The 125378-nt window shown below is 47.8% G+C and overlaps 1 protein-coding gene across 1 annotated transcript; it reads left to right on the forward strand.

The window, feature by feature from the left end:
- The first annotated feature begins 35314 nt into the window (after positions 1-35314).
- On the forward strand, positions 35315-114682 carry LOC149361706 (uncharacterized). Its single transcript, XM_089568130.1, has 12 exons — positions 35315-35341; positions 36112-36430; positions 40929-41090; positions 46562-46623; positions 50185-50393; positions 60858-60978; positions 88506-88572; positions 94675-94755; positions 98075-98298; positions 103852-103933; positions 110556-110685; positions 114370-114682. The coding sequence occupies exons 1-12, from the start codon at positions 35315-35317 to the stop codon at positions 114680-114682; spliced, it is 1797 nt and encodes a 598-aa protein (XP_089424256.1).
- The last annotated feature ends 10696 nt before the right edge of the window (positions 114683-125378 follow it).

Below are 125378 nucleotides of genomic sequence, written 5' to 3' on the forward strand. Positions count from 1 at the left end.
CATCGTATCTCCTACGGGGTCCTTTTTTTCCGGCATCTAAAGAAAGCCCGCGAAATATGAAAAAATACCACGTGACTACACTCGTGCGCTACCAAATTGCAACGCTCTCAACGGCGTTTTCGAGCAAACTGAGTGTGCCCGCTGACCGTGGCGAAGTGAACGGCCGCCGCTCTTAGCAGCGGCTTGACAGTGCGTCAGCACTTTCCGCAGCGGCGCGGCGGCCGTAATAAAATCAATAACTCTTTTTTTTTTTGCAGTTGCGAGTGAACCAATATTTTTCTCGCCGCTGCATGTATGTTCTCGGGTGCGAAAGATGTAAACCATGCCTCAAAGTGCAATCCTCAAAAGCGCATACTATCGCCCCCGTCAGAGCGTTTGTACTGCCTTCATAATTAGTTAAGTTGGGATCGCCATGTGGAATGTTGCCTTAACATTCGCGTCAATGCCTCAGTGAAACGTGGATAAAATGCCGAAAACGCATGTTACTGCTTCACACGTGCACGTGTTGTGGTCACAGGAACCACGCCAACACATTTTGTCCCATAAAACGCACGAGCTACAGCTATATTTTATGTTTTTTTTACAGTTCCCTTCCCCAATTAGTCCGGCATGCATAACTGAGGTGAAGCCAGCTTTACATTTTTTAAAGGAACACCTTTGCCTGCACTGGCGGGTATTTTTACCATATGCACCCGCCCCTAAAATGCTAGGTTGCAGACGGGTGCAGGACGGGTGCACGAGTAACAGGAACTCCTCATTTGTCGGGTGCGAGGGTGTGTTAGTCAGTATGTTCCCTTTAAAGGTGTGAAATTTTTTACAGTGTTGTCAACCTATGAAGCGCCATGCGAGCGCGTGGTCGTTTATGCTTTCTTCTCAGTGGAAAGGCGAATGTTCTTTGTAACATTCTGAAAAATGTGTGCGAAGTAGCACATGCATGCACGATCACCTATCTTTGGCTGATTAAAAACGTTTCTCAGCGCGGGTCTTAATCAACGGAGTACGGGAGGCGCCAGCACTCAACGCATTGTTTTAGCGCCTTTAATGCGAGTGCTCCTTTTCTACGGCGAGCCTGGAGTGTACAGATTAGATATGCATCCAAAGTGGTACAAGCGGTAGACGCGCTGATTATGCAGATTTTGCGTGCTTTCTCTGCCGGCAGCTAAAGCCGGCAGGGAAGCGCGTGGCAGACTACAGTTGGGCGGAGCCTACCCTGATTTGTTTCTGCTTACAAGCCATATGAAGCAATTCACGAACGTATAAGTCACAACGACCACAATCAGAGTGAATCATTAAGGTAATCTGCGATCATACTTGCTGCGTAGTTAGTCAAGAAAAACGCGATAATAGCACAGTGCGCCGTTTGGTGAGTATTGCGGGTTAAATGAGATGTGATGTTGTATGAAACGCTTTAGGGCACGACCGCTGCTCGCATGTTTTTGCTCAGACTTCATCTTTGAGAACCAGGCATTGGTGCAGCAAGTAGAGCATATATCCATCTAATTCTCCGTCCACAAAGCTTCCTTCATGACAGTCGAGAACTGTTAGTGGAGTGTTTCTTCAAGAAGGAATATGTGTGGAAAATAGCAAGTTGTCTGTAATTGTGCATACATGTTTTGCTCGAATTCTTTGCCTCAATCTATCGAAAAGCTGAAACAGCTGATGCACTGCGCTAAAATTCCGCATTATGAAGTAACGTTAATTGTCGGAAATTTTTTTAAGTTTCCTGTACAGTCACGCTGGAATGAAACCGGAACGCGTGTATGCTGTACTTTTGTACTTCAAAGCTACAACCGATTAATGAACGCGAAATTAGGTAGACCCTTCCTCGGAAACCTGAATTGGTCTAGTTGTATACTGCAACTGAAAGTTGTGAAAGTATTTCACAAGCGCCGTTCACGTTTCATTAGGACCGGGCTGTGCCTGTGGCTTCGTACAGCTGGTTGCTATTCACTAAAAATGCATCACTGAGCGCAATCGACCCATCGATATAGGCCTTAGTTCGGGTCAGGTTTCGTTAAAATGACGCTGCGGTGGCAACTGCCCGCGCAGTTTACAGGCATGTTTTTTTTTTATTTACGAATAGTAAAGACGCTCTTCGGGCATTACGGTTTTCAGTTTACGGTTACACAGAAAGCGATAGTTGAAATTTAAACTGAAAAATTCAAAGAGAAAAGCGCAAACAGGATTATGCACACACTGAAACTGAGGTTAAAGGCAAAAGTTCAACTACAAAAATAAATGCCCGCATGAAAGGAAGTGTGTCTGCTTAGAACCGGCATGATAAGAGCAGTTAGGCGTTTAAAAAAAACTATCACGGTGTAATAAGTTGATCGGCTTCAATGTCCTAAAGCGACTCAGGCAATGAGGGACGCCGTATTGAAGGGCTGCGGAAATTTCAACACTTGGGGTTCTTAACGTGCCATGACATCGCACAGTACACGGGCCTCGAGGTTTTCGCCTCCATTGAAATTCACCCGCTACGGCCGGGATCGAACTGTCGTCTTCCAGGTCAGCAGCCAAGCGCCTTAACCATTCGGGCACCGTGGCGACTCTATCATGGTTTAATATGGACAGAATATCTTCTGGTAGCTTATTCCAGTGATGGATGTGCGAATTAGTACAAAAGAACTAAAGAGGTTGGTAAGTGCGAACATAGATAGGGTTTTGAAGGAAAGACCTAACGGCGAAAAGCACGGTAGACGGGTCTGACATAACATGTTGCGAATGAGGAAGCACCTGAAGGGTTGATAATAGTACCAGTAAACTTCCCTTTTCCAATGATGCTACGTTTAGCGATTATTTGAGAGCAGTTAAGCTCGTTTACATTAATAGTTTTTGGTCATAAATCTGACTGATGCATTATGAACTGACTCTATATTAGGATGGAACTCAGGAACCGCACATCTAATTCTTTTAGGCCCTCCAGCGAATGGCATCGACGGGCGACAGGTTTAATCATCATGACCGGGTTAATCTGCTCAATCCGCGGTTAATCCACTGTCGCCTGCCGCCCCCTGCGATGTCGCGTTCACAGGTGGAAGCTTTCCTATGGGAAATTGAAGCTTACTGCTAGTGTTACCTCATACTTTCACAGAATTTTTCACAGCAATTCCTTATTCGCTACATTTACTAGCTTCGCACACCGCATCATGGCTAAACCATGGATTAACTCTAGTAACCATGACGTCTTGACCACTCGTCGACGCTATTGGCTGGAGGGCCACTTTGAGGGCATTCGAATGACATTTGACCATAGTTTTTTAATTAGATACGTTTAATGCTAGTTCCAAAAGAAAGATGGGAATCCCATGTTTGAATGGAGGAGGGTGATGTATGTTAAATATGTATTGAGAAGTATGGAGCAGGTAAACATCGAGCCTTGAAGTAAAGGCTCGAGAGGAAAGCGGTGCAACGAAGACGGAACGAGAAAGAATACAACGCATGCGCCCTCTACCAACTGATGATTTGACAGAAAAGAAGAATATTTATTATGATAAGGATGCAGCACTCGGTACGCAAGCGATTAGAAGAGTTATTCGTGGGTGTGCAAGCCTTCGTGTTGCTGGCTGAGTTCGAAGCGATCATGCGATGTGCCACGCGCTTGAGATTGCTGTGATAAATGTGCCTCTTTTCTGTCAAATAAACAGCTAGTGGCGTGCACATGTGTCCTATACTTTCTTATGCGGCCAGTTGCGCCGCTTTCCTCTTGCATCATGCAGCAACTCGCCCAACCATTCATTATTGCACCACAGTGCTTACTAGAACTATAGAACGGACCGACTTTCTCTTCGTCCAGCCCAGCTGTAGCAGCGGTATATGTGGTTACAAGTCCCAAACATCCACAACAGCAACGCGAGACCCCGTGATAATGTGGCCCGCGTAACTTTTAATCACAAGGGGCACTTAAAACACATAGCGAGCGAAGTTCAGTGCCGTTCCTTTTTATTTTTCTTAAATTTCGTGTCGATCTAAATGAGGCCAAGATTTCATACCGTGATTTTCAGCTCATGATTCAAATGGCGCCGACCACTTGACCGCCGCACAGGGTTCTGTCGAGCCAGTTGCCGCTACCTCAACTTCTGTTGCACTTCAACATTTCATTGGGCGTTCCGTGCTGGTGTCGAAAACGAAAGACCTCTAAGGCTTTTCACTCCCTTCTCTCGGTATAAAGAGGACAAGTACGGTTTTGTAAACATGAGTGAAGTGATCTTCAGTTATACTGTGCATAAATTATCTAGCGGCACAGAGTTCGTTTCGTTGATATAAATGAATTGTTTGATGTGCGTGCGGTGTGCATATTGGGTTGCTTATGTCTGCATATTCGTGTACGTGTTGAAAGAACGACGTGCTGTCTTAGCCTGACCCGCTGTCCTGCGCAAAGAAAGCAGTCGTTTCGTACCATGGACTACAGCTCTTTGTCTCTTCTTGACCACTTTTGGTATAAACAAAGCCATGCTTTCTAATATCGCTTCAATTACAATACTAATACTGTTATTCATACTACTGAGCAGCCAGTAACTAAAGGGTTGATGTGCTGGTTAGCGTACGTTTGCGAAAGTGACAGAAACCAACGTCCGCTAAAAGCAAAGAAAGCATTGTGGGACGCAGCGTTTTTGAGGGGAATGGTTAACTGGTTGAGGAACTACGTAGTGCTATGAAATTCCATGAAGGTATCTTCTAACTTATTGTACAAATATTTCGGGTCTTCTTGCTATCAAACGCCACCCTCGAAAGAGGTTGCATCCCTTATGCTTTCTTTGGTTTTAGTGCCTGTGTGCTTCTTTCGCATATATACCGCTGCTACTAGAACTACAAATATGGCAGTTTTGTCGGATCTGCCTTCGCAGAACAAGCGACAGCGCAGTCTGGAAGGCACACATGTTTGCACGGCAATAAGCAGCTTGGTTTCCGCATGTGCCCCTGGTTGGCGAATATTGACCGGCTGACATTAGCATGGACCAATTGGTGAACGTGGCCACTTCATTTTAGATACATTTCGCTGACGCGGACGATTACCGCACCACATGCTTCGTGTTGGCGAAGCGCTCCTACGCAGCCTTGTTCTCGGCCTGCAGCGGAACGCAGCCATTCCTATTATGCCATGTAGCAACGTAGCACACTGCCGGAAGTCTCAGGGATTTATCGTTGTCAAATGCACTCATATATGGCTGTCGCTGAAAATTGCTACATTCACACCCCTCTAACGTTCTGTGGCCAAGCAGGTGTCATTAGTTTAAGAACGGCAGGTAATGTTGTTTGCGGCCGTTCGGAGGCGTCAGTATATACTACCAACAGCAATATGAGGGAAAACACGCGAAAAAAATGATAGAAATGGCCATGCGGCCCGGTCGCATTTTCTTAGCTGCTTTTGATATTAGAGGTGGGGGCACCGCTGGCCGCACCTATCGACTAGCAGTATCCAATCCTCCAATCGTTGCTTGCATCTCAGCAAGAGCATCCGATAAAAAATTGAGACATTTTCATTTTCCTCAATACTCGCCATTTATGGTACCAAGGTTAGCGTGAGCGTGGAGCAGGTTATTGCTGATGCTACCGCGCCCAGCCATTGTCGAACTGACTGAATGGCACTTCGTAGCAGAGCGCTGAATGTACCCTGATTTCTTGTTACTTTTGGTGTGACGAACTTAACTGATGGGTGAGAAGAAGCTGGTCGGAGTGCTGCGCATCGAATACTGAACTGGGCATTTGCTGCTTTCACACATGCCGAAGTTTGTGTGCTTTTCTGCACAGTTCTCGATTTATCATGATAGTACGATGAAACTTGCGAGCGCCCAGCATTTCACTTCACTTTACTTTATGACGCGATACACGCGATATTCAATGATGCACAATATATCCGCGTGGGAAAATGCGCCATGATTCAACGCCCTGGATTTTCATCAAAAACGTCCCATCTTGAAATTAAACGGTGGCTCATGGCTTCAATGCAGTTTATTTTCTGGTAGAACCGTGACGTAACCCTTACTGCTGATCTTGGTACATTATGCTGAGAAAGAGGAACAAACTGAAGGGGACGCTTAAGCTTCACGTGAAGGTGGTGATGATGAATTTTCATGGCGCAAGGTAATCTGCGGCCGAAGGGCGTCATGGCGCAAGGTATTTTAGCTTGCTCTAGGTGGGGTCAAAGACCCATTTCTCAAGCATTTCATCCTGAATAAGCCGAGCATCAGGCCAGGGGAAGCTTGTACCCAATTTATCACTGGTGGCTACCCGACGGCGCCGGGGATCGAACCACGAACCTCCCGCATGCGAGGCGGATGCTCAGCCACTAGGCCGCCGCTTCGGAATCCCGCCTAAGGGTCCGACGTGATAGCGTTATGGGTTAAAGCACATATATGCGGTGTCACTCATTCTAGACGTTACATTCATAGATCGCTGAGAGTACTCATACCGCTCCTGGCGCAGTGGTTCAGCAGTTAAGTGATGCGCAACTGTCGTGCGATGGTAAGTGCTGCCATCGGTGGAGCGTAAGCCACCCAGGTTGCTTTTCGCGAGCAACCTACCGAAGCAATAATTAATTTCAGTACCACCTGCCGCGGTGATCAGATTGCTCAAAATTCGGCGGGCAGCTTCTCACGACTCCACAAGGTCACGGGATCGAGGTGGCCCACCTACGTTTTCGGAGTGGTCGGCTGCTCCTGCAGCGCGGCTTAAAACGGTCGACACCGCCGACAACGGACATTTTTTTTTCTTACATGGGGGTGCTAACGATTTCGCGTTAAGATTATGACCAAAAGCGCTCCTCTACCCACCCCGCCCCATCTAAGTGCAGGGTAACGATGCAAAAAAAGTTATATTTTTTTTAATAGAAAGGTGGACATTATCTTAATGCACCTGAAAGCAGTCAGAGCTTGAGAAACCATGCAATTAAAGCATGGCAGTATGAAAGTAAAAACTAACTATATATTACCGCGGCTTCTATACGGCATGCGAGTGGCTAAGACCTAGAAGCAAGGCGACGATCGGGCTAGTTGGGTGATCCGCAAAAGTGGCAGCGCGTTAAATGCCTATCTGCTCCCATCTGCAGCATTGCGCATACATATATCTTCCTATCTTATTTAGACATCCTCTCCAAAGTGCGAAAACTTTGCAGCGAATGTTTGCAAAAAGTTTTCGCTCATATCAGTTTTTGGAAGTAGGCTTGCAGCTCAGCATGCACGTAGGGAAACTGTATAGTCTTGCGAAATCGCCGCAATATCGGCTCTCTAGAGAACTGCTTGCTCGCAAAAGACATTAAAGCACCACTTGGTTCTGCCTTAGTTGAGAACCGACAGTGGAACGATGTACACGGATCAAGCAGAATGTAATATATTCGTCCGAGGAAAGTGAGTGTAGCGAAGCCTGGGAACAAGAACCACAAAATTAGTTTTCCACTGTGGGAAGTAGCCGCTTTAACAAGTTAAACGATAAAAATAGCAGGTGAAATTACCAACAATGAGTTTGGTTTTTCGCGTAATATATTTATTATATTTGTAGACACATTGCATTGCTTGCATTAGGGAACAATCAGAAATTCAGAAAATGGAACAGTAGTTGGCAGTAATGCGCCGATATCGTAGAGCGAGGCGGCAGCGCCGGCGCTTGTTGCCGATTATCCTGCGTAACGTCCGGCTAAATTGAAAGCCCAGTCAAAGCCGTAGAGGGGCTTGTTCTCTTTAGTGCACTGCGCAGGCTTCATCCACCAGTCCCGAGCATTTCGGTGCATTTGCTCACGAAGAGGCCTTTCCCAGAGAGCGCGGCAAAGCGCACAGTAGCTGTTCTTATTCGTGATCAGAGAACAGCTTTGCTTCCAGAGGAAGTAGGTGTTGTATTTATCTTGGCTCTTTAAGACGGCGTTCACTTGCGCAGCCAGTTGGCCGGGCGCTTGCAAGTACGCCGAGCTTATCACCGAATTATTTGGTACGTCCAAAGTTGTGTTGGGAGGAGAGAGAACGATGGGGACGAGGTTGTACTTGAATGCTTCGTAGATGACTTCGTAAGCGCTATGGAAGCAGTCAGGCGTCAAGGAGACCACGATGAATTTGAAGCGTTCGGCGATGTAGCTGACGCACTTGATCCGGTTCTCGCAATGACTACCTCCGCAGCGGCGAAGCAGATGAACTCTCACGAAGCCAATATCGAGGCCTCCGAGAACGCTAGTGACGTTGCTCGGCCGCAAGCCAAGCATGTGCACGTAGCTGCGGTGCTCGCACTCACCCACGACCCAGCCGATGTCCTGCCTTTCTCGGTGTTCTTGCTTTTGAGATTGCGCGGCGAACGGCTTATCTCCGGGAAAGCCGCAGTGCCAGCGCATGTAGGGGATCACGATGTCCGCGTCCTCGCGGCTCCCCATGGTCCAATTAAACAGCCGTCCCATCTCATGGGAAAAGGCGCCGGTTCTGAGGTTGCCTGGGGTGGCTTGCAACTTCAGTGGCGCGAGGTGAGTCTGAGCCCACATGACCCACAGTTGAGACCGAGAGCGATTGCTTGGCAAATCCAGAGCAGTCACCCGATCTGACTGGAAGACAATGGCGTCAGTCCACATGAGCAGGTCGCGGTTATCTGTGACTTCGCACTTGACAGGGCGACCGCTGCCGATCGGGCAAAGAGCGATATGCGACGACCACTGCTTCGAATGGCTGAAGGGCAGAAGGGTCAAGAAGGGCCGACTGAAGCTGTTCCATAGCAGGATGCGAGGGTAGGGTTTGTCCTCGGTGCGGTTTCGCCAGAAGAGCCATGGTGGAGCCGACCACGGCACAGACTGCAACTGGCGCTGCCAGGCGTCGTAGCCGCCGTAGACGAATAACGCTACGGCGGCGAAGATCAACACTGCAACGATTGTTCTACGGGCGTGCTTTCTCGCCCTACGCTGATACCGGAGCACTTGGCCGGAGAAAATTAGGTAACAAATATCGAATAAATCATAAAATCGATTTGGCCCTTCGCTTACAGCGCCTGATCTAAAACATGGACGAAGCTGTTGCTCGTCTGCATCATCGTTCGCGCGTGCCTGCTCTTGAATGGCCCTCATGGCGAGCTCCTCGTGGCTACCCGAGTCATTTGTGCCTCCTGCACGTTGAAGAAGCCTTGCCGCCTCGGCCTCATCGCTGTTATCCGGCTCCTGGACTGGACGCTCCCGCGAAGGCATCTGCTGCCGCTGAGCCGCAGTCTTGGATCGCGTCAGCATCCTTGAGGGGGTGCCTGGTGGCGGGCCGCCTTCTGCCATGTTGCGTCCCGCTGTGGTGCCCTGCGCAGAGACGAGGCGGACAGGGTTCAGCCGGTGAGGAACGCAGAAGACAGCAATTGTGTGCAGTCGGTGCCTGGAAAGATTGCGTTCCCCGCTTAACTCAAAATATACAGATGCTCCTCCAAACTGCGAGAGCTGAGGGTGTGCAATGAACCGACCTGCCGCAACGAAAACTGAGACAAAAGAAGCAGAGCGCGCAGCGGAAGCCTGAGGAGAAATTTGATTAATGCTGCGCTACGCCGAGGACCAAAAAGGGTAACCACACTGGTGCTTAAAACCACACCGGTGCTTCTACACGCCAGCAAAACGATCGAATTGATAGGCTTAGTGTTTTGGCCTAAAAATTCAATAGAACATGGAAGTAGTGTTAATTATTAAAGCGCGGTAGAAAATTTCAGATTATATTACCGCGCTTGGTGGCGTCATAGGAACTACACAGACCTGCACTGCGTTCAGTCTCGTGGATAGGACTGAGCCCCAACTTACGGTGTGTCTGTAGCGGCAAGGCGGCAGCTGTGTGTTGGCCAGCGAGGTCTAGGCACGAAAGGCTGATTCCAGACAGCAGCCTCTGCTTCTAACTGGGCACTTATCGTCGCAGACGAGCATAACTACCAAAGTGTGCAATGCTCGCAGAAGCTATATGACACGCGCGTCAGTGAAAAGGGCTCGAGGCGGCGGAGATAAGACTGAATTTTCCTCGAATTCAAAAATTTCACTCCGTTATCGCTGGCCGGCATCACAACTAAGCACATGAAAGTTGCTTCTAAATCTGCTTGCACAGCCGAATTTGATGGAGCCACTTTATCGAGAGTAGCCGCGGGAGTATTGTGGGGCAAGTGATAGTAGACAAATGCGACCTTATCAGGTCGGTCTGAGCCAAACTGCGCGAGCGGCATTGCACAGTCGGTGCCCTTACTAATACGCTTTTGCGGTCATGTTACGTGTACGAACGTAGGAGAGGCCAAGGTGCTTTCCGTTTTAGGCACAAATGGGGAACTTTCCGCATGACACAGTGCCATAGACCAACGGAACTTGGTTGATCAGGAGAGAGCAGATGGGCTGTTCAGATAGCGCAGTAGCAGGCTCGTAGCATGGCTGTTGCTGGGGGCCATCAAGGTCTCTTTCGGAGCTCGACCATCGGTGAACGAATCCGACACTAGAGTTCCAGGAAGCGTGCAAGTTCAAGGCATGTGGTGCGAGTGAGCTGTTAGTTAGTGCAGTGGTTAGTGCAGGCATGGTCGACTGGGCGACGGCTGCCACGGAAGACATGTTTTTTGCGTTCCCTCCTGCCCTCCCGTACCGCGCGGCGGTCCGAGGGAGCCTCGCGGCGTAATGCGTCCCATCTGCACCGTCCTCATCGCGTTGAGAAAAGCGTCCCTACGATAAGGGAAGGGAAAAGTGTGCTGGCTGCCGGCCCGTCTGCGTTGCAGGGAGCTGAGGACATTCGTGAGGAGACAGGCAGCATAAGAGGTTGGGTGGTGTGTCTGTGGGCTTGGAGGGCCAAATTACCGCGCCGGGGCACGCGTTCCATCACGCAAGGCCCGCCGCCTTCGAGCCATCGCCGCATCGACAGCCACCCGAACCGGAGACATCGCCTCGGCCCCCGTATGTGAATTGTCCGCCGGACTTTTTCCTTTTCCTACGTCTGTAACGTTTATTTATTTACAGGATACTGCCAGCCTCAGTTTGAGGCCTTAGGCAGGAGTGGGCATATCAATAATACATCAGAAATCTAACATAACAAAAAAAACATCGCAAGAATTTAAGTGAGAATAAGAGACGAAATCCAGCAGTAATAATAGTAAGGAAAAGTAAAGCGCGACAAAAACAACAAGGCGTGTACACAGCAGCATGACACAACCACGCATGCTCAGTCACTTGAGCAAGAAACGAAATGTACAAACATATATTCCTACCTTTAATGCACTTATTGTTGTTCGCTATAGTTGGATGAGCTTAATTTTCTATTGTCCGTTCCTGCTTGTCGCCTTTCATGTTCTGTATAGTTTCTGCTACTCCTCTGTTCGTTTTTACATTTTTTTTGTTTCTCCCTGCCTGTAAGTAAACACCTTTTTTAAACCCTCAACCCCTTGAGTTCTCTCTCGATGACCGACGCACCGACACACGTGCACCACGCTCGGCGCTGACCGACCTTAACAAATAAATGTTGCACAACGCTCGCTTTTAGGCCACAGGGAAGCGTAAAGCTGTCCCCATACCTGAACACTTTGCGCCAGGCAGCCGGTCGACAGGCGACAGTTGTGAAACGCAGTGAGAGTGTAAAACGCGACGCAGGCGGCAACGATCTGATAACTCTTTTTCGCTATATCAAACTACCGCCAGCGCTGCCTTTGCCAAAGATACCCAGATTGCCGTTACTGTTTCTCGTGCTATCCTAAGGAGACTAGCAATAACGCAGTGGACGTGACGTAGGTTTTCCTGCGTCACGTGAACCAGAGCCTCGCTGCACCGCTGCAAGCCCGCTTTTGTCGCTTTGATGGCATTCTGGTTGGTTTTAGCAAAGATGGTAGGTTCCATTCGAATTGCTTTTTATTCAGGCGCGACCACGTTTCTTTCAGTGACGTTCCGTGCCGTAAGCGAAAATTCCACTGTTATATACAAAAAATCGCGACTTTGCGCATTTTTCACTAGTGTAGCGGTTTCCTACCTTTCCTCCTCCGTTATTTAATATTCTGCCTTTCGTTGTCGTTGCTGTTCTTCGAGATTACTGAACTCCATAATTCAGGAAGTTGCCAGATTATACTCGCTTCCCGTATTTGTTTTTTTTTTTCGCGGTGCATCAGGTATTTATAAAAAGCGCGACCCTTAGGGAAGTCCACCGCTATCAGCGCTTTAGTCTATAAGTTGAAACTTTAGGACTAATACAGCGTCCAGCTTCAATAGATCAGAATGCAGTTGAGTTCTTTAAAAAAGCAGAGTAAATAAGCGCATAAATGAGCGGCATGAGGCTGTGTCCTGTACCTAACTTTTACAACTGTGCCTTGTGTCATCTCAGTATGATTGCAGTTAACACCGAATTGTATGCTCCGTCGCACGGTCACGTAGCACTTTGGAAACTGGAAAAATATATAGTTTAGCTTGAAATGTTGTAAAATGTAAGCCAACGTAATCTATGAGTCGAAAAACGTGAGATTAGGGGAGCCTCACAGCGAACACGCGTGAGGATAAAGTGGGAGAAAGCTCTAGTTAGATTAAGAGTGGAATTCGATAGCAATAATTTTCACATTTGTTGGAACTTCCGTTGCAACTTCTGTGTGTGTTTGCGTCAATTTCTTTGCAACTATCGTTCCATAAACTGCCATATTTAGGCTGCTAGCTGTAATAGCAGGTATTGCCGCCGCGGTGGCTCAGTGGCTATGGTGCTCGGCTGCTGACCCAAAAGACGCGGGTTCGATCCCGGCCGCGGCGGCTGGAATTTCTTTGGAGGAGAAATTCTAGAGGCCCGTGTACTGTGCGATGTCAGTGCACGTTAAAGAACCCCAGGGGGTCGAAATTTCCGGAGCCCTTCACTACGGCGTCTCTCATAGCCTTTGTCGCTTTGGGACGTTAAACCCCACAAAACCAAACCAAACCTAATAGCAGGTATTCTCTTTGCTGTCACACTCCCTACATTTGCTTATATCACATTTTCTTCTGTTTCTTTAAGAATGTATTGAATAAAAGTTTGAATTTGCATCGTCTGTGTAGCAGCCAGCGATTGGTTCCTTCAAGGTCACACGACGTTGTCCCTCAATACCCTTTTTGGGGTCATATGGCTTTGTGACCTCTCGACCAAGCAGCGCATCTCGTGACACCGCATAGCCTCTGTTTGCTCGTGACCTGAACTCGAACCATATCTAGGTTGCTATGTAAAACCTTTAGAGGACACTTGAGCTCCTTAAGGGTTTCACGCGATAGCGTTAACGGGTTCCTTCAGCAGCCTGGGCTCCTCATTGCGTGACGTCTCGTTGATTCGTTCGTCCTTTGCTTTACACTTATAAATCGTCGGTAGATCTCACACCATTCCTGGCGCAGTGTTTCAGCGGTGAACGATGCTCCACTGCCACGGCAGGTGGCTGTTCCAAGCGCTGCCGCCGGTGGGACTTGAGACCCAGGTTGCTCTCCCCGAGAGCCTCTCGCGACCAGTCATCGATTTCACTGCCACCTGCCACGATGGGATGACGATGATGATGATAACTTTATTTTCCGCCAGATAAGGAAGCCCCCTACTCCCCGTCCCCGGCACGCAGGCCTTGGTGACGGGGGCCGGGACCTCCGAGATTAGAAGCAGGCGAAGAGGTCTCTTGATTCCTCGCGGCTTCTTCCGCCAGGTGGATGGCTTGTTGCTGTGAAGCAGGGGCATCGCACCGCAGCAGGGCTTCCCAGGTTTCTCTACAATTTATGTTTTCGTTAGCCACTGGGGATCTAGCGCATTCCCAGATTATGTGGTCGAGGGTCCCTCTCGCCCCACAGTGCTTGCACTTATCGTTTTCTTTATCTCTATGAACATGATAGGCCCAGACCGGGTTTACGAAGTTCCCAGCTTAGAGGCGTCGCCATGCGATTGCCTCTCTATTGTTTAGACTTTTATCCGGTGGTGGCACCAGTCTCCTCTGTAACCTATGATTTTCAACAATTTCCGTATAATTTTGCAGACGCTCCTCCATGTTCTGGCAGTTGGGCGGCTCCACAGCTACCCGGAAGTAGAGAGCTCGGGCTAACTCGTGGGCCGCGTCGTTGCCAGGAATGGGCGCGTGTGCGGGAGTCCAAATTAGGCTAACGTTTCTGTTTAGCTGTCTACTGGCCAGAATCCTTGCCGCTTCCGGCGAGGTCCTACCCTTTCCAAAATTATAGATGGCCGTTTTGCTATCGCTAATTATAAAATTGGCTTCCGTTCCAACGCAAATGAGCGCTATCGCAACTTCTTCAGGTGTTTCCGTGTTGCGGCTTCTAATGGTGGCTGCCGATACGGGGGCACCTCGGCCGTTGACCACCGAGGCGACCGCCGCACTCGACTTGCCACTTGCTGCGGCCACGTACAGGCGCCCAAATCTTTAACTGGCGTGCGCGAGCGGCGACTTTTCTGTGCGTCAGCGCCATATGACGGAGCGAAGTTGGAAGCAGGATGAGGCTAAGCGCATGCTCACAAAGCACGCTCAGCTGGGCGCGTCGTCTGCCAGGCTGTTCCTTCTTAAGGACTTCACCCCTCCTTATCGCGTTTCGACGAGCAGGCAGCGTGAGTAGGCGAATGGTTTTGCTCGTATTTTACGTTCCGAAGAACAGCATCGCAGCAGCCAAGAGAGGAAAGAAAATTTAAAGATAGGGCGAACACGCCCAATCATGCGATAAGCCCGAGAACATGGATCGGTCATTGGTTACTTGCTGACGCGAACGCTTTTTTTTCATCTGTATGAAGGGCGCTTGTCAACTCTGCAGGCTTAATGCTTCAGCGTGGCGACGAAACTAAACGACCGCTGTGAAACTGAAGTGAAGCGGCTCTACAGCCGTGCTCGCGGTATTTCGCAAGTTATCAGAATGCCACCACGAGCAGGAGCGCAGGGCTATCGGAGCGTAGGTTGCGGCGGTACAAAATGCCGCTCTGGAGCACAGAAAGGTTCAGAGACGGAGATCGGTTTGCAGAACGGATGCCATCAAAGATAGGTCGTAAGATGAGTCGTGGCGCTGTTCGTTGGCAATATCGGCAAGATCAGAGATAGCTAAGAGGCAGGGCAGGGTCTCAGCGTCCTCTAGGTCAGGTGGTTCCACAGGGTATCGAGATAAACATTCAGCGTCCTGGTGATGGCGCCCTGACTTGTACACGACGGAGTATGAGTATTCTTGGAGGCGCAAAGCCCAGCGACCAAGGCGACCGGTGGGATCTTTTAGTGAAGACAGCCAAAAGAGAGCGTGGTGATCAGTGACAACAGCGAATGAACGGCCGAACAGGTAGGGTCTGAATTTAGCTACTGCCCAGACAAGGGCAAGACACGCGCGCTCAGTAATGGTGTAATTTCGCTCTGCGGCTGAAAGTAGGTGGCTGGCATAAGCGATGACTCGATCGTGACCCTGTTGACGTTGGGCTAGCACGGCGCCGATTCCATATCCGGAGGCGTCGGTGCGAACCTCTGTGGGAGACGACGGGTCAAAATGTGCTAAGATGGGCGGAGTGGTCAGCAAATGGACGAGGGATGAAAATGAGTTCTTTTGAGCAGGACCCCAGATAAAGGGGGTGTCGTTCATAAGAAGATCGGTGAGGGGACGAGCGATGCCGGCGAAATCTTTGATAAAACGGCGAAATTACGAGCACAAGCCGACAAAGCTGCGCACATCTTTTGACGACCTTGGAAGAGGAAAGTCCTTCACAGCTTGAATTTTGACGGGATCTGGGCGTACTCCAGAAGCGTCAACGAGGTGTCCGAGAATAGTGAGTTGGCGGCGACCGAACTTGCATTTAGATGAGTCCAGCTGAAGTCCGGCGTTACGAAACACTGTCAGAATATTGGAGAGGCGCTCGAGGTGCGTGGCAAAAGTAGGCGAGAAAACCACAACATCGTCCTGGTAACAGAGGCAAGTGGACAATTTAAAGCCGCGAAGAAGGGAGTCCATCATTCGTTCGAAGGTAGCCGGGGCGTTACAGAAGCCGAACGGCATGACTTTAAACTGGTATAAGCCATCAGGCGTCACGAAGGCGGTCTTCTCGCGGTCCTTTTCATCAACGGCAATTTGCCAGTACCCCGATCGAAGATCAATTGAAGAGAAATATTTGGCGCCGTGGAGGCAATCTAATGCATCATCGATCCTTGGGAGTGGATATACGTCTTTTTTTGTGATGCGGTTGAGGTGCCGATAATCAACGCAGAAGCGCCAGCTGCCGTCCTTCTTTTTCACCAGGACGACTGGTGAAGCCCAAGGACTTGACGAGGGCTCGATGATGTCTTTTGCGAGCATCTTGTCTACCTCTTGATTTATGACGGTGCGTTCGGCGCTGGACACTCGGTACGGACATCTGCGGAGAGGAGCAGAATCACCGGTGTTTGTGATGCGTCACCACAGAGGCCCGAGCCAAAACACGGCTATCAAAGTCGAAGAAGTCGCGGAAAGATAAGAGGCACCTAAGATCGCCAGCTTGCATCGGCGGTAGGTCAGAAGCGATCATGTCGGCGTAGTCGTCCGTTGGGTTCTCTGTTGATCGGGCCGCAGGCAACCGGCATTGCTGAGTAAGCAGCTGTCCACCACTGATATCACACGTTCGGCAGCAGGGCACAGCGTAGCGAAGCGAGTGAGATGCGTTGCGGGAGCGGTTGGATGGATGAACCAAAGTTCAGGACCGGAAGGTACGCTCGGTTGGCCGACATTGTAAATACAGTGTGTGGAAGCGCAATGCTGCGCGTCAGGGCGACGTCAAGTTCCGGAGTGACTACGTAGTGACCATCAGGTACAGGGGAACAGATGAGAAAGAAATGTAAGTTGCGGCTTGAGGCGGTAGACGGACAAAGTCGACAGCACAAAGACGGGGTATAACTGGGGACAGCGACTCCGCAGAAAGAGGAAGGTCAAGCTGAACAACACTAGTGGCGCAGTTAATGAGGGCTGAATGCTCAGACAGGAAGTCGAGGCCAAGAATGACTTCATGAGGGCACTGGTCCAGAACAGAGAACATAGCGGATATATGGCGGCCGGATATGGTCACACGGGCTGTGCATAGTCCAACAACAGGAGGCGTTCCGCCGTCGGCAACGCGGAGAACGGGTTTGGGTGCAGGGGTCAGTACTTTGCGGAGGCGGCGTCGTAGGGTTGAACTCATGACGGATACGTGCACGCCTGTATCGATCAGGGCTCTCACAGGCACTCCATCGACATGAATGGCGAGCAAATTATGTTGTGCGCGAAGGGCTAATCGAGGATTTCGGGACTGGGGCTGTACTGCAGCATCACCTCCAGACACTGCAGCGTCTAGTTTTCCGCTTGCGAGCGTCCGTAGGGGCCAGGAGAGGAGCGACGGCGTTGGGGCGAACGAGACTCGACGCAGGGGAGACGGGGAGCGGCTGGAGCGGGGAATCTGGCCGTCGACTTTAGCACTGTGCTGGGCTGGAGGGGGCGTGTAGTGGCTGGGCTGTTCGTCGTCGTGGTGGGAGCTGAGAGGGCGGTATGGGCTCCGACGGGACCAATAATTTCGACAGTGGCGGGAGAGTGGCCAATGCGGTGGCAGTGGAAACAAATGGGCCTGTCGTCGGTTGTCCGCCATTAGTTAGGGTTTCGCCGATGTGGAGTGAAGTACGAAGGTCGTCCAGGAGCAATCGCAGTGATTTCGGGTGGTAGTGGAGGACGTACGGGGCTGACGGGTTGGAAACCAAGGTTTACAAGCTCTTGGCGGACGACAGCTTGTACCAGATAGATGGTAGGCAAGCGGTTGTCGCCATCATGTAGATGCAGGGGGGGCAGGGGACATAGCTTCGAGCTCGCGTCGGATGATACGGGTCACATTTTCTGGGGGCGCTTGAGTTTCCCGGTGCCGCAGGTCTTCACATGAGGAAGTCGCAGCCGTGTTGCGGAGGCGTGTGTACGGCTGGCTAATACGCCTGCTTTTGGCTTCCTCGAAGCGTCGACATTCCTTAATAATTCCGTCGACTGTAGTGCAGTTCTTGTATACGAGCAAGTTGAAGGCATCGTCGGCGATTCCTTTCAACACGTGGCCGACTTTGTCAGACTCGGGCATGTTGGCGTCAACTTTATGACAGAGGGCCAGCACATCTTGTATGTACGACACATAGGAATCCGTAGATGTTTGAGCTCGGGAGGCGAGGTCCTTCTTAGCGGCAAGCGTTCGGCCGAGCGGCCGTCCAAACAACTCGCGGAGCTTCTCTTTGCACACGTCCCAGCTGGTCAGATGGTCTTCGTGGGTCTGATACCAGACCCGGGCGGTGTCTTTTAGATAGAAGATTACATTTGCCAGCATAAGGGTCGGATCCCAGCGGTTGTAGGTACTCACGCGTTCGTACATGTTGGTCCAGTCGTCGACGTCAGTGTTGTCGGTACCAGAAAAGGTCCCAGTGTCACGAGGGGGAGCAAGAACGAGTGATGTCATGGCCGGGGCTGAGGTTTGCTGGGCGGCGTCTTGGGTCATGATGAGTGAAGGCAACTGGCGGCCGCTGCGGATCTCCGTCGTCGGTAGACGTAGGCGAAATCCGCACCTCCACCAAATATGTTGCGGGAAAGAATATATTTACAAATATTTACAAACAGAAAAGAACAGCTGCAAACGGCACCGAGAACACAGTCCGAACTTCGTTGTCGTCTTCTACTCTTCCCATTCGTGCCATCGCTCTTTGTCGTCGTCGTCTACCCGCTTCAATATTAAGCATTGATCGAAGCATTGATCATCAGACTAGGCCTATATCATGGATTTACGGAGGTGTTCCTCCTTTTGAATCACCTCGGTGAGCGCTTGCATCCCCCGCCCTTGATGTGCGAAGTGTTGACTCGCGAGCCAGTCATTCGGAGGCGCTCGAGAAACTCTCCCCTGCAGGGATGATTTCCGTCCATCGTTGCACTCGGGGTGTTGACGGAATGGAGATACCAACTGAAACGGCTATTGCCACTTTTGCTGGAACGACATGTCCATCGGAGTTGAAGATGTGGCCCCTGCTCGTTGGGTAGATCAGTTTGCTTGAAGGCCGCTCCAATGTTATTGTCGGAGGTTTGAACAAGCCCCACACGCCTGCCAATCGAGTTCCAGCTGCTGTGCGTGAGGTGCAAGCCATGACCTTGAAGAGAGCTGTGCAAAAGATGAGTCATGTTGTTTGCGCAATGGTGGGCATTCCGCGACCAATTATAGCTGTTCTGCGAGGGCTGGGGAGGTACAGGTGTTGCGCGAGGACATTGCGATTGTGAAGGAAAGGGCATAATGTTGCTCGAGTGTGACAGCGAGCAGACTGCAGCGGCGGATTCCAGTCTGTCTCATGTTATAGCAGCAGCGGTAGAAAAGGCTATGGCGGAGGTTTGGTGGAATCTGTCACTTTATGCATCTCTAAGGTTATGCTGTCACAGATGTCCTCTTTAATGCTTATCTCCATTGACTTTGAGATATCATATTTGATCCTGCTGCAGCTCCTACTCAGAGTGTGGATAGGTCCTGTATTCTTTAAATGAAGAAGCAAAAAGAACGCTCTTCTCCACCTTGTGCCCCAGAGGGCTCGACAGGGTTGACATGGTGGAGCTCGATGCTCGTGTCAAAAAACGTAGCCGGTCTCCTTTGGCCGCTTCTGGATCGTCCAGCCCTCACTCTAAGACAAAAAAAAAAAATAAATCAAGCACAATTATTAAGCACAGCATTTTGAAAAGGGCCGTTGCTGCTGCAGATCTGTTGGCAGAATGGGGTCTCTGAGAGTGTGGCTGTGGAACTGCTATTTGATTCAACCAGGTTACACTAATTTAATCTGTCTTTCAAATCGGATTTTACACGATTGTTCTAGCGATGTAAGAAACGTGGTTATCGAAAGAAATGAACTTTTGTAAGGAAAATTAACGAACTTACACGTTTATTCGACCATTCAGGGGGGTTGGGCACTGTTTGTAGTATCATTCAGATTTTGTCACAGGGTAAGCTAAGAGTGGCAGTCTATGAATGTCCGTTCTGAAATTCAGGCATGGGCCCTTCCATGGCCTAATTTCACCCCATTTAATTGCTAGTGTTTATTTCCCATCTGGAGTACACCACACGCGTCCTCTGGATTTTTTACTCTGACAGCAGATCGCATGTGTTATTGGTTGCGGACTTGAGTTCACACCATTCCGCTTGGGGATTTCGAGCGGATCAGCGCGGCTCTCGTTTATAGTACTGGAGCTTTGTGAACAACCTAATCTGTGCGAACTTGGGTTTTCTGACTTTTCTCCCATGCTAGTCCCGCTCAGTATTACATTTAACGTTATCCAGCCCAGAGGTAACAGTTTTCCCGAGGACTCCTGTTGAATCTGCAAGAATTGTCTGTCCGACGACCTTGATTGGCGAACTCAGCTGCTGCGTTGTTAATTATAGGAATTTCAAAAACTTCATCTCTTATGCAACTGAAAGCCGTGCAAATTTTTCTTGTAAATACAGGGCGGGGGGAATGGCCTCCGGTATATATCAAGTGTTGAAGAAATCGGAATTTTTAGTTTGGGCTGGTGAAGGCATTTCTCCCGAGTCCTTCGTGGAACGTGGAATAAGAACTATAGACGGCGAAAGTCAGCCTGGAAGAAGCTAACTGATTACCTGTGCCTGCAATTGGATCAATTAGAAATTTATCGCAGCAGCTTTTAAATGCGCACGCTTTTGTGCAATGGATGGATGTGATGAACAGCATTATGAGTGTCTATCAAGATCGTAAAACCGCCAACCCTTGTTTCGCTTTCTGATATCTGGGAACAAGCTGGCACCTGTTCACATCATTCCCTCATCTGTGTTGATACTGCAGAACTTGCAAAGTCATTAGGGGAAATTGGTACAGGCCTGGAACATTGCTTTTCGGCTGTTTTTTTTTTGTGCCGAGAGCTACATTGGCCACAGTTTCACCATCTTGCGTACATCCAACAGGTGCAGTTCTGCGCATGCGCAAGGAGCCAAGTGACGTCACAGTGCGCAGCCGGCGCGCACCTCGCCGCTCGCCTCGCTGCTGCTCTGACGGCTTCGCTTTGCCAGCTGCGCGCATGCGCGAGGAGCAGAGTGACGTCACTACGCGTGCCGCCGCCTCGGAAGCTGTGCGCATACACGACGCGCGCTACTGGTCATGTGCAAGGAGGCTGCGTCGCCGTATAGGAGGCTGCGTAGGAGGCTCCGTCGCCGCTTTACAGCGCCATATTATGGGGGCTGCCATCTTTGATCACGTGATCACGCCGCCATTAGACGCCTCCTGACCGCTCGCCGTGCTCCTCCTCGCGAACGCTGCTGCGTCTGGAGGTTCGGTTCCGACTGGCAGTGTTTCAGCTGATACGGTTGTAAAAGAGTGGGAAGACGAGACTAAGGTTGGTACAAAGCTTCGAAGGAACTAGCTGGAAACACCGATCCAACGCGAACAGTTTCCAAGGAGAGCGATTGCATCATATCGGCGTTTACTGAAGATTTATCGTAGCGTATAAGGAGTAAAGCGGCACTTGTGAACAAAAGAAGCTAATACTGAAAACGAGGAGAGCACATATTGCTTTTTTATGCCATGCAGAGCAGCAGCACTGGTCGCGCACACCTATGTAAACAACCTCAGCGCAGGGTTGCAGTCGCCGTAATCGCCGCATTCCTCAGGGAATTTGACGCACGCGCTGTAAAAGCTGAATGAGGCACTGTTACCTTCGAGCACTAATTTAGCGAACACACGAGTTATATACCTAATATGTAGCAGAGTGCGGTGCCTATAGTCTCGGAAGCCGGAGCAGTCGCGCGAGCGAAATGGCGGTGGCTATTGGTCGGTGGGGGTCGTGAAACATTCGAGTCGCATCGGGTTTTGACAGCGGCTTGGTTTTGCAAAATGGTTCTATCAGACGATAAGACCGTAAGTTCGGCTAACGCACATACACCTTACATCAGCACCATGAGAGATGGCTTACTCTCGCTCACAATGGGGTCCAGTCGCGCTCACATCCACTTACTCACATTCATGTCCCAGCCACTCACTCACACTCATTTCACTTACACTCACAAACATACAGTCACATTCACACCCACTTGCAATGACAACCACTCGCTCACACCCAATCCACCAAGAAACGCTCACTCACACTCATGTCCACTCACTGAAATTTTCGTTAACTGACTGTTAATTTTGCATTGCATGTTTGTATGTGGACGGCATCCTTGTGATGTTTTCTTTTTCCTTTGTTTGTTGCCAAGACAGCTGAGGGAATAAGGAATTCACAGTCGCTGCTGACGACGCTCTTGGCTTCCCTAGCGTATCCCGTCTCAAACAGATGTAGTGATGATCCACCCGGGGCTTTAATTGGCAGTGTTTCGGGGCTCGAAGAAGTGGTTGCTTATCAAGCGTCTTGCTTAGCCCAAACTAATGTTACACGTGTGATGCCGAGCTTGCTGCTGAGACGATGGGTGCCTGTTCAGTGCTAGGTAAGATGCTGGGAACCACTTTCAAACGGTGTCTAAGTAACAATTATGAGCTTGCTTTGACAATGGTTTTCGATACTAAGTACCAACGATGAGTTTGCCATGACAATGACGTGTCCGCGACTCTGCTGAGCAAATTGGACGCATGTGGCGCCTATTAATATTTTTCAAGGGTTGGGAAATCGAATGTCTTTGAAAACATGGAGTGCGTTGTCCCACGGAAAGGAAAACTTTGAAATGGGCCACAAGTATACATTTTCCCCGCGGAAAAAGGATCCAAGGGGGGCATTGGCCATTACTAGAAGTCCCACAAAGAAAACTACAAAAAGGAAATTTAACGCCAGGATCAGTTCCTTAAACATGCAAGGGGGTAGAAAGAGAGCGAAATGGCTAGAAATAGAACAGCAGTTAAAGGACGAAGAAGTAGGTGTGTACGCTCTATGCGAGACACATCTGAGGGATCTAGAAGATCCACCTTTCATCGATGGCTATGTCTGGGAAGGGTGCAACACAAAAAAAATGGAAAAAAAAGGGAGGAGGAGTGTGTATACTGATAAATCAAGGAACAAATTGGGAAAGAATAAAATGAACTTGCAAAGAACATATCTGGGTGTCAGGTACAATTGCTGGTAAAAGGACATGGCAAGGGGTAGTTTATTTAGAGACCAGGGACAAATGCAGGCAAGAAAACAAGTATCTAGTTAAGTGCCTCAATGGCGATATAGAGCAGTTTGGAGACGGTGTCGATATTATTCTGTTTGGAGGCATGAATGTCCACATCGAGGATCTGGATGGATACACAGATTATAAGGGAAGCTAGGGCTAGACTTCTGTGAGCGGCACAACCTAGTTATTGTCAATAATGAAACTAAATGTGAGGGCCAAATCACGTGGGAATCCCGTAACAGGCAGACAACCATTGACTACTGTCTAATGTCGCAGGGCATCTATAGCAAACTCGCAATAATGGAAATAGACGAAGAGAAGTACAACCTAGGAAGTGATCATAAACGTTTTAGTCTACAATTGGGAGCCTTAGTCAAAAGAGAAATGCAGCAAAGTGAAAAAGTCGAAAACGCAACGAAAAATTAAACGATGAACAAATAGCGCTAATAGCAGCCGATATAGAAGAAGCAATCAAGAAACGCCCCATGGAAAAGTGTAATTATAATCAGTTAGCACTACTCATCTCTACAAAAATGAAACAAGTGAAAGGAGTAATCCGCTGGAGAGGAAAGAGGAAGCCACGAAGCTGGTGGAATATGGAAATTAAGGAGGCCAACGAACAACGACTGGCGGGTTCAACGGAACACAAAGAAGCAAAGAGGGCGCAGTTATCTGAAGAGGATATAGGCGAAAAATGGGAGACTTATCGACAAAAGAAACAGCAAGTTCAGGTCCTAGTCCAGGATGAAATAAAGCAGTCCTCTGATAAATGGCTGGCTGCAGTTCGCGAGGCAAATAAAGGGGGTCAAGAAAATTCTGGAATCATACGCTGGTTGGGAAAAACAAATCAAAGAAAGCAGGAACAGATTATAGATGCTGAGGGTAAATGTTTAGAGGGAGACGAAGCTGTGAGCTAGATTGCGTCATTTATAGCTGCGTTTTTTAGCAAAGACAATGGGGTAATTCTCCCCAAGTGAGGCGGCAACACAGGGCAGCAAAATAGAGAACAGCTTAGAACTGTCTAGTCTTAACTGGATAAAGGCGGAAGCAAATATTCCTAAAACCACATCCGCAGTGATAGACGAAATTCCTACTAAGCTGATTAATGAACTTGGCCCAAGAAGCAAGGAAGCGCTGATACAAGCATTGGAGACAGTCATAACAAATAAACAAATTCCGCACAGCTGGAGACAGAGTAAAATGAATTTTATTTACAAAAGGAAAGGAGATAAGATGAACATAAAATCCTTCTGTCCGATTACGATAACATCTGTTATGTACAGGCTGGCAAGACAGGCGGTGAAATTAAAAAATCTCTGCCTCTCCCGTAAACGAGAGTAGAGTAAGCATGAAATGTTTACGGGCCTAATGTCATCTCGGTGGACACCCGAACCGCACCGTACAGGAAGGGAGGAACGCCACCACCCGTTCAGTGCGATGCCTTGCCATTTGAACGCAAGATTTTTTGAGGAAAGGAAATGGCGCAATAATTCTCTGCCATCTCGGTGGACACCCGAACCGCACCGTAAAGGAAGGGAGGAACGCCACCACCCGTTCGGCGCGATGCCTTGCCCTTTGAACGCAGCGCTTCTCCCCCGGATCACGTCTGACAACGAAGTGTAACGTGGCATTTATGTGCTTTTTGCACGCGTTATTAGAAATCGGAAATTATAATTCCGTGCATTATCAAACCCACAGCTCCACTGATATCTTGATAAACATTGAGAAGGCACTGGCAGCAGTTATTTTTTGTCTCGTTTGGAGACCAACCGCCGCTTGCATGCCGGTCGCGTAGGAGGGCTTAGAGAGTCTCGTTAAATCTCGTTAAGTCTCGTACGGTGCCCGGATGTTCTCGTTTCAGAGCCCGGATGACTGGAATTCAGTGCCCGGATGACTGGAATTCAGTGCCCGGATGAGTGGATTTCAGTGCCCGGATGACTGGAATTCAGTGCCCGGATGAGTGGATTTCAGTGCCCGGATGACTGGAATTCAGTGCCCGGATGAGTGGATTTCAGTGCCCGGATGACTGGAATTCAGTGCCCGGATGAGTGGATTTCAGTGCCCGGATGATGGCTCTCGGTCTCGGCGTGACGTCACCACACTGCCGACAACGGGAGCTAAAAGCATTTCATGCTTAAAATGCAGTCAAGGTTAGAAGGCAATCGGATACTCGGGGAACTTCAGAATGGGTTCAGAAGGGGTACGCGCTTAGATGATAGCCTGTTCGGGCTTACCCGATGCACAGAAATAGCTAAGGCGGAAAACAGACCTCTGTATTTAGCCTTTCTGGACATAAGCGGTGCATACGATAACGTGAACAGGGAACTCCTGTGGAGCATATTAAAATATTTTGGTATCGGTCTTGTGGTAATTGATTTTCTACAGGAAATCTACCGAGATAATAAAGTTGGAATTACATGGGAAGTGAAAAAAAGTACCACAACTGTGGCGGTGCACAAAGGATTAAGGCAAGGTTGTCCTCTATCACCGCTGCTGTTCATGCTTTATGTGATAAATATGGGAAGAAGGCTAGAAGAAAGTAATCTAGGTTATAATCTGTCGTAGAGATTAGGCGTAAATGTAGTTGAGCAGCGACTCCCGGGTTTAATGTATGTGGACGATATTGTACTGTTAGCAGATAACCAGGAAGAATTACAAAGTTTGGTTAATTGATCTCGAGACGAAGCAGACGCTCTAGGATTCAGTTTTAGCGCAACTAAGTCAGGTGTGATGATTTTTAGCGATACAACTGATCAGGTGCTTACAATCCAATTTCACGAAATACCCAAAGTGGCCGAATACAAATACCTTGGGATATGGCTAAACTAAGGGCAGATATACAGGGAAAAGCATGAACAGTCTCTTAGGGCAAAAGGACGAAGAGATGCCGGGATAATGAAACATAGGGCATTACGGGGGTTCAACAAATAGGAAGTACTAAGAGGTATTTGGAAAGGAATAATGGTGCCGGGGCTTACTTTCGGCAATGCGGTTCTGTGCTTAAGGGCAGAAGTTCAGTCGAGATTAGGCGTAAATCAGAGAGCTGTTGGAAGATTAGCACCAAGTGCCTACGACAAAAACCACAAACGAGGCATTACAAGAAGATATGGGCTGGGCATCGTTCGAAGCACGGGAAGCCAAGAGTAAAATACTATATGAAGAACGCCTGAGGAAATTGGACGATAACAGGTGGGCAGCTAAGGTATCTATATATTGATACAGAAAGAGCGGTTACTCACAGTGGCGGAAGAGAACTAGAAAACTAATCAGTAAGTATGCCGGTCATGGGGACGGAGAAAGAGAGAGCAGTAAATGACAGGTAACGCGGAAGTTAAAAATTGGATTAATTCCATGGAAAATAAACATAGTGTACAACTATATCGATACTGGAAAAGGTAGATAAGGAAAGAATTTTTCTATGATAACTCAAGAGGCTGTGCCCTACTTTTTGAAGCTAGGTCAGGGTGTCTTAGAACGCGCAGCTACAAAAAGAAATTTAACGAAGAAGATGACACATGTGAGTGTGTGGTCGATCTGTGGAAACAATTGAACACCTCATACTCAAATGTGATGGTATCCATCCGGATGTCGATGCAGGCACAGTCACTCTTCCGGAGGCCCTAGGGTTTAAAGATAACAATGGTCATGTGAGTAAGTCTGCAGTGGAAGTCAGCAAAAAGCGATTGCAGGACTGGTGGCTGAAAACTGAGATGCGACATAAGGTTAGAAGTGTAGGAAACCGTAGGTAAGAAGGTGGCGAATTTTAATGAGAACTGAGAACACAGTTGAACAAAAATAAAGAAAAGCTGTGCATGGTGGCAATTGTCACCACCCCTTTCAAAGGGGGCGCTCCTATCCATTCATCCATCAAAACAAGTTCGCTGCAGAGGGGCAGAGTGGCTAAGAGGGGCGAGGGGGCGTCAATACTTTCGTATTCCGCGAATGCGAGTTACCGCAGTGACCTCCAACCTTTTTACAGGTTGGTGCCAGTTTTTTCATTTAGGTGCCTCGCTCTCTACTTCTAAGTTGTTGTTATGCTAAATAGAGGCGGTTATAGATATATCATGCCATAGTCGCGTCGCTGTGTGCGCCGATCAGAGCTTCACTAGGATGGCGCCCCTCAGACACTCAGCTGCTGGAAGTGAGTTTTTTTTCCAATTTGGGTGCACGTTGTAGTGTCAAAGAAGAAACGTGCAGCGCAAAAAAGTAAAGCGAAAATGCATGGAAATGGAGATATTGTACATTTAAAGGTGATAACTCAGTGTTGAATGTTTAAGGATGAAACGAAAAAATCTTCAGCAGTACACTTGACATCGTTGGACAGGAAAATGGATGCACTTCTTAAATTGCACTGCAAAGTGAAAGGCTGGCGTACTTCCGTGTACTGATGTCAGATAAGTTTGCTGAATTCCAGACACGGCTACTTACTCATGAAAAACTGGCTAAAGATTTCATGGAAAGGATGGACGAACTGGAACAAGAGAGGGCTGGTAAGGGTTTGACCTAGATCAAGCAGAACACAGATAATCTCGAACACTGCAAGCGGTGCCTAAACCTCGAAATACATGGCATCCCTGCTAGCGAATATGAACATCTTATGGCGAAAACGGGCGAAATAACAACGAAGCTCAGTGTGCCACTGGTAACTCCAAACGACATTATAAATGTTCTCTCAGGCTACGTGTCAAGCCAGGCAAGACGCCCTGTGTAATGTTGCAGTTTTATGCACAAGAAGTGCGTCATAAATTGCTCTCTACCAGGCAAGCGTTGAAAGACGGAACTGAAGAAGAGTGCGTTTGCGGAAACATGACTAGAAACTCTCGCAACATTCTCACGGTGACAAATTAATGGGCAGCAGTATCTGACTAGGAGTTTGTTTGGCATGTCAATCGAAAAGTGCTAGTGAGGTGCGTAGACGGTGAAAGTGCGACTGTTGTCCGCGGGAATGAAGATCTTGCATATTTGACATCATCCAATTTCATGATTCAATGAAAAGGGCCTTAGCTATTGTTGTTTGAAATGTTGTATTCAGTTTAAGATTTTTCTCTTGTTGTTCCGCAGTTAAATATCCATTCTAAACTACCACTGTTTCACAGAAGTGCGAGAAGCTTACGTAATAAGTTCGATGAGCTGCAGTTACTTTTGTCTAACATAGATGAGCCCTTTCACTTAATTTGTTTCACCGAGACATGGTTTTCAGGAAGACAACCTTCATCTCGCTCGCTACGACTCGGTCTCAGCATCCAACGAAAAGAACAAAACGGTGGTGTGTGTATCTATATCTGCTCTAACTTGTCGCATAGAATACCTGGTTAACACCTTGGTTGCTACCTGGACTTCAGATAATGAATTCGAGTAATGAATTTATGGGGACAGAGACCTCATATATATTGTTTTCTTCAGTTTCAAAAATTCTGCTTCGGTCAAATAATTTTTGACTTTGACCGAAATATTGCTATAAAAAGCTTTTCAGCTAAACTTTGAAACTGCTATGATAAGGGATCTTAATATCAATGCAACTTCAGGTAACCCAGCGTATAAAGAATTCGGAGAGATATTGCACGAGTCAACATTATCGTTATCAGCCTTAATACGCCTAGTGCAGAGCAAAGGTTTTGCCCATGTCTCACCATTTAGCACTGTCCTTGCCAGCTGCAGCCACCGTAGCCCAGCAAACTTTTTAATACCATCCGCACACCTAACTTTCTGCGCGTCCTGCTACGCTTTCCTTCTCTGGGAATACAGTCCGTTACCCTGAAGGACCAGCGGTTATTTTTCGTTCGCATTGCATGCCCTGCCCAAGCCCATATCTTGCTCTTGATTCTGACGAGCATGTCATTAACCCGCGTTTGTTCCCCCTCGCACTCTGCCTGCTTCCGGTTTCTTAACGGTACACCCTATCATTTGTCTTTCCACAGACCGCTGCGTTGTCCTTAACCGAAGCATAATCCTTTTCGTTAGCCTCCACATTTCTGCCCCATAAGTGAGTGCCGGTAAGATACGGCTGTTGTGCACTTTTTTCTCGAGGGATATTGGCAGACTGCCATTCATGATCTGAGCGAACCTGCTATAAGGGCTCCACTCCACTCTTATTCTTGTAGTTATTTCCATCTCATGATCGGAATAACCATCCACTACCTGCCCTAAGTAGACGTATTCCCTTTTCACTTCCAGCTCCTCGCTAGTAATTGCGAACTATGTGCTGTTGCGAGATGCTAATCAGAATAATGTATGTTATTAACCTTTCACAAGAGCAACTGGGGCCACTGCAGCGACACTTGACCACTGTTTCACGACTTTTTATTTTGATGATATTAAAGCGGGTGCTGTAAAGTCAGAGTTAAGTGACCGTTTCTGAATAGTTTGCTTTCGGCCAGAGAATCCTACTACTCGGTCAAGTGAAGAACACTTGCAAACAATTTACCCGAACGTAACGATGAAAAATTTGCTGATCTGATGTGAAATTTTGCCTAGAATGTTGTAATCAAGGAGAGTGACTCCATTAGGCCCTACAATACTTTCTTATCGTCCTTTATGTCCCTATAGCACCTGGGTTTTCCACTAAAGCACCGAAAAAACGCAGAAAACTGCGCAACTCTTAAGCACACGAGATTAAAGTAATCCTTGTGAATATAAAAGCATGCGCAATAAACCTAACAAGGACGTCAATACAGCCAAATCAGAATACTACATACATTTCTTCGTAATGCCGGCAATTTCAGTCATGTGGAGACACTGAATCAAACAAAAACCAATGACCAGAGAGATTTATTTAAAGAGATCTGAAACTTGTTCAAGAAACACTTTCTTACAGCAAGTTCCTCTTCAGATATCGCTCTTGGCATATCCAGAGAAACTTGCGTCGCTGAAAACTGTCTCTTAACTATATCTTACATCCAGAAGACCAACGTCAAGTGCTGGGCGTGATTGTATCTATGAAAGATAAATCCGCCTGTGGCCCTGACGTAGTCAAGCCAAAACCGCTAAAAGGGGGTAGTTGCAGCCCCACTGGCGCACATCTATTGCAGGCGAGTTTCCAATCAAAATGAAGCCCTCAAGAGTTTCTGCCGTTCTTTAAGGAGGATAATTGCCAATCTAAATGACTATTTCTATATTCTCTGCATTCTCGAAGACAACAGACCGTACAGGTGAGGAAATAATAACAGTTTTCTAAATGTCCACATCATAATCACCAAGGACCCATACAGATTTTGCAAAATTGAACCGGTCGAAAAGCCAGTTTAGAACTAAGGAAGAAATTATCGAAAATACCGAAAAAGTGCTCCAAGTAGGTACCTTTTAGATTTTAGAAAGGCGTTGGGCTGCGCGCAACAAGACCTACTCTTGCATACTCTTCTGTTTTAGGCTATCCTAGGTACACCACATTGTCATATAAAAAGCTATTTAACTTCCTATCACATTTCACAGTAATTAATAAAGTCGAACCAGAGATGCGGACTAATAAATTTAGAGTATTTATGTGGTCTCTCCTTGGAACTGTTTTACTATACATAAATGATATTGTTAATTTGAAGGATGCAAAAAGATGGTGCTATAAGCAAATGATACAAATGTATTTTTCTCAGGAGATAACACGCGTGAAATATGCATAGAAGCAAATAAATAGGTAGAAAATTTGAATACATAGTTGGATGGAATAAAATTCAATGCAACAAAATGTGTCTGTTGTTGTAGTCGAAAAGACTAGCTAATGTACCAGGCTTACTTTTAGAATTTCAGGGCTGTCTATACAAAACACTTCTACGGTCCGATTTTTAGGTGTTGTGGTCGAAAAAACTTTTCATCGTCACCCCATGCTGACGCGTTAAGAACCGACGGATCGATAGCCTTGGCGTGATATATAAACTAAGATCACTCCTACCGTCTGATGCTAAACGTGAAATCTATTATGAACTTGCTCATTCATGTCTCATGCACTGTTTTTCCTTTCTGATCAGGTCAACGACTCTCAAGACAAATGTTAATAATAATTATCATAACTTTATTTGCCATCAAAATGTACACGATGAAAGTGCTGCGTCAATACCGAGCAAACAGAACAGAGTTTCAGGAAAACTACCTAGTCGGGCTGTCCCTATATAAACTATCCTCGAGTATCGCAGCGGTGGCCTAGTGGTTGAGCATCCACCTCGCATGCGGGAGGGGCGGGGTTCGATCCCAGTGCCGTCGGGTACCGACCGGTGATACAGTGGGCACAGCCTTCCCCTGGCTGGTGCTCGGCTAATCATGGTGAAATGCTTGGGCAATGGGTCTTTGACCCCAGCTTGAGCAAGAACGAAAAGACCTTGTGTCATTGCGCTCTTTGGCTGCAGATGCCCTTGCGCCGTGAAAATTCACGATCATCATGAACTACTGTAGTGGAGGACTCCAGATAATTTGGACCACCTGGGGTTCTTTGACGTGCACTGACATCGCACAGTACACGGGCCTCTAGCATTTCTCCTCAATCGAAATATGACGGCAGCAGTCGGGATCGAACGCGCGTCTTTAGGGTCTCCAGCCGAGTACCAGAAATACTGAGCCACCGAGGCGGCTCCGACAGGCAGTAGGTTTTATGAAGGTGTTTACGAAGGAAGCCAAAATGCTATTTCTATTAGAGGAAACGGTGTCATTCTCTCTAACGCCAGCCACTTCAAAATTGCCTTAGAACGACTTTTCTGTTAACTCATGTCTCGCCCGACCCTCATCTTAGGTCCGTCCCCATGTGGTGTTTGAGGTATTCGAAATGAGCGTTAACCCCTCAAACAACTCTAGATGCGTCTTACGTATTGTGTTGCTTTGCATTATGTGGGTGCATTTTCCATCATATTGCTTGGTCCAGGATAACGTTCCGTACTGTCAACTGTATTGGAGTGCGGAATTTTATTGGAGAACACAACCATTACAGTTGGTACAAAATTGATGTCGTACAACTGTAGCTCAAAGTAGTTACCCCGTTTCCCTTTCTCAGAAAATTCAGCTCATTTCTGAAAGAAAAAAAAACAACGCCGCGCGGACGGCTCTCGCCGGGGCGCATCGTAAAACAGGTGAGAAGGAAACCCCGCTTAGCGATTAGTTTTGTGTGTACGGCTGCCCCCCTCCACCACAAGCTCGCCGACACAACGCGCCGAGGAATTACTTCAGCCGTGGCATCCATTTTTCTTAAATATCGGAGATGTTTCTGCTCGAAACCGACAGAGAGGGCGTATAGCCTTGTGTGTGCTAGGAGAGGCCTTCCCTCTCTTCACTGGCAGGAACGCCGCTGTCGCATCCAGGATCAGCACAGCAGTCCTTGAGGTGGTGGGCGAGCCGCCGCCATCGATGTCCGCCGTGCCGGCTGGGGGCTGGGGGGGGGGGGTTGCAGAAAAAATGGGCCGCCGCTGCTGCAGCTGACGACGACGGCCCGGTGAAGGTGTCCCGGTGGGCGTAGGCTACACGGCCGCCGAAGCGGCCAACGGGTAGAGAGGCGTACTTGAAGTAGAAACGCGGCCGCCTAAGCGTCGGACAGCCGGTGGAGAAGCCCTAGTAAGCGCGGAAGTGCACCCAACGGCGCTGGACGAGCGCGGGACTCCTCGAGCACGTCCAAAGGGCAGGCAGGAGGTGCGGCCGGGCTTGAGCGTGGCGGTAACGTCAAGAGGCGGCGATGCTCCCCGAAGGCACTCCCGGCATTTTGACCAAAGCGGATGCGCGCCTGGCGCCAGCGGGAGACGGGCACTGCACGGCCGATACTGTGTGTATGTGCGTGCCTACTTTGGCGTGTAGAACAAACAGACGTGGGCCAATCCTATATAAGAAGGTCGTTGACCGCTGTCGACTTGCGCGAGCCGCCGTTTAAGCTTCGATGAAGCGCGCCTGCTCGACACCCGGGACAACAGCACTCTCCCAGCCGAGGTTTAACGAGGCAGCGCGCGCTGCGGGAGGGCACCGTCGTGAACCTCTGGACATCGGACTGTCGCAGTGCCTGGGGAATAAATTTTGTTTTGTTTGTTTGTCTCTCTCTTGTGTTAGTGCTCTTTAGGTGCAATAATTCTTTTGTATTGTAATCTCTCTCGAGTGTAACTTTGCACGAGTTGAATGGTTTTGTTTATCACTTGTATGTGTTTGTACTAGTGATTGTTAAATCCTCTGTAGCACCTGATTGCTGTATCAAGTTTGTTTTGTTTGTGAACCTTTGGCTCCGACCCATTGTTTGGCTTGCGACCGGTGAAAGCTGGGCACCAAACGACCAAAAACCTCTTGTCACTTGGTAGCTGGTCTCCGCTGAGCTTGCCACGCTGAGTCGAGGGCATCTCCTTTGAGTCCGAGACCGCTACCCCCACACGCTCTAAGGGTGTCTGGGAACACATGCTTAAAGTGCCCCCAGTTGGGTGTCATCCTTCGACGGAAAGATTAGACTTGTATTTTCAACGATGTATTGCATTTGGGTCGGCATATGATGGGTAGCCATTTCAAAAAGACAGAAACGCCGACCAGAAAATGAAATTTGATGTTGTTGTTTCGGCGCCCAGAACGGGCCTTGTTCACAATGGAGTCACACTAAAAAGGTTCGCGTGAATAACATTTGCCATCTGTAATTAGGAATTGTTGCCTGCTCCGTCAGGCTGGCATAGACTAGTCAGGCACTTTTCGTGCCTTTTGCTATGCCTCCACAGCCTTTTTGTAAGCATTCTCTCAGACAAAATTCGAGAAGGAAAGAAATATATGCATATTCGTGTTTAGAGGACACGCGCGCAAGAGCACGTACACACACATAGGCATAGCTATTCAAGCATACACGCAGCGGGAAAGACGACGAATTTGTCTGTTTTGTCTGATCTTTTGGTGCCTTGTCCTGCTTATTTCAGTTTAATTATCGAGACTTCAAACAGCGCGTAAGAACTTGCTGGTTAGCGGCGGAACGCCACCACCACGCCCGTCACGGCGATCATCGGCGAGGGCAGACACGGAACGTGCAGGCTGTTTTTTTGCTTGCAGGAGAACTTGGTTTATAACGAGCGACAGCACCTGTAAATTACAAATAACATTTTTATGTAAATAATAAAGCAGGGACGCATAGATTTCAGTTTCCTCGACAACCAGAAGGCAGGCGCCACGAGCAAGCCTGCTTTCAAAACGATATCAAGCGGCCTTACTAATTAGAAGGCTTCCGAAAAGAAAACATGGAGTGCATTTTTTCGCTGAGCTAAAAAGAGAAATTAGAGCGACCTCCGTCGACGGGGAGCATGCAAGCTGCTCAACGCAGCGAACAGCGCGCAGGAGACGGCACGGGGACGGTGTGCCCAAAGCTGCTGAGCCCAAGCCCTTAACACAGAATTACTATGACAGCCTTAGAACTGCAGTTGTTAAATACCTAAGCGCTTCATAATTTATTCAAGCAGTTTTTACATCTCGCATCAGTTATGATCCCCGTAGCTGTTGCTATTATGCTAATCTATCCTGTTAGCTGTAGATGCCTGTTTTCAAGCGTTAACAAAAATATTCCCTTCCCACCTACCATTTTAGGCGGGGCATGGCAGGATTCGCATCCAGAGCGGGGAAAGTTCGCAACGCGAAGGCCTCGAACTATGTCGGCGCCTCTAGACGACGAATGAGCGTTGCACGTGTGAAACTCTGCCTTCCTTCTCTCCTTCCAATGTCAAAGCTGCGTTTCAGTCACGCTTGTCTTGACGGTTGACACAAGCATACTCGAGAAATCCGTATTTTATATTTTTATCCCTCCTTGTAGTGGTTCTTTGCTCTCCTTTGACTTTATTTTTTTGTTTGCTTTTGTGCACGGTGATCCTCAATCTTCTTTTTCCTTATTTCTTTATCGCGGTGTTTCGCTTCCGTGCAAAGAGTTTCCTTTTTCGAAAACCAGTAGTCGTTGATCTGATGCATTGATATAGTATATTTCGAAATTGCGTTTGCTCGAAAGCTCTTCATCACTCCGGTTTTTGTTTCTGTACGTGGTAAACTTACACCCGCTCTCGCACTTAATATCAACTACCATTGCCTGTCACTTCAGGGGGTTTAGCGTAACATTACACTATCTACAATGTTACGCATTTTGCAGTTATGAGTTTAAAACTTTTCTGGTGTGTCAGAATCCTCGCAGGTAAGATTGTGAGCAGAAAGCCAAGTTATCTAAGGAGCAGATCAACAACAGAAACAACCTTGGCCAATCCCACCATGTGGATATGTCACATTATAAAGTTGATGAAGAAGAAGAAGATCGAGCCCAGACGAAGCCTTTCATCGCAGTCGATTGGCGTGGGTGCCGTGAGCAGTGATTACTTGTACTTTTGCCAATACGCACCGGTCTTCTTCGGCGGCACAGGATGCACCGAGGGCCGCACTCGGATTCCGTAAGAACTGAGCTTTGCTTGCTTCATTTGCGATTTACATATAGCCTGTTCTTAGTGTGTTCCGCGTTAGGACTAGAAGGGAGAACGAGTTGCCCAGTAAGATGCTCCCATTTTGGGAATCGGTTTGGTCGCGTGGCTCAGCGGGAGGGGCCGCGAAGGTGTTCCTAGTTTTCATGAGTATCTGTTTCCAATGCTCCTTTTGAGCGCGTTAGCACTGAAACGCCGAACCTCAGATTTCTCCGGCATTTTTCTGTAGGAATCGTCTGGTAGAGAGTGAACCTGCCAAAAGTGTTGTGGCCAACCTGCCATTTTATCGCCAACTATGCAAAATACTTTATACAAATAATAATATGGTCACCAGTGGGTTTCAAAACCTTGGCGGCGGAAACATACCACCCTCGTTGGCCACTACATTAGACCACTAAATCACCGCTGCGGCCAATATTCCGCGTGTTTAACAGCCAGTTTGTCGCGCTGTGCTTTGGATGTCGTCGTAGTCATCCAATTCCATCCGTGTGCAGTGGACCAAGAGCGCACTGTTATCGCATTGCCCTCTTAAACGCAACCTCGAACCGAAACCGAAGCGAAGACCGGTTTGCGAGTGCTCTTGATTCGCATTAGCCCTAACCGCGCTAAATCGTACATCAGTTTTATATTTATCTACTAGTGCGGGTATAAGTAAAAGAAGCATGCCTTCCAGCTCATAGTGCAAACACGTCTATTTCGCAGAAATGGCAAAAAAAGGTGCGCCCGTTTTTGCTTTACTCAAGGAGCAAAATGATGTGACCATAGTGACGGCTCCCTTTGGTGTCCCGCAGCCCGGCACCGTTCGCAGCGCCAAGAGAGATGCACACGCTCCCTTCCCTAGCGGCGCTCTCGAACAGCCGGGTGCTCTCTCGGAGTACAGCCGCGGCTGCCATCCTGTCAATCAGCGTGGGCCTGCCGTTCTGGGCTTTCCCGCCTTACTACTAGAACCCCCTCGGCGTGCAACGGCGGGCTGTAGGGCATCTAGTCCGCGATCGCATTTTCTCTGCTTCGTCCTCCTCCTCTTGCTTTTCAACATGAAGCCGACGTCTTGCGCCGAAGAGGGTAAGATAACAGAGCCAAAGGTTCATCACCCGTTGTGGTCTCAACTGTAGCTTCTTTTGCAGTGATAACGGCAGTAAACATACAGTAATTCAGATGGAACCTGCAGACAGCATGGCAGAAAAACACCTTTGTAGTGTCTCCGAAATACCTCTGAGAGTACTTGGAACTTACCTGATGCTTCGAAGGAAAGAAAAATTCTGTGTTTCAGGAGAACATATGTGAATATGTCGTGAAACAAGTACAGCACTCCGAAGGAATGGCGCAATGGAATGGTTCTCTTCTTTGCACCTTTAGTGCTCATGAAGATAGAAGAGCTGGCCGAGCGCGGCGAGCAGTACGGTAGCGGTCACCGATCAGTTAAGCATCGACCATCATTGTCTCTAACTCATACCGTTTCTTTGTCTATTAAGCATTAAATGCTTTTAGCTACAGTGAAAATCACCGAGGACACGCGGTGGAACAGAGAACATAATGCTGAACTGGGGATAGAACTTTCCGTAGAACTTGAAACGAACTCCGCAAATTTGAACCCTAATGGTATGTGGCATGGTGATCGCTGAGGGAAGTTGCACGCCGCGGCCAGAATATGTTATAATGAAAGGTATAGTACCGTGTACAGGCTATTCAATACAGGCCATTGAGGAGGTACAATGGCAGCCATTACGCGTTACTGGTAGCGAGTTCATTCTCTCCCGTCGAGAGAGACTGAAAGCCGGAAACGAGTGCCACCAGTTGCTTTCGCACACTATGGGAGGAATGGCGCGCCAGGGAAACATGCGGACGGAAGAAAACACAGGAGCAAGCACCGTGTGCGTGTGTTTCCTTTCCTACGACGTCTTTCCCTGCAAGTATGTTTCTCCCAGAGCATGTCGGACCAAGTTGCCCAAACCTTTACCCTGCGCTATGACACCGGCTTTGTGGATCGCGCGGTCAAGGAGAAAAGAAAAAGGTGGTTTAGCTAGAGTTGGCCTAGCGTGGAGGACATGAAGGAAAGCAAAGACGGAGAACCGCGCCTTGAGGGTAGGCAGGACGGTCAGAGTAAAAAAAGACCGTGGTGCCGTGGCTTTCTGAGGCTTACTTGTGGTGCAGGACAGAGATGGAGGGGCTAGCGCAGTAGTTGACGAGGTAAAAAGGAGAATTGCTAGACATGACGGTGGAGCGTCTCTTGTAACAGCAGCCCCAGCAGCCGCATGGCATGAGGTTTGCGAACGTCTCAAGGAATGCAGAAAGTTGGGTGAGTTGGTATTACATGTTGAACTTAGCAAAGCGCAATTAACGTCTCAAGGAGTCAGCTGTGGAGTTCAGTGCCGTGTTGAGGAGATGTGAAGAGGAGACCACGATCGATGTTAGAGAAAAGTGTACGCCGTGGGGTGCTCATAGATTTGCTACGCCGTCGGAGGAGGATATCCTCCACTCTGACGGGAAAGCTGCAAGTCTGTTCATATCCGAGCTTAACATGCAACATCCCACCGCCATTGGTAGTGCCGGCTCATAAAGCGGCACAACCCCGTGTGCAAACGAGTTCGAAACAAAAGGTCTAAGCCAATTACTTAAACGTGCTCGAAAGAAAGTCCAAAGCCAAATAGGGAAACCTTCTCGAAAAGAGAGACGCGAAACAGAAAAGCTAAGCCAAATAACCTTTTGTGGATCATGTTGGCTCCTCGCTTGCATAATATCTGCAAATATGCTTATGCGAGCTATTAATTGCAGAGTAGCTGCTGAAAGAGCAAAGTGCGAAAGAGGTGCAGTTGTGGAGTGGCACGGAGTATCTTCAACCACCTGAGGATTCTTAACGAACACTGACATAGCCTTGCACACGAGCTCAATTTCACTTTCTCCTCCACTGGCCGCTGCTACCACATTCGAACCCGGGTGCTCCGGCTTAGTAGCCGAGGGCCTTAAATATTGAACCATCGCGGCTTTTGTGGCGTCCTTATACTGTGCGATGGCAGTGAACTTCACTGAACCCCAGGTGGCCAAATTATTCCGGAGCCCTCCACTAGGGAACCTTTTCTCTCTTCCGTCTTTCATTACCTTCTCCTACGATTCCTCCACTGCGTTGTTCAGGTGTCCACCGAGATGTCAAACAGTTACTGTGTCCATCTTTTTCTAAAAAGCAAATACTTTATGTTGCCGACTGTACCTACACGTGGGGCGGGAATCTTCAGCTTATAAGCAAGCCACGCTCTAAATGCATCCCACATACGAAACGACCAGACCTGAGTGCCCAGAAAATCCAGCTCTTTCGTTGCAAAGGCGACACGATAGGTCGCTGTGAATGCACACCACCTTTCTTGGGGGTAAGAAGGCCGCGATACGTGTGACTGCCGTGATTGCTTGACTAGCTTCTGGCGCAGCCGGAAAAGGGATGAAGCTACGGCGCATGACTGTCGCGGAACCTTGCTCTAAAGCAACACTGCTAAAGCAACGCTGCTTCGAACGGAACACGCGATCGGAAGATGCCGCCGTGCACCTCGCAAGCCTTTCGAGTTATATGCTCGTGTCTGTGCAGGCGTTCTAAATAGATATAAGGCGCGATGGCAGTACGGCTTGCATTCGGTAATCACTTGAACTGTACTTTTGAAGGAAGCCGATAAATGAATTGTAAAAAGTCCCGGAGACATTATTAAAACAGACAGTGTTCGCGGTAGCTCTCGCTGATATTCTTGATGTATGCAGCAGGGCGAGCGAACTCAATATTCTTTTTTTGCGTTCATTTTTGGCTAAAAACTCCACATTTGCATTTCTGCGTCAGTCGGCTTGGGCGGAGTGGACCTGCGTAAATATTTTTGTGTAGCGAGAGCTACATTACCCACAGTCTCGACGTTTCGCTGTGGGCCTTCGGAGCCACTTCTGCACATGCGCGAAGAGCCGAGTAACGTCACAGGCGGGCGGCTGGTGCGCCGCACGCCGCGCCGTTCGCCTGCGACTGAGAGGAGCCACCGAGTGACGTCACAGTTGCCGACGGCGCTCGCCTCCGACCAAGAGAGAGACTGCGCATGCGCGACACACGGCTGGCATGCCATGCTTTACTGCGCATGTACGGCAAGGGGAGGGTTGCGGTGTATAAATGATGGTGTGCGGGCGTGAAACGAACACACTGTCGTGGCGGTCAAGGAGAGAGAGGCCGACGCTTTGAGCCGTAGAAGACGGGAGAAACTCAAGTCGTCGGACCATTACAATAAGCAAAACAACTACACAACCAGGGATATATCGCGCCTGTCGCTACGTATATCCTGGCATAGCTGAGCTACGTAACTGCAAATTTTTTGTAAAAGCTTTTACCCACCATATAGTGTTCGGCCACAGCCCAGGTGACAGTTTCTTTAGGCCCTGAATCAGCAGAGTAGGCAAGCTGAGGTAAACGAACGGTATTAGCTTTAACAGAGCAAAGCGCGAAGAGGACATTAAGCATGTACATATGAATCAGCAGCCCATTTCTAGCGGCTAGCCCGATGGCGGGCAAACAAAGAGAAATCGCAGCAAGATGGTTGCAATGAAACACACAAACTGATGAGGACATTAAGCGCACAGCGTAGCGCGAGGCTGTTCAACATTGTTGAATGTCAGACGTTCTCAGCAGAACGTATTCGCGCTAGGAGTATACAAGCGTATGAAATAGTCTGTAGTGCTGGTACGTGCCTGTAAGCTATCGTTCTCGCTTTCGGAAGAGCAGATAAAAGGTCTTTCGTTTTTCTGTTCACCAATTGGATTGTGCACGACTGCGCACACTTGTGCGCGTTTGCAAGACGAAAGGTGGAGCAAGATTAGTGCTTTGCAGTGCCAGGCATTCCTCGGCTGACCGTTGGCCTTGCGTGCTCTGGCCGGTTCGCTCAGCAAAGCTAATAAAATCGGTCGTTAACACTTGTAAGACTCTACCGACCCCAAGAGTACGGAGCAGGTATTGCACTCAACAGAAAGGTGTGAAAGTAGACAGCTCTGTACAGGGCCGCTCAGTACGAAAGGGAACACACGAGCGCGCGGCCACCGCGCTTCGCGAAGTGCTGCCGCCAATAGGCGGCAAGAATCGGCTGCACGGGGTCATCCACAGAGAGCACGGCCGGCTGCTTCCGGGCGTGCCCCTAGCTCTGGCCGCTCTCGCCGGCTCCCGGCGGCAGCGCTTCGCAAAGCGCGGTGGCCACGCGCTCGTGTGTTCCCTTTCGTACTGAGCGGCCCTGTACATCATAAGTAGTGGCATCGGTAATTTTACAAGATGGTGCAGTGTCATGAAATATGTGCTGATTTATTCTAACTTAAAGAAGTATGCCCTTCGCTAATTACATAGAAATCGGACTTTCAGTGACGTGTCCACTTACGTGCGAAACCGCGGGTTGCGCCATCATGGGGCAGCGAATGAAAAACAGCGAACCTTCTGGAGGCAAATGCAGAAGCTATAGATTTGGTTGCTATTCTCTACGGCCGATGACACAACAAAATCTGGCGGCCTTCGAGGCGCTGATGTTTCTTTGCTATGCATGTTCTTCACTGCGTCGTTCAGCCTGCCGCAGACCGGTGGATTCTATCAAGTACGAGCCAGGCGTCTCCAATGGCTACACCTTCCAACCACCCATCAAGAAAAGTGACGGAGTCCTCGGATTTCTGTACGTGGCCATAGAAGCTGTCGGCAGGTTCCTCATCCCGGTTCCCAAAATAGCAAGCGGTCAGTAAGCCCTGCTGATTAATTGATTGGCTGCAATTGAAAAGCGCTGACATAGTTACCAGAGAACTCGGCATCCGTACCAATGCGTTAATTGTTTGTTTTTTAATGTATGAATGTGTATAGAATTCATTCTCGTATCTCCTCGACTACTGCCTTTTTTCCCCTCACCAACCCGTTTCTTTCCAGCAACCTTCGTAGATGTGGCCTATTTGAATGCGTTAGTTTCTGCTTGCGTTTACTCCGCTTGCCCTTGCTCGCAACAAAGTGTTACAGTCGCGTGCATTTTAAGATGTTAGTGCACGTTAAAGAAGCCCGGGTGTTCAAAATTATCCCCCGCCCTCCTCTGAGGCATCCCTAACAATAGCCTGAGTTTCTTTGGAACTTTGAAGCCCATCATAATGAATTAAGTTAACCTTCTTCACAAATAGACAGCAACACAACGACCGCTACTGGCAGGGGGCTAGCTGTTGTCGGTCGCAGTGGCGCATTGTTTAAGGCGAGCCTATTTGTAAATTTGTTCACTCAACATCGAAATAGATTTCTCGTGAAAAGATAATCAGTTCTAGTTTTGTGCCGTCAGTAACCAGTCCTCCTACAACGCTGAGACACGCAATGAACGGGTTAAATGACGCCGCCTAGCACAAAAAAAAATTCCTTTTCAACTACAAGAACGGCTAGGCCAACTGATAATGCAAGCACTACTTTGTTGGGTTAGGAGCGGACGCTGCACGCCGGTGCGGGGACGGCACTTGACTGGGCACTGAATACTCGGTTGAGAAAATGTAGGGTTTCAATGCACAGACTTCGTGATTCAATGATCAACATATTGTCAAGCACAGCCATGGCTCCGGTTTTGTCCGCTAGCCCCGATCTTCCCTGGTGCATCCAAACAAAACCAGTTTTTACGCCACTATTCTACTCCGTCATAATTATAATTCCATCGCGTGGCTGAAACAAACATTTTACCGGACATAAGCGTCAAACCGGGATGAACAGACAGGAAGCAATGAGAGACAGGAAGAGGGCAGAGTGAGTTAGGGATCGAACACGGGTTAATGACCTCCTAGTCCAAATCAAGAGGATGAATGGGGCTTTAGCAGGGCATGTAATGCGAAGGCAAGATAACCGATGGCCCTTAAGTATAACAGAGTGGATTCCACGTGAAGGCAAGCGTAGCAGGGGGCGGCAGAAGGTTAGGTGTGCGGAATCGGTTAAGAAGCGTGCGGGCATAGGCCACAGATGGCCACAGGGTGGCCGCAGGTGACAGAGGACAGGGTTAGTTGGAGAGACATGGGAGAGGCATTTGTCCTGCAGTGGGCGCAGTCTGGCTGACGATGATGAGCTGTTGTTTAAGATTCACCAGCCACCTTCGAATAGCGAGCAGGTAATAAAAAATAGCTAATGGGAGGCGATGAGAGACTGCTGAACTCCCATTAAGATGAAGTGTTAACATCCTGGCACTCTCCTTACCGGCGTATTTCTGAACCGCAGCGCCGCACGTTGCCATCCTGTCGCAGTGATGCTAATCGTTTTTCCTCTCCACTCTACGTCATCATGGAAGCAGAAAATTATTTATTTATTTATTTATTTATTTATTTATTTATTTATTTATTTATTTATTTATTACCAATAACTCAAATGCCTCAGGAATGGGGTATTACATGAGGGATGGGCTGAATGTGTCACTAATGAGAGATTGGCTGGCAGCCTTGAAGTGCAGTGGATCGGAGTGGTACACGGAGTCGATTGGCAGGCTGTTCCAGTCTCGAGCAGTTTGCACGAAGAATGAGCGAAGATGAGCTGTAGTCTGCGCTGGGGGAGGGTAGACTGCTTTTGGATGGTTGGTACGGCTTGATAAGCGATGAGCTGGCAAGATAGCTGAAACATCAAGTTGGCTGTGATAAAATTTATGAAAGAGGCAAAGCCTAAAGATGCAGCGTCTGGACTCGAGATTAGTAAGATTAGTCTCAGATTTAAGTGCAGTCACGTTGGTGTGATACGAGTAGTCCAAAAAAATAAATCTAGCTGCGCGGTTCTGAACTGATTCGAGGGTGTTCGAAAGGTTAGATTGATGAGGGTCCCAGACTGAGCATGCGTACTCCAACTTCGGCCGGACAAATGTGAGGTATGTTAATGTTTTAATTGAAGCAGAAGTGAGTCGCAAGTTCCTACGGAGGAAGCCAAGAGTGTGATTGGCTTCGTTTGTTATGTTTGTTATGTGCGCTGACAAATTAAGTGTGTTAGAAAATGTGATGCCGATATATTTATACGATTGAACAGATGCTATTTCAGATGCACTTATTTCATACTTGAAGGGTTGATAGTTTTGGCGCCGATGGAAAGAAAGCAATGACGTTTTATTAGTGTTTAAGGACATTAACCAAGTGTTGCATCAGGCTTCAACACTTTTAAGGTCGTCTTGAAGTAAGCGAGAGTCAGAGGTGTTATGGATGGGGTGGTAGATTACACAGTCGTCTGCAAACAGGCGGATATGAGAAGTGATATTATTAGGCAGGTCGTTAATATAGATTAGAAAAAGCAAAGGCCCAAGCACAGTGGCTTGGGGGACACCGGAAAGGACCGGGGAGCAAGATGACGAAAGTTTATTAGCATACACAAATTGTTTCCGGTTAGTGAGAAAATTGCGTATCCAATCTAATAATACAAGGGGGTTAACGTGTAAGCTTGAAAGTTTCAGTAGAAGTCTTTGATGGGGAACCTTGTCGAATGCCTTTTCAAAATCCAAAAAGAGAGCGTCCACCGGAATGTTTAAATCGAGATTAGAGCTTATGTCGTTAATGAATAAAGCTAGTTGAGTGTCGCATGATAGCCCTTTGCGAAACCCATGCTGATTAGGATGAAAAAAAGTGACAGATATCAGGAATTTTACTGTGAGAGTAAAGCACGTGCTCCATTAGTTTTGAACAAACGCTAGTTAGTGAAATGGGACAATAACTAGAACATAAAGATGGAGGACATTTTTTCGGGACTGGAACAACCTTGCCTACTTTCCAGTCTTCCGGAACCACTCCGGATGACAATGATTGCTGGAAAATGTGGCATAAAATCACACTGACAGTGTTTTTCGTTTGTTTTAGTACCTTGGTGTTAATGCCATCGACGCCTGCCGAAGATGAAAGCCTTAATGAGTCAATGATTTTCACAATACCGGGAGGATTAAAAGTGACCTCAGGCATAACAGTGTGATCGTACTGGGGAAAATCTGGTAAATTGTTAGCAGGTTCTTGCGTGAAAACAGAACTGAATGCACGGTTTAGTTCTTCGGCTGTTTGACTTGCAGGAATCGGGCGGGTGATTGCAGTGATCGTGTAATTGTAATGGTTGCGAGCGTTTAGGGTTTATAGTACTCCAAAATTTTTTAGGGTCATTTTTTAACATGGTTGACAAACTGATGAATAAAAAATACGCTTTGTTTAGATAGCAAGTGACTCAAACTACTTTTCCGTAGCGTAATACTTTTTCCATGAGCATTCCTTGTTAATTCGTTTAGCAGAGAGGAAGAGTCTTTTCTTTTTGTTGTTGAGACGTTTCAGCGTGCGGTTGAACGATGGCGATGATTGTGTATCGGTTACAGTGATAGTGGGTATGTACGTCTTTATCAGCTCATGCATTTTATCCTTGAAAAGTAACCAGTTAGTCTCAGTGGAACGTTTAGAAAAGTCCTCAAGAAGCCAGACGGAAAATTCCTGAAGTGCAGTATTGATTGCGGATTAGTTTCCTTTGTCATATAATGTTATTGTTTTCATTATTGTTGGTGTACTAGGTAGATGGCAATGAAACGAACCGTGCACGATGCAATGGTCACTAAGACCTGGTAAATATGTGAGCGAGGAGAGCTTATCGGAGTCAGAGGTAAGGATCAGATCGAGTGTATTAGACGAATTGCTGCTATGACGTGTTGGTTGGGCGACTACTTGCGTTAGACCAAAGGTTAGACAGGTGTTTACGAAGTCACTTTCAATGTTAATCTTTGATAGCGTTTTGGCGAGATTAGACCACGTAATAGCAGGAAAGTTAGTCTCCGAACAGCAGAATAGGTGACTGACGGTGCGTTGCAGTTACACATTGAAGAACTGCGTGGAATTCGGCGACAAAAGAAGCGTTGGCGTCGGGGGGGGGGGGGGGGGGGGGGGGGGGGGGGGGGGGCTATAACAGGCGCCGATTATTATAGGCGGGCAAGAGGCATTGGAAATAACAAATATAATTTCTAGGAACGATGATATTTTGCTATCAGTACGCCATCCCCACGCTTGTCGATTCGATCCCGCCAGAAAATATTTAAATCGGAAGAAAGCGAGAGAATTTCAGAGTAGGTGATTGATGATGTGAGCCATGTCTCGGTAAGAACAACAAGGTTTGACTCTGTTGTGTGAATTACATTACTGAGAGGATCAAGTTTAGGCAAAAGGCTTCTGATATTAGTATATATAACGGATAAGTAAGGACGGCTAGGTTTCAGAGAAGTGTTTCCTACGTGTGTAAAGGGTGGGGGACAACCATCTGATTACTGCGGTCAAAAGTATAAGTTCTCTTTCCGATGGTTAGTTTGTCGTGCCTGAGTTTGAAATTAGTTCCTTCCTGTGCCTTTGCGAATTCCACAATGTGCATTCTAGCGGCAAGAGTACTTGGGCAGTAGTCCTCAGAAATACTGTAACTTGTGCCTTTCAGTTTTTGGCACATGAAAGAACCTTTTCTTTTACCTTAAAATGCGCAAATTTAACAATTATTGGTCGGTTTCGGTGCGCCCAAAACTTTGCCTGCCTGGGAAAGGCACTAATCATCTGGGCACTAATCACGCTCTCGCTTTCATTCAGTGCCGACAAGCGTATCGAGTCAATGAGCGAAATTTGAGTATTTCGGCGACTAAAAACCTTCTAATAGTTTTTATCTTTGCCTGGCAGCCAGTGCAAGCCATGGTAGCCTGCTTTAGTAGTTCTCTGCACTCTGGCGGAGTGCCACCATTTTAACACGGTGGCCTTAAGGGTGCCGTTCAGCAGAGAACACTGAGTAGTTCGCGTGTCGATAAAATCGGTATTGGTCCGGAAGGTTGCGACGTCGCGAGTGGAGCTGGGCAATTCTAAAGTTATTAAAGCGTTAGCTAACCTTGATCTATAACGTTGCAACAAGATTCAGTAGATAACATGTAATAGTTGTAATACATGTAATGTAATGTAACTAAACAACTGCGCTGTGAAGGATATTTGGGTAATTAGATGCGAATTCAACCTGTGACCCTTCGATCCTCTAGGTCATCGGGGAGGTTCGTTCGACTTTCCAAAGGAAGGCAATTGATGTCTTGCCGGACAGTGTCCGTGTCTGTGAACTGACATAATACACAGAGGACACTTGAGCCCTTAAGGCGCGGCTTAAGTGCCCGCCGAATTTTTGTCTACCTTCACAGCATGAAGAGAGCTAAGCCGATTTTATGCTTTTCTTTCTTCTCTGAGCAGCTGCCCTGAGCGAGCAGGCCATACGCAAGCCAATGAGATACCTGAAGCAGAACGTACCGGGTGTGAGTATATCTTTTTTGCCCCACCGATTCGTCAGTGCTACCGGCCCGCCTCTCTCAGATCAAAATGTCGCCGCTGCTGATCTGAAAGACGCGGGTTCGAGCCCGGCCGCTGCGCTCACAATTCAATGGAGACGAAATGGAAGAGACCCATGTGCTGTGTGATGTCAGTGCACGTTAAAGAACCCCAGGTGGTCGAAATTAGCCGGAGCCCTCCAGTACGGCGTCCCTCATAGCCTGAGTGGATTTGAGGCGTTTAAACCTATAAACCACCACATTCATTAGCAATGCGCAAAATAAAAGCTCTTGATTGATTGGTTGGATGATCGAGAGGATTAGTGAACTATCTGACTGTTTCTATTATGCTTTGCCTTGTAAAGACCGCAGCCGAGATGATTAACCCATTAGCGCTCAGTGTACTTTTAAAAGTACAGTTAAATTCTTCATGATTTCAACATAAAATTTTGAATTTTTCCTTTGAAGTAGGTCATGCTTTTGTCACCAGGGGACCAGCCGACGCCACTTAACAAAGAAGGCGTGTTTCCTCGTCTCAGTATGTCATTTTTCCAGGGTGAAACATCAGGATGTTTGTTTCCTAAGAACTGCACCGATAGTCGCTGGGTTTTTTCTCGCGGCCCCGTTGAGCTACATATTATGCTAGTTTCAAGTATAGAGCAGCAGAAAAGACGAAAGTAAGCAATGGATGCTTTGAATGTCCTGAACCTTTCGCTTTTTTTGCGCTATGGCGAATCATATGCTGCTGTACTTTATATAGTACGCTGGGTCTTCCCGTGTGCATATTGGCGCCCGTCTATTCCACGCCATAGATCTTGCGGTTCCCTGCAATTTTTCGGAAAAAAACACTGTCTTCTCAGCGAGGTCTCAGATGCTTCTTCACTTGTCGCTAGCTATTCTGAATATGATTATGGTGTGATTTTAATCGGTTATAATAAAGTTTTGGCTATCAGGACTGCGTGTTCCGCAGATCAGACATTGAAAAGCAACTTTTGGAAGCAAGTGTTGTGCGGTCGTTGCCTGCGGTGATTTCAACGCTTAGTGACCATTTCGTCTTTTTAACAATTTTTTTTACCAGTCAAGACATTCTTATAATGCTCTGCCGGGGGGAATTTCGGGCTATAGAAGCATTTCGTCAAGACGGGTTTAGGAACTGTCCACTCGGCCCAGAGAAAGCAACGAAACATAAGCACCCAGGAAAAATTGGTTGTAGATACAATAGTGTAGGTTAAGCGCTTTTATTGAAGTCTAAGGAGAACAGTGCAGTCACTATGCCCTGCAACTATAACAACATTGAGCCTACATGTTTTGTAAAGCTGTGGTTGCCTATAGAGTGCACGAAAAACAGGACTTTTGTAGGCTAGAACTCTTTTCCTTTTACAACAGTTGTGCGGCAGGTGTCGACCTTTTGGATGAAGCCGTCAATTGCTACCACATCGGCATGAGGGAAAAAGGGAGGGGGGGGGGGGGGGGTGGCTGTTGACTCGAAAGCTTTATTTTGCAATTTTGAACGCCTGAAAGGTTTGCCAAAATGCTATAGATGAGCCTGCTGTCTATTTTTGCTTTGGTAAGAACGTTACTCGTCATTACCTACGCCTTGACATGCAGCAACCAGCGGTTCGCAGACACTCTGGCTCAGTCGTGTCTGATGGTTCTTTGAGAAGGAGAAAGCTTTCCGCGCAAATTAGAATAACTGCGCTGCCAGTATAGCCCGAAAATATTCATGACGACCTGCAAGAAGTGTTATATCACCTTGAGTAAAAATCACGGACACATTAACAAAATTCACGCCACCAAGTAGGAGCGGAGCGAAGTAGCCACATGTGCTATCGGGAGGACCCAGCGTACTATAAAAAGTACACCTGTGTAACTTCGGAACGAATGAAGCAAGCATAACAAAATTTCGTTAACCTGCTTTTCTCTATAAACACGCATTATGTGCTAAAAATGAATAAAATCCCACAGCTAGATTTTTCTTGGTCCCTAATGGGTTAACGCGCGGCAGGGATTATGTCTGACAGCCTCCATGATACTGCCGGATATGTTGAAGTGCAGATTGACGGGGGCACCACACAACGCTATCTTGGGACACAACACACAGCTTTATAGCGCAGTGCGCGGTCCCGGTTTTAATTTCTCGTTAACCTGCGTTATAACATCATCGTCAGTACGTGCAACTAAACAGGCCCAAGATTATGCTCAGGTGAGCCTTTTTCAATTTCCTGTCGCTGCTGAAACAATGGTCAGTGGAGGAATATTTCAAAGCATTGCAAAAAGATAAAATTTTTAATTAGTTCCCAAATTTTGTACTGCTTAAGGATATCACAACGACAGTTATATTGCAGCACCCTGAAGTGGCTCGCTACGACTGTGGCTTTCAGATACTGAGCTCCGTGTCGAGTGATGGGATCGCCACAGCGATGGTTGCATTTAAATGACTGCATGCGTGGGCGCCCGTGGGAAGGCAGATGATTTTAAGGAGCCTAATGCACCGAGAATTAATTCTCTGATCCTCCACTTCCGCACCCCTCGTTGTTCGTGCGGAGCTTGGAGATTTCAAACTGCACATGACATACCACACGTACATAATGCCCAAGAGAGTGTCCGCGAGGTTACGGCCTTAAAGTTACCTCGATCGTTCTTGCTCCCATACAAAAACATGCTATAGCCGGCTATAGGGTACCGGGCCAAATTGTTGTAGCTTCAGTCGTATATGCTATTCTGTGGACACCTGAAAAAGTTGTACGTTTCCGAAACTATGGCTTTTGTGGCACTTCCTTTTAACAGCTGGCAATAAGCACTACTTTTGGCTTGTATAGGCGATCATAAAAACCCATAGACGGACATCGTTTGTCATGTTCTTCTACAGACACCATTAGACCATTTTTGTTAGGGTTGTTCCCACCGTGCTTTTATCGTGCAGGGTACTTGAATTTCTTAAACTTAGGTGTCCGCTGCATGAAATACATGGCCCTTACGGCCATGTCCTTGAGTGTACGGCAAGCATAATTACTGATCAGTGGATGCAGCAGTAAGTTTTTGGCTACTAGAGAAGACGTGGGCAGCCATTAGCTTGGCGAAAGTTGTAATTGGTACAATAAGTTAAGATTCTTCTATGCGCAGATTTTTGGGTGAGCATTTAGCTTAAATCGAAAGTGCATTGCCTGGATTAAGCTTTGTTCCACTGAGCAAAGTGTCGCCTTTAGCCTGCAAGCCACAAGCTGTTTTTTTTTTGTTTTAGCCGCGTAGAGTACTTTCTTTGCGGAAACGATGTTCGCTTCTCCAACGTAGCAGTGACCTTGGTCGCCATCCTTCGCGTTCGCCTCCAGTGGGATGAAGTTGTCAGCCACATGGGAGTGAGCGTTCATGAGAATGTCCCGTGTGACATTCTCTAGCATAGAATTTGCGAACACGTATGTGGATGTGTGCACGGCGATAAATGTGGGAGCGATTAAATACGCGGCATTTCCAGCGATGTGTCCCATGAATCTTTCCGAGGGTGTGGCTGTGCAACGCCATACTGACGCCGCGATGTGCCACTATTGGCAGGCGATGCGCGAGTACCCTGGGCTGGTTGCCGCCCTGTCGCTGGGTCTCGCCATTGCCATCGTGTTCCCTGTGGTTGGCTGCTGCCTGCTGACGTGTCGTTGTTGTTGCGGTGCCTGCGGCGGAGCCAGCAACGTGGAAGAGGGCGACAATGATCGCTGCTGGCGCTGCGTCTGCTTCCTCACCCTCGGGGCGTGCTGCGTCTTCATGATGTGAGTACGCTGCAAGAACGCTGCTCACTGCCACCCTGTTTCGCGCTTACGCGTGCACTCCAGACAACCTTAGAGCGTTTGGGGTTAGCGGTCTCGGTCTCAGAGGAGGTGTCCACGATTCAGCGTGGGAAGCTCAGCCAAAGACCAGCTACCAAGTGACAAGGGGGTTGGTAGTTTGGTGCCCAGCTTACCTAGAGAATGGGTCGGCGCTAAAGGTTCGCAAACAAAACAATCTTTGTAATAAGGGAGTAATTACTCGTTGACATCCACCCGAACGCAGCCACACGGCTACAAAAGAAACCTGGAAAACTTCCTCAGAAACTCAGCAGTTAAACAAAAATTCGCCCTGGTCCGTGTTTCGAACCCGGGACCACCGCTACACCGGAGCAGTCACCCTACCAATTGAGTTAACCGGGACGGCAAGCTGGCGGTAGGGTGATAGCGAATTGATCAATAATTCGAAGTAGGAACAGTGGTGGTCAAATGGTTAGGGGAATCCCCCAAGGTGGAGTAGATTTTGTAATAAGAGAGCAATTACTCATTGACAAAAACAATCTTAATGAAGCGAAAAGTCTGCACGGAGGATTTCACAATAACTCGTAAGAGCACGTACAAAGTGGCTTACAACACAATGCAACTCGCGCAAAGTAATAGTCGACCGAGATTATAACACAACAAAAGCCTTGCACCTAAAGTGCATTAATACAAGCGAGACGCAAATAACCGGAACACACTTTGTTCAGCGAGCACTGCAACAGTCCGAGTATCTCCACATCCTCTACGATTAAGATTATTGCTACGATAGCTGCCACCCTCGCATTAATACTAAAACCTCCACTATATTGCCAGCTATATCGTAATGGATGAGGAATAACACACCTAGTCCTCGTCTTTTCGCTAGTCCGCGGTAGCACAGTATGTGCCCGTCCACTGTATCCGCCTCATCTGTCCTCCTAACCTCACTAAGCCCTATGACAACCCATTTCATAACCACTAGTTCCTACAAGACTGGATAATGTTCTAGAATTAAATGTTGCCGGTTCCAGTTTCCATGGATGCCTGTCCGGAGCCAGGGATTCTTAGCACTCCACTGCGTCACAGGTCTGACCGCCACATTGGTCAGTTCCTCCGCAGCAGATCGGGACTTAGGGCCGAGGATTAATTGGTTTCTTCATAGAAGGTACTACATCAGAATGACCAAATCTTGTTCTGGCGAGGGATTGCGGTATCGGTTCTGGTCACCGAGAACATTCCGCAATGCAGGACTGGTTATGCAGTTCCATGGAAACAGGGACATTTTTTTTTTTAAACCCGGCGGAATTTCGCGGCACCGGGATTCAATCCTGGCCCTCTTGCACGCGAGGCGGATTTTCTATCTCTACGCCATCCCTGCAGAATTCACCAGTACAATTTAAAGACAGGTGAAGCAATGCGCACAGCAACACGGCGAACATGTCTACGGTCTGTCCTAAGCTGAGCTTGGCAGATATTCCTGAGAGCTTCTTTTCGCTTGTCCTTGTGCGGCTTTTCCTTTCTTCTCTCAGCGCTCCTACTTCGCTGTGGCCACTCTGTGGCGTTTCCTGCGGATTCGCGGGGCTTTTTAATTGAACGCCGCACCTTTCTTGCAAACAGGTTTTATTCCGTGGAGCGTTCATCCGTCGTATTTTTCAATACTTCCTTTTTAGGTGTCTCCTTTACTGCTTCTTTGTTTGAGCAAGCATGCTCGCGCTTTCTTCGCCACTTCGTTTTCCCGTGGCGATCACTGCGACATTCCGACTTGCAGGAATCAGATTCCTCTTCGAGCTGGCCCTTAGCGAAAAAGAGGATGTGCTTAAAATGCATTTCAAACATATTGTATTAATTTCATATTTATTTCTCATTTTTTGTCCCTATGCTTAAACTGCAATACGAATACTTGCTAAGTATGCTACGAATATTATATTGAATAGTAAATTTTCACAGGTTCTTTATCTTCTTTCTTCGCACCGGAGGTGCACCGCCAGAGACGGTTTGTTCCAACTTGAAGACTGAAGCTTGATCTTCGCACCAGGGGTGCCCCGTCAGAGACGGTCTCTCGATGAGTTCACGCGCAGGGATGAAAAAGGCAATAACTGAAGATTTATATACAAATATACACAGAATATACAAGTTAGGTACAACGGCAACAAGACAAACAACCAAAAAGGTGGATCTGGCTAATACTAGGGGAGGCCCCTACTCGGCGTTGCCGAAGATGCGTAGCATCTCACCTTAGCGCAGAACCCCGCTTCCAGCTCCGGGGCCCGATTTTAAAGCCCTAAAGGCCCGGCCTACATTTCGTGGCTTCCAATCATGTTACAATGTTCACATGATTGGTTTAGGGAGAGCCTGACCAGCCCTCCAGCTCCCGTAAGGTGAAGAACCCTCTCCACCACAAAATAAATACACAAATACACATTCGTGCCAGCACGTGCGCGAATCGGTACCGCGGGGCGGGGGGACACCCGAATTTCCCGGCGCGTTCGCAAGCGGCCGCGTTCCGAGAAAGGAGACGCTCCGCTTTGAGCGCCCCCAGCCGCGTTCCAATGACCCCGCGTACACTGACGATCCCTTACATGAATGTTATTTAAAATACGTGAAAAGTGCATTTTTTCCCGCTTAGCATATTTATAATGCATTAAATATATACTAAAAATACCCATTAGAAATACACTAAAAATATACATTTAATACAATAAAAATACTTTTGATTAAAAAGGTGGATTTTACAGAATGATTCGGCTCAATGCTTCAACTTAATTACAAATTGTGTAAGCGCAATTATCGTCAACCAAAATGTGCATGAGATTATAAGGTGACGTGACGGCATGGGAACGGCAAAGATACCTACTACACAGCAAATCATTACAGAAGTGCCGCAGCAAGCATCAAATGCTTCGACAAAAGCCACACTTGGCTTGCCCTATATATACCCACCGAAAGTGACGCACTATCTTGCCCAGTGAGGCGTTTATTTGCGCAAAGGCTGTGGGCCGAAAAATTATCTGAGAAGTGCCCTACTGGTCGCGTTCGAATCGGAAGGCGATCTAGAATACAATTGCTAGTCGAAACTTGCGTCAGAATTAGGTCAGGAGTCGAACTGTCAACCAAAAGATACACAGGAGTCTATGGGAGCCGGTAGGCCTCGCCGGTCGTGGTCCTTTTCGCTTGCATATTCGGGCCCGGAAAAACCCAAGGCGCCTTTGCCGGTATCATGCTATCATGTTCTCCGCACGTTGTGTAAATAAGTGGTGATTACCTTCCTGCAAGAAGTTACATAAACGAAAGGAGTTCAGAACAGAAAAGGCTTGGGCAGGTTGGTTATTCATTGCAACATAGTAATCATAGCGCGGGAACAACGCAGGCGTTCTCGTCCGGTCTCGTCTTTGTCCTGCGTTGTTCCCGCGCTATGATTACTGTGTTGCAACGAAAGGACGACAGGAAAGGGAGAGTTTTCACTGTTCCCTGAAACGTCATTTCGAGCTCTAGATTGTTCCACGGTAGCGGGAAGTGTGATGCAAATATGTTTACGCGGACTGCCAATTTGTTCAAATCGAAGTATACTTGGACGGATTAATTGCGTGTTTACGAAAGTACACTTTAAAAACATTGCCAACACCGAAATGCGATTCCCCTAAACTCGATTTCGAGCATTAGGTTGTTGAAATGCAGCTCGAAGTGTGCTGCAAATATGCTAAGGTGGACTGCCAACTTGCTAGAATTTAAGTATTCTTTGGACGAATTAATTGCGTATTTACGGAAGTACACTTCAAATACGTTGACAACACGCAAATGCCTTTTCCCGAAACGCGATTTTTGCGATTTTCCCGAAACTCGACTGTTGAACGGTGGCTTGAAGTGTGCTGCAAATACTTTTAAAAGGACTGCCGGTTTATAGAATTGAAGTATACTTTGGATGAATTAATTTCATATTTCCGAAAGTACACTTTTAATACACTGACAAGATGCTAAAACTGCATACATGTTTTTTGACGTATTTGAAAAGTGCTCGAAGTATGCTTTAGGTGAGGTATTTTTGACATATTCTAAAAATATATCTCGAATACCAAGCATGAAATTTTAGGAACTTATTCTTACATATTTTTAGTGTATTCATGAGTACAAAATATGTTTAAAATACAATTTAAATAGCCTACCGTATATTCCAAACGTATTAGTTTTTGCTAAGGGGACGACTTCTTTCTGGAGCCTTCAGCAACATTGCTTCCTTTGCCTTGTCTGGGATGAGGTCGTAAATGGGCCACTCCATGCACAGTGCAGTCGATTTTCCGCTGTTGTACGCAACTTGCGCATGTACAGCCTCCCTGATTTTTAATAATATAGCGCGAGCGTCGACCGAACTGCTGGTCAGCGCCTTATAACGGCGATAAGCGTGCAACAAGGCGAGAGTTCGCGCACGCGCACGAAGGCAGAGTGTCGTCTGCTACGCTGTTCCGAGCACGAGGGCACACGCCCTGCCACAATATCAGTTCGCTAGATACCGCCAAGCCGTAGAGCGCATGCGCATGATTAATATGTGAGACTGCATGAGACATGATTTCTTTCCCTCTTTTTTTTTGCCTACTACGGGAGGCCAGCCTGGCGATGCAAAGTTACGATAAGAAAAAATAAAAGGAAAGAAAGTATCACATATTAATCATGCGCATGCGCTCTACGACGTGGCGGGATTTAGCGAACTGATATTGTGGCAGGGCGTGTGTCCTCGTGCTCGGAACAGCGTAGCAGACGACGCTCTGCCTTCGTGCGCGTGCGCGAACTCTCGCCTTGTTGCACGCTTATCGCCGTTATAAGGCGCTGACCAGCAGTTTGGTCGACGCTCGCGCTATATTATTAAAAATCAGGGAGGCTGTACTTTAGCTTCCGTCAAGAGCTAGGTATACAAACAAAACATGATTCGTGCACCGGGCACGGCGAATGTCCGACGACTTGATGATCACTACAGAGCCATCCTGCAGGTTGGCACAGGCTGCCTCGCTGGTCCCTGGCTGGGCGAGTGGTGTTGACGCTGCAGTCGAGAGTGGGCGTGCTTCTCTGCAGGTTGAACAGCGGCTCGGGCTGATAGACGCCCTTCAAATATAGGCGCGGTCCGCGTAAGGTCGTCCTTGGCGCCAAGAGAGGCGCGCACATACAGAGTTTCTCCTTCTTCTTCTTCTTCTTCTTCATCCTCTTTATAACGGCACATACCGACATGGGACGATTGGCCAAGGTGTAGTGGCATAAACAGGAAAACTTTCATAGGATTAAGAGAAAATATCGGAGCCAAACGTGAATTTTGAAAAATTTAACATTACAACTTCATTTTCATTTTCGCGCCGGTCGATTGGTAAGGCGCGAAGACCGGTTTCCAGAAACTTCCAGTTCCTTTTTGCGATGCGCAGCCGCCGGTGCGCGAGCGAAGGGGAGAGGTATCATTCAGCACGCTCAGGCCTACTCCCTCTCCGTCGACAATGAGCAAAATTTACTCAAACCTTCACAAATAATCGACTGCGCGCGCGCACATGATTCCTTTGGCGCCACCCCAGCGAATGAGGTGGTGAGGGCAGCAACACACACAAAGCTGTTCGCTCTGCGGGGTTTCTTTCTCGACTGTTCTAACGGCCCGCTCTGTCGAGATTGCTTCCGCGCTGCAAACACATTCCGGGAGCTTCTAGAAGCCCACTTAGTCAACCAATACACGCGTCTTGCACAGACCACGACCGGTCGCCGCCTCTTGGACCGGCTACACATCGAACGTGACTACCATATTGAGGAAAGGGAGAGAGTGCCACAACCCTGGAGACGCGCCCTCCGGGTCCGACCCCTTCCTCGCGACATGTGCAGAGAAGACCATAGCGGTCGTCCCCAGGCGTGCGCGGAAGCGTTGGCGCGATACTATGGTAACCAACAACATGTGTATTACGTGGACGTTGCCGGCCCACACCACGGAGGGTGGTACACGGCCCCAGTCGTACACAACATAAACACAGTTAACGGGCTCACTTTCAAAGCCTACAACGCAACACACGCGGAGGAGATTGCCATTGCTCTGGCTCTCACTAATCCCAAGTCGAAACACATCATCACCGACTCGCGAGGGGCCTGTCGGAACTCGGAGTTGGGCTGGGCTCCCCCGCTTGCCTGGCGCATACTTGAATATAGCAGCCGATGCGCAGATCCAACTCCACGTAACCTGATTTGGGCCCCCGGTCACCAGGTACTCCAAGGAAACGATCAGGCCGATCAGGCCGCCCGCGCACTCTCTCCTCGGGCTATCTCCCTGTCCTTGGAAGCCTACTCTCAATCAGACAATCTGGCCCTTACATTCAAACACATCACCGATTACTACAAGAAGGAGCACCGGCGCTACCCGGCCCCTTGTAAGGGACTGAATCGCGCTGACGAGCGCCTCCTCATCAAAATTCTCACTAATACTGTGATGTGCCCGGCGGTACTTAAACATTTCTACACATCTTTTGATGGCACGTGCGAGTGCAGTGGGGAGGTGGCTGACACCTTCCACATGGTTTGGGCGTGTCGGTCAAACCCATCTATCCGCCCCCCCCCCCCCCCCCCAAACCCCAACCCCACCAGAGAGGACTGGGAGGCGGCCCTACTCGGCTGTCAGGACCTAAAGGTCCAAAAGGCCTTGGTTCACCGGACGCTGGCGGCGTTGCTTGCCAATGGGGCCCCGGAATGGGGCTCCACCTAGTATTGTTAGGGGAAAGGGCCAGTAGGGCCTATCCCAATTACCTCTCTGTAAAAATGTTATGCACGGTAAATGTTTTTCACCACCACCGCGCTGCGCCGGCTTTCCGAATAGGCTCCGAATTTTGTGACGCTGAGGCAACAAGCGTTTACGGGGCCACGCTTGTCATTTAGTGTGAGCGAGGACCTGGTTTGACCCACACATGTTGGTCACGTTTCGAAAACAAGATACGAGTGTCCGCACACCTCGAATGCTAATTTTATAGGCGCTTAACGAGGAATCTTATCTTAACGAATGCAGTTTATCTTACCCAATGAAGCAAGTCACTGGGTTTGGTGCTGCATGCCATCGAAAGGTAACTTAACCGAGCAAATCAATTATGACACATATGACAGAATCTGTCGAATTGTGAGGTTTGGTCGTCGTAGTATTGATAACAATCCCCAAACCATCCAGACCACCCCTCTTGATTAGTCGAGCTCCGCTTGTCAGAGAATGAACTCTTTGCCAAATAATTTGATGAGACGGTGGAATGGACTTTATGAGATGAAGCCACATACCCGTCGATCACTGAGGTGCCGATGCCGATGTGCGGTAGGCGCACAGAGCGCCATGGGAGGAGTGTCATCGTCTTTCTCGCCGTCCCGTAAGGGCTTTGTCGTCAGGCGTGGTGGTCACGTCATCTGGATTGAGTATTCCTTTGGGTGTCTCGTCCTTGTGTGGCTGGGACTGGAGAGTGGAATGAAGGTGTCGAAGTTCTAGAGGCGCGGGAGGGATGAATGTTAGCGCATGCGCTAAAAGTTGCGCGGTGGCACGCCGAGGAACGGCATGTTAGACGCGATGTTTTCTTTATGTTAAAGGTTTTCCTGGGAATAAGAATCTAGAAAGAAGCTTCGCTTTCCAGTATGTGTAGTGCGACTTATAGAGAAGCAATGCCTCTTTTCTGATAAATGTCCCAGATGGTTGTGGCTATGCTTTACCATGAATCATATGAAGTGAGCTCTAAACTTCGTTTATCTGAAGGAGGGTGTTGATTTAATGGCTAACGGACCTTACACGAGTGCTCCGTGCTCCGCCCCTGCCCATTTGTTGTCTCCGAGTCCGTATTCGTAATTCATGCACAAAAATCTACAAAATATATAGTAATAATCGGGGCATACTTTATGCTGCGTTGAGTTCCACGCACTCTCGGTGTTTTTCAGCTGAGCTTATCCTATACCTGCTTGGAAAATTCATTGATGCTTTCCAAATGGCGAGGGAGAAGACTTCGCGCCGGTCATCTTTTACTTTGCAACCACAGCAGATAAACCAGGTGTTTCTTTGAAGTTTGTCAGTAGTTTTCAAAAATAGAATTTTTGAGCTAATGGTAAACTTTGCATCGTAGCTATGCCAATGTTAGCGGACGTGAAAAACCAGGCGAATCATTCTAACGAAAGTGATTAAGTAAATTATAATAGTTAATTCTTTAACTGTTACCGATGGGCACGTGTTTGAAATAAGATGTTTGTGGCTAGTCATCAGTAATATCCATATCAATTTTTAGAATTTTGAAAATGCGATTAGCCTCACCGCTGTGACTCAACTAATTTCCAATTTTCTCGCGCCATTCAAAAATCGCGCTGGCGGGAGGGCGCAAATCAGCGTCAATCAAATTGATGCTGCATCTGGAAAATCTCAGCCCCGTCCGTGCTGCAGTGCTCCCTGCTCTTCGCCACTCAGCTTCGAGAAGCCCACTTAGCCAATACACGCGTCTCTCACAGACCACGTCCGGTCGCCGCCTCTTGGACCGGCTACACATCAAACACGACTACCACATTGAGGAAAGGGAGAGAGTGCCAGAACCCTGGAGACGCGTCCTCCGGGTCCGAACCCTTCCCCGCAACATGTCCAGAGAAGACAATAGCGGTCGTCGCTAGGCGCGCGCTTAAGCGTTAGCGCGATACTATGCTAACCAATAACACGTATATTACGTGGACTTTGCAGGCCAACACCACAGGGGTGGTGGTACATGGCCGCAGTCGTACACAACACAAACACAGTTATCGGGCTCAATTTCAAAGCCTAGAACGCAACACAATTAGCAGAGGAGATTGCCATTGCTCTGGCTCTCACTAATCCCAAGTCGAAACACATCATCACCGACTTCCGAGGGGCCTGTCGGAAATATTAGCTGGGCTGCGCTCACCCGCTTGCCTGGCGCATACTGCAATATAGCTGCCGATGCGAAGATCCAAATCCACACCACCTGATTTGGGACGCCGGTCACCAGGGACTCCAGGGAAACGAACAGGCTCATCAGGCTGTTAAATAGAATTCAGCACAAAAAAACAGACAAGGGACAAAGAAAGAGACACACAGACATTCACGAGCGCTCGTGAACGTCTGTGTGTCTCTTTCTTCGTCCCTTGTCTGTTTTTTTGCGCTGAATTCTATTTAACATGGTTCACCAACTAGCCCGGCAGCTTGCTCTCCTGATCAGGCTGCCCTCGGACTTTCTACCCGGGCTATCTCCCTGTTCTTGAAAGCCTATTCCGAATCGGACAATCTAGCCCTTAGCTTCAAACACATCACCGATTGCTACAATGAGGACCGGGGCTACCCGGCCCCTTGTAAGGGACTGGATCTCGTTGACGAGCGCTTCCTCATCAAAATTCTCACTAACACTGTACTGTGCCCTGTGGTGCTTAAACATTTCAACACATCCATTGATGGCGCGTGTCAGTTCTGACACCTTCCACATGGTTTTGGGCGTGTCAATTAAACCCATCTATCCCCTCTAACTCCTATCCCACCAGAGAGGACTGGGAGGTGGCCCTGCTCGGCTGTCAAGACCTTAATGCCTAAAAGGCCTTGATTAAAGGGATATGGGCGGCGTTGCTTGCCAATGGGGCCCCGGAATGGGGCTCCACCTAGTATTGTGAGGGGAAAGGGCTAATAAGGCTCTACCCCAATCACCTATCTGTAAAAAAAAAATTGATGGACAATAAAATGTTTTTCACCACCACCTCTGCTACAGCGCGGGCGAGGCACAGAATGTCACGTTCTGTGTTCCTCGCGGAGCGTCGCGAATTGATTGACGTCGATGTTTTGGATGTGTAGGTCGCGAATGCACGACGGTTCTTTACTATATTAAAGGCTGCATACGGCGCCTACTCCTTTCTAATATCTTGAGTTTTTGTCAACGCTTAGAGTAGCAAGGAGCAAGTACTTGCGGCCAAACTAATTATTTCTGTGCAAGCGACTAAAGGCTTTATTAACAGCACAAGATGGCAGCTTCTTTTAGCGTGACAGAAAACCTCCCTGTGACTAGTGCTTTAACTCGCAGCTCCTACACAGAGAGAACAAACATAGCATGCATACTAAGCGAGAGATAACAGAGCTTGCGTGCAGTCAGTTATCGCCGGTGGAGCTTGAGCTAGAAAATATTTATTTGATTAACACATTGCAGTGGTGGTGACACACGCACTAAAGGGGAAAGATTGCTGCTGATTAGTGTCCAAAATAAACGTTAAAAATGGCATGTATCCTGAGCAGCTGATCGCACCATGCAATGTAGCGTCCAGGTTGAAACAAGCGGTGTAATGGGGACCACCTTGAATAATACACAACAGGTTCCTTGCTCCTAGCTCTAACTCCTGTACTGAATGGTCAACTATTACTGGATCGATCGTTGAATCATCGAAGAAAATCTATGATAGGTACGCACTGTACTCTTATCCACTATTCACTGTTCTTTGCAGAGCGGCTGCTGGATTTGCCGTCGTGGCTAACTTGTACACCTACGCGGGCATTTCGGACACGCTGCCTTACGCTAAGCGCAGCATCGGCAACTTGGTCAACATCTACCGCAAGACTCAGGAGGTAAGAGAAAATTCTACTCCTACTTTCAATTCGTGGTGCCGTTTTCAACATATAAAAGACGCTACTGGTCCCAGTAAGCGTAACGTTAGGTGCCGACAATCTATTTTGGGCCCCTGTGATAGAAATTACCGAACAAAGGGCTCCGGGCTTTAGTGCGCGCAGATGTACTGGGGCGTATTCTGTTAGCTATACATTCTTAACCGGCCATTTTATGTCCGTCTGGTCAGCTGACCTTTGTCACTCAGATATCCCCGCGGCTCTCAAGAGTCTGTGGAAAGCGACCGAGCCATTATTAGTTAGGTAGAGGACTGCCGGGCCTCACTCACCCTTGGCTTCAGTCTGCAGTCAATGGCAGCTAGTGGCCAGTTCCTGTCGCTGCGGTGCACTTGACCAGTGTCTGCATAATGCAGTCAATGGCTGCCAAAATGAGGACTCGTCGCCAACCATCCAACGGCCGGGTAGCGTTCCAGAGGTGCTTGACAGCCGTGGGCATACCTTAATAAACAATCACAGTAGACCAGCGGTGGTCAAATCATTAGTGACCAGATGAACGATAAATGGCCACTTGAAATGGATAACTTATAGAATCATCATCATCAGCCTGACTACGCCCACTTCAGGGCAAAGGCCTCTCCTATGTCTAACAACCCTGTCCGCTTATAGAATACGGCACCTGCGTTCCTGCTTGAGTGTCGAGAAAAATTACAGGATTACAATTGTCTGCTTAAGGGCGTAAATATGAAAGCCTTCCCCTTTCCTGTCTTCGTCCACTTTTATTTGTATTTTTCATCATTTTCTAGTAATTTGTTCTTTAAATTGTTTATTTAAGGAAATTAGTGTTTATTTTATTTCTTTATTTCACCATTTTGTTTTGTTTGATTTTATTTTTATTCGCTTTATTTAGTTGTCTTTTATTGTTATCGTTTTAGTTTTTTCTATTTTTTATTTTTTCCATTGGAAACGGGGGCCGTGTGCTGTGCGACGTCAGTGCACCTTAAAGTCCCCAGCTGGTCGATTCTGAAGAGAGATCTCCACTATGGCACTTGTTTCGTCCTTTCTTTCTTGACTCCCTCCTGTATCCCCTCCCCTGCGACGCGGTGTGGGTGTCCAACAGCATATGTTAGACAGTTACTGCGTCATTACCTTTCCTCAAAACCAATTTGCAAATTTACGTTATCATCATCATCACTACCATAATCGCTGTCACCATCACTATCGCTAACTGTCATCATCACTATCATCGCCACCGCTATCACCACTCATCACTATCGGTATCATCATCATTGGCCTCATCACTATCAATATCTATCTTTAGAACTATTACTGTCAATCTCTGGCACTAAAAATCAGTACCTATAATTATCACTAACACTACCCATATACCGCACTATCGCTATCGCAGCTACCATTTTCACTATTACTACCATCACTATCACTATCTCTAGTGCAAACTGTCACTATCAGTAGCTCTCATTTTCACTTTATATCGCTATTTTTTACTATACAGGGTGTCCCCGCTAATTTTAACCAAGAGTTAAAAAATAAAATATTTGAGACAGGCCAGCGAAACCACTTACATACATCTACCAAACGGCTTGCGCATTATGGGCAATTTTTTGTTATGCTATTTATTAATTAGAAATTAAGATAAATTTTCTAAATGCGTGAATATTGACTTCAGACAGCAAATTTCAATCGCAAAATCGGAGAGCCCCTTCAGAAACCCCCGTTCCATTCATTTGCGGCAAAGAAACCCTCAAGTGTATTTTTTTCTAAGCTTTTTTCCCTCTTCCCGCTGGCACGTGCTCTGCGCACTATTCCGGCTCTGTCTGTTTTCTACGCCGATGACATCATCCTCTGGTTGACCACCGGCAATCTTGGCGATATCGAGGGCACTCTCCAGGCGGGCGTGGACGCGGTGGCAACTCACGCTCGGGCTATCGGGTTGAGCTTCTCCCCGTCCAAATAGGAGCTTTTGCTCCTTCTGCCTCGGAGGATGGCCGTCATGTCGCCTTCTCCTCTCGCTGTCTACCTGGACGGCAACCCCATTCCTCTTGTCTCTACCCTGGGCATCCTTGGACTATTTCTTCAGTCTAATGGCAAGCACACTACCCTAATCACTCGACTCACAAGCACTGTACACCAGACCATCGGCCTCATACGCCGCATTGCCAACCGCCACCACGGCATGCACATACAAGGCCTCCACCGATTGGTCTAAGCATTTGTTCTATGCCGCTTCATCTATTGACTTTCTTATCTCTGCATTTCTCGCGCCGAGTAGGACCAAGTCCGCAGCCTCATTCGCCTGGAGTAAAGTCGTCCCTACCCCTTCCCACATCTACCTCGCCGACTCGGCTATCGTCCATGGGCGTCCAAACTCCATTACGGTGGTGAAGGAGGCCCATCTTACAGCGCAGCTCCTCCATCTCTGTCACACCCTCCGGCCCGCGCACTTCTTTCCACCCTTAGGGCGCGTTCACACTACACCAAAGTTCCGGCGAGCGAAGCGGATTCGCTTCGCTGGAAAAAAAGGGGCTGTTCTCATTACCCCACCCGCGACGGCGGATCCGACGCGGAACTGCGGCTGCTTCTCGCTTTTTCACGAAAGCAGCGAGACCTCATGGCAGTTTCTTTTCCGGTATCGGGAATTCGCGAACGAAGCGAGAGCGCGCGTGAGACCCGCAGACAGTTCGCGCGCTTTTGTCGCTGGTTGTTCGGCTGCACACTGTCCTGCGCCGTTTTATCGCAGAATGGCGAGCATTTCAGAGGAGGAGGAGATTGTTTCGATTCTTCTCTGCAACTCTGTAATGGCTATGCTGGAAGAGTTGCGGAAGGCAGAAGAAAGACCAGCTTCGCGGCGGAGGCGGTGGTGGGTGCGCTCGTAAGAGCAATATAAAATTTCCACCTCACCTGATAACCTGCGCCAGGCGCTGATCTACGGGTATCGCCTTACGTAATCTCGTGTTTTTTTTCTGAATACGAGCGCGAATACTGGAGATTTTATAAAAGAATGTTTATAGAAATTAAGTGTTGGCATTTATTTCATTAGTGCGCCTTTCGAGAATATGACCCCATGTATCTACGAAACGACATCAGTAGGCCCAAAGGAAAATTGAAACTCCTTTGCTTGGTCCTTTCCTACAAGGTAATTAGGAAAATTTTTTATGAACTTTACCTCCCACGAGCAGGGACCAAGTTTCATCTCTAAAACTTCGAAGAACTGACTGTAATTGGTTTCCACATAACCGGCGTGGAACTATAAATCACATCTGTTCCGCTTAAAACCAACCAGTTCCACTAAACGAGATGAAAGGAAGCTGCCTGTTTCACATAAATTAAGCTGGTCCATCTAACATGAAGTTTGATTGTTTGTTTGTTTGATCATTTTATTTTGACAGAACTGGTTACAATACAAGACCGAATAACACACATTGGCATAAAGCACTGCCAAGGCAGACGAGGCAAAAGGCGTTTAATGCACGCCTGACGAGGCCTCGTCTCCGGAATATTGCATCAGGATATATACAAGTGGCCGGTCGCGCCAAGAACAAGAAAGAATGAGGAGGCAGCAAAACTGTGCAGTTACAAAACAATCAGAAAGATGCTGTACAAGACGCCATTATTAGAAACATCAATCACTGAGCAGGCAGAATACAATGCAAAGGCACAACTCAAGATACAATACAATACCATAGAAGAATAGCAATAGAAGTTCAACTCAATTTTAGATGTGCGTATCACAGGACACGCGCGCGTTACTAAAATTGTGCAAAATTGAATATTCATCACATGTCACTATCTCAATACAAACATGCATGCTAACTGCAGGGAATAAAAAGTTAATTACTCCATTGGTTAAAGACGTGGTACATAAGGAGGAGCTCTGGGAAAAGATCGGCAAAGAACTGGGAGTGACCGGTACGTACAATTGCTTTTATATCTTGCTTCACGCCGATGCACGCGAGAATCGTTTTTTTTTCGGATGCCAGTGTAGTACGTTTCGCGTTGTTCTTTTTTGGGTGCGCCTCCTAGCATCACATGATGTTTAAATAAAGGCATTTTGTATTTGTATTTGTACAGTTCAGATGTGGTAACTGGGCGCTCACATTTTCCTCGGTGTTACGAAGGTACACGCTCGTAAGCGCACACAACCAAGCTGGTACAGGAATCAAACTGATTATTGAGAGGATCCCCCGGCGGAGCCACATCAAGATCCTTGGCTTCACTTTTCAACAATATTTGGGATTCGCCTTTCGCCACACGAAATAAATCGCTAAAAATGCATCGCGCTCACGGTCCGCCCCAGAGCTTGTCACGCAACGCCCAGCGCTGCTACCGTGATGATATACACTCCAAGATATTCGTACGAGCTGAACCTACATGGGACAGGGGCTGGCAGTGGCACAAGCAAAGTAACGAAAGTACGTCGCGCGTGCTCGCACGAGCTGTGCGTGCATGCGATAGATGCAAACAGCGGCATAAGCAAAATAAGTGCGCCGGTTTTTCAGTGCGTAATGCATGCGTCGTACGATCGCGCGAGTCTGAATGCGTGGTATAAAAGCTAGCAGCGGCGCGAAAACAACCATCCTTCCCGTAGGCTCAAAACGGGAAGACCACGCGAAACGTATACTGTATACGCCAAAACGTATACTCTACTGGCACTCGAAAACAGAGTTCTCAACAGCGGCATGAGCATGCGTCGCACACGATCGCGCAAGGTCCGCATGCAAGGGATAAAAGTTCACAGCATAACGAGAACAACGCGAAACGTACTACACTGGCATCCGAAAAAAAAAACAATTCTCGCGTGTATCGGCGTGAAGCAAGATATAAAAGCAATTGTACGTACCGCTCACTCCCAGTTCTTTGCCGATCTTTTCCCAGAGCTCCTCCTTATGTGACACGTCTTTAAAGTTCAGCTGCCGCTTATCGTAAAGGATTGGGTGTTCCTTTATAGCGTCTAGTAGCATCTCCACCGAGAAAGCGCTAGCCCGGCCCGCTGCCATGCTTGCCGCCATGCTATAATTTGTCCGGACATGACGTCAACGGCCCGTCGTCGCTTCCGCGGCGAAAGCGGAAAAATCGGTCCCGCACCGATCACCCTCTCCGCGCCGCTTTCCGCCTTCGTCGGCGTCAAAAGCGGCCGAATCTGGCCGAATCCGCTTCGCTCGCCGGAACTTTGGTGTAGTGTGAACGCGCCCTTAAGCTGTCCCCTCTTATCCGCCTTCCCACGTCTCCTCCCTCGTAACCGTTCATCCCCTCCCTAAGAATGTGCATCCTGAACACGACCCTTCCCGCAGAGCAGTGCGAGCCACCGCGCTGTGGCGTGAGTATGGACGGAAACCTGCCGTTGCTTATGTAGATGCCGCCTCGTACAGCCACTGCTCAGCCCACACCCTTGCAGTCACTGACAACTCTCTCCAACCCACTCTTTCTGCTTCAGTGTGCACTTCGACCTCCATTGACGCCGAGGAGGCAGCTATTGCCCTTGCCATCACGCAGACCTCCGCGGAATAAATTTTCAATGACTCCAAGCCTGCGTTCTACAACTACGCGGTTTGACTGGTGGCGCCCCCGCCCACCGGCATCTTACTTTCTGACGCCATCGCCTCTGGCCCCATCCAAATCATCGGGTGCCCGCTCACGCAGCCCATGATAGCTACGAGGCGGCTAATTATATCACTGGCGATTCCGCCGACCGGACAAGCCCGCCCTCTCCGGGAATGGATACCTGCGACGCGCTCCTGACGTACCATGATATTACTTGACACTACCGCCTCTCTCGTCTCACTTCGCTTCCTCCGCACAGCTCCATTTCCCAGCACCACCACCGCTTGTGGCGCCAGCTTCAGGCCTACATCTTTCTCACCCCCACACGTCTTGCCCTCCTCCACCCCGGAGCGTACTCGCCGGCCTGCCGCTTATGTGACAGCCCAAGAGCCGACTACGCTCAAATCCTACTCTCCTGCCCAGCACACTTGCCCCCTGCCTCTTGGCACCTAAACAGTCTGCACCAGTGGGAGGCTGCTTTGTGCAACACCGAGCTGAATCTCCAACTTCGGCTGGTGACCTGGGAAGAGGTCGCGGCTACTAGGCACGGCCTGAACGCCACAACAGGAAGCCTGAAGGCCGCCCGCAATGCTGCTGCAGAATTTTTGTTTGTTTTTAGGCTTTAAATAAATAAGATTTTTCTCCACCACCACCACTTAAAGCGCGACTGAGGTTTCCACTGTCCCAGGGGGGGGGGGGGGGGGGGGAAATCTGACTGTGCAGCCTGCTCGTGGCCCCCCCCGCCACCGAATACGGGCCGGTGTAGTTTCGGCTACTAGGCTTTGTTTCGGTGCAATGCCAGCAGTGGGGATGGGATGGCCGGGACCCATCCTCTGGGGATGCAAACCCCCAATGGGAGTGGCAGCGACTCCCAGACGACTGTGAGGGCCAGTCGTGCACGTGAGGTCCGATGCCTGAGCGGAGGCAGGCCTGGGTTTATACTCAGGTTGGACCCACGAAATCCGGCCCGGAAGGCATGTCAAAACGCCAAAAGGTTTTCGAATACATGCTACCTTCCTTCCTCTGCGCGCGGGGGCGTGCAAGTCTGGCTACCGACGCGTCGGTTTCTGGTTACGGAGAAACCAGGTCCGCGCGGGGGTTCATAGTGGCCAGGCTCTGAGGACCGCCGCCCCGGGGAAGCGGCCTTACGGCCGGCCGCAGGCTTAACCGCCTGCGGGATGCCGGGGGATGAGGGCTTAGTACTGCCTCGTAAGAGTCTGGCGAAAACCGAAGATGTGTGGAGTACCGGTGGAGTAGGCCCGGGTCATCTCATCCTAAGCCACGTTCTTGGTTAGTGGCCCGGTCGCCCAGCCTTGAACACTCTCTCCTCAGTAGGAGAAGAGTAAGCTAGGAGAGGAAATAAGTGCATGGATGGTTGGAGGAAGCACAGATGGGCCCCCCGGAGTCTGACCGGTTCTGAGGCCGCGAGGCCGTTGACGAACTGGGCGTCCACTGGCGTGGACAATCACACATACTTCCGGTGTCCGAAAAACCGCGAAAAACCTTCAACGGCTAGTAGCCGGCAGGTGGGAAAAGCCTTCTAGTGAGCGATGAGGAGCCCCAGGTAGCTACTGACCCCGTGTTAGGTTTTCCTGTCTCCGACGGTCGGAGCCCGTTGCGTATGGTGGGTGGTCGGGCATCCCGTGAGTGGGGCCGCACCATTGGGCAATCTCGATGCTCTCCCTGCCCTGGCCAGGCGGGCCAGTAATGGAGTCGAGATAATTGAAGGATCAGAGCAAAAATCTCGCTGTCCCCATTCCCTTCCCACGTCCCATTTCCCTTTCCGCTACTTCCCAGGGGAGGTCAGGGGAGCCTCCCCGGGCCCGCTCTCTCGGCTGTGGGTCGCTAATGTAGCATTATCCCTAATATTTTATTTTTCCACCCACGGGTGGTCAAATTACAACTTGCCTACGGGCATCCTCTTTTATTTTCCAATTGGGTTAAGCCTGTTGTGTGTAAACGGTGCAGGCAGGGGCCTATTATTTTTATTTCCTTTTCGGTTGCCCCAACCTATTCAATGTCCCAGGGGGCCAGGAGGAGGAGGAGGTAAGCATTATTAAAGAAGAGGTCTTAGGCGCGGGTTGGTGTGATGTTCCCTTCCCGCGTTGGGCTGCTCTTCTAGGCCGGACGCCAGGTGGCCGACCGAAGACGTCGTTCGGCGAGCTCTTCGGCCTGCTCTGTGACTCGGAGCTCAACCTCCGGGTCCCAGCTGAGCAGCGCGGCCTCCCACTGAGTTATGCGCCTCTCCTTTGCTCTTGATGCTCCCTCTCTCCATCGGTGTTGGCGCAGCTCCTGAGCGGCTGAAGGTCGCTAAGGTCAAAGCGGTGGTGTCGGCGAAACTCGCGGAACATAGCGTAGTAACGCTTACGCTTTAAAAATTAGCCTCCGCGGTGGCTCAGTGGTTATGCCGCTTGGCTGCTGACCCGAATGACGCGGTGTCGATCCCGACCACGGCGGCTGAATTTCGATGGAGGCGAAATTCTAGAGGCCCATGTACTGTGCAATGTCAATTCACGTTAAAGAACCCCAGGTGGTCGAAATTTCTGGAGCCCTTCGCTACGGCGTCAATTATAGCTTTAAAATCTGTTGGGCGCATAAAACGCAACAGCGTTTGCCAGCGTAACCGCCGCGGTGGCGCAGTGGTTAGGGCTCTCGTTTATCGAGCCTAAGTACCTGGGTTCGAACCTGACCGCGGCGGCCGTGTTTCAATGGAGGCGGACCGCAAAGGCGCCCGTGTGCTGTGCGATGTCAGTGCACGTTTAAGATCCCCTGGTGGTGGATTCCGGTGGCCCCCACTGCGGCACCTCTTTCTCTTTCTTCTTTCACTCCCACTTTCCTCCCTTCCCTAACAGCGCTGTTCAGGTGTCCACCGAGATATGTGCGACAGGCACTGCGCCATTTCCTTTCCTCAAAAAGCAATTTACGAAATTTACCAATTTACCTTAGTCTTCACGAAACTTGCACGCCTTTCCGGCCGCCACAGGTGATTGCAAGAATTTCCAACAGAAGAAGAGGTATGAAGGAGGAAGACACATGTAGGCTAGTACAGGCCCTCGTGGTCAGTAGGATCTTATACGGCGTCCCGAGACGCCGCGTTTGAGCGCGGAGCGATCGGACGCGTGGTGCATCGGCTCCGTCGATTTCTCGGCTGGAACCGCGGCAACCTGATGTAACGCCTAGCAAACCTGTGCGACTGCAACCGTGAAGTCAGCAGGAACCTGGAGAACCCGATCACACCCAGGTACGCCGAATTTTTGGCCATTTCGAGCAACCCTCCGCATCACCACGTAGCGGTCGAGCCAAGCCTAACGGCTCCGGCTCCTCCGCCGCTGGCTGCGGAGACGCCTGCCGGCCAACCTCTCAACATGGCTCTGCCTGAACAACGCGGATATGACCCCACGACTCTGTCGTGGTCATCTGTCCCTGTAAGCCAGCCAGAGGACGGCCCATCCACCATTTCGGCGCAGCAAGCTGCCCTTTTCCAAGTCGTTGAGAGCCGGCGCCGCCGCCGGCAGAACGCACGAGGAGCGGCAACACCCAAGACTCCTCTCAACAATTCAACAACGGGAGACGCTCGCGCTCCGTCTTCTACACCTCCACTGAAGACTTCTCCACCAGTCTCGAAGTGGACTCCCAAGCCAACGGTCAGGATGAACCCTGACGACTACGTGGTCGTGCTGCGGCCACGCAGTACGGTCTCCCTCAAGACGGCCTTCCAGCAAGGTGAGCTCGGCGCTGCCATTTCGCAACTCATCGGTAGGCAGCACATGAACACCATCACCATTTCACCAAATTGGGAACAAAATATCATCGTCTGTGGCACGCAGAACCCAGAGGTGGTTAAAAAGCTGCTCACGGACCTTCAACTCAACACCAGCAGAGGATCGCTCGCATTTCACGGCCACCTCAAGCTCACCGGTGATGTGTGTCGCGGTGTGATATCTGTTCACAACTTAGAAACCAGTGAGTCACTAAAACATAATGTGCAGTGGCGCGGTGGTGAACTAGTTCATGTGCGCAAGCTGGGACAATCAAACGTAGCTGTGCTGACTTTTGAGGGACGCACCGTTCCGCGTTACGTTCACTATAACGCAGAACTGACTCCCGTCAAGGAGTATAAAAAAACAGTGCCAGCGTGCTACCGTTGCGGCACACTGGGGCACCGGGTGGACAACTGTCCCACCCCGGTCAAGGAAAGATGCGGCATTTGTGGCCAAAACGTGGGGCTTGGAACTGAGGGGATGGCCCCCCACGTCTGCAATCCTATGTGCTTAATCTGCGGGGGCCCGCACCTCACCAGCTCCCGCGAATGCACCGCCAAATTCATTAAGTTGCCGCAGCCAGGGACCAGGACGCCATCCAAGGGATCCAATGCCGGCGCTACACGGGGAGGGCGGCAGAAAAACAACCAGAAGACGCCACGGCGTGGCGTGATGCCTCCCCCTGGCAAGACAGCAACGGTAACGCCACCACCCGGAGCAGCGGAGTTCCCAGCTCTCAGCGCTTCATCTGGCGACGCCGCCTGCAACCAACCCAAGGTAGGCAGCTGGGCGAGGGTCGCCTCCTCTCCTTCCCCTCCTCCCTCCTCCCCCACCAGCACCGCCGAGACACAGGAACTCAAGCGCGAGCTCGCCCTTTTGCGAGCTCAAAACGAAAAACTAGCCAGCGAGCTTAACTCGCTCAAATCCCAATTCCATACTCCGCCCGCGTCGAGCGACGAGGCAGAAAACATAACAGACAGGGAGATCCCTCCTCCTGTGGAGAGTAGCGCCGCGGCCATGGAGACCCGGGTGACCGCAATTGAAACACAATTGGCTGACCTCCCCAACATTATCCATGATACCATCGCGCGTCAGGTGGAGAGTGTCATCGCACAGGTGACACAAGCCGTAACGCACATTATCCAAAAATGGATAAAAGACAATCCGCGCGTCCTTAAACGCGTAGGACCCATCAGGGACGCTAACCGCCCCTCAAAATTCAATAGAGCTATTCCCGATGAGTTTGACATTTCGGAAGACTCCTGCACGTCTGCGCCGGGCACTAGCGGACTGGGGAGTCTAAACAACGTGACCCCACCCTCCGCCTCCGACCATGGCCCCCAACCCTAAGTCGCGAGCAAGAACAACTCAGCCGCTTACACTAACGCAGTGGAACTGCCGGGGTCTCAAGAACCACAAGAAGCGGACTCATCTCCGCCTCTTTCTTGAGAACCTTGAGTTCCTCGTCGCCGTGGTTGCCCTTCAGGAACCCGGCGCCGGTACCAAACTCACAAACTACACTACATTTCAACACAACCCGCAGACATGTATACTTGTTCACAAGCGATACACTGCGCAGGAGGTCACACTTCCAACAACACCGTCTTTCCCATACACGATGGTTTCAGTGCTGCCCCTAAAACGGTCTGACCCACCTGTACACATTCTAAATATTTACTGCCCACCGAAACTTAAGAACGTCACGTTCAATGAAATTTTCACTCAAGCTCTGCAGGTGGCGGGTAGGGATCCCCTCCTAATCGTCGGCGATTTCAACGCTGCGAGCAGGCTATGGGGATACCCCCGGGAGGATAGGCGTGGGAGGAAGCTTGCGGAACTTCTTTCCACACTTGGACTCACCCTGCACACTGACCCCGCCAACCCAACACGTGTCGGCAATTCCATTCAACGAGATACTTGCCCGGACCTCACATTTACACGCAACATACGTCATGCCGACTGGCTGAATACAGAGGACACTCTAGGTAGTGATCACTGTATTATCAACACAACCATTTACATGCGTCCCCTGAAACGCCCACTAAAACAAGCTCGTATCCCTGACTGGACGACTTTCCGCACCTCTCTACCTATCGTAGACCCCCTCCAGTCGGGATACGACGCCTGGTCCAGATCGCTCACGTCTACACTCACACTACACGAAAAACAGATACAGCTCACAGAAACACAAACAGACGTGGACAACCACCTTCTCCACCTTTGGGAGGCCCGTCGCAGCCTCACGAAGCGATGGAAGAAACAGAAACATAACAGACGCCTAAAGAACCGCATCCTCGAACTCACACAACAGGCAGCGGAATATGCTACTCAGCTAGCCGACACTAACTGGGTGGACCGGTGCAACGCGGCTGCTCGCCAGATGTCTGGCCGCAACACGTGGCGCCTGTTCCGCGCTCTCATCGATCCAATACAAACACGCACGGAAACCCAACGCCAATTACATAGGGCCTTGCACAACTTTACAGGAACGACAGAACAGCTAGCGCACACGCTCAGGGATCGATACCTGTGCACCACTAAGGACCCCCGGCAGGCGGCGTTCTCGTATGCAGGCGAAGAGAACACGGAGCTGGACAAGCCTTTCCAACTCCATGACCTCCGGGCAGCCTTAAGCAAAATGAAGCGGGGCACTGCACCCGGGCGCGACAGGGTTACGGTCAAGCTCTTGGCCAACCTTCCCGACGCAGCCTACGCCGCGCTTCTCAAATACATCAATAGCATTTGGGACGGAGAGACTCCTCTCCCTCTCGATTGGAAATCGGCTCTCGTGACCTTTATTCCGAAGGCCGGCAAACCTATTGATGTGGAGAACCTTCGCCCCATCTCCCTCACGTCTTGTGTCGGCAAGCTGATGGAGACGATGGTGCGCGACAGACTCTCCGATTTTCTCGAAACACAGCACACTTTCGCGGACACCATGTTCGGTTTTCGCCCTCACAAGTCAGCACAGGATATACTTCTGCAGCTTCACCACGACATCTTAGATCCTGTCGAATGTCCCCACAACGACAAGGTGGTCCTGGCCTTGGATCTTAAAGGCGCATTCGACAACGTCAAACACGAAGTAATCCTGGACCACCTCAGTAACACCAACTGTGGCCACAAAACATTCAACTACATAAAACAATTTCTTACAGACCGTCAAGCCTACATACGCATACAAGATACGGAACACGGGCCATACACCATCGGCTCGAGGGGAACACCTCAAGGCGCGGTCCTGTCCCCCCTCCTCTTCAATTTGGCAATGCTTCATCTTCCCTCCAAATTGTCTTCTTTGCCCGGGATACATCACGCTCTTTATGCGGATGACATTACTATCTGGGCCACGCAAGGTAACCTGGGGCACATGGAATCCTGCCTGCAAGCAGCGGCGACCCTAGTCGACGACTACGCGGCCTACTGCGGACTCCAGTGCGCCCCATCTAAATCAGAATTTGTGCACATACGTCCCTCCCCTCGGGACACAACACCGCTTTGCATCAGTCTCCCCTCGGGACCGATCCGGGAGTCCAAGGAGATCCGCGTCCTTGGTCTCTTCATACACCATCAACGCAGGGTCGACACTACCCTAGCCAAACTTCGCACAGTGGGAGACCAGGTGGGCCGCATGGTCCGCCGGGTCTCCAACAAGCGGGGCGGATTACGAAGCAAGGATGCACTGCGGCTTGCCCATGCTTTCGTGACGAGTAGAATCCTCTACTCAACCCCCTACTTGCACCTGCGCAAACATGATGATGACCAACTGGAGGTCATCCACAGGAAAGTCATCAAGCGGGCTCTCGACCTCCCGGTCACCACGTCCAACCAGCGACTTCTGGCTTTGGGCGTGGTGAACACATTCCGGGAGCTTCGAGAAGCCCACTTAGTCAACCAATACACACGTCTTGCACAGACCACGTCCGGTCGCCGCCTCTTGGACCGGCTACACATCAAACATGACTACCATATTGAGGAAAGGGAGAGAGTGCCAGCACCCTGGAGACGCGCCCTCCGGGTCCGACCCCTTCCCCGCAACATGTCCAGAGAAGACCATAGCGGTCGTCGCCAGGCGCGCGCGGAAGCGTTGGCGCGATACTATGGTAACCAAGAACACGTGTATTACGTGGACGTTACCGGCCCACACCACGGGGGGTGGTACACGGCCGCAGTCGTACACAACACAAACACAGTTAACGGACTGACTTTCAAAGCCTACAACGCAACACACGCGGAGGAGATTGCCATTGCTCTGGCTCTCACGAATCCCAAGTCAAAACACATCATCACCGACTCGCGAGGGGCCTGTCGGAACTACGAGTTGGGCTGGGCTCCCCCGCTTGCCTGGCGCATATTGGAATATAGCTGCCGATGCGAAGATCCAACTCCACGCAACCTGATTTGGTCCCCCGGTCACCAGGGCCTACAGGGAAACGAACAGGCCGATCAGGCCGCCCGCGCACTCTCTCCCCGGGCTATCTCCCTGTCCTTGGAAGCCTACTCCCAATCAGACAATCTGGCCCTTACATTCAAACACATCACCGATTACTACAAGGAGGAGCAACGGCGCTACCCGGCCCCTTGTAAGGGACTGGATCGCGCTGACGAGCGCCTCCTCATCAAAATTCTTACTAACACTGTACTGTGCCCGGCGGTACTTAAACATTTCAACGAATCCTTTGATGGCACGTGCCAGTTCTGTGGGGAGGTGGCTGACACCTTCCACATGGTTTGGGCGTGTCAATCCAACCCATCCATCCCCCCCAACCCCAACCCCACCAGAGAGGACTGGGAGGCGGCCCTGCTCGGCTGTCAGGACCTAAAGACCCAAAAGGCCTTGGTTCACCGGACGCGGGCGGCGTTGCTTGCCAATGGGGCCCCGGAATAGGGGCTCCACCTAGTATTGTTAGGGGAAAGGGCCAATAGGGCCTACCCCAATCACCTCTCTGTAAATATTTATTGCACTATAAATGTTTTTCACCACCACCATACGGCGTCCCCTACCAAACACCGCTCGAGCGAGGAAAGGAGCAGTTAGAGGCAATTCTTAGAAAAGCATACAAATACGCTCTCGGACTGCCAGTCAACACTTCGACGGAGAAAGTCCTTAAACTGGGCGTAAACAACACAGTACAATAACATATCGAGGCCCACCTTCTCGCGCAGAAAACAGGACTGATGCTGTCCGAAACAGGCAGAAGCACGCCGCGGTTGCTGGGCATGAGGGACGCTTTGAAAGAGATCAACAGCACAGCGAGCGTTCCAAATGAAATCAGGAGGATCATTGAGATCAGTCCGATTCCAAAAAAAAACATGCGTCCAGATATACATAAGGCGAGAAGAAAGGCAAGATCCGAATTCCACGAACGAAGCTTCGCCGGGGCAAAAGACGTATTATACGTTGACGCAAGCACATACAGACACCGATACGGCTCTGTAGCCAGCGTGGTGGATCACCAGCTCAGGGAAATCAAGTGTGCTTCGATAAAAACCAACAAAATCCTCGAGGCTGAGGAAGCAGCAGTTGCACTCGCCATCACCCAGCAGAGTAACGAGCCCCATGCACACATCATTACAGACTCGCAAGAGGCGTGCACAAGACGCAGCAGTGGATGCATATCCACTGCAGCCATTTACATACTCAAGGCGAGGACAATCACCTTTACGAGGTGCTTCATCACGTAGACACCAGGCCATGAGGCTGTAAAAGGGAAACAATGTGCGGACGCCAACGCCCGAGCATACGCCAACCGGGAGGCGCGCACCGAAGGGGAACTGGACGCATTCACTAGACGGTATGGAGCCATATTAGAACACCACGAGCCCTCCGGAAGACCTAACCTTCTCCCCCCAAAGACCTTAGTAGAGAGCAGTCGGTTTCCTGGAGACAACTGCAGACTAATACATACCCCAATCTGAGTTTACTGAGCAAAATCTATCCTTAAACATATGATAAATGCCCGCTATGCGGTGAACACCCAACGCTTTACCACGTTACATAGGCCTGTCAGAAAATGCAGGCAGCGCCGATAAGCAACACACCAACAGCGGAGCAGTGGGAGGCCGCGCTGTCCGGCTCAAAGCCTGAAGAGCAGCTCAAGCTGATCGACAGGGCTCGCAAAACTGCAAAGGCCGCTGGAGCCCTGGACTGAGGGCTCCACCTACGCTGCGAGAAAGAACACTTGTAGTACAATAAAGTTTTTCATTCATTCATTCATTCATTCATTCATTCATTCATTCATTCATTCATTCATTCATTCATTCATTCATTCATTCATTCATTCCGCGGATGAGCGGATTGGCTACGTCGAGATGAGGCGAGGACTGGCTCTGGACAGACTTTCACACTGACAGCTCTTAAGGAGGCAGCGTTTCCTGTTTATGCGGCATCGTTGTCCTTGTAACGCATGACATGTTGAAAGTATGCCTCGCTAGGTAACGAGAATGGAAAAGACGTAAGGCACGATGTCCAGTCAACACGCCACGCTGGTTTTTATAATTTAAACCGCTAACTGATCCACACGAAATGACGACACTCGTGACATTACAAGATCCGCTGTCCCCCTCCACACGCCTCCCCTCTCGTCGTAGCTTCGAGTGTGAGGCTGAATGTCCGCCCTATATTATGGATGGATATGAACGCATGGGTAAGCGACCAGGCATAAAGAGGGGCAGAAGAGCGGGACTAGGTGATGCAAGATCTTACGTCGAAGAACGACGCTTAGACGAGACAGGATGTGGTGCTGAAAAACTTATTTAATACTGAGAGATAGTTTGGGGATCAGAAGACCCCGCTACATGGTCGGTATCCTTAGTCCGGGACACCGCACGACGAGGCCCCGTCTCGTGCCCATTTTTCTAGAGGCCCTTGGGGTTCGAGTGTGGAGCAGTTGAGGAGGGCAGTCTCCCATGCCTCTCGTGTGGGGGTGGGGGAAGGGGGAAGGTGAGGAGTCTGATTACATGCCCACACCATGTGAAAGATATTGCAGATCTCTCCACAGTGCGGGCAGCGCCCATCTGTGTTCGGATCAAAGTGTTTTGCTATGTCAGGACAGAGAAGAGTTCCTGTCCGCAGGCGCCGCAGAGTTCGCTCCTCCGCCTTACTCAGCTCCTTGGCAGGTGCCGGGTAGAGGCGGTGGGACATCAGGGTAGGTCGCGACGCTGAGCAGCTCTTTAAAGTAGTCTGCAACACCCTTTAGTGAAGTTTCACCATCCGAGACAACAACAAAGTTGTTTAACATGACCTCCGAGTTCCGCCATGTCGTCAGAGAACTGAACTTCTGGGCGTCATGAGGAGTGTCGAAGCAAGGCAAACAAGAACAGCTTAGACAGATGCATGCAAAGCGGTGCGAAATGACTACCTCGGTTAGCAGCTCCAAAAGGGCATTGCGACAACCCATAGAGCCGACCTGCGGCTGCTGCAGTCGGATAAGGGTGCAGGATTTGTCCTAAACATGAGTTCACAAAGAAAAAAGAATTGCCGACGATTGCGTTACATCCTAATGCGGAATGTGAGCGCAGCTCGCAGCTGTTACCCACTTCTGGATTCTGGCGGCTACAGCGCTGGGACTCTGCTCTGGCTGCTCGTTCAGCGGCAGCGGTAGACGAAGGACTTTCACCAGTTGCGTCACTCACGGCTCACAAAACTGGCATAGAATAAACTATTTATATGGGAAGGCGGGTCGCAGTGGCGGACGGAGGCGGCTATGCGTTTCTGCTCGGGCGGTGCACATCTCGAGATCCGCCGCCACGGATCCCGCGCTCTCATTGCAACCGCACAAGGATGTCACTGGAGGAGGAGCGAAGAGAGAAATGAATTATCAGGAGGCCGCGGGAAATGGTGCCAGATGCGCGCGCAACTAGAGCAGCGCGCTGCCCCTGCTGCGGAGCTGGTTACGAGGGACAACGGCGACACCGCGAAACGCAGGAACGGGCGCCAAAGACCTGTGCTCTAAAAGCTGACAAGACACTAGCAGATAACTTGAAAGAGCTGGTCACTCTCGTGTACCCACGCTCATCTGTCTCGTGTAAGCGCTCCTTTTCGCCGCAAGGCCATGCATGACCCGTCGCAATGCCCTCGTGGTGTACGCTTTGCCGCTTCTCTCAACGCACAGATTCCTTGTTGGATTATTGCACCTGGCTAATCCAACACTCTCAGCCAAAGGCACCTCTGCCCGGATTAATAGATTGTTATCAGCTGTTTCCTGAAAAACCGCACTAGGACAAGGGTAAACGACCAGACTCCACCTTCTGTTTTGCATATTACGCTTGGATGTATTTTTCAAATGCGCTGGTTATCCCCTGTATACGCTCTCCTCCTGTTGAACACGTTAAAACACATTGCAGGACAATTTAAAGTAATTTCCTAAGTGAAAGGGACTTTTAGAGTTAATTTTTGTCATACCTGGAATTACTTTATTGCATTATATGCTGAAGCGCATTCGTATAGGCAGTACATACCTTCTTGTTGTTCGGCTCTTAATGACACTTCCATAGAGGAACACGTATCACATACACTTGTAAATACCTGGGTTTGAATACGTGAGGGAGGCAAGAACTGAAAGTCCTGTATGAAAACGTTATCTGAGGAATTGAGGTCGACCCTTTTTCGTAACACTCGGCTTCCACGCGGTCCCAACTGTGGGAGGAATTATCGCTGGGCCGGGAAGAGAGGTGCATAGAATTTACAAAGATTCATCAGCGTGGACGGATGTGTGAACGGAGAAATGCGATCACACATGGGTGACCAGTCTTTGAAGATAGAAAATGTAAGCGTATCATGCATGTCTTGCAGTATAAAAACCAAGATTCCTCACCGCCCTACTAGGTAATGCTACAAGCGGTTCACCTTACCCTTCTTTGCAACGACCATTACTTGCCCTAATTGGGATATGTGATTCCACAAGATTCATTAAAGAGCGGGGTTATTCTTCATCTCGAATGCCCGCCTGGTGCAAGATGCAAGGTCCGATGGGGACTTGTGGCGCTTTATCAGGATCACTCCGACACACAAGGCACTTGTGGTACATCTGAGGAAGAATCTTTTCAGCGATCGCTAGCTACAAGACGCGCAGAGAAACTCATTTGGCTACAAATTAAACGCTGAGCAAGACTTCACCCTTTCGCACCAGGCATTGATACTGTCCACGGTTGCACAGCGATGAATTCTGGTGATTTCCCTTGCCCCAGTTTCGCAACGACGTGTTAGTGCGGACGCGCAACCAACTAACTCCAAGGAGGAGTGCCGAATGTGGCGAGTTATGCGGAGCGCACGTGTAGCGGTGGATGAGGGTACTGTGAGGAGAACGGTGAAAGGACGAAGCGGAGGGGGGCAGGCGACCCGCTGTATCCCTTACAAACATTTTAATAGACAGACTAAAGACTGTCCGTTGATATTTGGCAATGAAGTCCACAGGCTTGTCATAGACAAACACTATGCACTAGCCAATAGATAGTCTATGGCCATAGATTTGTAACAGACTTTTTTAAAGACTTGTGTGCTGAATGTCTCATAGACACAGGTCAATGGTCAGTGTAAACACAATGTAGAAAATTATGGCCATACACTCTTTGTAGATTTCGTTCTGTAGACAGCCTATAGACAAATATCTCCTGGTGCAGTAGACACAGGTATATAGATATCCCATCAATATATGGCCTCGCGCGTTTATAGCAAGTCTAAACGCCTCTGTCTAGGAAACCTGCAGTAGACCACTGTCTATAGGCAGTCTTGCAATCATTAAAAAGTATCACCATACAGCCTTCACAGATTGAATGACGATCAGAATACGTACAAATTTGTTTTGTTTGAAACGTATCCAATATAGGCATACGCAACATATGCATCATAAAAAATTACTATATTACGCAACTGAAAGTAGAAAATAATGGGCCGGCTAGTATTGTAAGAGGCATTTTTGCACCCGGTTGACTGCTGTCACCAATCCGGCATGCTGACCTGTACGGCGCAAAGGAAGAGATATTATAAGCATAACTAAGAAAAATAATCTACTCCATCTCTACACACATGCTTTATAATGCAACGTAAAACTTGGCTATCCTATTCTGGAAAGGTAATCATCATGTCGGCTTGTGTTCACGGAGGTCAAGAGCCCAAAGTGGTACAGGCTATTATTGACGCTTTAGTGGTAGCTGCAGATAATTTCGACCACCTGGTGTTCTTAAACGTGCGCTGGCCTCACTCACTATACGGGCCACTAGAATTTCACCTCCATCACAAAACAACCACCGCGCACGGGATCAAACCTGCGTCTTTTGTGTTACCAGCCGAGCATCATAGTACTGAGCCACCGCACCGGCTCTATAGCTTTTGTGAATAGGCATGAGAAATTCTGAATAGGATTCATAAAACGTGGCAACAAAGGCCCGTATTCTCTGGCGCACTCCCCCTCTGTACTGAATACCTAGTGCCAGGACTGCGAAGAATTTTGACGTATGCTAATATTTGCTCAATACGAGCTGCTGAGAATGGCACTCCGATAAAATGCACATTCAAAGTTCCTAAGAGCGCGATCCCAAGAGGAGAGTTTTAGAACATTTATTCTTATACCCGCTATTAATTAAACAACCAGATTCAAGACTAGGCTGAGTAAAACCTGGTTCGCCGCTACACAACCGGGCACAAGCCGTGACATAACTAGGAAGACACTTAAGCTTCGCTTTAAGAGTAGACGCGATAGCGACTTCTTCTTTTTTCTGTTCTCATTGCTTTCGTTTCTCACTTCTCACCTAAACTCAAGTTGCTGTAGTATTTCGTCGGCACATCGTTGTCGAGAAATCCGATAGCACGAACACCTGCATAGCTTGCGCGCCGAAAGAAACCGGTAGCAAGCCGCAAGCGTCGTGATGAACGCGTCTTAGATGTGCGCTGCGTTGTTCGCCGCTCACCGCGTGATTCCTGCGTCCCCGCACGGCCCCACTGCACCCGAACGAGACGAGCAGGAGGCGCTGCCGGCTACCTGTTTGGGCAGTGGCGTACATTGGGAAGAGGAGGAGGGAGTGGTTTATGTGGGCGCCGCCTGATGGCGCTACGTACCGTCATCGTAGCGGTACGTAGCGGTAAATCGAGTAGGGATGAGTGTAGAGGGGGAGAGAGTGAATCCACGTACAGGACGAAAATGAAAATTCAGGGACCACTTTGACGATGTAAAGTGCGCGAGGCGAAAGCCTTTCAACGCAACTGGCCGCACGGCCGTTGGCACACACGAGGCGGCTATGGGGCGACTTGGTTTTGCTAGCCATGACTAATTGGGGTCATGACCCATGACTTAGTTATGATTGGTTATTAAATAACTAGTCATGATTGGTTAATGACCAACAAGTCCTGACTAGTTAATTGATGAATGGTTAATTACTAGCTAGTATTGACTATTTAGTTGAAGACTAACTAGTCATGATTGGTTAATGACAACCTAGTCATGTCTGGTTAATGACTGGCTATTCATGACTAACCAGCCATGACAAACTAGTCATGACTCCCTAATGACTAGCTACTCATGACTAATCAGTCATTAGTCATGGTTAGTCAGGACTAGCCAGCTGTGACTAAACATGACTATTGGCTAACCAGTTGTGATAGTAATGACTGGTTAATTACTAATTAGTCATGACTAACCATCCATGACTCATCAGTCGCGCCTCATAACTTACTAGTCATGATTGGTTATTGACTAACTAGTAATCATTGGTTAATGACAAGCTATTCATCACTTGTTAATCAATGACTGGTTAATGACTGTCTGACTAATTAGTTGATGACTAACTAGCCACGATTGGTTAATGACGAACTAATCATGTCTGTTTAATGACTGGCTAGTCATGACTAACCAACCATGAGAAACCAGTCATGACTAGTCATGACTAACCAGTCATAACTGTTCATGACTGGTTAATGGCTAACTTGTCATGAGTTTGTTTGTTTGTTTGTTTATTGGGGTTTAACGTCCCAAAGCGACTGAGGCTATGAGAGACGCCGTAGTGAAGGCCTCCGGAAATTTCGACCACCTGGGGTTCTTTAACGTGCACTGACATCGCACAGCACACGGGCCTCTAGAATTTCGCCTTCAAGAAATTCAGCCGCCGCGGCCGGGATCGAACCCGCGTCTTTCGGGTCAGCAGCCGAGCGCCGTAACCGCTGAGCCACCGCGGCGGGGGTAACTTGTCATGAGTGCTTAATGACTAACCAGTCATGACTAACCAGCCATGAGAAACCAGTCATGACTAGTCATAACTAACCAGTCAAATTAGTCATGACTAACTAGTCTTGACTGCTTAATGACTAACCAGTCATGACTAATCAGTCATTATTCATAGTTAGTCATGACTAACCCATTATGACTAACTAGTCATGAGTGATTATTTATTTATTTATTTATTTATTTACAATACCTACAGCGCCCTTGCGGGCATTAGTGTAGGGGGGAAAGAAAAAAAAACAATATAAGTGCACAGATGACATAATTCAGTAGCAAATTTAAAAGCATGAAACATCACTATTTGCATCCCTTAATCACACTGTATTGTGGTAATGGAAACACAGGTATGACAAGTTAAAAGAAATGCTAAAACCCATTAAAAAGAATATTTTTGAGATCCTGGATAAAAGACGAGGGGGTCCCGGAAACAATTTCGGCAGGCAAACCATTCCACTCGTGTACTGTTTTAGGGAAGAAGGTGTTCTTAAATAAGTTTATTCGACAAGCATATTCACGCACTTTTCGGGAATGGTCCGTTCTTGCAGATACATAAGTTGGTTTTTTTAGATATTTATCTTTATCAATACCTGTTCTAGTGTTAAGAATATTGTAAAATAGCGACAAGCGCAGGTATTTCCTCCTCGTTGCTAGCAGCGGCCACCCTAGGTTTTTGGAAATATCGTAAGATCTTTTTGAAAAGTCGTAATTGCCTGATACAAAGCGAGCAGCACGAGCCTGTATCACTAATGACTAACTAATGACTAACCAGTCATGACTGGTTAGTCATCACTAGTTAGTCATTAACCAATCATGACTAACTAGTCATGAGTGGTTAATGACTAGTTCAAATTCCAAATGACGAGTTCTAATGCCGAGACAGCGGCCGACACGGCAGCCGGCACCGCTGCCGACACGGCTGCTAACGACAGTATGAGGCATTAAAGGCTTTCGCCTTAAAATGAACGCCCAGCGAAACGGAGCGGCGAAAGACTGACTTTGCAAATTCGACTAAGCGAGTTCAACTTGGTTAGCTACAGCTATCTCGTCACTCAAGGTTTAGCCGGAGCTAAACCACAGAAATTTTTTTTTGAAGTCCAGCGCGAACAGCGCAGTAAAATGGTGCTTCGTTTTTGCTCGCAGTTAACCTCACGTAAGGCAGGAAAAAATTTCAAAGAAAACAACGAACGGGCTCCAGATAGGCACCATTTCAATGAAACTGCAGAGGCGCAGCCAAGACAACACAGCGCACACTGAATTCCATTTCCTTGTGTGAATCAGCGCCTGAGTTCAGGAACGTATACTCTGCCTCTCAGAAGAATCCTGTTGGAGAAATGCGTGCAGGCTTGAGCGTTGTTCAAGAAGAAGGTAGGGACAACCGACCTTAGTGGCTAAGTGATGCTGTTCGGATTATGAGCCTAATGTCTTAGGAATGAGTACGCTTTAGGCGTACGCTCTGTGTTGGGCGATATCAGCTGTGCACGTTAAGCACAAAGCGCAGCTTTTTATGCGGAGTCTCTGGGCTCCAACTGGTATGTATGTATCGTGAACCTTTCAGCTGAAGCTTTTGCATGATCCGGTTGCCCCTTCGGAAAATTAAACTTCCACTTACCCTGCCGTTGCGACTAGCTGTGTTCTACGCTGTAGCAAAAAGAACAATTTCGGCGTAAAAATTCCGATACCTGGCACTTTATTATTGCTGTTGTTTATAAATTGACTTGAAAGCTCATAAAATGTTCGCTTCCCTCAAATTTTACTCCTAAAATTCCCAGAGAAAGAGGAAATTCCCGATATCGACCATCTCTGACAATTGCAACGTACATTAATACCGACGCCCTTTACCTTGGAGGTTGCGCTTATAGCAATCGCTCTCCATGTTTCTTTTCTTCTTTACGTTCCAAAGGCAGCCGTGAAGTATATGTACAGAATCGTTACCATATCCTACTAGGTGATAGTCTCACTGGCAGCGAGGAACAGAAATTTGTCCTCAAGTATTCGAAACTCATAACATCCCGCATGATAGATTATAATGAATGCCTTGGGCTCTCGATATACTGGGCATTGGTTGTATCACGCGGTAATAACCTTTTCAGAGCTGAAGAATTTGCATGAAAGCTGGCAGATGTTATCACATTGAGGATAGCTCTCAAGAGAATTTTATTGGACCCCATGGTTACACGATAAGGGACCACAGTCCCTCAAAAAATACAAGAGTACAGTTCGCGACTAGTGTCGCTCGATTACGGAAAAGCGATCACTCAAGACACGACGGCGACTCCTGTCGCCCTGCAAACAAAAGTCATTCACTGCACGTAATAATGTCCACAGTGTCCATAATGTCCGGATGCCGCGGGGGAAGCACGCTCCCAAACTAAATAAGAAACGCGCAACAACACCGCGCACTGCACACACTCAATAAGGCAGGAGCCGTACGGTCACGCGGCCCCTGTCGACGGCGATGAAGCGAGTGCTCCAACGCCGAAGGCACTTAGCGTATAAATGAAACGTCCGTTCGTGTAAAACCAGGCAGTGTGAGGTAGCAATGACGCGACTGCGGTGCAGGATTCCCAGTTTAAATTTATACCTATGCAGATGTGGGTGGTCTCCGACAAACCTATGTGACTCATGCGGGGACGTTGAATCTGTGGACCATTTCCTGCTCTACTGTCCAAACTTCGCACTTCAAAGAAAGAATTACCAGGAGGTCCCTCTCTCCAGGTTAGGGCTCCCGTTATCTCTGCCAGTGTTGTTATCGTTCGGAGCGAGCGCCAAAGGTTTTGCATTGAGTTCAATTTGTGGGAATCTCCATGATTACATAATTGCAACCTGTAGGTTGATTTGCTAACTCCTTTAAAAGTCTCGGAGTTTTTTTTTTAATTATTATTCTCGCCAAAATGTTCTTTGTTATTTCACTTCAAATATTCTTCTGTCGTTTTTCATGAATACATTTTTCAAAATTCACGTTTGGCTCCGATATTTTCTCGTAACCTTATGAAAATTTCCTTATGTATACCACTATACCTTGGCCAATCCCTCCACGTGGGTATGTGCCATTATAAAGAGGTGAAGAAGAAGAAGAAGAAGAACGCCGAAGGAACTCTTCCTCGGGGAGCATCAGTCGGTCCAGGCACGCCTGTTGGAAGAGGCGCGCCCGACTGGAGCAGGGGGAACATGGCTCGCTGCGGTCGGCCCTGTAGAGACGCGACGCCACGCTGGCGCCACATTGAGGATAGTCTACAGAAATGGACAAAGGCTTTGAAATGGACGTGCTTTGTAAATTGTCGTCGAGGGACAGAAATCTCTGACCACGTTTTGAACTTAAAGCGGGCTATCGGTCACTGTGATTGCCTTCATGCTTTCGCTATAAGTCCTAGGGGATCTCAAATTGCTTTATTTTAGCGGACACTTCCGTTAATACGTTGTCATTATAAAAACCACTGTCTACCTTGGATTCTGCTAAGAACTTTGGCTTTAAATACTGCTATTTACTAAGGCCTTGTCTTAGAGCACAGCTCTTCGCAGCCCGTTTCTGCGTTTCCCGGCGCCGCCGTCGCCGTTGTGCGTTGTAACCAGCAGGGACACCTTAGTCCCGCTTTAGGCTCCGCCGCGGTGGCTCAGTGGTTATGGTGCTCGGCTGCTGACCCGAAAGACGCGGATTCTATCCCGGCAACGGCGGTTGAATTTCGATGGAGGCGAAATTCTAGAGGCTCGTGTGCTGTGCGATGTCAGTGCACGTGAAAGAACCCAAGGAGGTCAAAATTTCCGGAGCCCTTCACTAGGGCGTCTCTCATAGCCTTAGTAGCTTTGGGACGTTAAACCCCATAAACCAACCAATTAACCGCTTTGCGAAAACAATAGAGCGGGAGCTTGGAAAGCAAAAAAAAAGGCGCATTACTGCTCTCTTGGAACAGTGGACAACTGAATCGTGCTTTGAGCTACGCGGCGGTAGTGACAGATGCGCGCTGCATGCGTTGGCATTCACAACGGTGTGCCAGAAACGCGGCGCTGAAGCCATAGGCCGTCGGCGTTTATTGTGTTCATTAGCGCTGGCGTTGACAACGTTTTACACTCCGATCAATTTAAGGAAAGGAAGTGCGCATAACTGGATCCCTCGCACATTGGACGCCCGAATCGCGCTTATAGGTAGGTGCGTCGGGTGAGAGACAGATGTGGTCTTCATGCGTTAGCGCTGACAACGGTGTGCGTACATATAAAGACAAACAGGATTTTCTTACCACTTATGCGGGAGCGCATCCCATTCCTTTCGCTCGCAATGCCTCCCACGGCTCTGGCAACCTCGCGAAATACTTGCTCAGACCTCGTACTTGAGAACCAGGCATTGAAGCAGCAAGCCGAGCAAATATCCATCTATTTCTCCGACCAGAAAGCTTCCTACATGACAATCAAGAACTGTTAGTTGAGTGTGTCTTGAAGAAGGAAAATGTATGAAAAAAAAACAAATTGCCTGTAATTGTACATACATACCATATTTCTCGGATTCTTGGCCTCAATCTAACGAAAAGCTGAAACAGCTGATGAACTGCGCTCAAATTTCGCACTAGGAAGTAACGTACTTGTCGGCAGTTTTTACACGGCAGCTCAGCTTAACTTTCAAGACGTAATTACTGCCGGAGTGGGCCATTTTTTATCATTCATTTTGAAAATATCCGCAGTAGTTATCGATAACGTCGCTATTTTATCGGCTGATGAAATTGATGACAGATAAAAGCGTAAGAGAGCTCTCACACGGCTTCCACCCTCGCCGTTCGATCATGTTCCACGTGTCATTCGCGGTAATGCAGAGCGTACCATGTCCGCGTCTGTGGATGAGGTTGGCAGGGGTGAACACTCCCCTGTTGCGGTTACACAGTAAACAAATACCTTCAAAAGTGGAAGACTGGACAGCCACCGCCGTAGCTGGCAGAGCACCGGAGGCGAAATTGGGAAGTCGTGGTTTCGGACCCCGCGGACAGCATGTGGTATTAAAAAGTAATCTTTCATCCACAAATCAATTAGGTTAATAATTTACAGTAGATCAACACCACAAGTTAAAAGAAGAAAAACGTAGAAATATTCCCCTAGTCTCTTCCTGCTTACGACTATTGTTGCATTGTTGCATTTGCAGGTCAAACCCGGGGTATTTTCTTTGGAGTACACTCTGCATCGCACAAATCGTGGCCATTATGCAGCCAATGGCACTCTAAATGCAATCAATACTTCTGATCAATCATGTGCGAGAAGTGTCTTGAGCATTATTATTCGTGATCCCTTTGGTATGCTTCCTGCGTTGTGCACTGGACAGGACAAACATAGCAAGAGCTAAGCGCTTTGGCTAAGTTCCCAATATTCCCAAGTTCCCAATATAACAAAACTGCTGGCAGTTTTGTCACAGATGCCAGTAACAGAAGGCGGTGGTAATCAATTACGGACCACCCCAAGTCACACAAAATTTGCCAATATGTATCACGTTCCTTGCAGCTTATCCTTAAGAGATATCGCGCTGTTGTGTGACCGTGGTAATGAGCAGGTGCTATTGTATTTATTATCCTTATAAAGTTGCGTTTAGCCTTCTTCGCTGAGGTAGTGTGTAACACAGAAAGGTGCAATAAGAACTTTCATGCGGAATGTACTTTACGCAGATGAAAAGTCCAAGCCATTTAAGCAATGGCCATGGTAATTTATATGGTGCCTTCGCTTTCGTTTTTTAATAACCTTTCGCCAGCATCCAGACGTGGGTATAACCCTAATGCAGTTTCAAGAACATGTCCATCAAATAATTGCTTGGGCGCTGACCAACAGAACAAGAGATTGAAATGGTTTAATAGCCATGGGAGCTGCAGTTAATATATGTCGTAAGTGTTCTGTGACCATCGATGAGGTTCTCATGACTGTGTCACTGTGCTGCGAACTGAGGGTGAAGAAAGGCCGTGTTTCTGAGCGGGTTCGCTGCTCGTAAGTAGCTTCTTTATTGCTTACACCTTCTAATCTTTTCTTCTTCCAGGAAGTCGACACCCTTCTCATACAAGACTACAACATATTTGAAACTGAAATGGGACAGCGGCTCGACAGTAGGTTTATTCTTATTTACTTCTGTTATCTTTTCTGTGTTGACGTTAAGTGCGGCATCATCTTCATCAGCCTGACTACACCCACTGCAGGGGAAAGGCCTCTCCCATGTCTCTCCAACTAACCTTGTGCTTTGCCAGTTGCGGCCACCGTATCCCCGCAAATTTCTTAATCTCATCCGCCAACCTAACTTTCTGGCGCCCTCTGCTACGCTTGCCTTCTCTTGGAATCCACTCCGTTACCCTTACACCACGTTACACCTCTCATTTTTCTTTCCACATCTCGCTACGTTGTCATAAACTTAGGCTGCACCCTCTTTCTTAGTCTCCACGTTTCTGCCCCATAGGTGAGTACCGGCAAGATACAGCTGTTGCATACTTCTCTCTTGAGGGATATTGGTAAATTGCTGTTCATGATCTTAGAGAATCTGCCATATGCACTCCACCCCATTCTTATTCTTCTGGTTATTTCCATCTCACGATGCGGATCAGCGGTCCCTACCTGCCCTAAGTAGACATATTCTCGTACAACCTCCGGCACCTCGCTACCAGTTGCGAACTGCTGTTAGCTTGCTAGACTATTGATCATTACTTTGGTTTTCTGGAAGTTAATTTTTAGCCCCACCGTTCTTCTTTGCCTGTCTAACTCATTGATCATGCTTTGCAGTTCACGTCCTTAGTGACTTAGCAAGGCAATGTCATCAGCGAATCGCAAATTATTTAGGTATTTTCTTAACTCTTAGGCCCAACTGTTTCCATTTCAGGCCCCCGAATACACCCTGTAAACAGGCGGTGAATAGCATTGGCGAGTTTGTGCCAGCGTGCCTGGCACCTTTCCTTATTGAAATTTTATTGCTAACTTTATGGAGGGCTGTGGTAGGTGTGCAATCATTATAAAAAATTCAGGGGGGGGGGGGCACTTTGTTGACCTAAAGTGCGGTGAGGCAAACGCCTTAAGCGCAGTGTTGCTGCTTGTGTGACTGATGTGTCCTTAAGATGTTAAGCTTCGCCTCTAAGAGTGGAATGCGACAGCGTCTTGCAACGCTGCCAGGGAGTCCACACAACACCATCGCTGGTTCGGCTACACGCCTTGCTCGTCGCTAAACTAGTTTTTGAGGAAAGGAAATGTATCTTTCTCGCATATCTCGGTAGACACCTGAAACTCTCCTTAACGGGAAGGGAGGAAGATGGGAGTGAATGAAGACACCGTACTCACTAGACGCGCCTTTCATCATTCCAAACCATCGAGTGGCATTTTGGAGTGGGTAGCGGGGTTGTATCGCACTTCAGAGACCCTGGTTCGATTCCCCAACTCGACCAGTTTCCTTCTCGGTTTTATTTATATTTCTCGTCGGACTAGAAAGGTTAATTAGGCTAGTTCGTTAATTTGCAAAATTACTAAACTCGGTCCCAATTACTTGGAGCATCACATACCATCCCTTTAATTGGTGGCATGGTTACTAGCCAAAGTACAATTGACCCCGTTTTGCCGCCGCGGTGGCTCAGTGGCTATGGTGCTCGGCTGCTGGTCCGAAAGACGCGGGTTCGATCCCGGCCGCGGCGGTTGAATTTCTTTGGAGGAGAAATTCGAGGCCCGTGTACTGTGCGATATCAGTGCACGTAAAAGAACCCCAGGTGGTCGAAATTTCCGGAGCCCTCCACTACGGCGTCTCTCATAGCCTCGGTCGCTTTGGGACGTTAAACCCCATAAACAATTGGCCCCGTTTGAAATTCGCGCACTGTGACGTCATGCCCATTTCGACCAATTGAAAAGCGTGACATTTTTGTCGACAACTTTGCTTACAACGTTGAGGCGTTAAATGCTTCCGCCCTAATATATTCCGGTATTTTCACAAAACTTCCGTCTGCACCCTGGACCCGCAATGTTGCATTATCGCTGAGGATTCCACTGAGTCAAATGCTTTCTCGTAAACAATGAAGGCTATATATAGGGTTGGTTATGTTCTGCGCAATTCTCTACCACCTGATTGACAGCGTGAATATGGTCTATTGTCGAGTATCCTTGACAAAAGTCTGCCTGGTAATTTGTTTGATTGAAGTCTAATGTTGCCTTGGCTCTATTAGCGATTGTCTTAGTAAATACCTTGTTGGAAACTGACAGTAAGCTCATCGATCTGTAATTCTTCAAGTCGTTGACGTCTATTTTCTTATGAATTAAAATAATGTTAGCGTTCTTCCGAGCTCCTGGTACTCTCGAGGTCAAAACTCATTGCGTATAGAGGGAGTGAAGTTCGCGGTGTTGTACTTTGTTTTGCCGCAATCGGTTCGCGTTAGTGGACTGCCCATTCCGTTCTTTCTCTTGTGCCCTCCGCACAACCGCAGAGAAGGGGTGTGAGCCGTACTTAACCCAGCGGGATAAGGGGGGCGCCGGATAGCGAAGGATTACGGGAAAGGTCAAACTCCCTTCAGGGACGGATTCATTGGTCGCATCGTGTATGCACGTGCTTGCGGCGAGGCGGTATCCGCGTCGCAGTGCGTGGCTCTTGTCCCATGTCTGCAGCGGCGTGCTTTGACAGCTTGAAGCGCGGTCAACAGGATATTGCCACGCTAGCTGCAGGCATGAGGAGCAACGACGCGGAACAGATTGGTTGAAGTGACTTTCCTTGAACCTGGGTCAACCGGACGTTTGGAAAGTGAGAGTTTTCGCGAAGCTCGAAGCAGGAAAGCATAATTCTCCAAAATCGTGATGGTTCAAAGTGTACATATGTGTACAGCTTTAACGGAAAAAGAAGTGGACGGCAGAAAGCAGCCCACCTAGACATTCGTTCATCTGAAATGTAGCATCTTAAACGAACGCCTGTAGATCTCTTATCAGCCAAACCATGTGCTAAGGTGGCTGAGCACATAATCTCGTTTTATTTATTTTTTTTTTACGCTGGCGTGGCGATCATTGTTATCTTTATCACCATTTGCCATTAAAAACGGGCTGGGGAAGCTCTGCAAAAAGTGGCGATGCACTGTCAAAAGTAATGTGTGGGAGTGCCTGCTTTCGGATGGGTTGCTTTCTATCGGCCACCCCCACACTGAAAAGTGCAATGTCCCAGGCACTCTCGCTATCTGCGCGTAAGGCTACAATAGCGCCGCGTCTTGCAATTTTTCCGCTCCGGTCATGAGTCACTTGTGCTAATCTTTTTCCGTTGCAGCTGTACCGTGTTTGTCGCGATGAGTTGGTTGTGTTGTCCTCTCCGAATTGTTGATTGGTGATGCTTTCCTTTCCCCAGTAATTTATTGGGTGGATGTTTCTGCACTTAACTGATTGGTTATTCTCCGCACCGAGGGCGGGGACATAGGGTTTAAATCCAGCTGTTTTGGCAGTACCGAGGGCTGGTTTCGTCACGTAGAACTACGAGTCAGTCAAGTGTAAATATGTTCTCTCCTTGCTTGTATCTTCCTTTGTGCTTTTAATTGTTATAAAAAGTTAACCTCTCCAGAAGTGTTCTCTAGCAATGTTACTAAGCAATTCGAATCTGGAAGACGTCAAGCATCCTCGAACAATTATCATCAAACCAATTTCCCTCTACAAGATTAAGAGGGACATGAACTGAGGGTGGCTAGTTTTTCTAGCATTATCTCTCCTCCATCCTTCAACATATCCGCTGTTAGCTGATCCTCACCAGCTTCTTTCCCTCTTTGCATTGCTCCTAAGGCTTGCTTTATTTTCCTCCTTCGCTAATGGTGGGATGTCCCATTGCTGTCCCCTACTGCCTCTCGCAGTAACGTTCTGATTATATTCGCCCGATTTTCTCAGACATAAATTTAAAAAAAAAGATTCGGCAATACATGTTCTTTTTATCTGTTATGTCCGCGGCGGTGGCAGAGATGTCCAAATCTTAAACAAGTGTCTCTGTTGGCGAAAGCTGTGACATATCGTAAGGCAAGAGGAAAACATCTGTAAACTGATCCTCTATTGATTTGCGTCGCATATAGAATCGTATGATCAATCCTAGGAACTGCGAAAGACACCGTGCGCTCATTTGTGTTACCATCTCGCAGTGGAAACTATGATCGCACGCAAGTTGAAAGTGCAATCGCATAAAACCTCGTTAAACGCCCATAAACCACAAACCATTAATAAAAAGCTCATGCAGGGTGAGTTGAATTAAAATAATAAACCCTTGCTGATTTGTATTTCAAAATCTCTTAGGAAAAAGCAGGTGCGATGTGCTGAGCTGTGTTGTACAGCATGGCGGGCATTATGTCTCTCATACGGATCAATAGTTAAACGATTAGTTACCTAAAATAACTGGTAAACCTTAGTGTGATAGCACTAACAGTGGCCATTGCGCGCATTTAGCCGTTTTGTTTGTCTTTCAGTCTTTTAGACTGCAGCCTGTTTTGAGTCAGATTGCTCATCGGCCCACCGGATGGTGAGCAGCCTGCCTAGGTACACAGGTATATGTACAGTCGGGGACAAAAGTCTCCGGACCACGTGTTACTCAAAAGAAGCTTATAGCTCTACTGTCAGACAGCGGCTGGAGACCGCACTTGTGGAGATGAAAGAACAAAAAATTGACTTTTACCACCACAAGTTTGGTCTCCAGCCGCCAACTAATACCACAGCTATCGGCTTCATTAGAGGAACACGTGGTCCGGAGACTTTTGTCCTTGACTGTACCTAGCAACCTGCCCACCGTGTCACGCCGCAGCTGAATTATTCATGAAAGGCCGCCCAGGAAGAGCAGCCTGAGTCGCAACCGAAGTCCCACCATGGCAGCACCTGCTGCAGGAGGATAATGGCACATCGCTTGTACGCTGCATCAATGCACCACAACTAGTAGAAAATTCCCAGGGATCTATGAATACAGAGAATGGCCAATTCCGCATATATGGACCTTAACCCAGCATCGCTGTCCGAAGTAGTGGCATCCGTAAACACTGGATCTGAAAAGCGGAACGAGTGGAAAACTGAACTGCTAGAGCACCTAATTCGCATTCGGCCTAAATGCGCAAATCGAAAATCGTTTTTTTTTATTTTTGATTTTACGGGCAAGGTTATAATGCGAAATTGATGGCCGTCAACATCCATGGTGAGGTGTTTTTATATTTTATTAATCGGCAACCTCGTTCGAAATATCGACCGCCCATAATACAAATTTGGAAATTTATTGAGGTGGCTTTCTTGCGCTGCATATTTAAAATGGCGTCGCTCTCATTTATGCATCAAATAGAGCCGCAGTTGTATTTTATGACGCAGAAGAAGTTAATTTGATGTCCGCGATGGTCCCGCGGGCAGCGGCGCCATGTTGTAATGTTAGTGCGGGAAAACCATCTCAACAGGCTTTCACATGCCTAGTTTTGACGCTCGATATTTCGAACGTTATTGCCGATTAAATAGTTATAAGCAAGGGTCAACTTCGATGTTGATGTTTATTTTTCAATATAACCTTGCCCATAAGATCAACAAGTTTTTTAGGTAACTTAACTTAATTATTTTGTTCATTATTCATATGAGTTTCGTATTGTCTACTTTGCTGTTCAATCCACCTCAACAGAGGTGGACTGACAGTGTTTAAAAAGAAAATCTTTTAAGGCTAAAACAACAAGTGTGTGTATACCGATATTTGTTTTTAATATGGAAGTAAGAGAGGGTGATATTCTACCTCACATGTTGAACTTGACATTGAAGAGAGATCGAGGTTATAATTTTACAGTTGAATTGTCAGTACCCAGCCAGGAACGCCTTGCACTTATCAATTCCGCTTGACCGAAAACTTGTTTTTGTACATGCGGTTACGACCGTCTACTGTGGATACCATGTATAGAAAGAAAATTTTACGAGAAATGAATTTTTAAAGGAAACAACAGCTGCTCTCCGCAAAATGGCCACAGACCAACCGGTACTTATTTTTCGAGACACCATTACGACGCTTATTTCCATTTTGCTAGGCACCTTGTTCAAGTACACGTCTGCGTACGTTCTAAACGCCATGAATATATACACTGTGTAATTTGTTCAATAGATGGTGTCTTGTGTGCGATGCAGACATTCACCTAAATTGCGCCAGGTATCAAGGCAGCGCTCGACAAGCATTGGCTTTTCACTCTGTGATGGAGGTGTGTAAAGCCGTCTCTCCTTTTGCTTAGGTTGCGTTAAATTGATCGCCGAAGACGTCGAGGGTGGCGTTGTTTCGTCTCCGCTCCTTCTCGTGAAGAGAGTGATTGACCGTAAGTAGAAAGCTTCAACAACTTGATGAAGCATTTCAACCGATCAGAAGCGGTGCCTTGCATATCGAAGCTGGTGGCTAATCTGTCAGCTGTTATCTTATTTCGTCTTTCCGGCGCTCATTGTGTTGAGCGTGCATAATGTTAGAATCCGGAAGAATAAACACACTTCGATATTCAGTTACATAAAGCTCTAACTTTATGAACCTCAGTCTAACGAATATCTCCATATTAAAAGCATCTCATGAATCACAGGCAGTCTATCCTTTCCATGTAATAATGGTTAAGAGTTAAGATAAATAAATTTCAAAATTTAAAATATTTGAGCTGAATGAACTCCGGAGCTGGACCTTGAGTATGCGTCATCGGTTAAACGAAGTTTCTCTGCCCACATCCCTTTCACTGCCCTTCAGATTCCTCTCCAATGGGCCACTAGCGTAGCATTGCTAACACGTATAGTTGCAATTTCTGAGCACTACATGAAATTTTGTCCTGGTTTTTGTTTCTTTTACATATTTCTTGCCGTACTCCTTTTTCGATAACCGCTGAGATTGGATGACACACTGCACAGTAGCAGCTCTGTTTTAGGGTGGAACAGAAACCCTTCTGCATTTCAAAGAAGCTTCATATCTAGCGGATGTAAACACGTGGAAGTTTCACTAGAATATGGCCTTGCTACACAAGTGCTGTCCGCGGTAGTGTAAAACGCGAGTATCGGAGAAGCAAGTTCGCCTAATCACAGCGAACAACCTTTCTATAGGGTACCAGGAAGAAAATTTCAGAGCCTTTATTTTAAACTGCTGGTATATGTAGGCAGCTGTTTAGTTTATAGCATCCTATCGCTTGTCATGCACTTCCTGCACATTTATGTGCAAAAGCACATAAAACGTTTTTGAAATCTCAAATTGCGTGGACAGTCTCGTGCTTGTGAAATAATGCAAGGCTTAGGCTCACGTTTCAAGTTATTTTGATTCTTTACGTCCCCTTGTTGTCCTGTCAGCACGACCTCAACCAATGCGTGGTTGCGCGGATGTGAGCCGATGACGTATGCGAAGGAGAAACAGCTTCATATTATTAATATTATTAGATATCGTGCGAGAGTATTCGGTTGTTTCAACATTTTACTAAGCGAGAATTTTTGCGGGGTCGCTTAGAGTTCAGACTTCTGGTTTTAGCAGGAAGTTTTAGAAATCCTCTGTGAACTGACCCACCGGCACGTTCGAATCTCATACCTCATGTGCGCGTGCTGTTCAATATAGAAACGCGGCATGGCCAGTTCTGCTTGCTGAGCGCCCCGTAGTGGCGAAAGGCTGCTTCAAACGGGACGTGTGCTATACGTCACTCTTCCCCTTCCGGATCGCCTTTGTATTTCCGCATTCGTAAACAAGAAGAGATGAGGCCTCAACACGAGGCCTTCGACAGGGTTTCACCACTTCCGTGCCGAGCACTGCACTCTGAGTTGTCTGTTGAGTACAAATGAAGCCAGATGTTTCGCCCCGACAGTGTATTTTTGATTGGTGAAGAAGATTGTCTCCGAAATGCTGCCGAACGTTATTTAAGCGGGAAGGCAGGGATTTGAGCACGGAGGAAGAGGAAGCACCAGGGCTATGCAGCCAGCGACCTTTAGCTCCTAAGATGTCACGCACCTCTTGATATACAACTGAATGTTTGGTTTTTTATCTTATTGTTAACAAATTGTAAATGATGTTTATTATCGCCGTACTGAATAGGAGCCAGTAATGCATGTTCCTCATCAACTCCTGCTCATATTGTACTTCAATCCGGCGGAACTACAGCTCGTACACGAACAATCAGACTGACACAATATGACACAATAGGAACAATCAGACTGACACAATATGACTAATTCACTAAATGTATTGAGTGCCAAGAGCAACTATCTTTAATAGCTAATTTTTTTTAATCGGCTTCGAAAAAGGTTGTTCGAGAGCGACACATTTAATGCAATAGTTTATGCATTTTGGAAAACATTGCATAAGAGTTGCTTGCAGTCATGGAGTTGCATTGGAGTTGCTTGCATTCATGAATGCTGCATTCATGCAGCATTCATGGAGTTCAGCTAATCCTTTACCTAAGGCAGACAAGTTAAAACGTATCCTAAAACAAAAAGGCCTTAATCTTCCAGATATGTTAATCTGATGTCTTGCTGATTACCTGACCAATAAAGTATATCTTAGTTCAGCTGCCTACAGCAGATCAATTTCTCTTCGAATCCTCTCGGTCTGACCCCAAGGAAGTCCCCTGAGGCCTTTACTTACTGAGCTGTACATAAATGATTGTCAACGTGGTTGCCAGTGCAACACAAATTTCTTGTGCGGCTGATGAAAATTAACTGAAGTCTAGACAATATGCTTGATTGGTGTATTGAGTTTCCTATGGTCGCTAACCCCGTCAAAATTGTTCTTCAGACAACACTGTAAAAAATCCATCAAAGCATGCGTATCAACTCTGATTATTACCACTGACACACGTTAATAGTTCGAAGTACCTAGTGTAGCAATCACTAAGGATCATTCCTGGAACTTGCTTATATACATCTCTTTGTCTTCGGTCCACAAGCTGTGCTCTATGAAGCATAAATGGAAATTTTCTCCCAAATGTGCAATTTCAGAAATATTACACATATACAAGACCGAAACTTGAGAATGATCAAGAGTAGAGATCCCTATTTTAAACAGAACTGTATATAACTTGAAGGCGCTCAAAGGAAAGCTGTTCAAGTTAAAAATTTTTTTTATCCTCCTGAGCTTATGGCAAGTAACAATATTAAATAACTTGAAGTGCGAAGCAGGAAAGATGCCTTAGCTTAATCTATTCACTATTTAATCACTAGTTACTATAAGACCTTTCCGTATACTTATCCCTTCTATCCACGCGCCATACTCTACATCATAACACGCACTTTCTTACACCACAATGTTCGAAAACTGACTGCCATAAATACCTTTTCCGCATGCTGTTTCCGATTGAGACCTCATTACAGCTTAGTCATGGTTCGAATTGCAAGGACTGATTCATTTTCTCTCACATCTGCTATGTATTCTTGTATGATGTCTTAAATAATGTGCTCCTATCCTGCTTGGACAAAGTTCTGGTTTGCAGTACGCAATAAATAAACAAAATGAAAAAATAAACCATTCCGTATCTAAGCCGCAGTTTGTATCTGACGCCCGCATTGCATGACACATACTTGTTTTGCCATTGCTAACAAATATCCTCCCCCCCCCTCTGCCCCCCCCCCCCCCCCCTCTCCGGACTCATGAGTCCATAATGAGTGATTCGCGTCTTATTTTGTTTGCAGACATTTCCAAAATGAAGGCGACGGCAGACAAGACGAGAACGACGGCGCATGAGCTGGCCGACCTCGTTTCGAAGCTTGCTGAGAAGCTCACATTCCCGTCGACAACATCCAACGTGGCCAAGGTCACCGATAAGTGCATCACCCTAGCTCCGAGGCCCGTGCCGTGTGAAGCCGTCCTGAACGCCAAGGCGCTGCTCAATGCGCAGTCCGGCTACCTCCCGCTGGTGCGGCTTAAGTCACTGATCTCCACACGTTCCGCTTTTTATTTCCTTTGTTTGACTCCATCTCGCGCTGTAGGAAAGGCTACTGAGGACGCAGTAGCCGATTATACCTCGAATAAATAGCTTGAAGATAATAAATTGCTGCGTTACACAATGAGGGATGTGCAAGGAATCTAATTTAACAAGAGGATGGCTCCTAATCGCGAAATTACCGTTGACCGAACTTTTAGCCAAGCATATGTGGAAACTACAAATCTCCAGTTTTCGTTTGCAAGCAGCTCTCAGCATGCCTAGCATTCTTTTCAGCGCCTCTCCTTCTTGACGCGAAGGCAGGGTGCTTTCAAACGGACTTAATTACCATAGCTTCTGCACTAATAAATGAGGAAGCAGGGGGCGAATGAGGGGCACTTTAATTATGCTGTGTGGGACACACTTCTGCAGTGCAACTTGGTACCGAAAGGGGTGCATGTGTTTGAACTGCTTCAAAAGAATTGTAATCAAACATTGATGCGAAACCGATGTTTTAGTAATATTTTTCTATTTTATTTAAAGTATTTTGGGTTCAAAAACAGACAAGAGTTTTAACAAATCGAAAATGTTCATGTACCGCACTCTGTTGTGCACAATATTTCTATGTGTTTGAGGTAGGCTGTATGAACCGCAGAGAGCAATCGATATGAACGGGCAAATAAAATGTTTTTCAAAAAACATTTGCGTACAAGGCACATGTTGAATTCCTGATGAGTACTTTTGAGCAGACATGCTCCTGGGAAAACACCGTTGAGCTGTTCAATTAGCCCTTTAATGAACCAATTTTACCCTCTTTTTCAAGGAGCTGAGGATTTAGGCACCAATTCATGTCGCACAAATATAAGTTTGGTGTAGAAACAAAATTAGTTTTTTTTCTGCAACTACACTGTGAAAAGTTTATTCAGAATAGTTTCTCTTCATTATGCTCAATCTGCTGCTATTCAAAAGCCACTGCCACACTACCTGAATGCTATATGCAGCTTTCTTGTCCACTTGTGCAGTGATTAAAAGAACACATATGTGGCATTACTATGTCCTGTTGTCATGCTAAACATCACCTGTCGCTGTTGTTCGAGAGGCACGTTGGACGGCTTGTCAGCCAGTTTCATTCAGTGCACCCGTTTAGCAAAAATGTAACAGGAGTAACTTGTTCTAATTGGCATTATGAAGTTCGAAGGCTGTTTGCCTTACAACTCATTTAGTATGGACTACAAATATTGTAGTACGCGAGAAAAAGAATATTTCAGTTGTTGCTCCTGAGCAACGCCGGGCGTTAGAGATAAAGATAGAAATAGCAATAGTAGCCAGAGTGTAAGCATCTCTGACAAAAACCATCAACTTTAACGAAGACATTATGCCGATGGTCTCGTTCTGATTAAGGAATCATAGTGCCTACATCATGCCTTGCGTACCGCCAAAATAATATGTAATCTCTGCAGTAAAATAAAGTAAAGGAAAGGCAGATGTGGCTGACTTGATCTGCCACACTAAATATTTGTTGCATTACTAATTCCACAGAGTCTAGGAATGGGAACTCTGAAACTTTAAAGGGTGCTATTCTGGTTAGCTGCTTCGTAAGATTCTTCCGGCGTGAGGGAAGCTACCAGTAAAGTTTTCCGTCTAAGTACTGTACAATCACTGAGGGCCTCGTGACGACTGTACTGCTTGCAGAAATGCTTCTCAATGCCAACTGCTGCATGATGAAAACCACCAGAAAGTCCGCACATTTTTGTGCGGTATTGAGTCTGATCTGTGTTTGTGTACTTTGATAGAACGTAATGAAACGCTTCAAGAATAGAGGAGGCAGCTGAAACCGAGCATCTGTGTCGAACACAGCTGTGGGCTTGTGATCTTGGGCAGACCTTTGCATTTCTTACCCCTCCTTGAAATATATGCCCTAGATTAGATTTCTGACATATTTACGCCGTTACCTCAGGGCAGTAAGAAAGCAGCTATTAGGTGGCTTCTTTCAGAATCACGGAGGGCCTGTGATACAGCGGCAGGGGCAAGATGGCCATCAAACACGGCCGACCGCATGCCTAAGCCGATTGCTTGTTGCTTTACTCGCAGGAGCGAAAAAAAAACGCAGAGAACAGCGAGCGCCCAGTGCGGTCGGCGCAGACTCTTAGCTTCGATGTGCCGCTGCGGTGGCTCAGTGGTTATGGCTGTCGGCTGCTGACTCGAAAAACGCGTATTTGAACTCAGCCGTGGCGGTCGAATTTCGATAGAGGCAAAATTCTAGTGGTCCGTGTCCGCGATGTCAGTGCACGCTAAAGACCCCACGTGGTCAAAATTGCCGGAGCCTTTTACTACGGCGTCCCTCATAGCAATAGTTTCTTTGGGACATTAAAGCCCTATAAAACATAGACCAACCCATAGCTTCGTGACCTGGACGAACCAGGAGAGAAACGGGCTATTAAGGCTATGTAGGTGCTTTGAATGCAGAAACATTTCTCTTATCATGGCCTACTAGTTAACTTTTCTTGTTTATTAATTAGTACTAGTAGTTAACGATCACTCTCAAAGGCCTTTAGAGTAATGGCCTCTAAGGCCGTTACCTTTTGCGGTCTTGTGCATGCACTTCCAGGCACCTTTGTGCGGTAGCGGTCTTGGTCTAAAGGAGATGGCCTCGACTCAGCGTGAGAAGCTCAGCTAGAAACCAGCTACCAAAAGACAACGGGGGGGGGGGGGGGGGGGGGGTTGATATGGTGTCCAGCTTTCGCCGGTCTCATCCAGAGATTGGGAAGAAAGTTTATAGAGCAGGACAGTTTATACAGCAAAGAGATGATACAGAGGAATTCACAATCACTGGTGTCAGCACATGCAAAACGACTACAGTACGATGCAACTCATGAAAAGTAACACTCGAGGGAGACTACAATAGAATAGTAACCTCGCACCTAAATTGCACTAACACAAGAGGGAGGTAACAAAACAGAGCACAATTTTTGCACCGCGCGCTGCGACAGCCCGGCAACCGGAGGGTCACGGCGGAGGCGTCCCGCAGGCTGGCGCACGCTGCCTCGCAGGTCTATGGCTGGACAACTGGTGTTGACCCGGGAGACAGTCGGGAGTGCTTCTCTGAATCTTAAACGGCGGTGCGGGCTGTCTGACAGGGGTCAACGCCCTTCATGTATCGGGGTGTGCCGCGTCTGTTCGTTATTCGTGCCAAGGAAGGCACACAGATACACAGAGTATTAAGTGTACAATGTCCTTCTGATCTCGCGCTCGGTGCGCGTACCATTGGCCAGACGTAGAGTCCAGCTTCCAGAATGTTGTAGCTCTTTCTTGCGATGCGGCGCTTCCGACGCGCTTCCGACGTGAAGGTATCACTTAGCACGCTCAAGGCTACGCTTTCTCCATTAGCAATGCGAAGCATTTTCTCCAACCCTCTCGATTTTTCACGGCACGCGCGGACATGCTTCCTATGGCGCCGCGTCAGCTAGCAAAGTGAAGGGGACAGCAAACGAGACAAAGTTAGGCGCTCTCGGGGGTTCTTTCTCCACTGTTCTAGATTTCGCTAAAGCGCGCGCTGGAGATATTGCTTCCGCGCTGCGCCGGTGTTCCGAATGTGCTCTGAATTTTCTGAGAAAGCAAGGACTTTAGGTTAAAAGGCCTTAAGGTCGAAGTCATAAAATGGCGATGGCCTTCACGTCAAAGGCGTTTTCCTTAATGGTCTTCCCTTTGGTCCAGAGGCTTTTGGGGGTCTCTCTATGCATTGGGTCCTCTGTTGGCTCTTATGGTTACTATAGCAGTTCTGGTGATGCCTGTCATTCGAATTTTCGGACAGTTGTGTCTGCCAACGATACCGAGCTTCGTTGCTGGTGAGCCAGATAATCCTTTCGCATTAAAATCAGTTAGTTGCTACGTTTTTGTTTTGCTTTGCAGAGGTTCTTTTCTGCGGAAAGTGCCTCATTGCCGCTTCAGCGATGTGAGCGCATAATTGCGCGCGTGAAGGCAAGTTTCATGCGTGCCGCGCGGGCGAAGCTGCTTCCAGCTGTCGCTGTTCAGATTGCTGGGCGTGACTGATATGTGTTCATTCATTCATTCATTCATTCATTCATTCATTCATTCATTCATTCATTCATTCATTCATTCATTCATTCATTCATTCATTCATTCATTCATTCATTTTATTTCTACTCTTGCCATACAAATTACCAAAACACTGACTGAACCCATAGCCAGAGGCTAGTGTGGAGTTCAGAAACAAAATATATGAAGGCAATGACACAGCACTTGTGAAAAATGAAAAGCACAAAATCACGGCGAAAGACCCAAATACATCATACATCAAGGAAAAAATAAAAGGAATGTTGAATTTTCATTACACGTTGGCTTCATCGTGACGTCGTTCTTGAATTCGTGCAGCTTATAACGTTGGTTGGAGGAGCCACTCGACCTAGCCATGTGCGGTGCTGCATTCCGTCTTAAGTGATGCTGTTATGCTTGTCTCCTTTACCGCCACCCTAGTTCACCCCAACTGTCCCCTTTGGTGGCATTTTGTGCATCCTATCAATCAAAACACACTACACTCTACATTCCTTGCACTCGTGCTCGAGACAGTATGCAGAAGTATCGATCCTCAGCGCAGAAGCTGAGGTAAATCGAGGCAACACTGTGGCAGCAGTAGAGGTGAATTTCTTTGCATTAGTAAAAGGAGGGTGGATCAATAAACCCCATATTTCTTTGGTTCACGTTTCACTGTTGCCGTATACAGTCAAATGCCGTGAAAAAAAGTGCCACCATCATTAAGTTTGCAGTTCAAATTTGGACGTACACACACAAAAAACCTGTTTCACTGCAAATTACAGCTCACCGAGCATTTTGGCAGGCATTATTGTACTGCTTTCTGGTCAGAACAAGTAATTTCGGCAAATCAGCAGTATGTTTTGTTCGTGAAACATCCGATACTGGATTCCCAGTTTCTGCAGCTTGCAAGACATCTAGACGGCCGTACTGTCTCATTAAAACGTACCGGATGCCGCATCTCCTTCCGTTTGGTTTGGCTCAGCTGTTGATTGAAGCGTAGCGGGCCGTGTAGGTTGCCGGGCTCGCGTCAGACTCAGCCTCGTGAAGGAGAATCTGTGTTCAAATGAAATGGAACGAGAATTTCAGCGGTATGAGTATCGATTTATCCATCCATCTTAATATCCTTTGGGAGGCCATTTTAAGACGGAATAAACGTGGAACAAATTCTCGGGAGGTAATTACTGTACGTTTCAAGCGCTTCAATATGTAAAATATACATACAGTTCTCAGTATTCGAATAAAATGCCATTGCGAGCAATTTGAATGCTTTAAAATTAATTGGTTACATAGCTTCGGGCTTGTTTCATTTTAGGGAACTTTCACTTTAACGGACATTCGTGTATGGTTGTCATAAGCTTAAGTTTATTTCATTACAGCGTGCAAAGCACTGCGCTGCTGTATACACGAGCTGGGGCCGCGTTCTACGAGAGATGATAATGTCTCAATAGAAAACTCTGAACCACATGCATTCTTGTTGGCTTGTGTTACTTGCAGGCATCTGGGATCCTCGATGTTGTCAACAAGTACGCAGCCACGCTCACGGTGACTGACGCTGGTCTTCAGCAGCTGCAAGCAAGTAATAACCCGGTGAGCGGACAGGCTCGCTTTAGTGAAAATGACAATGATTTCGGGAAAGTCAGCAAAAAGCACTTGAGCCTTCCCTTGTATAGCTTCAGTGATTGCCGACCGTAACTATACCATACTTTACACATCAAAATGGCATAATTCTCCACTTTAAATGGTTACAAATGGCTAGTAAAGTTTATACAGCCTTTGATTGCGTTTCAAATCTGCCTTATAACTAAGAGCGCAAGAGCAGCATTCTAGTGTGGATGGCTTTTCCAAGCCAGTCGCCTTCGGTTCACGAGATTGGTCAGCGTGTAGGGTGTCGGAATCAACCGACGCGCGATGAACATGATAGCAATTTTAGCAAAATGGAAGTACTGGAGCTCACAATAGCACGGTGTGAGGCTAGTCGGTGCTGCATTCCGAAAGAAAACAGCGCATGGAACAAGGACACAGCAAGAGGCGCACGCGACCACTCTTGTGCGCCTCTTTCTTTCTGCGTCCTCCTCCTACGCACTGTTTTATTCCGATACGAAATACCAATTTGGCCCTCATGTCTTAGAAAGCGCAGAAGTTCTCCCTAGAACTTCATAAAGTAAGAAAAGGATCACGGACTAGGGATATGTGAAGCCCCAGGTGTTTTTATATTGTGCCCGAATGAGCTTGTAGACTTTTTTTTACCTTCAGTGAACATATGACGGCTGATTGAGTTCACTGTATAAGCTTATTCTGATGGTCGGTATTAACTTAATGTTAGACATCAAAACGCATTGGCACAGGAGGGTGACACGTTTCAGCACTAACGGTTCCAATGGTCCTGTCTATTCATGAATGAAGACAGATCTACCCTGAAGAGCAGGTTCATTTCATTTCTTTGCAAGAATCAAGTGACATCGACTATTTAGGCGTAACAACCACGAATATTCTATATTGTAACACCTGTGCCAAGCAGTTCCAATCAAATGTTTTCTGGGAGTAATGCTCTTCAAGGTATAAACATTGAAAGCGCCTCATGAAGGTTAACGACTTTGTTACCTTTGCACTATAAGTCCTAGGCCCTTTTGCAAGGCATATTAAAACAAACAATGCAAAGCCTCTTAGAGGATGCGCTACAAAGAATTGCCGCAACAGCTTGGAATCGGGCTATTAACTGAACCCCGTGACACAATCGTGAGCTCCTTATTTTTTTTTCAATTCGGAAGGGGCTGTCAATGTCCGCTATTGTTCTTGAGCAAGGGAAGTAGATGGCATGTAGAAGCCCAGTGAATGCAAAATCGCGTTGGGTATTTCTTGGGATGGATATAGTTGGTTAAAAGCTTTGCGTAGTATATTGGTGCCGTAGATAGTAGTATAGATGCATAATGACGTTCACACCTTGGTAAACTATAAGTTGCCAGTGTTACTATGTAATGCTCGGGTCCGGAAAAAGGACAGCCATTGTCAAGTACGTGAGCATCGCTTTTGATGCGGGTGAAGCAAAGAAACCTGTAAGCCCACTTTGAAGTCACAGTCATCGTTAGGCTGTTGAAACCAAAACCGAAACGGTACGAAAAATAAATTCGATTATAATTTTTTTAGCGGTCGTAGGACAACACCACGTGTTAATCCATCTGTATTAATGCCTTACGCTTTATCACGAAAAGAACACGCACCCAGAAGGTTGGGGCCCATATTATTGTTAACTTTTATAGCTAGGAAATGCCAATCGTTGATATACAGGTGCCCATTTTCCGGGCGAATCTCAGAGGCTAGGCTACAACAACGTCCACTTCGAAACAGTGACCACGGAGTTTGTTTAGGTGTGAGACGTCACTAGTTTGCATCTAGAGACGGGAGATTTTTTAATGCAATTTTCTGAACAACGAACGTCTTTCTCTGCCGGGCCGACATCAAAATGCCAACGAAGTGCTATTGAATTAGTTTTTAGTCGAAAATTTATATGAGCAATGCTCAGTGCCTCTTTAGGCTCCATATACCATACCACACAGTGTTAAAGGATTTAACGTCACTGTCACTTCATCTCTCCCATGCAAGATATCACTAGCAAATTCTTCTCAATCCCAAGTAGTGGAGCTAGAATTGATCGATATTCAATTCAATTAATTTTTATTTCACCAGTAGACAGGGCGCCTTTCTGGGCTAGCAGATATAAAGCATAGCTTCAGTTGGTGTACTAGGCAGCCTGGATAAAATTTAGTACAACGGATGAATACAAATTAGCCGTATAATAGTCAGTATAAGTAACAACTTTTTGTACTCATTCAAGCAGAGCTAATCGTAGTCTTCATAGTATAATTAATATTACCAATGATGCATTAGACATAAATATTTCAAAGAAACTACAGCAGACACTTATATGTATATATATGCTTCGAGCATCTCAAAGTTACGAAATCTCAAACCTTACGCTGCGGATTCCTTGTAAGCAGAAGTGTACCTGTTCGTGAGTGTCTTGCATTTAAACGTTTCTTGTGGCTCAGTTCGCTCTTGTGTTTCTTACTATTTTTAACTCTCTCAGCAAGGCCAGGTGCCCTCCTCAAAGGATACATTTCTTGAAGCCGCGGAAAAAAGTGTTGCTGGTGGGTACCAAGACTTCGTTTTCCTATATTTGCCTCGTGTGGCATGCAACCGTCTCTTACTGAACCTGATAGATTACACCTTGGAGAGCAATGTATTGAAACAATGTCGTAAATTCTTCGTCATAGCTCTCTCTAGCTTTGCTCCTGCAAATTAACTTCAGTTGTATAATTGGTTGCTCTGGCTGTGTGACGTTATATTATCTGCTGAGGCAACGCTTCAGTGGAGTAATAACTGAAGAACAATTGCTCGCACAACGTATTTACGGGGACGCAGCGAACGCTTAGAAAAGGCATTATTCAGTCCGCTGTACAGTTCAATGCAAGCTCTTTAAAGATTTCTTTATGTACAAAGCCAAACTATTTTCACACAGTGGTTACGGGAGTCCGACAAAACAGAGAGATTTATTGCAGCCATGAGCAACTAACTTTACCTTAACCGAAGTTGTAGTTATCGGTATCCTTACGGTTTTCTGTATCCTAGAGGTAGGGTGAAAGGCTTCCAAACGAATCTTTGTATTGGCTCACTTGTTCCCGCAAAAAACTTAACCGCTTGGCGATAGCCACATTCGTGTTCGGTGGTGAACCGCCGCAACTTCCGCCAGGGCTGAATTTAAACCTGAGGAAGTTTCAAGATAAGGCGCAGAAACATTTACTACAGCCTCGATTAGCATAGAAGCAGTTTTTCGTGACTGCAGTCATTCCAAACAAATATGGTTGGCTCTTACGTCACGAATGAAGTTATTAAGCCACGTGCCACCTGCGTTTAGCATAAAGAAGCACTCATTAAAAAAAGCATCGTGCCAGTATTCCCATTTGTTGCCTTTCTCAGTTTGTTCACGGCACGCCTGAGTTACTATCTCTTCCAAGCTGGTTCTTTGTGCAGCCTACCGCACTCGCTCAACTAGCCTGCGATGGACCCTTGTTTTTAGCGGCCGATTGTGTGAAGACTTGTCACTCGCGCTGTCATCGTGATAAATACGCTTGGGAAACTCTATTCTTCCAGAGAGAAAGAGAATTTCGGAGAACAGATATCGCCATATCTTTCAAAAACGTTGGGCGTCGGTGAACAGCTTGAAATTGGCAACTGTTTGCTAGGCAAGCAGAAGAAACGAAGGCTATGAAGCTTAAGTACAGCAAAATGACAACCCATGTTTTCCTGATTCCTTCCTTTTTTCCAGCAGCGAATGATAATCGCCCCTTTTCGACGCTCCAGAAAGCTATAAAGATTTGGCAGACTGCGTACCTCTGCTACCAACCACAAATAGCGTATGCGTACATGTCTCTAAAGAGTCCGGTACGCCCACGCCTTTGCCTTTGGGATCATCTGCACATCCACTTTTGCCGTCTCATTGCAGAGGTGTACAATAATGCTATCCTAAACTTCTCTAATCGCGGCTTTTAACTATAAGTTTGAACTCATCTTCTAAAATACGCCAGGCAGATTCCTGGCCATATTGAATTTTCTCGAAAGGAGCAAAATTACGCTTGCGTCAAACAGGCGTGCTTCGAGATCGTCATTTAATGCGAGCCATCTCACTCGAAGATCACTAAAGTCAACCGCCCTCCTCACACCGCCATTTTCTTCGTGCGACACTTCCTCTTAAAGGGAGGTATTTGAGATCCATAGAGAGCAGGCGAACAAGGACTCTCTTCAAACACGGATAGTTGCACTGACCTCAGTGTAGACTCTGGGCCGGGTTGATATAGCCTGTGTTTTTTTTTTCTTTCTGTTTGGTTGCCACCGCACAGCAGTGTTACTCTCAGGTCCCAACGAACACGAGGCAGGAGCGATGGCTGAGATTATGACGAAAGAAGAAACGAATAAGAATGCAGTTGAGCTGTAATAAATTGGTCTTTTCGAAATATAGTTTTTTCTTCTTGAACAAAACGGAAGCTGGTACACAGGTTCATCCGTCAGAAGGGGCCATCGCTTCCAAGTGCACTCTGGAAGGTAGTGTAACGTGCACCTCCACATCGGTGGATGTTCTATTGGAGCGCAGCCACGCAGTGTAAAGTGGTGGGGTATAGAAGCTAGCGAGAGGGCTAGCTGTACGATCGGAGTGCAGTTTTTCTCAACTTGCCATTTGCAAGCTGAATTATAGGACCGCGCCTAATCGAAGATTTCAATCTACAGATCTGCGTAGTGTTTTCAGGAAGCAACAGACCTCAAGAGGATGACGCTCGTATCTGGCCTGTCTGAGGCATGTCAAAAGCTTTCGAAAAGGACATAAATGCTAATGGATTCCAAATTCGGAGGTGCATTGAAGGGTCCCTCTGGTAGCGACGCATCAAGACGAGTGAAAGTTGGCAAGTTCCTAAATCTCCTCAGAGCGGCACGGCCGAAGGATATCGTTTTTTTTTTTATGGGATGTCATACGGATGTCCATGAAGGCGAAAACGGTACGACGGTTTCGGCGACGTCGGCGTCCGTCTGGTGTGTCTACCATCTAAGTGGTGTTTAGAGGGATTTGCCTCTTTCTATCTTTCACCTGTTAACCGTCCCCTATCCTCGTGCCCATTTCCCCCTGTGCACATTTAGGGGAGAGGAGAGAGACTCCAACTAAGAATGACTCAGAAAAATAGAAAATGACCAAGAAGAAAATGACAACAGCCGCGCTGAGTGCAAGCCGTCGAGCCTCCCGATTGGCTATCTGTATAAAAGTGAAGCTTGTGAGCGCAGTTCCTGGCAGAGCTCGGGAAGAGCAACCTGATCGAGGCTGCTCTTCCCGATAAACCTCTCGCGATGAATCATTAATTTAACTGCCCCCTGCCACGTTGTGCACTTTGCTCACAATCTGGAGAACTTGATGTGGCACGTCACAAGGTAGCCCACCTGCCGCCTAGGTTGCTCCTTTGGACATTTTTCGTGGATTTCTTGCTGGAAACATTGTAGAGTTGTGATTTTTGAGGTAACTGCAAAAGACACATATAAAGTAGGGCCGAGTGACCCTCTTTGCTATCTGGGCATGTTCGCAAAGTCCCATTCACACGACGGACGAAATCGGTTTCGTCCGAGTGCGGACGCAGCACCACGTGACCTGACGTTACTGGCTCCGCCTCGTCCTTAGTCAGCGCAGGCTTCGCAAGCCAGAAACGGCCGCACGGGGGCGCGGGTTGCACACAGCCGCCTGAGCTGCACTCTGCTGGGTTTTCAGAAGTACAACTCTTAAGACTGTAACCTCATCTCAGAGCGAGCTCACCGAATAACCTCAGTTAATCGAATTTTCGCTTCTCTTTTGATAGGATGGCAGCGCTTTTGTGCGTTTAAATCGGTGTAGTTGGCGCGGTTCCACCGCCTGCCCATTTACCTAGTGTTGGTGGAGCTGTGGGGTCCGGCACTTGCCACGCTTTTGGGAGTAAAGTGCAAGGAGGGCAGTGAGAAGCAATGAAAGGGCGACGTCGCGGAAGGGAGAAGTTTACCACAACTGGCTTTCCTGCCCGCCCGCCCGCGCCGTCGTCTACTCTCTCCATCCGCCATTAGCATGCGAGCCGCTGCCGCCCGAGATGGAGGCGGAGCCAGTGACGTCGGGGGACATAGAGCTCTGTCCGTGGTCGGAACCGGTGATTTCATCCGTTGTGTGGATCGGCCTTTACAAACATCTGATGTTTTCAACGTTTTCATCCGAGAGGACCATAATCGTCATTGAAAGGGTTAAACGTTTCCAAAGTAGCGGTTTCAAGGAACGCAGCGTCAATGCGTTGTCCTGTGTCGGTCTGCGCTGGCTATGAGCGTCGAGTGTCATTCACATCCGACCTGTTCCTTTGTTGTACACAAACTACTGAAGGTATAGAGAGTGGTGCATGGACAACGCCGCATGGCACGCAATGCGTTGTGCGTAAATAGCGCCTAGCCGCTATTATCGTGCTTAGCTCATGCAACCAAGTGCGCAATAAAAAACAAATGAAACATGGCACATATTGGAAGCGTTAAGACGAAAAAGCTCAGCCAAGAAAGCTTTGCCTTTGGCGATGTGTGCCGTTTTAGATGAGTGGAGGCCGCTCATTGTTGAGTGCTCATAGCACTAAGGCGTTTTTAATTTAATCAACACGCAGCTGCCAAAGCTCAGCTACAGGCTCTGGGAGACGACCTCGCCAGTAAGGCCAATCTCGTCTACATCGATTCACTCGAGTACCCACAGGACACGTTGAAAGCCCTCGACAGGCATGTAGGACGTCGCTACAGGTGAGCGCGCACATTTTCCGCCCTCAACTGCCAACTCAACGTCCATTAAGGGGGGGGGGGGGGGGGGGGTGTTCGATGGTCCTGAGCTTTAAATGACGAGTATCATCATTCTACACCATGAGCAGCCCAACTACGCCCCCTGCAGGACTATGATGGCTTCCACACGCCTCGAGTTAATGCTGTTCTGCGCCGGCTGTGGCTATATTATCAATTCAAGCGACAAATTTATGAACGCCGTCTTGACTTCAAACCTACTGCGTTTGTCTAAGAAATATTTGTGAACTGCTCGCATTACATATTCCTATGCACACTAAGAGAGATTTAATGCATAGAAAATGCATTTTTCACCAACACCGATAGGAAAGTGCTTCTTTTCTTTCTCTTTGGATTCTTTGCAAGCAGTATAATAACGACAGTGTCTGCACGTCATTAACTACCAAGCAGCGCAAGGACGGTGCAGATTTGTTCTAGGAAATTCTCTGGCCGTTTGTACGCTGTGCGCAATGATCGCAAATGTACGAAAAGGGTTGAAGAGCGCTAATATTCCTGGACAAGATTCGTGATGTCCAAAAAGGAAAAAATTTTGGACCTCCCACTTTGTTGTTCGTTGTTTACGCGCTATAGTGCCCATTCAAGCATACATAGAGCCTCCATAGATTTCAAGAAAGCATTCATTCAGTCGAGAATTGGTTTGGTTTGGTTTGGTTTATGGGGTTTAACGTCCCAAAGCGACTAAGGCTATGAGAGACGCCGTAGTGGAGGGCTCCGGAAATTTCGACCACCTGGGGTTCTTTAACGTGCACTGACATCGCACAGTACACGGGCCTCGAATTTCTCCTCCAAAGTCGAGAATTGAGCACTACTTTAACACACTAGAGAATATATACTGGGATTGCGCAGCCACCAGAGTACCGCACAGAAATAGGAATAGAATAGTGCAAGGGGAAATCTCTGGGCGCTTATTACCCCATGGTCACAAGAGGCATTCACAACCTTAAAATCATTTCGCAAATCCTAGGCGTAAGATTCAGTTGAGAACACCTCAGTAACCTTCCGTTTGCTTATCTCAGCGCACTGCTAAGTAATAAGGCATTTAACTGCGGTGTATGATTCGGGGCCTAAACATTCAGAGTAGAACGGTAGCCATTTTAGTGTTGTATCATTCTAGGAACGCAGAACACAGGACACACATCCCATAGAGGCCGTCAAACAAGGTGTTTTGCTTTTTTTTTCGCCGCGTATGCGAGTATCGCGCTAATCTACTTCTTTATAACAATTAATTGTTATAAAAAAAAACAAAGGAATTGCTCGGCACTAAGGGAATAGAAGAGCAGTTAATGATAGATCACAAGTTAATTGAACTTGCGAGTGAATACGTCTATCTATACCAAGTAATAGCGGCATATCGTAACCATGTGAACGAAAATTGCGAGAAGATAGTTATGTTGGAGTGAACCTGTGAGGTGCGCTCTTGATGCGACAAACAATTCTGTGATAGCCCTCAGGAGCAAGGCGTATAAAAGTTCTACTTTACCAGTGCTTACTCAAGGGGCTGAAACATAAAAGCTCGTTTAAAGAATCTAAATTAAGACGCTGGACAGCATTACGTGGTAGCGAAAGTGATTTAATGGAGTCAACATCAAGAAACTAACACCGTGAACTTAAGGGAAGGAAACGCTATTCGGGGGCGGGACAGGCTTATGAGTGCAGGCAGAATAAGAAAACGACGACTTGGCCACGGTTTCCCAGGCAAGGGCTAGTAGAAATGCAGTGAAAATCCCATTGTTCTCAGTTCAAAGTAGCCATGTATGGCTGACTTTGGCAATAATGACTGCCTGGTCGTTTTGCCCCTTCCATCACTGTAGCTTCCCGTACGATTGCTCATTTACGTCCGCACGGGCACAGATGTAAAGAGAAAAGTTAATAATGGCGGGCGAAATAGTATACGAAGAAATGAAGCTCCGTGCATCCTCAAGAAACAGCGTCTGCGAACGAGAGCAACACTTGTTTCCTGTGGTTACAGCGGCCACTATAGGTTTTAGTGGCTGTACAAATAATCCTAAGCATTTCCGCAAACAAACCCTCCAAAACCTTGAAATAACTGGTAGACGAAGTTACGCGTTTTTCAAGGCTGAGGAGGTGCCCGTAATAATGACATTAAAATAATGTTATTTTACGAAAATTGTTTCAGAAACTTGACATTGCAGGGATCAAAAGAGGTCAGTGAAAGGAGGGGTGTTCGTGGTGCGGGCTTTCTGAAACCACTAGGAAATGTCTTTCATTTTCCTCAGAATGATTAACACAATTAGCAGAATGATTAACACAACCCTCATGAGAGAATTTTACTTAGAAGTAAGCTAGGACATGACTTACGGGAGTCCACAAGCCGAGAGAGCGAAGAATGTGCTGTTGACACCTCCTATTTGTCAGCTTTATAGATTGGCAACAAGGAATCATGCCATAAGTAAATCGTAAATCTAGCGAGTGTTGGACATAAACTAATTATGTAATGCGGCTCTAGGGCGAATAATAGAAGCAGAAGGGATATGGAATGAATTCTGATACAAATTCCACAAAACACAGCGAAGCATGAGCGTCAAATGGAACTTGAACAAGAAAACACGCACACGCACGCACACACACATGCACGCACACGCACACCCCAGTGTATGAAATCCTCTAGGGAGAATACAGACGAGGTTGATAAGCACTTCTAAAGCACAGTGTTCGTGTCTTCGATGTTAGATAACATTGTTCTAGTCCTGATCTTTCTGTGCTTAACATGGTATCATTTTGCACTTCGCGTTTCATTTTCCTTCTTGGCGTTTCATCTGATGCTGATTTTGCGCTGTCGACTTGCTTGATACTGCTGCTTTCCTCAGCTTCACTCGGATAACTATTCTAAAGATGAAACGGCCCATGCAAACTATTGTAGGTGCCTGTCAACTCATCATGCGAGTCACAATCTACATGAATGAACCGGATGAATGCGTTAGTTCGCCTTCGGTTTCCATCCTCCAAAAAGAACTGGGTTTCCTTGACAGGTAACAGGTTGGGTGGCTTCCTTTTGACGTTCTTTTTCTTCCTTTGTCTTGTGGTTTTCATGCTTCCACATGCGTTCGACGGTTTTTAACACTTCTGGTATATGTAGATTGTGACTCGCATGATGAGCATTGCATAAGGTTTAAAATCTGATTTCTGTACATTGTGACTCGCGTATCTTTCCTGTGCATATCTTTCCTGTATCTTTCACAGTTAGGTGTTATCTGTTGGTTTTCATTCATCCTTTTGTACCCGATTGTAAGATCACACGTGCCTCGGTCTTTATAAAGCCATGAAGTTTCAAATAAAATTTTAGTTGCAAGTACCGCCCTGTGTCGTCTTCTTTCTCTGTCCCGTGTCCGCTGCGGTGTCTAGCTCCTTCATGTCTCACCAACTGGCCTACACATCTACCCTCCTAAGTTATGTTCACACCGCAATTATAGATTAGATTCTCGCGGCAGAAAGGCGATCGCGTCATGCCGAAATACTGGTGACCACAGGACATAAGAGCAGCAGAAGACCTTGATGATATAAAACGCAATGAATCAGTTAAAGATGTTGCTATGCCTCCTCTTGCCTGGAGGATGTAGCGCGTCTCAAGCGCAACAAGCAGCGTCAACCTTATTCGGGCTGGGCGCGCAGGAAGGCAGAGATTTTCATATTGGCTTTCGTCGGCGGCAACCTGGCGCTAGTGGGCGTGCTGTTGGTCGTCGTGATCCTCTACGTTTGCGGCCTCCTCATCACGGCATGGGGCGGCGAGGAAGGCTGCTGCAGCTTCCGGTCGGGTCGATGGTGCTTCTCCCTGGGCGCCTGCGTCTTCGTGCTCGTTTTCGGTGTGGTGGCTGTGGCCACCACTGCAGGCATGGCGGCCGCCTTCCTGGCTACTAGGTGTGCCTGCGGCCTGGCCAACAACCTCGGCTCTCCAGCGCTGACTGAACCGATCAGGTGTGTCTGAAGTCAGAGGCAGTGAAAATTTACAATCATTTTGTCAGCCTCAGCATAACGACTCTGTGTATACACCTGCCTGTTGGTCCGCCAGTCTATAATAAGTCTGTTTGTGTCTACATGTTTCTTTGCGTTCTGGCCGAACATGGTAGAGGTGAACTCAACGTAGTCGTCATTCCTGTCATCCTATCTCATCAACACCAAACTTTGCCAGGACAAACTTTTTCAAAGAGTCATTCTGTCGCCTACTGTTTGAGACAAACAACATTCCTAAAGACTGTTTCTGGCCTTACTGAATATAGAGCTTTACTGAATGCTTTCTTTAAACATTGAATATTACGGAGCACGAATGCACTGCATTCACTTTTGGCTACTATAAACATTTTGCTTATAGCACTTGTGCTCATAGACAAGTTTCTCGGTCTCCGCGTAGTAAAAAGCGTTGACGTGACCATGCGGCGGGCGCCTACTACTTCGTGATCATGTGATATACTACTGCTACTAGGTTATGTGATCTCGTGTTTGAAAGGCAAAAAACGTAGCGCAAAGAGGCGAGGACACAGAAAGACAGACAACACTACCGCGCCGTGTGTTGTCTGTATTTCTGTGTCCTCGTCTCTTTGGGCTACGTTTTTTACCTTTCAAATATTTCATTTCATTTCATTTATTGGTTTTGTTTGGCCAGTACAGAGACTGCAAACAAGGGAGAGCAAGCTAAAGGCGCCTAGTAGCGCCTTACAGAGGCCTGCCCTCCCCATGTAAAAAACAAAAAACAAAGTGGCACTTGGCAATGGTACAAAATTTCCATAAGTAACAGAAACTAGAAAAGCAGCGGATATATTGACAACGAAACAGAGATCAGTCATGCATAGAGCTAAGCGCAACAAAACTGAGAGCAAAACATAACAAAGACAAAAACTGATTAGGTAAAAACACACCACAACTAGCTATAACAAAAATATTCATGAACAGTTTTCTTGAATCTGACCTCGGACATAATTTGTAGTGACAATTCTGTTAAGTATGGATAGGTGTTTAATGTATGAGGAATTATGTGAGTTAGTTTTTGGAACCCATAGTTTGTACGGGATTTTGATGCATGGTATTGAGGGTGCCTAAGACTGTATGCTGTTTGGGCAATTAAATATGTGCTCTCAAAAGTCTGCCAGTTCTCTTTCATAAGGTTTATGACATAAACAGCAAGCTTCTTGTGGTAAGCGGCCGTGATGGTTAGCAGTCTATGGTTGAGGAAGAAAGGACCCGTGCTCTCACTGTAATGTAAATTATCAATCGCTCGTACAGCTCTTTTTTGTAAAGTCAGTACTTTCACAGGATTGGTTGAAGTAGTCGTTCCCCATATCAACAAACAATATTGTACATGCGAAAAGACTAGAGAGAAATAAATTTGTAGTTTGAATTTTCGAGGCAGTATTGTGCGAAATTTATTTAGGATACCAACAGAGCGAGCCATTTTAGTGCAAACGTAGTTTACATGATCTGTCCAGAGTAAATGTTCTTGAAAAATGACTGCAAGGAACATTGTAGAGCTGACACGAGTTATAGGAGCTTTTTCGAAGAGAATTTGGAAGTTGTTCGGAACTTCCTTATTTTCGGCTCTAAACAGTATGTACTTTGTTTTCCTGACATTAAGTTCTAACCTATTTGATTTGAACCAAACAGACAATTGGGATAACCAACTATTGGAGGCTGCTTGCAAAATATTAATATCTTGCCCTGAAAAAAATACGTTAGTATCGTCTGCATAGATTATAATGTTGTCTGCTGGACGAAGGTTGACGATATCATTAATATGTTCTAGAACAAATCATGGTCGTATAATTCAGCCTTACAACGCCCGTAGTGAAACTTTCAAACATTCCTTCTTCCCTCATGCAGTTGAAATGTGGAATGATTTGCCAATTAGTGTTGTGGAACAGAGTGATGTGCATGCATTCGAACGATCTCTGGATAACCACCTGCTTGAAAGTGCCATTTGATGCTTGACTGAATGATGTACCGTGTCATGCTGATGTATTCAATGCTTGTGAATAGTGCTGTTTTTCTATGAAATTTTTATACCCTCTCTGTAAGGACCCTCACACGAGGGTTGACAGTATTGTTAAATAAATAAATAAATAAATAATAGGAACAACAATGGTCCTAGAACGGAGCCCTGTGGCACACCAGACACAATCTGACCGATCCCAGATGAAATACCGTCAATGATAGTTGTTTGAGATCGGTTGTCAAGGTAGCTAGCAAATAATGTTAAAGGAACGCCGTGTATTCCATAAAACTGCATTTTTCGAGCAATATTTTATGGTTAACCGAGTCAAACGCTTTCCTCATATCAAGGAATATGCCAACTGTTAGCAGTTTATTTTCTATGTTTTCCTTTTTTGAAATCCGTACTGCTGCATGGAGATGACATGGTTTTTGTCGAGATATTGAGAAAGACGTGTGTTGATTGCAAGTTCCGCAATCTTAGAGAAAACTGAAAGAATGGAGATCGCCCGATAATTATTTAAATCATTAATTTCACCCCCTTTATGAATGGCAGTGACACGAGCTATTTTAAACTGATGTGGCAGTGTGCCTGTCGTGAACATTAGGTTGACTATATGTGCTAATGGTATCGCAATGACATCTGCTACTTTCTTGATCGGGACTGGAGCTATGCCATCGACGACTGGAGCACTATTACTGCGTAAGGAGTGAATAATGGTAATTATTTCTGAGTCAGTGCATGGTAACAAAAACATATAATTACTTTGTTTACTGGTTATATAGACTGAGGCATCTTGATGTGGACCATCAGTTGATTTTGGCGGAAAGACAGATAAGAAATGCCCATTAAATTCATTCGATAGGTCAGCGCCATCATAGTTCTCACCATGAATGTGGAGTGAGACGGATGTGTTGGTTCTGTTTTTACCTAGAAGATCGTTAAGTGTATTCCATGTTCCCTTCGAGCCATCAGACATGGAGGACTTTCTCACGGAATAATCACGTCTTGCTTTTTTAATGTCAGCGCCTAACTTATTGCGGAACGTTTTGAATTGACGAAGAATGCCAACCAACAAGCCTAAGCATATACCCTTCTGATCTCGTGTGATCAGCGCATGTGTATAGCTCATCCTTCAGATGTTGCGCTATATTCGTTGTCTTATATGATGTCGACGACGTTGGGACGGGACGGTGGCCGCTGCATGGCGCGTCATACTCAGTCCAGTGTAGTAGAAGCGGCAGCAGTTAAGAGAAAGCCGCCAGCCGCGGCGAGGCACATGAGTCGCGTTGCGGGAGGGCGTGGATGCAGCTGAGGTAGAGCGTCGTGCTCTGAACGCGGCCCGTTTGCGGGAGGCAAGAGCCAGAATTGTACTTGCAACCGAAATCTAACCGTTATTTCCCACTCATGACGATGCCCGCAACCGCGTTCCATGACAAGAAGTTGAAGTTCGCGGTACTACTTTCTCACCTATAAACGCTCGTTGCAAGTCATCCACAGTCGAAACCCAACCATCATACACTCATACCTAGTAGCCGCGCATTCAAAGGGAGAGAAAAGATTGCAAAAGCGTGATTACAAAATCCATTTAAAATATATTTTTCGGCGTGTCTACGACGTTACCGTACGTTCAACTATTTTTACTGATATAGCTGTTAAGTGCCAGTTACTGTGTATTGCGTCGTCGTTGTTGTCGTCGTAGCAGTAGTAATATGTCGCAGTTGTCGGCGTAGCCGGCGGGAGAATGTCCATGGGAGCCACTGAGAGTTTGGTCACCAAGGGAGGAGGGGGTATGACGTGAGAGGAGGAATTCGTAACCGATGGGTGGTTACCCCCAGAACCATCCGAGGATGGTTGGAGGTATCGTAAAAGCGGACGAACTCCCAAACGCAGGATGGTTACCGTAGAAGGAGGAGGACGTGATGAGAGCATAGGAAGGCCTAACGGCAAAGTGGGGATTTTTGCAATACTGACGTGACACTTATGACGTCAGTATTGAACGACTTCAACAACTTTTTTTTGGAAGTCATTGTTTCTAACACCAGTACACATCCGCAATAGGCTTTACCACTTTTTGGTGCACTTTTTGCTGCTGCAACTGATTTTTGTAGTCTTCAGGGACCTGATGACAGAAATTCGTATCGAGACAACAGGGATTCTCTAATATTATGCAGTCCCGTATCGAACGAGAGAGCCAGTTTCGTCCCCAGAAAAGACAACTTCGGATTACTACAGAAAATCTGTCGTAAAGACAGGACGAAAAATATTTTGTCGTATTTTGGGACCGACTGTGCCGTATTTTTCGCCTAGGTATGAACCGGAGACGAAAAACAGGCAATTTAATTTTCGTCTCTGTGTTAAGCTGCGCGCTAGACACCACAATGTGGACATTCGGGCATTAGTAGCTTAAAGTAAAGAAATATATGAAATAAAAAAAAAAGGGCACGCTTTATTTCATGAATAAAAATGATGTGCTTCTTGCAAGGGTTAGAAAGGTTTATTGCATCAGCTGTCTTCCGGGCTGTAGTTGTAGTTGTAGAAGTAGTGTCGCGATAAGCGAAATGGGCTTGGTAAACTTGCCTTGATATGACGTCATTCTTGCGCTTCTCGCATCGTTGTACATTTCTGGGATACCGTAGATGTTATCAGGTTCGGCAAGGGATTGGCAAGACTAATCCAGCAAGGCATTCGAACGGCCTTATTTGAGAACCACAAAACAAGAAGCGGGAGTGATGTGTTGTCTTAAATTTCATGAGAAGCATCAAACTATAAGCTAGGTCACCATGGATGTCAATGAGACTGAACACTTGAACACTGAATTCCTTTGAATTCGAGGACATATATCACGTTCTCCGACCATACTATTCCACAGCGTTCGGGGTTACTTCGTTCTCGTCCTAGCTCTGACATCCTTTTATACTACTTGAGTTTCCACCCGAATGCCATACGCTTCTTAAAGATGCCACAATAATGAAAGAAGCCTGGCACAATAATGCGTCACAACCTCTATCCCGTCTTTATTCGAGTCTTAGTTGACCCAGTCAAGACCCAGTCAATGAAGAGAAATGTTCTTTCACGTTTTCTTTATTTATCTGACTTTCTATACATAATACAATCAACAATCGCAGTACAGACGTGGGGTCCAGAATCGCAGACTCTAATGGGGCTTTCGATTAGGTGTTCCAAAGTAAACAAAAACATGAGCAAAGAGGCATAAACAGAATTCTACATTGCAAAACATGTAAAACGAAGAAAAGAACAAAGTATTGAATGCATAGCAGATGGAATGCAGCAAAAGTAAGACTTCTTGCGTATTAACATAGAGCAACGTATGTGTCATTCTTTTTCTATATGAACTTCCTTGCGAACGACGTGTACTGCTGCGATAGACGGAACAGACAGCGACCCTACACAAGTATGGACTCACAGGCTCACAACACAAGACGGCGCCGCATCCGCCTCCTGGCTTCGCTAGCTTTCCATAGCTGTAACCGATTACGATGCTAAGCCTAGCAAGCTGCTAAGGAGTGAATACAATGGCTGGCGCCGCTATGAGAGCCGTGCGTGCTTCAGAGTTTCAAGGAATACTTCAAAGAACCATTTTCCTCACTCTCTGTGCCACCTTCATGACATCGGTTCTCTCCAGGAAAGAGTTTTCCCGGATATTCTTTAAAACAAGGCACGCGTTGCAGAGGCCGCTGCAGTGCATCTTCTCGGCCACCCGGCTGCAGAATCTCGTCCTGCCGCCAACCGACAAGTCAGGAAAGTGAAACCTACTCTCTTAAATTTAACGTGTTCTTAACACACCTGGCGACCACCTAGGTCATCAACAGACCTGTCCCTGAGCACACATGTTGGGGTTGTTTCAGTATTTGTTACTATTAAGTCGTTCATGTGGTGTCGTGTGTTTTTATTATCTTCTATGAAGGATACGCACTTTTATCTGTGATGAACAAGCAAGGCCCATCAGTGAACTGATCAGCTAGCAGTCATGAGATCAGAGCGACAGACATTCCTTTCTGCTACAGTGCGCTGGACAGGAAAATGTTTTGGAGCGAAAAGCTTCACCTCACGGATCAGAGCCGAGATTCGCGTCAGCGGAACTGGTGAGTTATGCGCATGCGCTAAACTGGGTGACGTCACGCGCCGCGCAGGTGGTCGCTCCTCGCTCCTACAGCAGCCATCGCCGCCGCTGACTCTGTCGCCTGACCTATGGTGCCCCTTTTAGCCACCATAGCCTGACCTTTCGGAGCAGCCGCGCCCTACTGCGCATGTCGCTACAACTGCGCGCTTCGCCTCCTCACCCACAGTTTGACCATTCGGTGCAGCCGCCTGTTGCCCGCGTCGCAGCCGGCCACCCTCCTCTCCGCATTCCTGCGGGCAGTTTTAACCTCACCGATTTCCGTCTTCTCCTCCGTCTCCGTACAGGCAGTCCATGGACGGCCGTCAAACCAAGCATAACCGAAGCTTTTCTCATGTATATCCAGGCTTAAACAGAGTTGAGCCAGTGCCTAATTTTTTTCAAAACGGACGGGGGCGGGGGTGCAGACAACAGCTGGCTGAATGAGGCGCCAATAACGTACGTTCATTGTAATGTACTTCGCACCTAAAATAGGCTATGATTTTCAGTTTTACTGAGCAAAATTAATTTTAATTATCGATGGCGGGTTTTCAAATAATAATTCACTGCGAAACTGACCCCACACCGGTTTCTTTAAGCTACCGTTATCTTTTTCTCTGAGAAAATGTAAGAAGAAATGCTTCCAAGCAAAAATAAGATTTTCAAGTTTTAAGTTTCAAAACTTCAACATTGCGAAGGGCTGCCGCAATTTACAGAAAAGCAATAATAGCTCTGGCTTTTTCAAGGAGGATTATACACAACGCTTTCTGCATAAATACTTTGCTCCCAATTGCACTGCGCCTTCCAGAAGACAATGAAATGGATGATAGAACAAAAGCGAGACTATCATACATTGTAGCCATCGTCCTCCACACCAGCGCCTACAGCTCCTGCGTCGCACTCGGTGACGAGGCGTCCCGCCTTGACGAATTTGATGAGGCGATGACCATCCTGGCGGAGCCGAACAAGGCTATTGTGGTTCACAGTTTTCCCTTGTTTCAAACGGAAGGACTTCTAGATAGCTTGGCCGGGTCACAGCGTTTTTCGAAGTTTGACCTCACTTCGGCTTACCATCAAGTACTGCTCAGCCCTGACAGTCAGGAAGTGACCACATTCATTACCTATGATGGCCTCTTCCGCTTCAAGCGAGTTTGTTTCGGCCTTGCTTCGGCGCCTTCGACTTCTCAGAACATGATGCATTTAATTCTAAAAGGGTGCAAGGGTGTCCTCTTCTACATCGACATCATAGTCTATGGCACCACCCGACAGGAGCACCTGACCAACCTGCGTGCTGTTCTCGAGCGCCTGCCCAAGCTGGACTCAAGCTCAGCCACAAATGTGTCTCCGATGTTCCGACGCTCACTTTCTTGGGGCACGTTGTCAGCGGTGAAGGACTGCTTGCAAGTTCTGCTGCCATCGAAGGGATTACGAAGGCTCCGGCTCCATATCTAACATCGGTGAGCTTCGCTCCCTCCTTAAACTTACGGGTTGCTACTCTAAGTTTATGACTCATTACTCCTACGTCGTCGAGTCTAAGCGCCCCTTATTTCTTGGAAGTGACTCAGCCTTCGCTTGGACCGCTGCTGCGGATTCAAGCTTCAAACTACTGAAGTCCACGTTGACGTCATGCAACGTTTTCTTTCTTTTACCCTGCCCTTACCGTGTTGGTAATGACTGACGCTTCCGGATATGGCCTTGGGGTGGTGCTTCAGCAAGACAACGTCCATTCCCTGCAAACTGTTGCGTTTGCCTCCCGTACCTTGACACCCCAAGAAAGAAAGTGCTCTGTTGGCGAACGTGAGGCCCTAGCTTCCGTTTGGGCGTGCGAATGCTGGCACGTGTACTCGTGGAGCCGGCCTTTTCTTCTACGCACCGACCACATCGCACTTGTTACTTTGCTGTCGACTAAAGGAACGGGACATCGGCAGTTGCGAATTTCACGTTGGTCGGTTCGCCTGTTGTGCTACAACTATACTGTAGAGTACCGTAAAGACAATGACAACTCTGTTGCGGATGTTCTCTTTGGCCTTCCCTTACCGACCACATCATGCAGTGAGCCAAGTGAATTCGACGCAAGTTACGACGATTTAGTCTGCCTGCTATCCCCAGCTGTGACTTTCGAAGAGCTACGAGAAGCAATCATCAGCGACGCGGGAGTTGCTCAAGCCATTCACTTAACATCTGCGACATGGCCGGACAAGAAATCCCTCCCGGAGAACCAAAGGCTATGATAACTCCTCCGCTCGGAGTTGCCTGTCGTGCAGGGCGTCTTGTACCGAGGTGACCGACTCGTAGTTCCCGATAGATTGCGACGACATCTCATGGACATCGCGCACGAGTAACACGCCGGAATCAGCCGCACGAAGAATCGGCTGCGAGAGCTCTACTGGTGGCCAGGAATGGACGAGCACGTCGAAGAATTGGTACGAACATGCGTGGTGTGCCGGTCCTGTGACAAGTCGACTCGTCCGGTAGCAGCTCCTCTGCAACCTGTCGCCTTCCCAGAGAAACCTTGGGATGAGGTTGGCTTTGATATTGTGGGGCCTTGCGACCAAGCTCCCAGTGGCTGCCGCTTCGCGATAACTCTCAAGGATTGTTATAGTAAGTGGCTAGAAAATTTCTTTGCTGATATGATCACAACTAAAACAGTTCAACAATTTCTGCTAGGCCTTTTTGCCTGTGAGGACTACCCTCAAGAGATTGTGTCTGATCATCGACCACAATTCTCATCGATGGCCGTGCAAATTTTCCTCCGCGAACGGGGGATACGCCATTGCTCCTCGGCGGTGTATCAACCCCAAGCCAATAGACTTGTTCAACAGTTCAATCGAGTGCTCAAGTCCTATATTCAGCCGGCTCTCTGCGAGCGGCGCGACCTGCGCACAGCTATTGTGGACTACCTCGGTTTCTACCGCTGTACGCCACATGCCGCGACAAAAATTGCACCAGCCGTAATGCTTCATGGCCGGTTGCCCCGCACAAGACTCGACGTCGTAGGCCTGCCAGATCAGTGCTTCCAAGTGATATCCGATAAAAGCGCTTAAGCTTTTGCGGGAGCGGCTTGAGGAGAAGCAAGCGCAGTACAGGCTTTATGCGGACCAGCAGAGTGGCGCCAAGCGTCGTGACTTCCAGATCGAGCAGTGCGTGCGCGTTCGCAAGCGGACTGTACCAGGCAAACTGTCAGCTCGATTTTCGCAGCCTCGGAAGGTTGTGGAGCAACGTGGACCTGCATCTTACCTGCTGGATGATGGGCGAGTTTGACACTCGTCCAAGTTTTCTGCGGTTCGTCCAGAAGTGGTTCAGCAGGAACCGACGTCCCCAGTTCCAGCGGCCCTTATCGCTGACATTTGGCCGCCTATCGACTGCACCAGAGTGCTGCCGACCAGTCCAGATTGCGGAACCATGGTCTAGGGTTCATCTTGGGCCGCGCCTTCAACCCAGCTGATGTCAGCCGCTGATGTTAGCCCGGGCCCGTCATCGCGCCTGGATTCGCCCGCTCCAGAACCAGTAGCCACTCCTCAATCCTCGTGTACATCAACAGCGGCAACTGCGGCTTCACTTTCTGCGCCGCCTCGCAGAAGTACACTCCAAAAGAAGCGGCCCTCAAGGTTTAAAGACTGTGTTCTATATTAGGCTACTGATTAGGACATTCACCAGATTTTTTTTTTAAAGTGCGGCGGAAATGTGATGAAGACGAAGTATGGCAGGTGCGCTGCACGCACTTGCGCGCACTTGCGCCCACGAGAGAAGAGGAGGAAGTAGAGAGATTACAGATAGGCTCGACCGCATGTTGCGTGTACTGCTTCTTCATTTCTAATTAACTCTTCTTACGATACAACATATTTGCCGTTTACGTCGTATATGATGAGCTGCAAATTTTTTTCTTCCTCATGAAAACCAAGTGTCAAGATTGAGCATAGAAGAGCTTTTTTCTTGCTTCACTGGAAAAAACTGTCGATAAAAAATAGTTTAAGAGAAAGCAAGCGACGAATGATAAGTAATTTTGGGGAAAGATAGAAGTGAACTGTGCTCCGGACATGCTTCAGACAGCAATTCTTTCTGCGACACATTGAATACAGGCAGCACGGAATCTCAAAACCAAGAAAATCTCCCCGACCTCCTCATGGTTATGCCGCAACTATACAGCGAACCCTGCAAGCCATTCTACCTGCAGTGGATATCTCACGTAGGTGGGCATGATAAGCAAGAGATTCGCGTGGGAGCCGTCGTGTGGTGTGTGGATCCATGCACTATCCCGATTGAAAAGCGATGCGAATATAATCCACTTGTCCATTCATTCATGTGTTGACGTGGGATAAGCTGTGGCTAGGGGTGCGAAGTCTGGTGGAGGCACAGCAGAAAACACTGTAAAGCTCCTACCTCGCACATTCTGCTTCTGAAAAAAACTGCCGCACTGGGAAAGAGTTCTTCAAGATACCAGCGTGTGCCTACTCACCGCGATGAGAGTGCCAGCCAGTGTGTGGGGACATCACCCATGAAACTCATTGTATTAAGCCATCATCAATGTTCATTCGCACTTTCTCTTTCCTCGCTGGAATAGCAGGCCAGGGCCATGTTAGC

Source organism: Amblyomma mixtum, chromosome 2 (genome assembly GCF_055824585.1).
Source record: "Amblyomma mixtum isolate Tamu chromosome 2, ASM5582458v1, whole genome shotgun sequence".
NCBI lineage: Eukaryota > Metazoa > Arthropoda > Arachnida > Ixodida > Ixodidae > Amblyomma > Amblyomma mixtum.

Excerpts from the sequence above, each read along its gene's own strand:
- LOC149361706 (XM_089568130.1), top strand. The coding sequence starts at position 35,315 with ATGCACCGAGGGCCGCACTCGGATTCC. Across the intron at positions 35,342-36,111 it reads GAGGGCCGCACTCGGATTCC|GAGCAAAATGATGTGACCAT; the intron begins GTAAGAACTGAG and ends GCTTTACTCAAG. Across the intron at positions 36,431-40,928 it reads GACGTCTTGCGCCGAAGAGG|CCTGCCGCAGACCGGTGGAT; the intron begins GTAAGATAACAG and ends TGCGTCGTTCAG.